Consider the following 144,179-nt stretch of genomic DNA (forward strand, 5'->3'; position numbering starts at 1 on the left):
CATCTTTGCTCACATGAGTCCTCCTCCAATGGACATTGTGATATTTCCCCGTTCCCCTTCCTTCATGAATATTCGCTTACATTCTTTTGTTTCTAAGCTCTTTACATAAGATAAGGCATGGTTTTCAAAACCGGCCGGATCAGATGGTCGGATTGAAAAATTCAGAAACCGGTCTGATCCGTTTTACCTCAGAATTGTTATTTTGCCAAAAGTCATTGATTTGGTCAGTAAACCTCTGATTCGGGTGGTCAACGGTTTTAATCGTTTTTTATTTTTCTAACGTCTGTTTGGTTTAAACGGTGAGGCTCACCCGTAAACTGGACCCTTGACCGATTGGTTGTCCAATTCGGTTTTAAAAAACCTTGAAGGAGTGATGGAAATGACCTTCTAGTCCTTGGGAACACAACTGTACACCAATAGAGAAATCCATGCATGCATTAACATATTTTGGCCTGTCATGTCAGCTTCCATACAATTAAACCCTCTTCTTCTGCCATTCATGATTCATCCACTATCTCTTCCCAGTTCCCACAGGCAGTGAGGCGACCTTTGTCATAAATTTTCAATGGATCCTGGGCATCCGATGCGGTAGTGGGCACCCGATTTGAACCCCATTCTTTTTGGCTCCCTCAATTCGCGAAAAGGCGTACTGTCCTAGTGTTTGTCTCTGCAAATAGAAGATAAAGGAACTCCTTAAATTGAAAACAAAAGGACAGGTAAGATCACAGAGACTACAGACTACAGGGAAAAAAAAGAGAAAAAAGTAATTTAAAAAAAAAGAGAGAGAGAGAAACCGTCTAACCCTTTTCCCCAATCGCGGAGACAAAATCGCTTCTCTTACATGACAACATCGTTATCCAACCGTCCACGTTGCACCACATCTCCTTCTAATTATGGAAAGCTGAAACGCCAAAGTTGTTGTTTCTATCCGAATTCGATTCGCCCGAGTGTCCACTTTCCAGAACCTCCACCCAGAAAAGCTTTTTATCCCCCTGAAAACCGTACACGGCGCCCGAGGTCCATCTACGTGTCCTTCTTTTTGGTATCACCACCCTACATTTTGCCTTTTATCATTGGCTATGTCCTGGGGCCCAACCGCAACATCCTATTCGTTAGATCTAACCCAATCACGTGGGCCCACGACGACACGTTTCGCTTCCAACCAATAACTTATCAGAGTTGTTGAGAACAATGACTATACACGTGTTAACCTAAACACGTGTCCCTCATACAGCCGATATAAGTATCAGCTAACTCGTTTGCTTGCATTCACTGCGCTACGATCTGTGATTGAGAGTCAGAAAGAAAGAGACTCGTTGAGGGAAGGGTGAGTGTGTGTGTGTGAGAGAGAGAGACACACAGATACAAGGAGGAGGAGGGAAAACATGGATGGTAGAGGAGGCTGCTGCATCGAACGATACGCGTACGATATGTCAAAGGTCGATCGAATAATGCTCAAGTTCCGGCCGATCGCACCTAAACCAGCTGTTGGCGGATCATTCTTTGCTTCGTCTATTCCCGAGAAGAAGGACGTGTTTGGGAGGACGGGAAGAGCCAAGAAAAGATACGTTAGAGACAACAGTCGACGGTGCAACAGGAAGAGAAGGGTGTTTCCGGAAGAAAAGAAAGATGGGTTAGAAGATACAGTGGCCACGTTGTTGCCGTTGTTGCCTGAGGCACCCGAACCCAAAGATTTGAGGCCGCTGAAAGTATCATCGGATCTTGATCTAAACGTGATTACATCGTCGTCGTCGACGACAATGGAAATCAAAACGCCACCGAACAACGTACCGATCTGGCTGAACTTCAATAATCCGACGGGTAATTCTGGCATGTCTGCTTCCACTGATTGTACCCTGGTAATGCCACAACCTGTAAAGCCCGTTGGGTCATTGGTGATTGTTGAGTGCGTGACGGAAGCGTGTGTGGATGGGGAAGGGTTGGGGTTGGGGAGGACGGACGAGGAGAAGAGGAAGAATCTGGAGAGAGGCACGTGTCCTGGTTTTATATCGGACGGTTTCTGTAGGATGGGATGGACGAACGAAGCTTATAGGAAGATGGTGAGGAATGGAGAGGGGGAATCGGGACCAGAGATGGTGTGGTTAGTGACCAATGAGAGGCTGCCTGTGACCTGCCCGGTATTTGCGTGTCGAGTGAGGCTGCAACTTTCTTGTAAGAAGGAGAAGAACTCGTTGACGGTTCCTTGTGACGTGTGGAGAATGGACGATGGAGGGTTTGCATGGAAGTTGGACGTCAAAGCTGCACTTAGTTTGGGTCGATGAATCCATCAGCACCTGAAAATGAACCCCATCTAATCATCCAATCGTCTTGATTGCCCAGCAAAAAAAATGTAAATATTTTTTAGTTCAAGTTATATGCTTTTTAAGTTCAATTTCAGTTATTACTTGTTAGGATTATCGCCCGTTTTTTTTTTCTCTAGGATTTCATGTTTAATAGGAAATTTTGTTCAGAGGAGATTTACAATGAAATGCTGTGTATAGTTGTTTCCCTCCTCTCTCCTCCCCTCTCCTCTCTGATTTGTCTATACGTGTGTGCGGGTGTCCGAGGAGGACGGTTTTGAGAACTTGGAGGCGGCCGGAGACTCTGAGTTTGGAATTTTTTCAGGCTTCAGAGAGAGAGTAGCTTTGGGCGTTTGGGGGGGGGAGGGGGTTGGTTGGGAAGAGAAGGGAAGAGATAGAGACAAACGGAGGGCAGAAGGGCATGCAAAGGGACAGGTGGAGGAGTGGAGTTGGGTGTTTGGCCATTTGTTGTTTCTTAACTTTGAATGATACTTGTAACGTAGATCTGTGCTACCACTCGTCTCTCTCTTTCTCTCATACATACACACACACGCATGTTGACAGTTGGCACGTGAAGGAACAAAGCTGAAGACGGAGGGAAATGGTCTTCATGTGATGATTAAATTTGCACCGGCAACGGGAGAAATATAGGAAGTGTTTGGTACCTCCATAATCATTATGAGATTTTTTTTTTGTTTGTTTTTTTCGGTCAGGAACTTGGGACGAGATTCAGATGGACTCAGATTAAGCCAAACCCCTCGAGCCCCATGTATTAGCTGAATGTAGAAAGTGTCTTGTGAGTGGGAGAAGAGCTAGTTATTAGCAACCCTCAATCCTTAGCAGTTAGGATTTGCTTTCCTGGCTTTGCTCTAATTCCAAAATGAGCCTCTGAGAGGCCACTCTCTATACCGTTATCTATATAAATAGAATATTACTATAGCCCATTAGCCCTTGTTAAAGCTTGATACCTATTTACTCATTGTGTTTGTGTAGTTTAATTGTTAATATGAAATAATAAATTAACAAAGATGTGCACATACCTACATTTTGTTGCTATAAACCCTAGCTGACAGTGCTGAGAAAACACACTTAAATCATGACATAAATTAAAAAACGTACTAGCTCAGCGGAGCTGTTCTCTTAGACCAGAAATAGACGTTGTTGTGGAGATAAAATATCCAGCTCATGAGCTGATCAGTATCATGTTGATAGGGCTAATATCATGTATAAAATAAAATACAAATTTCGTCCAACACTGGGCTAATTAATGACTCTTGACTCCTGATCTTATCTGTTATTGCAAAGAATTAATAGGCTCCTGGCTCCTGTTGAGTGTTGGCGAAGTTTATGTTACAGCCGATGTAATCCAATGGATTTTTGAGGCGAGGGTAAAAATTTCCTTGCCAACACATTCGTTAAATGAAGTATATATTAGAGCTTATAAAATACAGAAAGCGAAACAGAGAAGGAAAGAAAAAAAGGCACAGTAGTACAGAGTTACCACGTGAAGCAACACTGATAATTAATGAGAGGACTTCCACTTGGAATGTCCACCAGATACAGCTCAACCTTTGGAATTCTGGTCTGCAATATATGAAGGTTGATGTAATCTCTGTGTGTACCATTCCATATCGAAGTACATTCGTCCTCTAGTAGACAAACAAAGTTCCACCGTGAACCTCCCAAAGTCTTTCACAGTTTGGAGTTGGACACCACTGAAACTATCTCCATGGGTTTTCCATCAAAACAGTATAGCTATTAAGCCCAACTGTTAAAACTGTGAATGGCTTCTTAGCTCAACCCCAATTGTGTAACCCCATTGAGTAAAATTCTAGTTAAAAAAACAAAACAAAACAAAAGGCTTCAGATCAATAATTCAATATTAGTGGCCGTATGAACATGGTTCCATAATGTTAATCCCAACTTAGTGGTTAAACCAAAAAAATAAAAGTGTTTCCTTTCCCAATTAAGTAAAATAATCACTTAAATTTTCCATCATATTCTCTTATTTTTTCAGACCAAAAACAACCTAACATCAAGCTTGTTTCTGTGTTTTTGGTTCCATGCAATCAGGATTGAGAGACTCAGTTTGGAAAAAATGCAAGTGCAAGTATTTACAAAAGAATACAAAATACAATGTTTTCAAAACCGGATCGGACCGGATGGTCGGACCAGAAAAATCGGGAACGGTCACCTGAGTAGTTCCATTTTCCTCCAAAACCATTTTTTCCTCCAAAACCATTGATTTTGGTCAGCAAACCGCTGAACTGGACGATTAACCGTTCAAACGGTTTGACCGTTTTTCAATTTTTAAAATTTTTTTTGTTTATTTGTCAGAACAGGCCAGCCGTTCGGGTCGAATGATCGGACCGTTCGAACCATTAACCAGACCCCTGACCGGTTCGGTCACCAATTCGTTTTTAAAAACTATGGTTTTATGTTCTACATATTTAGATTTATACTCCCTTCAAACTGAGTTCGTTTTTAAAAATCATGGTTTTATGTTCTACATATTTATATTTTTACTCCCTTCAAAATGAGCCTAAGATTGCATATTTTCAAATTCCACCTAGGATCTCTTGATTTCAATTTTCAAATTTGTTCAAGTTGGTCATTTTAAAATGTGCCCATTTCTGAGTTTCATAACCAATGAACTCTAACAGCAGAAATAGAATCAAGAGGGGCCATTTTTGCTTCCCATCCCCAAATTCCTTGACCCAATTCTTAGGTTATGTTCAAATCAAGATGCAAGCGTACATTCTGAATGTTAGTTCTAGAAGAAACTTTAGTTAGGGATATGATGTTTGGATGAACTCAGTGGAGTTATTCTGAGATGGTTTGGGACCAGGGAAGAGAAGTTCCACTAAAGTCTAAACCACGAATGGTGAATTAGTGATGAGAAATCACAAAATAGATGCAATTGTTTACATGCAAGTTGGTAAAGTTTTGATAGACCATCTTGCATTTCCGATGATTAATCCAAAGGGCGCAAATGGCCAGATCATGATCTTTAGTCATTAATCCTCCACCCCCCCCCCTCCCCCCCAATCAGATTTTTGGGTCAGTCGGATCGAATTTGGATCCCCCATCCAACCAAAAGAATCCTCCAATCCATATGGTTATATTGCATGTTTGCAATTTTTTATATTATTTATTTTTACAAAAAAAAATGTATATATGATTAAAAATAGTTGAAAATGCTTATTTTATATAGACTTCATGGTTTTCCTTTTTAATAAATTAGTTAAAATTTACAGAAATTCAATCAAATCAAATTAGATTCAGATATCCAACATCCTTAACCAATTCAAATTCAATTGACCTTTGTAAAATCCAATCATATCTTTGGATGGAATCTGATATAAGATTTATATTATCAAACCAAATTTGGATATACCCCAATTCGAATAACATTTTATCCATTTGTATCCCTAATTAATCCTTGAGCGATTGAGTGCATGCTCAATTAATCCTTGAGCAATTGAGAAAGCCTTGAGTCTAGATGATGGCAATCTTAAAATTCTTCAAGAAACAAGTCCTAGTTAATCCTTGAGCAATTGAGAAAGCTGAGTCTAGATGATGACAATCTTAAAATTCTTCAAGAAACGAGTCCAAGTAGGGAATAGAGTGCAAAGACTATTTAAAACATTAGTACCATTCTCATTTTTGGTAATGAGAGCAATTAATTACGTGCAGAAAAAAAGGTTTTAAGCCACACAGAACGGTTACAGGAACAACCCAAACTATCCATAAGATGTAAACGCTCTTCTGTGTGCTTCATCCCCGTCCACAGCCCCTCCATGGTTCTCAACCAAATCACTTGTATATTTTCATTGTCCCATCTCAGCTCATTGCTTAACCTTGTTTATTGCATTTGGATTTTGGAGGGAGGGTTATGAAAATTCACTTGAATGGCCATTCAATATCAGACACTGCTGAACTGAACAATTTATTGCTTTGTCCTTTATTGTATAAAATAATTAAATAATAAGATATTAACCTACCCAACCTTAAAGAGCTCACAACTTCACACACATTAAATGGCCGTAGCTGTAGCCGTGTACGTCCATGTTTTAGAAACCTTAGTATTGCCCTTTGTAATATTTTGCCTCAATCCCTGAAATCCTGAAACCCGGTATGGCTTAGTTTGGAAGGAATACAAATATGTACAGTGCACATACATACAAAATAATACAAAATAAAAGATTTTGCACTTTACACATTTGTCTTTATACTCCTTCCAAACTGAGCCACTTGTAGCTCAAGAATCGGATCAGAACGAACAGTATTTCCAGGTCCGAGCCTTCATTGCTTGAAATGGAATAACACAAGCCAACCTCATAGTGAGCATGTGGCTTCTGCATGCCTTGCTTTGGACTCCATTCCCTTTCCCTCTTTGAGAAATGGAATAACACCAACAGGTCCAACACCACCAACTACCAGCTGTCGATACGGTCGCCTTTGTAAATGGAAAGCAAACTCCCAGAAATGGGTATGAACCATATAATACACCAGTCTTCATCAATCATCATTGCGAGTCTGAACTTTAAGTTGGAAAACAATCGCCACAGGTCCAAAGTCTCCTACGTAATCAGCAATCATCTCTCCTCCATAAAAGCACAGCGACTAGCAGATTCAACCCCTCATAAGTGTTGTACCAGGCATCCTGCCATCACCCCAAAGCGCTAATCCAAGTCCTCCACATTGGTTTGAAGATGACCCACCTCCCCAATTCTTCTGTTATCGAATTTCCTCAGGTCTTTACCATGTTTTTCCTCGCAGAGAACTTGCCCGCATCATGATTGAATACCACAGTTTTCATTTCATTGCAGAGAACCATTTCCAGAGAGAGGGCGAGAGAGTATACACGAAAAGACCACATACGGTTAAGTCCAAGTGTCGAACCCATATGACGCCCAGAAAGTTTAGATCCCCCAATTAAAGCGTCCAGGCTACCCACTTCATGTACGATGAGGTTCACTTATCAACTAATGCAATATCTCCATCATTTTAGTACACCCAAGATTTCCATTTATGACCAAGCGGCACCGACAAGAATGCCAGTCTGCTAGAACCAATCAAAAGATACTCCTACAGATACAAGTCTAAGATAACACTGCCCAGAAGTGGGTTAGATTACCAAAATTCTGTTGATTTGCAACAAAGAGAACTGACATAAATAGGAGCTCCACATCAATTAACTGGTGCAAACCAATGACCATGAGCATGGGAAAGTAGAGAGTTCCTGCACTCAGAAACAAAAATGGTATCGAACACCCAATCGCCCATAGCTTGGTCCACAGAGTCCATTGTTTGCATCACAATAATTAAGAGAAAATGAACAATAATGATAAACAAATATAACGCATACCCAATAAGAAGCCCAAACCCAATCTTCAATGAAGAAAATCCCAATAGATAAAATCCGAACATATGACAGAACCATTTCCCAAGAATGGATGACTCCTAATGTAGCACTCTTCTGTCAACTCCATGACTAGCTAAGCTCGAGAACCTCTGTAAAAGGGTCTGATTTGAATAGGATCCACTGCATCTATGTTCGACTTGAATTCGATAAAGTCCTGTCGAATTGCTGGTTGGACATTCAGATCTAATCCAATTCCAATTTCACGTATTAAAGTTTTTTTAAGAAAATAAGGAAAGACAAATTAAAGAAGCTTCCATACAACAGTAAACTCCAAAAACAAAACCATCATATATTTATGTCCTTTTATAGCTTTCACAACTACCAAGTATGGAATAAGGACAAAAACCAAAAGAAAAAAAAAAAAAAACGAAAAGAGAAGCAACAACAACAACAACAATAGTAAGCGAAATTGTCTAAAACTCACCATGAGTTTTTAGCATTTCTCTTAAACTCACCACAACTTTTCAAAATGTCTAAAATTCACCATATCAATAAGTTTTTATTTTCCAAAACTCACCTTCTGTTAGTGCACCGTTAATGTTTCTTAACAGAAGTGTTCACATCAGCATAAATAACAATTTTTATGACCAAATCACCATTGAATGGCGAGTTAGAGGAAAAGGGTCTTTTTCATTTTTCAATTTTCTTTTTCTTTTTTTACATTTTTAGTTTTTTGTTATAATTTCTAATGTTTTTTATAATTTCTGTTTTTTTTACATTTTTCTATTTTCTACCATTCATAATATTTCCTGTATTTTTTGCTATTTATTAGCAATTTCTGTGTTTTTCTATAATTTGAAGATAATTTTTTATTTTGTGTGCAATTTTTATAGTTTTTTTATATTTTTTGTAGTTTCTCCATTGTTATATTTGAAAATATTTTTTGAACTTTTTTCTTTCTTTCATGTCTAAATATTAAAATAAATGTATTTATTTTATATTTTTCTATGAAAGTTAAAATGGTAATATATTAACAGTCGTTAGTGTCTTTAACGTCAAGTTAGTAACATGGTGAATTTTAGACATTTTGAAAAGTTGTGGTGAGTTTAAGAGAAATTCTGAAAACTCATGGTGAGTTTTTGACAATTTCCCTAATAATAATAATAATAATAATAATAATAATAATAATAATAATAATAATAATAATAATAATAATTTTATGCCCGTCGAATGTTGGATACCTCAAATTGCAGCAATAAGCCCTACTTAATTGAGCTTCAAAGTCTGCGGCTTTGAATTAGGCTGGTTTGGGGTTTCTTGTAGATATCTGCCACCCACCTGTGTAGAAAAGATTCCTTTGTTCTTTCTATGAATCAAAAACAGAAACAAATGGAATGAGCTAAATACCCAAAGATCCCTCAAATAATGAACAAACCAAAAAAAAAAGTAAAAACATAAATCTTTACATGATTGGCAATTAAAACATTATTGCCTAATCTTAGGGCTTCGCAGAGCTGAATTGTTTACGGTTTTAGGAGCTCAAAGATGTACATGTAATATCTTGAGGCTTTGCAAGATGGGATTGATTATAATCTTGAAAGTTGATAGGCATAGTTCTTGCTAATCTCTCCTGGCATCTCAGTCTCTTTAATCTAGTAAGGAGTCCATTAAAACTTCAGAAGTTGAACGAAATTTAGGTGTTTGAGACTTGCTATTTGGCTCTGGCAAGTTAGAGTCTTCATTCTCAAAGTGTTCTGCACTCCACATCTTCTATCTAAAGGTAGATGGTAAGGGTTTTGGGTCGTTGTAAAGAGATTATACATCAGGTTCTTCTTGACCATTTTAGAGTTGTACATTACAATAATACCATACAGCTCCATTCATGTTAACTGTAAAACCTATTATATGATGAAATGTAAATGTGTCTATATCCATAAAAACATTTGAACACTGATCTTAATAAATTGAGTTATGCCCATCTTCAATCCCATTATTAGATGGATCCTGCTTAATTAATTTGACTTCAATCCTATTACATAAATGAAACATCTGAGTCCGAAATAATAGAATTGGATCTTGGACTCAACCACCGACTGCCCTACTCCTTCCACTTCCAATCTTTGGAAGTCCAATAAGTGCACACGTCTCAACCCTTGCAATAAGGTTGAAATATTTGCTCTGATTACAGTCCCAAACCTAGCAGAACTTGATTAGACATAAAGTTTATCTCTGAATATATAGAGTCTACACACTCCAATTCATAAATCCCTTGGGTTTCTGAAAGAGCAGCAATCAAAATTCAACTTGGAGTTGATGTTTGATGCTCTCAAAAAGGATTTTTTATTTGGATGAAATTAGGGTATGAGGTTCAGGAGAGATTATAATACAGATCAAAGCTAGAAAGAATCTTTGAACAGAAATCCCATTCTGAGGCAGGGGTGATCAATGTGGTAGTAGAGGAATTAAAGAATTGGTTTTCTGTTCACATATTTAAGGATGATATGTCTTATTCTTCTTTTTTGAGGGTGGACTTTTTTGGTGGTCCCTAGTAGGCTTTACATGTACAGCATCCATTGTACAGAGGACCACACTTTGACATTAATACAATACATTATACTTTACCTTTCTAAAAAAAAGAAAGATAGGCATCTCCCTCTTCTAAAAATTTACAACGAAAATGAAATAAAAAAGAAGACAAAATTTTCTCCAGTTCTAACGCATCCATTACCTATTTATACTTACCAAAATGGTGTAGCTTCTAACACATGCTCTCCCCCATAAGATTATTTCAAAAGGAAATTAGGAAAAAAGATAACACAAAACAAACTTTTGACTCCGAATTCCTACTACCCTTGTTGCTTCTCATTAGTATGCACCTTGAGTGGGAATAATACAAGTTTTTACTTTTGAGTATCAAACTGACCTGTACCTGTAAGTTTTGGTTGGGTTGCTTAGACCCCGGGTAATTCAAGGCTCCAAGTCAGGGCAACCTAACACAAGCCCAGACTAACCTTTCACATATATTGCATAAGTATAAATGATATGATATATAGAATCAAATGGTCGCTTCACTAGGGGTAGAAATTATTACATTGCAGTTGTAGCATCTTAAAAGTACCCAATATGTAGGCCTTGCTTGATTTTTCCTAAAATGTTAATCTGCATTATTAATTGCATGTCATCTACATGGAATGTATTTCCATTTTTCCCCTCATTGCTTGCTTATTATGAGGTTATAGGCTTACTTATCTGTGAGAGTGGGGTTTATTGTACAAATCTAGTAAGAAAACCTTTGAGCCTGACAAGCCCAACAAGCCAGCCCAATGACAGTCCAAACCAGGGCCCAACTGGAATTTTGCCAAATTTTAGTTTGGGATGGGCTTAGATTGGCCAGCACATGCATTGCCTCAGGTATGAGCTCGGTAATGGTGGGGTTACTAACAATGAGTTAGCCTTAAACCTGGCCCAGTTGGCCCAATATGCACCATATCTCTTTAGAACTACAAAAATTCCCTGCCAAGCTAAAAGATGAGAAAGAAATTCCATTACAGAGACCAAACAATCCATCTTTCCCAAATATACGGAACCAAAAGCTCTTTTTAATTGTTTTTTATTGTTCTTTTAAGAAGAAAAGAAAGAAAATGAACCTATTTCAAGCCCTATCCAATCTGTCCTTCATTTGACCAAGTATCTAAGCATTAATTTTCTAGCTCCAAAAGTGATATGTTCCCCAGAAACACGATCTAGAACTACACTTGGCTGTGGTGAGAAGTGGACAAGAGTTCCCACATCCTTTTGAACAAATGTAGGAAAAAAGTTAGTCCAAGAGATAAGAATTCATTTAGATACTTGAAATGTTGGAACTTTGACAAGCATATTGTTTCTCAAAAAGTTAATAATAACATGCTTACAAAAAACTAAATGGAAGGGAAAGAACTAAGAAATTGATAGTTATAAAGTATAATTATTAGACTTGTTTTAGGCAAATATCTAAGAATTAAATTGTAAATGTTAGTGGAATTGAGGATAATAATAATAATAGTTTTAATTAAACTTGTTAAAGTGAGGAAATCATTATGTAATTGGTGGTTTTACACCTCAAGTGGGTTTGTAGGTTTAGAAGAAAACAATAAAAGACAATTTTTGGAAAAAAAAAATGTAGAGGGACTAATTCAAAAAATTCCAAAATGAGGAGAAGATTTTTAGAGGGAAGTGTCCAAATAGTCATATGGGGAAAAGAAGTGCAAGGTAATAAAGGGTGAATATAGGATTTGGGTTTGGAGAAAAGAATAAGACAAGAGACAATTTTAGATTTTGCAACAGCATATGATCTAGCAATAGTAGACACGTATTTTAAAGAAAAGAGTAAACAGGTAGTAACATTTAGAAGTTGTAGGAGTGGATCAAAGTCAAGATAAATAGATTTTTCTCCTTACTAATAAAACAAAACAAACAATGTATAAAGACTATAAAGTTATTATGAGGAAGAGCTTAACCATACAACATAGATCAATTATTGTAGGTGTTCACATTAAAAGATAGAAGAAAAGGAGATAAGAAAAGTTATCTAAAAGGAGGGTAAAATTATAATTTAAAGACAAACTATAATAAAAGAAAACTGGAATTTGGACGAAGTGACAAATGTGATGGGCCAATGTCCAAGAGCCATTGAAACCTTCATGCAACCAACCAATAATGATCTTGGAAGTCTCTTTCCATGTTAACTCACTCCATCCCCAAAGAATACATCAGCTTTGGCCCCTGAAGAAACGCAAGATGTTTTCAGAATCCCCTGCTCCAACTAGACCAAAATAATCCAAAATGATCTTTCCTCCATGACCTATAATACACTCCTCCAAGGGGACCATGTCTGCATAATATGCTTTCATGTGCATTGGTGATAAGTCCACGATTTTTTAGAATGCGATAAGTGCACGATGACTAGCCAATCCCTTACCACCAAATAAACAGATATGCCTCTAAACTGATTCGTCATTTATATCCAATGAAGCGGTATACAACTCCGGTGATGATAATTAACAACAATACCATTAAATGACCTTAGAATTACTCACGTCCTCTGGCCAATACTTGTTTAGCAACTCCAATATCTTATATCCAGCATCTTGCATATATTATCTGTAGCCAAGTAACTCCGCCAGTGTGAGCTTACACTGCCGGTTCCAAGCCCGGATAAAGGAGACCATGAGATCCTGATGTTGATGTATTATACGCCAAGTAAATAAGAATCTCACCCAAAAAAGAAAAAAACACTTTGGGGAATTTGAGAGGGGAAATTATATCAATATAATGTCTGATTTTGTTATAAAGATAAAATGCATGGTGTAAAGCTAAGCCATCAGAAATTCAGAACGTAGAATGAAGTAAGAGCGTGAATACAACACAAACACAACAGAAACTGTTGTATCGTCTGAGGAGGCCATAATTACAGATAATATCCAGAAGCCGTGAGATGCACTCATCCACAAAATCAATGAGGGAAGGGTAGGGCGCAGATAGAACAAGTGACTCGGACTGCCTAAAAGAAATTACAAAACTGTATTTTCTGAGCCAAGTAATACAGGCATCCTGTCAAACAAATGAACGAACAAGAAAACACACCGATTTTTCTCCGGTGGAACCCTTGTATGCCCCCAAGTAAACTGCTAACTAGAACTGTTTCAAGAAAATAGGAACGAAAAAATATACATCAGCATGGAGAACAAACAAAAGCCAATGAGAAAAAACACTGCACGATCCAAAAAACCCATACCCTGTTTGCAGAAGACGCCGTACATATGAAGTAAAAAAATGTGTTTTCACTTGCATTCATCTGCTGGTGCATGAGATAACCATGAATGGTGTGAAGAACAGGGGCTGGACAGTAAGACATGGTAAAGAGAAGCAGAGAAGATACGTAGATATTGGAGCGTGTTTTGTTGGCAGGTGATCCGGACCCGAGCCAGAATGGGGAGGAGAGAGAGAGGGGGGGTGGGAGATTTACCGATTTCTGTCGTGAAATCGCCGCCGGTACTGTGGCTTTCAGGTCTCAAGGACGGCTCATACCGGAACCTCTGGATTCACAAAGCAAGGTGTCTCCGCATGCTGGAGCCACGTCGAGCAATCGTGCATCAGTATCACTTGCCAATATAATACGTTCCAACCCTTTATGAACATGATTTTACACCGTACATTCATAAAAAGCGGGTCCGGTCCCATTCTCAAATTAAATGAATATGTGCAATGGGAGATGATATTGGTATAGGCTGGGAATGTGTTTTGTTGGAAAAAGATTCTATTCTACGGCCCTGTATGGAATGGAGAGCGAACGGATACATCGGTTTGGCACTTCGGCAATTGAGGGATGCATCGGCTTGTAAGTTCGGTTACTTGAGAGACCTATAATTAAAAATAATCGAGTTTAAAGTTTTAAGCTTCTAATTCGAATCGAGCAGCTAAAGTCTGAATAGAACTTGAGTCTGATATTATATATATATTAAATAAATTTATTTATAAGAAACCCAAAGACAAAATAAGAAAAACGTCAAAATCATTTCCCTCCCCTCTATCTTTCTCAATTCTCTTGTAAAGACCATCGGCTCCAACATCCAAGTATTCAAGTTTAGGCTTCACCTTGCAAGTACACTCTCTCCTCTCTTTTCCCTTTTTTCTCTTTATTCCTTTAATCTCGTTGCTTTTTTTTTTTCACTCAATCATTCTTACTCTCCCTTTCATAGTTTCACTCAACATCAATGCTCTCTTAGTCTCAAATCTATTAAACTCCAATAAATTAAAATCTAATTTGTACAGAGACCAAAAGTAGCAGCAACATTTACCGGTGGTGGCAACAGCGGCAGCAACGATTGGAGTCCAACCAGTGGAATCATAGGCAATAGCAACGACAAAGCTTCGCAATAGTGTGGCTGTGTGAATCATTTCGGAAGTTTGCTACTTGATAGCCCTGGGTTTTCTTAGTTTTTCTTCTTCACGCAGGTAACCATCGGGTCAGGCCCGAAAGACCCGAGAACCGGTCAGTTCGGTTCTGGGTCCAAAATTACATTGCAGACTCTATAAGGTCTAATTCAATTCTGGGTCCTATTTTGTTGGTTCGGAATCGGTTCCACCAGGTTCCAACCCAGAACTGACCCTTTGACAGCCCTACTACACTCTAACCGTTAAAACGAGAGGATGCATATTACGGGCTAAATTGGGCCTTGTCTGGGCCGAAAATGATCACCCTCAGAAATGTCCCCATTAGGCCTAATCATCTGGTTTCTTGACTTAATTTCTTAAATTAAAATTATCGGGGATGTAGCTCAAATGGTAGTGTTCGTTTTGCATGCGATAAATATAGGGTTCGATCCTCTGCATCTTCAGCTTTTTATTTATAGAAATAAAATAAAGCCTTTATGGCTTTATAACTATTTAAAACCTTTTCGTTTGATTAATAGTTATGTACGATTTTGTTTTTTTTAAATAAAAATAATTACCACAGCAGCAAAATATTCAATGATTGCTACCCCTTTTTTATTTGCTTTGAAAATGTTAATTGAAATCAAGTTTATATTATAATTATAAAAATAAATAAATAAAACAAGTTTATACAATTCTTTCTTTTCAGTTGTCAATGCCCTATAGAAAATGTGAGATACGCAAGTCAAATAAAACTTTCTACCGTAAAGGTAACGTGCCTGAAAATAAAAATAAAATAAACTAACTGATGGAGGGAGATTTGGCCTGACCCCTTGGTCGTGCGACACGTGGAAGCAATAGAGTGACCTGACGGGGGTGCCAATTCGGCACGGCAGCATACTTACAGCCCGAGCCTTGAGAAAAGGAGCCCTGAGCTCCCCCAAAGGAAAGGAGCCCATGACCCGAGCTCCCCAAAGAGGAGCCTGAGCTCTCCCTTAGAGGCCCTGGGCCTCACAAGAAGCGCAAAGGGCAAAAAACCCGAGCTGACCCACCTCAGGGCAGTTCGGGCCATACTTCTACCCGGACTCAAGACTTCACCTCACACACCACTCCGACACTTCGGCTCCAGGTCACTTGACTGAACAACCGTACCTGACGCTAAGGAAGCTCGTACGCGGAGGTGGCGCACCTGACTGATTAGGGGTCCAACACTTGGCAACCGTCTTCCAATGGCCACCTGCCACCACCATCTCAGACGTGGCAGAGACGGCCCTGACAAGGGAGACAGTGCAGGTTATGATGCCCGATCTGGCATCTGGCAGAGGCGATGATACCCGAACTGGCAGAGGTATGGGGTGTACAGGGTGATTATAAAAGGCCCCCATCTCCCAAAGGAGGTATGTGATTCTTGTGTTTTCTGGTCTTGAAGTCCCTCATTCCCTCTGCCTTCTCAAGAGCACTAACTTGAGCTTCAGAGCGTTCCAAATGGGTTCCTCCCTGGAAATCTCCAATTTCTTCCTTGTTTCAGGCACCTCCAATTCCGTCAGAGGCAAGGTAACCGGCAACTAGGACCGACCGGATTGCGCATCATCATTTGACGTCGTATGTGGGAAGACTTCAAAAAGCCTCCCCTAACCTTTAACTCTCTCTCTCTCTCTCTCTCTCTCTCTCTCTCTCTCTCTCTCTCTCTCTCTCTCTCTCTCTCTCTCTCTCTCTCTCTCTCTCTCTCTCTCTCTCTCTCTCTCTCTCTCTCTCTCTCAAATAAACCTTAGCTTCCATGGCTTCCTCTAGCAGCAACAACGCCGACTTGAATGTTGAAGAGGAACACCCTCAGCCCACCACTGTATGTATCGGACAGTTCACCGTCACCCTCTTGACGAACGGAATCCCTAGCCTCAATGCACCAAGTGTTGTGGCACCTATGAATGTTCCCCTTCCCCCCCCCCCCCCCTCCTATCAAGACAACTTTCGCCGAACCAACCGTTGTCCCTCTGGCAACCAGCTTGATGACTTGATGCAGTGCATGCGGGCAATGCAAACCCAAATGCAACAGTTCCAGCAACATCAGCTCCATCAGCAACAAGTACTGCACCACATTTCTCAGTGTCACTATCAACAGTAGTTTCCCAAATTGCCTATGAACCAACCACAACTCCCACCTCAGCACCCTGCTTCGAAGTCGGTCAAGCCCTACCCTCAAGGCAGGTGCCTTCACCGAGGGGAAGCTTCCCAACTTCAAAACCCCTCCAGGAGCCAGACCTCATCCCCGGACAAGAGGGAAAGACTAATTACCCCCGCCTCGCAGCTCGCTGGCTGATCAAGAACCTCCTTGCCGATCAAGTCAGCACTTCGGCACTCTAAGTTCGAGCTCCCGCTCACAGAGAACCAATTCGGCGTCCTGGCCACGGACTCTCAACAGTCCGGGTTGATCGAGCTCGACAACACCGAGACAAGTAGCGCCAATACAGGCCTTCTAAGCAGCAGCGAAGACACCGGCGAAGTTGTCGAACTACCACCTGCATCTTGCCCGAGCTCCGAGGTAAAGAAGAAACAAGCTCAAACGAGGTGAAATTTGCCCCTATTCTTTCAGTTCCTTCCCCCCTATCATCATAACTCCTTGCGGTTCCCATGCCCAAAGATTTTGAACTCCCTCCCCTAGACAAGTATAATGGGTCATTTGACCCCAATGACCATGTCGATGCTTTCCAGTCCCAAATGCACTTGGTGAGGGCCAGCGAGTCCTGCATGTGTGTGGCCTTCACTACCACCTTCAGAGGAGTGGCCCGCACCTGGTACAAGAACCTGGCCCCTAGATCGATAAGAAACTGGACCCAGTTCATGCAAGTCTTCACCGTGCACTTCGTTACTAGCAAGCAGTGTCCCCGAACCAACGAGAGCCTCCTTGGAATAGTCCAGAGGGAAGGAGAGTCTATCTGGGGCTATGTCAAATGGTTTAACGACGCATGCTTATAGATATCGCGCCTAGACCTCGCGGTATAGCTTGTGGCAGCCAAGAGGGGTGTGACACATAAGGAGTTCAAGTGGCACTTGGTAGTCAACCAGCCCACGACCGTAGCTGAATTCCTCAAGCTCGCGGACAAATTCATAAGAACAGAGGAGGAGATCAATCAAAGGACTGAAAGCGAGATCGGAAAAAGGAAGAGGGAAGGCGAACCCTCCAACCTAGATGACAGGAGAAGGAAAGACCCACCTTGGGGGACGAAGCCAAGCCAGCCGTTCCAAGCTCCCTTAGCAGGTCGGACGGACTACACGCCCTTAAACGGAAAGCGGGCCGAGACCTTAATGACGATCAAAGATGCCCCGTACGTAAAATGGCCACCTCGTCTGAAGGGAAACCCGAACGAGATGAATAAAAATGTATACTGCAATTTTCATAGAGACTACGGTCATAGCACCAAACATTGTAATAATCTTCACAACGAGATAGAAGAACTTATCCGTCTTGGGTACCTAAGGAATTGTGTACAACATAATAATAATAATAATAGTAATAAGACAGGTCGGCAGGGAGAACACAGCAGAGATGGTCCCGAGTCCAGCAGTCGGCCAGTTGAACCGTAGAAGCAGCCCCCGGAGGAAAAACCAGTTCGGGGAACAATCCACGTGATCGTTGGAGGATCGATCGTAGCAGGATGCACCTCGGCAGTAGCTCGGGCATCAACCCGGGAGGCCACAAGAGAAGAACAAAATCCCCCAAAGCGGCCTAGGACGGAAGACCCCATATTCTTCACCGAAGATGATGCGCACGGGGTCCACTACCCCCACGACGATGCACTTGTCATAAAGGTAAAGATCAACGACTTCGAAGTCTAGCGCATACTCGTTGACTCCGGCAGTTCGGCAAACATCCTTTCTAAAGCAGCCTTCGACAAACTCCAGTTCCGAGAGAATGACTTGAAACCCACGAACACCCCGCTGGTCGGCTTCAGCGGAGAAGAGGTCAGACCACTGGGAAATGTCACAGTACCCATGGAAGTTGGCACGTGGCCTAGTTCGGTAAGACTCAGTCACGATTTTTTGGTGGTCGCGACCCCCTCCCCCTACAATGCCATAATAGGTTGGCCAATCACCTATGTTTTAAAGGCCATGGTGTCTACTTACTATTTGGCCATGAAGTTCCCAACGGACTTCGGCATCAGGGTAGTGCGGGGCGACCAGCTCCCCAGAATCGACCGCCTAGTGGATGCGACCTCGGGACACGAGTTGCTAAGCTTCTTGGATGCCTACTCAGGCTACAACCAAATCAGGATGGACCCAGCCGACGAGGAAAAAACCGCCTTCGTAACGAGTTCGGCCTATACTTCTACAAGGTTATGCCCTTTAGACTGAAGAACACTGGGGCAACCTTTCAAAGGCTTGTGAATAAGCTATTTCAACCCTTAATTGGCACAAAGATAGAATGTTATATAGATGACATGGTCGTCAAGACACAATTTTCGCATCAATTGGTACAAGATCTGCATTCTATCTTTCAAATTCTGTGTCAATTTAACATGAAACTAAACCCCAATAAGTGTGTCTTCGGTGTCACATCGGGTAAGTTCCTAGGTTATATCGTCAACCGACGTGGTATTGAGGCCAATCCAGACAAAATAAAAGCCATCCTAGATATGAGACCACCCCAGAAAAGTGAAAGAGATTCAGAGGCTAAACGACAGAATAGCCGCTCTGAGTCGTTTTATGTCTAAGTCAGCAGACCGTTGCATGCCCTTCTTCAAGGCAATAAAAGGCAAAGGGTTCGAGTGGAACCTGAAATGCCAGCTTGCATTTGACAAGCTCAAGAAATACCTCGCTAGTATCCCAGTGTTGACCCGGCCCGAAGAGGGCAATGTTTTAGAACCATACCTCTCGGCAAGCGGCGAAGTGGTCAGTTCGTACTGGTAAAGGAAGCAGATCGGGTCCAACAATCCACCTACTATGTTAGTAAAATATTGCAAGGAGCAGAAACAAGATATCCGAAGATAGAAAAGCTAGCCTATGCACTGGTCATTGCGGCAAGCAAACTCCGTTCGTATTTCCAAGTCCATACCATAATCGTTCTCACCGACAAACCCTTGAGGCAAGTATTACTCAGGCCCAAGGTCTTTGGTCGATTGACGAAATGGGCCATCGAACTCAGTGAGTACGACCTCTAGTACAAGCCACGAACTGCTATCAAAGCTCAAGCCTTGGCGAATTTTGTTGTAGAATGCACGTTTAGTTCCAAGGTCCTTAGCCCAGTTGAGCACGAGGCTCCCAGTTCGGGTGAGCTCGGTGCTCTCAAGCCGGTTGAGTCCGAGCCCTGTGAGGTCACACCCAGTTCGGTATCTCTCTTGGTTAGGCCGAGCGCAAACTGGGAAGAAGAGCCCTAGATCCTTCATGTAGATGGCTCCTCAAATCAGCAGTGCGGAAGAGCTGGTGTAGTTTTCCACGGCTCAAGTGGCACGAAACTAGAGTGTGCGCTACACTTCGAGTTCACGGCATCCAACAATGAGGCAGAATGCGAGGCGTTGATAGCCAAGCTAGCCCTAGCATAAGAGGTAAAGGCAAAACACATAGTTATCTGCAGCGATTCCCAGCTTGTGGTTAACCAAGTTACAGGGGAATACGAAGCCTGCGAGCCAACTATGATCGTTTACTTAGCAAAGGTAAAAGAGGCTCTGCTTAACTTCCAGTCACACCTCATCAAGCAAATACCGAGGTCAGAGAATGCTGAGATCGACGCCCTGTCCCAACTAGCCAGCACCAATGACAACACCATGAGAATTGTGTACATAGAGGACTTACCTCAGCCTAGCATTCTCTAGGGGGCAAAGGAGGTCGCTCCTGTCGCCCAAGTAGAATCGAGCTGGATTGATCCACTCGCAAGCTTCCTGCTACAAGGAACCCTCCCCGTAGACCGCAACGCTACCTGGAGGGTAGAGCGTCAGGCAGCCAAGTACGTCATGATAGACGGACGATTGTAACGAAGATCCTACACGCTCTCCTACCTGCATTGCTTACGGCCTCCCGAAGACGAGCTCGTACTCCACGACAGGGGTACTATTGGCCAACAATGAAAGCAGACGCCATCGGGTTAGTCAAGAAGTGCGAGAAGTGCCAAAAGTATGCCAATATTCACCACCAGCCTGCCGTTGACCTCAAGTACCTCACCAGCCCATGGCCCTTCGCACAATGGGGTATCGACCTACTCGGGCCATTCCCACCAGCAACAGAAGGAAGTTCCTAGTAGTAGCAGTAGACTATTTCACCAAGTGGGTTGAAGTTGAAACTCTCGTAACCATCACAGCTCGAAACGTCCAAAACTTCTTTTGGAAGAACGTAGTGTGCCGCTTCGAGCTGATCTCCGACAATGGCAAGCAGTTCGAGGACATCAAATTCCAAGAGTGGTGCCAAGACATGGGGATCCGGCAAAACTTCATGTCGGTTGCGCACCCACAAGCAAACGGTCAGGCAGAAGTCACAAACAGAGCTATCCTCCGCGGACTAAAAGTCAGGCTAGACCGAGCTAAAAGGTTATGGGCAAATGAATTGCCCAGCGTCCTATGGGCATACCGAACTACTGAGAAGACTATCACCGGAGAAACTCCCTTCAACCTCACCTATGGCATGGAGGCAGCCATCCCAGCCGAAATCGAAATCCCCTCACTTCGGTTGGAAGCATACAGCGACAATACTAATAACGATGAGCTATGTACCAACCTCGACCTACTTGACAAGGTGAGGGACCTCGCATACATCAGGACCGCGGCGTACCAGCAAAGGGTAGCTCGGTACTACAACACCAGAGTTAAGAGACAAAACTTCCGCATCGGCGACCTGGTTCTCCGCAAGGTCATGGTACCTGAGTCTGGCCTTGGCAAACTCGGGCCGAACTGGGAATGACCCTACCGAGTAAAGAGAGCACTCAGGGGAGCATATGAGCTCGAGACCCTGGAGGGTAAACAAATACCCCAGGCATGGAACATCGTCAACTTAAGACGATATTACCTATAAATTATCAAACTAAGCAGGTCATGAGCCACTAAGAGAGCCTAATGGCCAGAATGTCGAGCTAACAAGGACCTCGGCACCGTAAGGGCCAGAATGCCAAGCTAAAGATGACCTTGGCACCTCATCAACGAAGCAAGTTGCACGAGTATGGATCCCGAGGTGCACAGCCCAGGGCCCAATTCTAAGCCTATGTTAACTAACCAGGGTGAAAAACAGATTGGGCGTATAGCCTTACTATGTTAACTCGCCTCGGGGCCTAAGTCTACCAGTTCGGCAACATATTCAGCTCGGCGAAAAGAGAAAATGACTGCCCAACACTTAACCAAAAAAGGGGTTGAGGAGAAGGCTATTAATGTTGATGCTTTGTTCATTCTAATGTTTGGGGACGGCTACTTCTATTGTGTACATATATTTGTGGAATTTGCATTTCATGGTATTTTAAAACACCCTTTTTTTTTAATTTCTCACATTTTAGATTTTACTCCATGAGATGAACCTCTATTTTATAAATATAGATGGCAATAAATAAAGTTTATTTGTTCATACAACGTATGGTAGGTGCCCAAGATGCTCTCACATGTATGAGTCTTTACACATGTTTTGACGAAACACCTAATTGTTTTATTTTCTTTGGTAATAATAACACACATTGATTCTCTCTCTCTCTCTCTCTCTCTCTCTCTCTCTCTATATATATATATATATATATATATATATATTAAAACAATGTGGTCAATAAATTTTCTCATTTTTTTATTTTTTTATTCCATGTTATTTTTGAAACAACCAATGAGATCCACATTCCCAATAACCTAAATAATATTTTCTCCTAAAATTTATCCTAAACTACCTCCCCCACTTTCTCCAGAATTATCTCTAATTCCTATTTATCTTCTAAATTATCTCTAATTCATATTTATTTCCACAATTATCTCTGATTTAGTAGAGAGTTTCTCTCCTAAACTATCTCTAATTCTTATTTATCCCCTCCCCTAATTTTTATCTATATCTATCCAAAGAAAGTTTGGATAAAAAATTTAAGAATTATTCAAGTAATCTAACAAAATTATATAATAACTTTAAATTATTTATTAAAAACACAAAAATAATTTTATATTTTTACAAAGTATATCACGAAATTATGTACTAACAATTTAAATTATGTTTTCCAGATTAGCAATTTAAATGTTGTTCAAATATTTAATAATATGTAATAGGTTCAAATAACAAAAAAATAAATAAATATTTTATATATTATTTAAATATTTATCATAACTATATTTTAAATAGTTAAATAACAAATTTATGTAATAAATTAAAAAAATATTCAAAGTAAAAAAATTATAACATAGTATTGAAATTAATAATAATTTAATATATTACAAAATTAATAACGAAATTATGTAATAATAGTATAAATTATGATTTTATGGATAATTAAATTCAATAAATAATTAATTTTTTAAAATTTAAATATTTTTCACATTGTTTAAGTATTTAAATAACTAAATATTTTAAAGCAAAAAATTTAACGTAACTATATTTTAAATAGTTAAAATAAAGAAATTGTGTAATAAATTTAAAAAAAAAAACTGAAAAGTAGAGAAATAATTATAACATAATATTTAAATTAATAATAATTTAAAAATTTTACATAATATTGTAAATAACTAATTTCACTTATATCAAATAATAATATGAGAAAATAACTTTAAAATTTTTATATTTATTAATAATAATTTTAAACTCTTAATCTGTATTTATTATATAATTATATACACTAAAATTAATATTTATGGTATTTCAGTAATTATTTGTTGTTTTTTGTGATAAATCTATTTTCAATGATTATGTATAAATTTATTTTGTTTTGTTATTTAACAGAAAACTTTCAATAATTATTGGAGATTAAACTACCATTATTGAAAATTTTAAAGTTAATATATTGTACTTAATATATTTATTGTATTTTTGTTATAACTTATTGATTAATATTTATTATAGATTAAATTATTATTTTAGATTATACTATTTATTGACTAAGTTAATATATTTTTAGTACTTATTGTATTTTTTTCATTGTCATTATGTTTTCAATATTTATGTATTTTCGCTATAAATTTTGAATAATTATTGGAGATTAAACTATTGTTATTTATCGAAGATAAGACTATTAATTTAGTTGAAATTATGAGTGTTCATTAGTTGGTTCGGTTCGATCGTAGGCTATTTGGCCAACCAAATTGACTTGGTCAGGTTGGGGAGTTGGTTAGCTGAAACCGACTGACCTTTTGTGAAAACCGACCCACTCAAGTTGTATATCGGTTTGGGTTGATTTTTTGGTTTGATTAGTCGGTTCAAAAGGTTTAAACTTAAAAATTAATATTAATTTGAAAATTTAAAGTGCAATTATTAAAAAATAAATTTAAAATTTAGATTTATGATATAAAACATTTTAGACTAAGAAATATGGAAAATTTATCACTTTTCCATATTAAATTTTATATTTAAAATATAAAATATTAATATATATCCATGGTTAGGTCATTCGACTTTAGTCGGTTCACAAATGGCCAAAGTGAAACTGATCTAATTTTGTCGAATTAGGAAATTTTTTAACCAAAGTCGACCTAAAATACTATAAAATATACCAACTCGAGTCGAGTTGATTGGATTGGTTGGTTTCATCAGTTTGATGAACAAACCTAACTAAAATTAATTATTTTTATTTTTGTATTATAAAAATTTATTAAAAGTAGTATATAAAATATGAATAATTAATCATTTTTAAAAAGTTGAAAATATAAAACAACTGTATACTCTTATGAGTTCACATCTGCGCCCTACAACGTCTCATAGCATATCCCCGTCATTTATTGGGAACATCTCTCGATGATGACATCATCAGTTCTGGTACTATCATTGAGAGATGTTCTTAATACACGATGGAGATGTGTTGTAGGACATTGTGGAGTGCAGATGTGAACTCTACTCTTAGTTGTTTCTATTAGGGTTATTTATTATAACACACCTTATAGTTTTACATATTTACTTAAACCTACCTTATAGTTTTCATTTGACTAAAACATTCCAAATATAGCCAATAGATTGGTTGCTCGTGTCTTATTAAGGAGTGTTTGTTTTGCCATTAGGCCCATGATTTTTTATCCAAAAACATCCTTAACACTTTTTTTTGTACATAAAACAAAATTGACCAAATATAGCCAATAGAGTGGTTGTCTGTCTTATTAAGGGAAAAAATGGTATTTTAATTGTTATTTTCTTTTAACTAAATTTATTTAAATGAGCATTAGGGTCGACACTTTCATTTTTCATTGCAAATTATAAGTAGTGTTTTAGTAAAATGCTAATTATATGGGTAGATTTTAGTAAATCCATGAAAGTATAAGGGTATTTTAGTAAATGACCATTTCTATTATTTATCTTTCGCTTAATAAATCACGTGCATCGCACAGGTGGTCCCCGCTAGTTTGGTATAAAAAGTGTGAAAATTATTGACTTTCATTAGACCTGTTCACAAGCTGGGCTTTGGACTCAGGTTACATTATTTTGGGCTTGGGCTTTTAGTTGTATCTGTTCAAATTTTGACAAAAGTTAAATCCAATAACATGTTTATTTTACATTAGTAGGGAAATACATCCATGTTAAACTTTGGGTTATAAAGGACCAACTGACATCATGGGTCCGTTGGTAGTTGATACTTGGTAGGTTTTCTAGCTCATTTTTGTAGAGACTTGAGATTAAGGGTGTCAATGGACCGGCCCCGTCCAGTCCAAAATCAATTTGGATGAATTGGATGGACCAATGAGACGTATTGGATTGGACTAATTTGGTCCAAAATATTTATTAGATTGGATTTGGTCCGTCTGTAATAAATTTATATTGAATTGGATTGGATTAAGCCAATATTTGGTCCACTGGTATAAGATAAGAATACAAGAGTCAATGGACCAAGTTTGGGTTGAAACCAGTCTAAATTAAAATGAATTTGAACAGATTAGACAGTTCGGACATTTAATTGGACTGGTCCAAAATATTCAATGAATTGGATTGGACCAAATCCAGTCCAATTGACACCCCTACTTCAAACTCCACTGCCACAAGGGTTTTGGTTGTGGGATGGATTACCCCCCCCCTATCCCTTACAAAATACATCCAAGAAGAGTGCACCTTCTCGAAACTAAATGGCAGGTGCTATGCACATTTGCAGTTACAAGTTAACATTATATAATCAAAGTTAACTATATTTAACTTTTATTCCTTTGCATCAAAACTAAAACAAGTATCTGCTTTATCTTGTATATAGATAAACCTTTGGATAGAAGGGTGTAGAAAGAAAGGGGGGAGTGGGTACAGCACTAAAATCAAACATGCTTTAGTTGTATTGTGAACCCATTTACAACCCACCAAGTAGGGGTTAGTGTATAAGTGTATGGGTTGGTGGGTCAAAAATTGCCCCACCCTTGTAGGGGTGCAAGGTGGGCTTGCTTGTGCTGGGGATTTGTTAAATATATTAGGCCCAGTTGGCCGTCAAGGGCCCAAGCTTGATATTGTATAATTCAAAAACATTGTTTGATTTTGTTTTAAAACAAAAACCAACTTCCTCATCAGTAAAATACATAGTAACACAAAGTAGCATTTTCTACTTCATGTTCTGATAGCCGCTCTGTTTGTAATGTTATATTTTTCAATATCTTCAACCAGTCACTATTTATTTTTTGTATGTTATTTTGACCCATGCCATGTGTATCGGTGTATGGTCCACTTGAATTTATGTAATCTCATTTTATAGTCTAGAACTACTTGACTGATTAATTATTTGACAAGAAATTTCTTTTATTCTTGCCATGAGATAAAAATCCATACCATAGCTAAAAAAAATAGCCACTCAAGGTTTTAAAAACCAGATCGGACATAGAACTGTTATAGGGACCGGTTCCTAGGTTGAATAGTTGGATCGCCCAGTTCAAATGGACGGCTCCATTCTGACTTAAAAATAAATAAATTTATACTACTTTAAAATCACGAATAGCCTCAATAATATTTCTGAAATTTTCTGAAAGCAACATTTATCCATCCATATTTAAATTTATTGATAAAAAATGAAGACAAATAGGGTAATTTGTAATTGATATTAAATGAGTAAAGAGGTAATTTTAAGATATTTAATGCATTCATTCCCCTCTTATTAAATCCAATCTATACTACTTTAAAAAAGCATGAATAACCTCAATAATATTTATGAAATTTTAGGAGAATAATATTTACCCCTCTATATTTAAATGTATTGATAAAAAATGAGGGCAATAGGGTAATTTGTAATTGATATTAAATGAGTTGAAAAGATGTAACTTTAAGATATTTAATGCATTCAATCCTTTCTCATTAAATCCAACATTTAAGGTATTAACTTGCATTCACCTCCATTTAACCATATATTTAAGGCATTTTTGTTTCTTCTCATCATTAAATCCTATTAATTAAATTAATGCACAATAAACTAATAATTCCAATAACATAAAAACTTGTACTTTTAAAGTCTACATCAAAAAAATTGTGTTTTCGTCTAAGTGGTGGTAAGAAATTGAACCACTTTGGGTCAAATGGGCCAATCCATGTTGTCGCAATTAAACAATAAAATTCAATAATAGATAAAATGCAAAAAATAAATAAATTGGAAACATTTTTAAAATCATATATACAACATATTAAGCAATAATAAGTATGATCAATAATAAATGTTTTTATTAATGATGGAAAATGGAATGTAAAATTTAAAACCAATTAGAAATAAAACTATTTCCCTATTCTCCCTCATTAAATCTCATATCTAATACTCATTAAATCCTATATTTAATATATATTTTTCTTATCATTAAATTAAACTAATTAAATATACAATATTAATTTTAATAGTATAAAAATAAATATTTTAAAAAGTAATTTAAAAATAAAACCATTTTCTTCCCTTCCAATGGTGGGTAAGCAATTAAAGTATTCAATCATTTGGGTCAAATGGGTTAATAAATAATATTGTAATTAAATAATAAAATATATAATATATAATACAAAAAATAATAATTAGGCATATCTCTAATATTGTATATCCATCATATTAAATAAAATTATTTTTATTTATTCCATAAATGGAATACAAAGTTTAATAATAATAATAATAATAATAATAATAATAACAGTAACAATAATAATTGTTTTTGTAGTTTAAATTTTCCACGTGCAAATGCACATATTTAATTACTAGTAAAATAAAATGGCCAAAAATCATTGTTCGAATCGAAGGATCGACAGTTCAACAGCCCAGATCAGCAAGCTGCTGATCAAAACAACGGTTTTTTGGCAAAAAAAAAAAAAAGGTTTTAGGGTGAAATGAAACTTATTACCTAACCGATTCCCAAGTCAACTGGTCTGACCATACCGTTTTCAAAACCATATATCCACTCTCCTGCGAGTAGTGCGTGTTATAGTATGGCTTAAATTATTGTATCGATCATATTGGCCAATATTGGATCTATGGATATCATTAGGGTGTTTAGAGTCTGGTTAATTGAATTACGGGCATATTTTTTAAATTTATATCCTTTGATTTTTCCATTGCTCTATAACCAAAAACTGAATTTTTCAGTTTACCGAGGATAACGATGTGTTCTTGGGACCAAGATTAACTATTAAATCAGGTAGGTTAACTGTTCAGTTGGTCAGAGTCTGGATTGGATGGTGGCTCTGTCAACTGTCATTACAAGCAGCAACCAGCAGGCAAACATTTCAACGGTGGGGGAGATTCTATTCTACCTCTGGGTTATATGGAAGGCCAGTGATGGCCTAACATTCAAAAAAGGCTAAAGTCTAAACCAAACCCTCATCGTGCTTTGTACAATGTTGACATTCTAAGGCTGTGTTTGGTTTGAAGGTCCCTTCCCTACCTTTTCCTTGAAACCAAACACAGACGATTAAAATGTGGGAACTGGAGACCAGGTAGGGGTAAGCTTTCGGTTTAATCGGTTAAAAACCAAACTGAACAAATTGAAAATTTTAAAACCGAAATAAAATAATGAAAACCGAACCAAAACTGAATTATAAGAAAAGAAATAACCGAAATCTAAATTTTTTATTTGGTTTTCGGTTAAAACTGAATTTAATTCATATACATAAAATATTATATATTATGAAACTGAATTTCATTATAATACATTATATATAATATATATTAATATATAAATATATAACATAATATATTGTTATATTATATATTACATGTTATATACTGAAATTCGTTTTTTTATTAATCGAATTTATAATTCTGAAAATCGAAATTCCTAAAAATCAATTAACTGAACCAAATTAACCAAAAACTGAAAAAACTGAAACCAAAATATTCGATTTATTTTTTATTTTTTTATTTTATCTGAATAATGCTCACCCGTAAGATCAGGCGATCGGCTGATAACTTCATGGTACATGTACCCAGCTCACTGGTGTGCTTAACCGGTTAACCCGCCTAATCGCACAGTCAGAAATGTTTTAAAACCCTTATCCCTTGTCTATTTGTTTTAACCCCATACTTTATTCCACCGGAAGGAAAGGCAGCCATCTTAAAATTTTATTAATCAAACCAATCAAAAGAATAATAAAAAATAGGGAAAGACCTTACCATGAGAAGCTAACAACAAACAATCATTTCCATTTTCCACTCGACCGTACCCGATGACAACAAAAACCCAAGAACTGAAAATACAAAAAACTGAATTACACATCAATCAATTCTCAAAACAGCGAGCCTCGTGTGGTCATCCTTTAAATAAGTTCAAAAAACACCTTAGAGATGGCTAGTATGGATATAGATGACCTATCCCAATACAATCTGTCAATTCTATTGTTTTTAATCACCTCTAAACGAGGTGGAATCTGCTCCTCACATAAGGCGCTTCGGAATGACACATCCCACCGTGCAGGGACCATCTTCTATAAATAATAACACATAAATACAGGAGATACAGTGGGACATGCCAATGAGGTTGGTGTGAGGCGGTCCCATTAGACGTCGTTCAAGTATAATATGGAGCCTCACTAAAGACAAAATAAACTTCTAAGTTTGACAACAAAGATGTTATCAATAATAAGCATATGAAGAGACAAACAGTGGAGAAACTTTGAACCTTCAATTTATATTTTTTGGGGGAGAATGATGTTCAGCCCAGGGTTAGAATTTTTAGGCCCAAAATACAGTTAGGGTAGGTGTCAGTCCAGAATTGATGCCACTTCACGGGCGGGCATTGATGTATAGAATAGAGTGGGGGTTTTTGACTTTTTGAATGTTTATAGACCTGTAGTGAAAATCAGAAATCTACATTGGACATGCTTATAGTTTTCCAATTTTTTTCAATCAATTTTCAAAGATGTATTGAAATTATACCCATTCATCGTTCTGGGTTTGGAGCTTAACTTTGCACTGCATTGGGCTCAGACTTTGGATTAGGCCTCTTGGCAAAAGCCAAATTCGACCCTAGCCAAATTATTGATAGGATTCTTATAGGGATGTTCACTGCTATCCCACTCTACAATTTTCATGGGTCTTGTGTTTAACTCGGGCTCACATTCCCCCCCAAAATTTGTGTGCCGTCTGGCCCGTTCACCAAATAAATTCCTTAGACTCAAATTTTGATGGCACTACGAGCTTGTTAAGGGTGCAACTTGAGTGGGGTCCAACCTGAGCCCGAATTATTGATAGGATTCTTATAGGGATGTTCACTGCTATCCCACTCTACAATTTTCATGGGTGTTGTGTTTAACTCGGGCTCACATTCCCCCCCAAAATTTGTGTGCCGTCTGGCCCGTTCACCAAATAAATTCCTTAGACTCAAATTTTGATGGCACTACGAGCCTGTTAAGGGTGCAACTTGAGTGGGGTCCAACCTGAGCCCGAATTAATACAGTCCAAAATTTTATATGAGCTAAGTTTGAATTTTCAATCATATGGTTGAGCTTGTACCCATTTTTTTTTTTACTTTTGGGGGTGGGCCTAGGCTTAGTCCATATATATTCATATAATTTTAGAATAGGTTGATTGACCAACCTGAACCTGGCACAAACCCCGAATCCAAATCAATTTGAAATATCAGATTTGATCTCATGCTCGGTCTGGGCTTGATTTTTAAGTCCAAATATTGAGATTAGGCCTGGGTTGAGCATAAACCCGAACCAAATCGCTTACACCCATACTGCTCGTGGAGGGCGACGCCTTGACTATTATCCAAGCTCTCGTTGAGGTGTTCCAATCCGCAATGGCGCATCAATCAATTGATAACAGATTGCAAGGTTATAATCTGTCGCTGTCCAAGTTGCTCAGTGTCTTATTTCCTGGTTCTACAAACACTGCTATTCATCGGGTGGCTAAATCGGCTCTTTCAGATTCTGATTGTGTGGCCTAAGCAGGAACGCCATATTTTTAAAGGATTGTATATCTTCTAATTTTTCTCCGTGTTATGAAAGAAATTTCGTTTATTTGGGCTTTGAAAAGAGGCACAGAAAAGAAAAAGAAAATCTATGCTGTTGGAAAACATGGTTTGACCGATCAAAATCTTCTACAAGTTCTGATAAATATCACCTGATTAGTTATTGCTTTTAAGATTTCAGTTGATTGGTTACAAGTTTTTATAGTATCGTAATGGAACATAATGAAATAACCCGTGCGATGCATGGGAAAATCTGAAAGATTTAATAATTTGTTTTTTATTTAGTGTTGATTTATAAAAAATAACTATTGTTAATTGAATATGAACAAATATTTTTTAATAAATTTAGTTTTATTAATAATTTGTAGTAATTTAAATAAATTTTATTATTTTTAAATAGCATTTTGATTAATTTTAAATAAATAAAAATAATTATAAAAGCTAACATTTTTATTAATTCCACTAATAATTAATAATTATATAGTAATGACAATGGGGTGGGTTTAGGGCAAGGCACACCATCCCTTCCCCTGCCCCATAGTCAAGACACTCTACCCCATCCCCATCTCGTCCCCAGTGTCATGAGGGTTTAGGGCAAGGTAACCATCTTCAATGTAGGGTGAGTTTCAGGGGCAATGCACCCCACTCCTCATCAATGATGGAGAATCCTCGAATTTCCTTGCCCCGCCCCTAGTATTGGGGGGGGGGGGGGGTTCAAGTAGAGGTGTAAATTGGGTAGTGTTGGGTCGACACAACACAAACAGCATGTAACACACACAAAGTCTAAGTCGTGCTGTGCTGACCCACGAGGCATCCTGGGTCGTGCCTCCCTCCTCTAGAATAATTTGGGGGGTCAGTTCAGCATGCCCCATGGCTCGGGCACGCACAGGCCCATGCCGAGCCTTGGGCCAAGCCATGCCGCACACTAAGCCAAACTCGAGGCAAGGCACCCATTCCCCATCCAAGGTTTTTAAAATTTGAATGGATAGGGAATTGTTCTGGGGTCGAATGGTCTAACTATTCGGTTTGAATGGATGACCTGCTCTAACAAAAACAAAAAAAGGCCAAAAACTATTGTTCGGGTTGATAGCTCGACTGCCTAGGTCAGTGGTTCGCTAACCAAATAAACGATTTTTTGACAAAAAACAGTTTTGAGGTGAAACGGTGTCTGGTTCCCATTTTTTTCGATATAACCATCTGGTTTGATCCAGTATTGAAAACAATGTCCCCGTCAACCCAATATTCAATTTGATGATAGAAATGATCAAAATGATATATTGAGTATCAACCGCAATGTAAATTTCTAAAAGTACACTAAATTGTCTTTAATATAAAAAAATGTAATTTTATGAAAATTTTGGAAATTTTATTGTACTTGTGTAATTTTGAAAATTTTATTTAAATTTTTATTAAATAATTTATTTTTCTTAAATGGTTTATGTATAGAATTTTAGTAATTTATCTTATAATTTCTAATATAAACCAACCAATAATTTCCTTTTTCCAATATTATACTAATTTATCTTAATAATTTGTGTAATTATTTGTTCAAATTATAGTTTTCCATTTCCCATAGGAATTTATCTTTAATAATTTTTAGTAATTTGCAACCAAAATTACATAATTTTTTCAATGGTTTCCCATAATTGATCAAATGTAATAAATTTTCCTATAATTTCCAAAATATTCTAATAATTTTCAATAATTATTTAATGCATTTTAAATAAAGTTTCAAATACTCTATATCTTTTAATTTCAAAAAGGTTATTTTATGAAAATGTAGTTTTATGAAAATTTTTAAACAATTTATTACATTTGTGTAACTATGGGAATTTATTGATTTTTTTAAATTGTTATTAAATATATATTTTTCATTTGGTAGTTTACTAACAAACTTACACTATTTTATCTTTTATTTTTCAATATAAATTAATTAATAATTTCATTTTCAAACATTATAATATTTTGTTCCCCATTTGTATTTGGTTATTAATTATAATAATAACAATAACTAAAATTTTATTCTTTTTTATAATTGTTAAATATAATTCTCAATTTTATAGAAATTAGTTAAAGAGTTTTCAATTTCTATAAAATGTTGTTAATAAATTAATTAATAAAAATATTTATTAATATTTTGTAATTACTAATCGTATTTATTAATTTTTGGTAATAACACTATTTAATACTCATTGAATATGGGTGGTTAAATATTAGCTATATTTAACTATTTATTAATTAATATGAATATTTTAAATGAGGGAGAGTGGATACATTGGGGGGGTTGCATTTTATAAATTGATCAGGGGGTGGGGCAACATGACTTAATGGGAGTGGGTGACATGACTTAATGGGAGTGGTGGGAAGGGGAGAGCGAGAATATAGGGTGGGGATAATGGAGCAATGAGAGGTATGGTGACAGGGACCCGTGCTTACAATGAAATTATAATAGATATATAATACAAATACAATAATTACAAAAATATAATAAATATTAAAAATATACTAAATTAGTCAAAAAATAGTGTAATCTTAAATAATAGTTTAATCTCTAATAAGTATCAATCTATAAATTATAAAAATATATAATTACTAAAAATAAATTTATAAGAAAAATACTATAAATATGATAAATTAAATTTCAAAAGTTAAATAATAGTTTTTTAATCTCCATTAGTTTTCTATTAAATAAAAAAAAATAAGAATACGCTTATAAATAATTATTGAAATCATATTTATAAAAAACAATAAATAATTACTAAAAATAAAATAAATATTAATTATAGTATATATAAATATATAATGAATATAGACTATTATGGTAAAATTATTATGAATAACTACAAATTTGTTGATAGTTATTTTCTATAATTATTAATTGATATAAGTAAAATTAGTTATTTACAATATTATTTAGTTATTGAAATAATATTGTTATTTGAATTCTTGAAATATTAACTATTTATTGAATTTAATAATCCATAAAATAATAATTGTACTATTATTACATAATTCATTATTAATATTGTAAAATATTAAATTATTACTAATATGAATATTATGAATTCTATTATAATTATTTTCTACTTTTAAGATTTTATTTATTTATTACATAGTTTTGTTATTTTGATTATTTAAAATCTTGTCATGTAAAATATTTAAAAAATCTAATTATTTGAATTTTATTTATTTTAATGTTACTATGTAATATTAAATATTTTGTTATATTATTTAGATATATTTAATGTTTTTATTTAATATTTTTAGTTATTGAAATATTTAAATAATGTTTTCTTTTTCAATGTTAAATGTTTATTATTTGAATAACATTTAAATTTAATAATTCATAAAATTATAATTTATATTGTTACTACATAATATCATGCTGAATTTTGTAAAAATATTGATTTATTAATAATATGTATTATTAAATATATTAATTTTTTGTGTTTTGAATAAATATTTTAAATTTAGTATATACATTTAAATAGTTCTGATTTTTTTTAATTCAAACTTTATTTAAATAGATATAAATAAAAAGTGGGTAGAGGATAGGAATTAGAGATAATTTAGAAGATAAATAGGAATTAGAGACAATTTAGGAGGAAGTGGAGGAAAGTGGTGCTACTTGGCTAAACATTAGAAAACCAAATCCCTGTTTCTTTATGATTATTAGAAATAGTTAAACATATGTAATTTCTTGATTGGTTTATGGGTAGTTATGTGGAATTACAAAATAAATAAAAATTAAAAAAAAAAACAGAAAATTATGAAGAAGGGTTTAAAGCAACGAGTATATATATATATATATATATATATAAATTACAACATATATTTAGGCCTAAACCCCCAACCTTGTCCCTGATGATCCTTAGCCCTTTCTCGATATTTTAACGTGCAATTAAAACTTACTGTATTATTTTTTCTTAGTTAATATGATTTTTTGTTGTTGTTATGTGTGTACGAAGAATATCCCATTTAAAAGGAACATTTGTTTAAAAAATGAATTCAAACTATTGAACATCGATGGAGCTTCTTCGTACTCGACAAATTCAACTAGATTTGTAGGAACTTTCTGATCATCACAAAACCACCCAGGTTGGAAGGACATATCATTGTCAAAAAAGGGGATTGATCTTGGGTGAACGATACACCAACAATTCTAACACATTCAATTTAGTAAGTATCGTGTCTATAGTTGTCAATGGGTCAGGCCTGGTCTGGGACAATGTGATTCAATCTTGGTCCAATTATTAATCGGATTTATATGATAGACCGAAAGCCAAACCAATTATCAATTGGGATATTTAGGTTTAACCCTATTATACTGTATATCGATAATTACCGATGATAATAATTACTTAGAATTTCATAGTTAACAATATTAATGTGAGGATGTGTGTTATGCGTGTTATGCGTGTATGTGGGTAAAGGTGAAGATATAAATTAATAATGTATTATAAATTTTAACTTTCATGACTTGCACCAAGCCCATATAATAGTATAGATAATCTTAATAAAAATGGCAGTAAAATATTATACTTTTTATATGTTGATAAAAACATGTGTTTTAACCAAAATTTTCTTTATATATTTTTTCTGCAAGATTTATCCTTCTTATAAATAAAAATGTAACAAAATTTTCCAAAAAGTCATCACACGTCTATATTTTAGGCCTTAATTAATTCAGAATTGCAAGAACGAAACCCAATCCAATTATCAATTTAGACACAAACCACGCAATTAAAACTAATACAATTGGTTGGTTAGTTCAGTTTTGTCAAATAGACCTGACCCATTGATATCTCTAAGTGAGTTAAAGGTACCAACTAATTTGCTAGTATAGTTTTTAGCTTGGTGTAGTAGAATAGTAGATAACTGGGATCAAGTACTTCAAATGTAGTTTATAAAAAAAGTACTTCAAAGTGTATGATTGGGGATATAGGGGGTTTGTGGAAGCAACACATATGGAAATGGTTTAAGAAGAAATGTTGATAAAAAGATACTAATACCCTTTAAGTGTCATCTAATTTTCTTTTATCAATCATCCAAATATTGATAAAAAAAATGAACAGTCTCAAATCCTTGCCTCTTCTATTCAATAAAGTTGGGGTCACTAGAATACCCTCTGAGACGTGTCTCCAAACTTTATTGAGTAGAAGAGGCAATGATTTGTGATTATTCATTTTTTGTCAATGCTTCCATGATTGACAAGGAGAATTTGATGACACTCAAAAGGGCATTTGTGTCTTTTCAAATGCCATTCAACGATTGGTTAATGACAACTACTGGATTGGCATGTTTTAAAAGTTTGGATACTAAATTGTTGTATTTTAAAATTTAAGGACCAATATGGTACTACGCTCAAAAATACAGGGTAATAATCGAGAATTGTCCATTTTTTACAACAAAACCAATCATGTTGTGCGACACTAGGGCTGTCAATGGTTCGAATTTGGTTCGGGGCAGGGTAGAACTGCTTCAAACCTATTGATAAAACCGACAGTACTGGAACTGAACCAGACCCGATCAGTTATATTATTTCACAACCGCTACTGAATCGATGACCCAATTGGGTCTTACTTGGTTGGACCCGATTAAATAAAAACCCATACTTAAGTTGGTAAGACCTGCAGTTTTTGGTACAATATTTTGTATTAATAAAAATGCATATTAATTAATTAATATATGAATACAACAACAAGGAATTACTTACTTGATGCTAGTTTGATAAGAAAATAACGGTTGGTTCAATAAATCAGAATATCAGTAGGATATTTGTCAAAAAAAAAAAAACCATTCTACTTATATAATATTGCTAGGAATCAACATGTAAACAACTTATATAATCTGTAGCATCACAAAACCCATCAATAACAATGTCTCCTCCCCCCAGACTATCTTGTCCCATTTATAGGCTACAACATCATCAATTCCATCACCCACCACCACTAATTGTATATTTATTATGTAAATAACTTTATCAAATATTGAAATGTTGAGTTCCAAATATTGGAATACACCCATTTTTCTTTACGAAAAAATAAAAAATAATGAGAGAAAATGAAACAAAAAATTAGAAGAGAAGGACCAAAACTTCACACATTTTTTCCCTTTTTTTTGTTTTTCCGAACAGAAAAAAGTGACGAGCTGAGGAAGAACATAACTATAGCCTACAGAAGGTCTGAAGTAAATTTCAAGTGTTGTCGTGTCAGCCTAAAGTGTCGAAGTCCGATTAAAAGCTAAAGCAGCGGTGATTGAGAAACTAAACTAAGGAGACAGTGACTGAAAATTGGTGAAGCATGAGAATGGTGAGACACAAAGACAGTGATGAGAAATTTTCCCTGAGAAAGAGAAAGTGACGAGTGGAACTTTAGAAGCTAAAGCCTCAAGCAGCAAAAGCAAAAACAAAAGGGTAAAAGTCAAAGGGTTTGAGCTTGAAGATTTTAGGTGTTAAAAGCAAAATTACAATTTTAGGCATTACCTATAACTCTAAAAGATGTACATCCAATCGGTTCCGGATAGTCAAAACCGGTCCCGAACCGATATTAATCAGAAAACATAAAATAAAACCAGAACCGATAAATACAGTTTGGAAGATTCGGGTAGACCCGACCATTGACAGCCATATGGAACACCCCCTAGAATCAATCTTATTATTGAGCACGTGTGTATCCAATCAACGACAGCCTGTGCTATCCGCATTCCGCAGGGCTCTACCGTGCTGGAGGGACGTTTATCGGCTAACGTGAGGTTAGAAAATTCGAGGTGATTTAGTTAAACTGATTAGCTCGTCAAGCGATTAGCCCTGATCGATATCATCAGAATTAGATTAACCTTAGGTAAAAAAAAAAATCTAAAAACAAGATAAAAATTGTTAAAATAAGATGCATATAGTCATGGACAAGAATCCTAACCGTTAGATCTAGATCCGAGGGTATGAATATAAAAGTAGCATACATCCGTCAGATTGAGTAGGCTGGCTAATTGAACGGTCCAGATCTCCCGAGGAGCGGTGGGAAGAGGGTCAGTGGTCTTTAAGTAGAGCAGCGAACAAGGCGAGCGATCGCAGATTTTCGTTTTCCATCCCAGGTGTATTGGGTATCTACTTCTCTCTGGCAGGAGAAGAATACGAAGAAGGGTTGTTCTTTCGCATAGAGCGGCTTTACTCAAGATCCAGGTTCTGTATTGGATTCATGAAGCATTCTTAGGGTTTCTTCTATTATTTCCCCCTCTCCAGCTTCTCTTGAGCGTCGATATATTCTCTCTCTTTTGATCTAGGGTTTATGCTTGAGATAGGGTTGGGGGGATTGCGGTATTCGTTTCCGAGATTTCGTGGCGTCTTTCATTATCTTCTTATTTACACTCGCCTTAGCAAAGAGTTCGTGATTTGTGACGAGGAGGAGGGGTTTCCGGTGTGTTGAAGACAGAAGAATCGCGGGTTTTGATGGTAATTATAATCTGGGGTTTGGGTCCTTTTTTTTCTCGAATCCCCTTTTTTTTTCTTTGTTTTCCGTGTCTGTTTTGAATCCAGTGAATGCGTCGAGGATAGAGTTTTTATTACGAGTGCTGTGCTTTTCTGTAAATGTATGTGTAAATCGAATTTGATTTATTGGAGGAGAAATGCAACTGGATTTGGCGTAAACGTCTAATTATTTAACGAAAGCTCGACTTTTAAGCTGAATATATTGTTTGTTGGTCTCATATTGGAAGAACAGAGTAAAATAATTACGAAATTCTGTTCGCTGGAAACATTGAACTAATATTTATCCTCAATCAACAATACAAGATTTTGACCGGGTACACTGCTTTTATTGTCTTATCCTGGAATAGCGAAAACCTGGGTTTTCTAGGACCTGCGGGGATAAATCTTACTCCCGCGGTTGACATGTGCAGATTTAAGGGGTTAGTCTTATGGCACCGACAGTTCTTGTAGAGTACACTGGGCAGAAACAGTCGAAGAAATACTCACGGAAAGTTTCGGTTGCAATGATGGGGAGGACGCAGAGGTCCTCAAAAGGATACTCTTCTGGTTTCGTACCGGATTATCGTCATGCTGCTGAGACAATCGGTGAGTCCGAAGGGCTTGGTAGTTCAGGTCGGGTGAACACGGAGATGACAGCTTCGGAGGATTCTTGTGCTCCCAAGAGAAAATGCATTAGTCTGAATGTTGATAGGTGTGATGGTTTTGCCGTCCCCATACAGGTCCTGTCAGTATCAAAGATGTCACGCTCAGAAAGGAAGGAATTGGTACTGAGACTCAGGACGGAGCTTGAACAGGTTAGGGTCCTTCAAAAGAAGATTGCCGTGCGGTGCACTAATGGTGTTGTTGCTGTCTCATCTACCAGTGACATTCGCAGTGGCAGCAATGGGCAAAAGAGGCCTACACACGAGAATTTACGGAAGTCTTTAGAATTATCTTCTGGGCAGGGTAAGAAACGGGTTCCTCCTGGTCGGAATGGGCCCAACTTGAAGCGAGGTCTTTCAGGAAGGTTTGAATCTGTGAAGCAGATACCCCCATCAAGCACAACAGATGCAATGTTAATGAAACAGTGTGAGGCACTTTTGAAACGTTTAATGAGTCATAGTTATGCATGGGTCTTCAATACTCCTGTTGATGCAGTTAAATTGAACATTCCTGATTACTTTACTGTCATCAAGCATCCGATGGATTTAGGCACGATTAAGAGCAAGCTCCATTCTGGTGCATACTCAAGTCCAATGGGTTTTGCTGCTGACGTGAGGCTTACTTTTTCCAATGCGATGACTTATAATCCCCCTGGGAATGATGTTCACGCTATGGCTGATGCTCTCAGTAAATACTTCGAAATGAGGTGGAAACCTATTGAGAAGAAACTTCAGGTAAATGATCCACAGCCAATTCCTGCCAAATCGAGCATTCCTAGAGAAGATGATGGTAAACCAATGCCATCATCTAAAAAACGGAAAATCTTTTCAACAAATCATAAGGTTAAGCCAGAGTCAGTTAAGCGGATCATGACAGATGAAGAGAAGCATAAATTGAGCAAAGAATTGGAATCTTTGCTAGGAGATATTCCGGAAAATATTGTTGATTTCCTGAGAGGACATAGTTTTAATTCATCTCAGACGGGAGAGGATGAGATTGAGGTTGATATTGATGCTCTGAGTGATGAAACATTGTACACATTACGAAAGCTTTTAGATGATCACTTGCGGGAGAAACAAATGAACCAGGCAAAAGTCGAACCATGTGAAATGGAGGTATTGCAATTACCCCCCACCCCAAAAAAAAGGAAAAAAAAAACTATCATATATTCATATGTTGGACTATTTATCATCTATGTTTCTTTGGTTACAGATTTTGAATGAGTCTGGACTTAGCAATTCGTCAATGCAGCCTTGCAAAGGTTTTTTCCCTTTCACTTGAAAGAATTCTGAAACTCTCCCTCTTTATCAATATAAAAAAACTCCCTATTTTTTCTTTGTTTTGATAAACAAAAATTCCATAATTTTGTTTTTGCATCTTCATTTTTGTACATCCACAGGTAATGAACCTGCTGATGAGGATGTAGATATTGGTGGGAATGATCCACCTGTCTCGAGCTACCCTTCAATCGAGATAGAAAAGGATACAACACACAGAAACAGTAAATGCAGTAGTTCTAGTAGCTCCAGCAGTGATTCTGGTTCTTCATCTAGTGGTTTGTATCTCCTTTTGGCATATATTTTCCGATTTTTCTTTATTTTCTATTGGTCACTAAGTCTTGTGAAGGAAAACTTTTAATTTCATTGTTAAAGAAGTACTTTTTTTTTTTAACATCAGGAACTTCGTGGCTTAAAAAAAATCAGAAACTTCATTAGAGAGGAACTCTTTCTATTAGGATTCTGCATTTTTGTGTCCCAGTGAAAATTTGAAGCAGCTCTTTCTTTTTATTTATTTATTTATTTTTGATAAGCAACAGATAAATTTCATTAAGGAGAACCACTGCTTTTAAGTACAGTACAAGAGTAAAGAAACAAAATCAAACCAGCTCTAAAACAACCTGATCTATAACGAACACAGCCACACAACAAAAACAGAAAAAAAAAACAAAAAATAGATACCGGTGTTCTTTTTTTTTTTTAATTTATGATTATAATTTATTGTTATGACTAGATGTTTCCTACTTATTCATCATGTGTTTATGATACATGCCCATCTGATGAAGGGGGTGGTGCTCAGGTTGGCATTGCAAGATCTATGAATCTTGATTTGAACAGAATCCATGTAGATATAAGTAGTTGGATTTAGGCTTAAATGATGAAGATGATGAATGACATCTGAAGTCACCTGTATATATTTCTTAAGTTGTAGTTGGATTTATATCTTGTTTGTTAATTTGAAATTCCATGGCATTTACATTACAATTATGGATTAGAATCATCTGTTTTACATGGGCTATTCCAATGTTCTATACACTGTTTGTACTTCAAACATTGGCAAATAAGAAATCTTTTTTGGTTATTTTATTTGGGGAGTTGAACTGTTTATCTCAAAGAGTTCCTTTGTGTGGTGTCTATGTGGATTGTAGCTAAATTTTTGGCATTAGAGAACCCAAATCTTTGGCATTCTGGTTGAACAGGTTGTTCTGGTGGATTCCAAGATCAGCAAAGTACCATAGCTAACAGGTTCTCAAGGAGGGGGGGACCAGTTCTCTTGGGCCAGTCTTGATTATTTGTATTTTTTTCAAGCATGTGCTGGTTCTGGTCAATGATAATTGTATTCCCCTCACCTGCTTTTGTAAGAAAAATGGGGACCACAATTTCAAGGAGAGCTTGCTAAACAGGCCTTCACTTTTGAGACAACCAAGTCTCTTGGTTATATAATCAATCTACTTCACTTGGCAAGTGATTGGAGATGCTTTATCTTTAGTGGATGCCGTAGCAAGGCTTTTGCTTTCATAGAAACAGGTATAGCACTGTGGGATTAATGAAAACCTCCCCAAAACAAGTAACATGCTACTGGAATCTTCCTGCCGATTTCTAATTGATGCATATAAGGATCATTGTGATAAACCAGACCATTATTTTTGCTACTTAGTAATCATCAAAGAAATGTCACTAACATGAGAATTATGGAGGATATACATGAGATTTAAAAAGCATGGAACAAGGTCAATAAAATATATACACTGAACAAAAATATTGCTATATGTGAGATTTAAAGCAACAATGTACTGTATATCCTTTCTGAACTCCAGATCTGACCATCTTGTCTGCAGTGGTATTCATATCTCTAGGAATCCATCTAAACCCACATGTAGATAGGTGCTAGATCGTCTTTTCTCTTGATCAGAATCGGTAGCTTTCATTAGACAATATTTCATAAAATACACTGTTACCACCCACGATAAGGGTGTTGACCCTTAGAAGAATGTTTTCAAATTACAGAACAGCCCAAAACAAGTTCTCCCTGAAAGTTCCTTGCTGTACCCCAACCTCCTTGTCCACCTGAACTGTACCCCAACCTCCATTGCTAAGCAAGTTACTTCCCTCATGAGTTGGCGATCCTCCTTGTCCACCTGAACTGTAATCAAATCTCCATTGCTAAGCACATTACTTCCCTCATGATTTGACGATGTACCCAGACCCTCAAATTGTGTGACTATATCCACTCAGTTAATAATTTATAGTCCCCTTCTTCCTCAATCTGTTGTAGTCCCCATTAGTTAGCTAACCTTAAGCCTTGGACCAGGGTCAAAATATCTGCTCTCAAAGAGTCTCCAACACCTATTGGACCGGAATAAAGTTCAATTAATCTGCCCTTCTATCTCTGAAAGCTACTCCGACTCTAGAGGGGCTTAGGTTACCTAAAGAGCTTCCATAAAAGTTCAGCTTCACCAATTGTTGTACAGGAGGGAGCCATTGTTCCTTAGATCTTGGTACTTATGCTATCAATGATTTGCTCCTTAGATCTTTCAGTTCATTGAAAGATCCTATTGTTTCTTTCTTCCCAAATTGACCACAAAACAACTGCTCTTGTCACTACCCACATTTCTTTTCCTTTCTTTTTTGGATGTCTAAAGAAGTTTGGATCAAAGAGTGTTGCTACATCCGAAGGAGGGGTCCACCTACAACCAAAAAGTGAAGAGAACCAATTCCAAACATAGGAAACAAAAGGACGAGGTATTAGTAAGTGTGCAATTGTCTCACCAAATGCCAAGCAAAGGCTACATACATGGGGTGAAAGGCAACAGTTTGGCTTTCTTTGAAGCCATATTATAAGGGGTTGATTTTCTGGAGCACCACCTCCCAACAAAAGGCCCTCATCTTTGGGGTTACAGGGTTGCACCAAACCTTCTTTGTTGGAAAGAATCTGCCTTGTTAGAGGATTTTTTTTTTGATCAGTAAACATGTATTTTATTAAAATTTAGATTGTAAACAGTTTATACAACTTGGTGATGGGACTATTTATCCCCCTTTATCACTCTATTCTATTCCTCAATATAGTGCCAGCCCAAAACAATTGCTGTCTCAATACCCCCTGTTTTGCTAAACCGACAACTAGCCCATTTGCACTTCTTTGGACCCATTTAAATTCAGCCTCAACCTCCTTTGCAATCTTCCCCACTTCCCTAATCACATGTTTAAACATCCATGGGGTATGCCTTCTGTTTGCTGCCCATGAAATTACTACTTTTGAATTCCCTTCCACTTCAACATGTCTGTATCCTAGCTGTTTGGCTTGCTTTAACCCTTGTAGTAATGCCAATAGTTCAGCCTTCAGCGAGTTTTCAGTGCCAATCGGTCCTGACAACATACCCAATATCATCCTTTTAGAATTTCTTAGTACTCCTATTCCTGAGATGCCCGGATTTCCGAAGGAGCTCCCGCCAAAATTCAGTTTTACTTTATTGCCTTTTGGTGGTTTCCACTCTACCTTTTATCTCTTACTCTTGAAGAGTGTGCTACTTCGGACCATGTTCTTAGAATGTTTGTGACTGAGAAGACTTGAAAGCTATTGAAGGGTGTTACCCAATGGGATACTTTCACCTTGATACTATCAATCACTTCCTTTATCGTTCTACTTTTTTCCAAGAAAATTATGTTGTTCCTCTCTTTCCATATTACCCAACAAATTGTTGCCTTTGGTTCTTTTCACTTTACCATCCCTCTTTTCTTTCGTTGTCTCAAGAATTCATGGTTGAAGAGTCCTGCCACATCTTGAGGGGGAACTCACCTATAACCAAAGAGAGTACAAAAGAATTCCCAAATTCGAGTCACAAAAGAACATGATATCATTAAATGAGAAAGGGTCTCACCATTTTCCTTACACAACGAGTACACATGAGGAGAGAGGCAAATGTATGGCCTTCTTTTCTACAGTATACCGTAAGTGTTTACCTTACCAAGGAATATTTCCTAGTAGAAGGCTTAGATCTTCGGGGGAATAGGTTTGCACCAAATTTCGTTCACAGGGAAATCCCCACTTAGGAGGTTGGGGGAAGCAAGTACTTTGAAGAAAGAGGAGCAAGAAAAGAGGCCATCTGGAGAGCCTACCCAAATTCTAGAGTCTTCCAGCAAAGGGTCCAAGTGGATTTGCCCTAGGAGGTCTAGTAGTCGGATTAAAGACTCACACTTATCTTCCCTTAGTCCCCTTCTAAAGCCCAAATTCCAGTTCACACCGTTTGGACATGGTGTTCCCAACATGGAGATAGCTTCCCCCTTGAGGTTAGATAGTGCAAAGAGATCAGGAAATTGGTCTTTAAGTGGGGTTTCCTCTACCCATAGATCTTTCCTAAACAGAATTTTATTACCATGTCCCACATCGAATCGTATGGAATTGAGGAAAGTAGGGTAGGTTTCATGAATTGCTTTCCAAGGAGAAGTTGAAGAATTGTGAGGGAAAACTTTTGCATCCCAGCCATTTCCATCCCACCCCATGAATGCTCTCAATCATTTTGTGCCATAGTCTGTTGCCCTCAAAAGGGAAACCTCCAAAGCCACTTACCTAGTAGAGCTGTGTTCCTTAAAAGGATGTTCCTAATTCTTAAACCCCCTCGTTCCTTTGGTTTGCTAACCTGCTCCCACTTAATCAAATGGTCTTTCCTTTCCTCTCCTAGGCTTCTAAGGAGATCTGTCATATATTTCTCTAAGCACCTTGCTACCCTAGAAGGGATTCTAAAGGTTGAAAGGAAATGAGTGGGGAGGTTTGCTAGAGTGGCTCTAATCAAGGTTATTCTTCCACCCAAAGAAATATAATTCCTCTTCCAAAGGGCTAACTTCCTATCAAACCTTTCCAAAACTGGTTTCTAGAACTCAACTGACCTGGGATTTCCTTCTAAGGGTAGACTTAAGTAATTGAGAGGCCAGCTTCTGATCTCGTACCCCAAGATCTCCGCAAATCTTATTAGTTCTCCTTCCTCCTAATTAACCCCTACAATTCCACTTCTGGTCCAATTTATCCTCAGCCTTGTCACTCCCACAAAATTATTCAGCAGCACCCTCAAATTTTCCACAACTTCCTCATTGTTTCCTTCACAAAAAAAGATAGTGTCATTTGCAAATTGGAGATGGGTAACAATCTCCCGATTTCTACCTACCCTCCAGTCTCTAATAAGGCCTTGAGCATCATCTTTTGCCACCATTCTGCTTAACACTTCTGCCACTAGGGTAACCAAGAATGGGGATAGGGGGTCACCTTGCCTAATTCTTCTCTTGGCTGGGAAGAAGTCCTTTGCTGTACCATTGATTAGGATTGAGTAATGAGCTGAACTTAAACATACTTTAATCCAAGACCTCCATTTAGCTCCAAATCCCAGTCTTTTTAATATTTTTAGAAGGACTTCCCAATTAACCAAGTCATAGGCTTTTTCTAGATCTACTTTACAAACCCACCCCTTTTCTCTACCATTTCTTCTTTCCATAACGCATATTGATCCACAATCTGTCTTCCTTCTACAAAAGCACCTTGGAAAGGAGAGATGATCGAGGGTAATGCCTTTTTTAGTCTTTCTGATAAAACCTTTCACAGTACTTTGTATACACTCCCAATGAGGCTTATTGGTCTAAAGTCTTTATGAGTTTTGGCCTCCTCCTTCTTTGCTTCTGGTGAAACCTCCCCTTTGGAGAAGAATTAGTTAAAGACTTCCAAGATGTTTGATTTCACCATATCCCAACACTCTTGATAAAAGGCCATGGAGAAACCATCTGACCCAGGGGCTTTAGATCTGTCCATTGAAAAAAATAGCTTCCTTGATTTCTTGCAAAGAAAATCTCTTTTCTAAAGCATGAGATTGCTCTTCTGACAGAACATCCCCTTCCAACTATGGCAATTTTGGCAACACTCCTTTTGGGCTTGAGAAAATTTCCTTAAAATGATATATGAAAATCCTTGTAATCCCTTGACTTTCTCTTACCACTTGTCCCTCCTCCTCCTCCACACTAAGGATTAAGTTCTTCTTTCTCCTTCCAATTGCAAGAGAATGAAAAAACTTAGTATTTTCATCCCCCTCTACAAGCCATTGACACCTTGATTTCTTTTTTTTTTTTGATCAATAACACATTGATTTGTCTCCAACAAATTTCCTCCTTTTGTTATATCTCTTCCAGTTTTTGCTTTTGATTCCATCTTTCCCCTCTTTCTTCTTCTAAAGTAACTTTGAGAGCCTCTTTCTTATCTAGCTCCTCAATCCTCCCCACCAATTTATCTTTTATTTCTTCTAACCTTCCAAAATGGGCTTTATTCCAATCTTATATTTTTTCTTTTAGCCTCTTTAGTTTCCCGGAGAAACCTATCATTTTCAACCTCCCCAAAGGCCTGAGTGCCTCCCACCACTCCTTTAGCCTAATCTTAAATGTAGGGTCTTCAAACCACATACTCTCAAATTTGAAAGGAGAAGGGCCTCCTCCTGGGATTTCTTTCTCAATACAAATAGGGCAATGGTCTGAAGTAACTTTAGGTAACCCTCTTGCTTTAAAGATCCCCACATTTCTTCACACTAAGGAGATATGAGGAATCTGTCCAGCTTAGAGCAGGTTGGGGGGGATTGAATGTTTGACCAAGTATAGTCTACTTGAAGCAAGGGGGAGTCTCTTAATTCCAGAGAATCAATTAGCGTACTAAACTTCCTCATGCTAGTAGTAAATCCCTGGTTTGGGTTGTTTGATTCCCCTGAGTATATGATGACATTAAAATCAGACCCCAGACACCATGAACCATCCCACAAGCCCCTGATAGCACATAATTCCTCCCAGAAAGCTTCTCTGTCTCTGTAAGAATTAGGACTATACACATTTGTTAATGCCCATTCTCTTTCGTCCGGCTTTCTTTTAATTTTTAGGGAGATTGAATTCTGACCAATCAATTCTTCCACACATTCCATTTCCTCATTCCTCCATATGGTCAAAATTCCCCTTGAAGCTCCCCACAAGGGTGCACATGACCAATTCAAACCCCTGCCTCCCCAAGTGCTCCTTATCCACCTTCTATTCAGTTCTGATAATTTGATTCTTGAATCATGATCAAGTCTGGTTTTTCTTTTCTGATAACATTTCTGATTAGCCTTGTCTTCTTGGCACTTCCTAATTCTCTTACATTCCAACTTATTATTTTCATAGTAATGATTTGTGACACCTTGGGCTGGTATTACTCAACACTCCCCTCTTCTTTTCTTTATACTCCTGTTCTCCTCATAATTTATTCCACTCTTAAGCTTCTAAATCTCACTCATTTTCCTTTTCCATTGCTTACTCTTCTTTCTTAGATAAACTTTCTTTCCTTCTGCCTTTATACCGACCATCCTAGCTCCTTCTAAGCCCTCCTTCCCCTCTTGCCTTCCTTCCTCTGTTCCCTCCAGGGTCTCGTGCTGGGTTTCCCCTCTTGCCTTCCTTCCTCTGTTCCCTCCAGGGTCTCATTCTGGGTTGGCTTTGTCTGGGTAATGGGTTGGTTTAGGCTAGCATCAGCACAATCCAGACCTAAGGTTGGGTCAGCTAGAATCTCCACGATTAAAGATACAACTTTAGCCTCTCTTCCTCTACTTTATCAACCACCAAGTTCTTTGGCTCCAAGACTATGGCACTTCGGATTGAGAGTTCCATAACAGGTGGGAATCTGACAGGACCTGCATAGGTAGCCAATCACAAGTTAGAAACCTATTTAGAAGGAAGCAAAAGAATAAAAGACAGAACAATAGATAAAAGTGTAGGGGTTCTCTGATTCGACAAGTCCAAATCCTTCCTTCGATCAAAACCCGCTGAGTGAGTCCTTGGCAGGTAAAACTGGGATAGCATCTAAATTCTGTTCCTCTTGTGTATCTTTGCTTTGGATAGTGCTGATATCCGGTTCTCTATCTTGAATATCCTGAACTTGTGTCTCCCCCTTGGTATTTCTCTTGGACCACTGTCGGCTACATCTAGGTCCACCTTAGAGATTGAGGTAGGTCTCACCACTGTTTCTTCTTCAGGGGTCGACAGGGAGGCATTAGAGGGTTCTTGAAACAATATTTGCATTCCTATTAGCTCATCGTTCCACAGATTGTAAGTTTTAGTGGACGAGGCACTTCTGATGCTACTTTCGTCATTTCAAACATCAACTTGCCTTGGGTCTTCACAATCATCTTCTTCCTCAAAGTCTTCATGCTCGGGCCTGTTAAATTTTGGGTTCGGCTTGTTTAGGGTTGTGGAGTTCGTTTTCACAACCAGCTTCTATTTCTAGTTGCTCTTTGACCAGGCGCTTCCAAAACCAGCGTTGATTGAATGCTTTCAAAGGGGTCCTGATAGGGTTTTTGCAACTGCTGCAACAGAGGAAGTTGCAGGGGTCGATTTGGACGATGATAGACCCCAGCAATCATCCCCAAACATGGGGTCTATCATCGATTTGGATGATGATAGACCCCAGTAATCGTCCCCAAACCTTTTGGCCGGCCTGCTCACATGCATTTTTAAGTGCTCACATGATCTGTTTAGATTAAAAGTTGGTGTTGGGGTGTCTGGTTCAACCGGTTTAACCCCTAGGTCAAGTTTTGGTGCTCTTTCAAAATTTTTTCCTTTATTACTGCCCCCTCTAGCTGCCACTTCAGCATAGGACATTTCGGTAGCCCTTTGATCTGAGATGGATGGCCCAGATTCTAGTCCCTCTTTAGAATTCTGACCGTCCTCTTTCGATTCTACAGTCTGCCCATTTGTCTTGTCTTTGTAAAAACGGTCGGACTTCTCCTTCATACTTTCCCCTGCCTTGACCTTTGTCATGCCATCGTCTTCTACCTCCTGCAGGCTTCTAAAAAGTCTCTCCTCCACCGACGACAGCAACCGGACTACCTCATGCATTTCACCTAGTTCCAACCCCACTGTTCTCGGTATTGACTCTATTTTAACTCCTCCCAATTTCATTGAAGCTGCACTGAGATTGGACAAGTCCAATTCTTCCATGATTCTTCCACACAGAGCTGTGATTTTCTTGAAGTTTGCAAGGGACCAAAAATGAAATGGGATCCCTAGCACTTTGAGGCGGAAAATTTCTGTCTAATCTACACGATTTGCATTCAGACACCACTGACTGATCACCATTACTCCTTCAGAAGTCTGAATAGGAAATACATGTATTTCTTCCACCAGATTGTCAACTTCTACTTCTAGAAGCGCCTTATCTTCTTGAAACGGTTGAAAATTGGAGCGTCCTCCCACTTTCTGCTTTCGTTTAATCTCCTCTGCAACACAGCCCCAACTAACCACTCTTTTGTTTGCAAGTATCACATACTTTTTACGTCAGTTCTGGTAGGTTTGATCTTCACTCCCTGCAACACCCTTTTCACCATCTGGTTGTGGTTGATTTTTCGGTGCTTGGTTGGGTTGGATATCTCTTGGTCTGTTTTCATTTCTCCATAGAAAGCTCTGCAACTCCCTTACGGACAGCATCCACCCCTTACTCTGTTTTTCCATGGGGATACAAATCATTTGTCTTCTACATTCACCTAACCATTCTGAGACATTTGCAAACCATCCCTTCCTATTGAGACTAAGTTCAGCTATGAATACCTTTCCATTGATTTTGATTGAGTTCTTCCAGGCCTGTGATTTCCTCGAAACTAAAGCTATGGGTCCAGAAAGCATTTCAGCCAAGCATTTCAGGAAGACCAGAGACCTTGTTTTCACTTCTTCTAGTTTGTATAGCTTTGCTTCAAATGAAACTTACTTTCTCCACCTTCCCACTACTTCAAACTTGCCCTCCATCATATTTTCCTGCTTCCTTTTCACCTTGGTGCCTTCTGCCTTGTTAGAGGATTAAAGAAGAACATTGTAGAAAGAAGCACTAGTAAAAACCCAGAAGGAGAGGCTGCCCAAATTCTGCTATCCAGGTATGACTTTATTGGCAAGCTTGCTAAAGTTGACTTTATTCAAGTACTTTTTCTACCCAAAGAGGAGTAATCTTCTTCCGCCCTGCTAGTCTTTTTGAGAATATCTCCAGGATCGAATACCAGAAACTTTCTTATTTTGGGTTCCCTCCTAAAGGTAATCCTAGATACTGTAACGGCCACTCACCAGCCTCACATCCCAACACTCTAGCAAGGTTTCCCACCTCTTCTTCTGATTTATTTACCTTACTACACAACTCTTTCCCTAGTTTATTTTGAGATTAGCTGCCCTTTCAAAGTGAGTCACCATCCTCTTCAGATTGATTAATTCCTCTTGTTCTTCACAAAAAAAAAAAAAAAAGAATCGTCCACAAACTGCAAATGTGTAACCACCATTGCATCCCTCCTTATTCTCTTGCCTCTAATCAAGTTATTAGAAGTCAGCCCTAGCAATCAGAACACTTAAAGATGTCAGCTACTAGGGAGAAGAGGAAGGGGGGTAGGGATCTCCTTGTCTAATACCTCTCTTGGCTGGGAAGAAATCCCTAGCTAGTAGCTAACCCCATTAACCAAAATGGAATAGTGACAGGAAGAAATGCAACCCTTTATCCAACTACAAGTGGCTCTAGCAAAAGTGAATGCAAGAGAAAGGTTGCCCTCTTATGCAACTTAAGTGGTGAAACTACCTTTCATCTCCTAATCTCTTATCCTCTTGTTAGCTTTGTTTGGAATTTGTTTTCTTCCCAGCTGGTGCGTTCTGTGCAAGTTAAGTGGTGAAACCATCTCATTAATTTCTTGCCCTCTTGTTAACTTTATTTGGAATTGGTTTTGTTCCCTCTTTTGATGCATTTTGTCTCCTCCTGACGGGTTGGAAGGATTGTTTAGCCCTTCTGTTTTTAGCTGTACTAAAATGAGGGGCAAGATATTGGGGAGATGTACTGGAGCAGCGCTACTATGGACAGTTTGGGAGGATAGAAATTCAAGAATGTTTGAAGAAAGTTAAAGGAGCAAGGAAGCCTGCCTTGGTAGAAATCATAACCTTAAAAGTGGCACAATGGGCAAAAAGTTTGAAACTGTTTTCAGACTTTAAGGTTGGCGATTTTTTAGGGCCTGGGCTGTTCTTGCTGCTAGATCTTCTAGAATACAGAAACCCACTGAGATGTGGTCACTCCCATTATGCGGCTAGAAGAAACTGAATTTTGATGGGAGTTGTTTGGGTAACCTGGCCCCCTCGGGCATAGGGGGTAATTAGGGATGAGGAAGAAAACATTATACCCTTGTACTCCAGGCCTGCTGAACAGGGTGATGTGGTTGGCAAGAGCAGAACTGTTAGCTACAGTATACGAGGTTGAGAAGGCAAAGGAGTTGGCCATTGATAGTCTGGTCAATGAGGGTGATTTGAGAACTGTTGTGAATTGACTGAATAAAGGGTGGGGGTGACATGGCACCTGAGGAATGATTTCGGACGATTTAAATGGTTATCAAATTCAAAGGACTTGGCAACCAGAGTTAAGTGGGTGAGAAGAACTGCCAACAGTTTGGCAGATGGTCTAGCTAAGCAAGGGGTACAAAGAACTCAATTGTAATATCTGGGTTGAATAAGCTTTTCTATAGCTGCGTTTTTTTTTTCTTTTTTCACAACCTCTTGTTTTATTCATGCCTTTTTTTTATTAATGAAATCAATTCTGTGTTGCTGATGAAAAAAGAAAGTGATCGTCAGATTCTTCATCAGCTAAGTATTAACAACATAAATTGATTAGATATGTGGAGAATGGATCTAATAGGTCTAACATCATGTTCATTGCTTGATTTAGCTCTCCCATCCCCCCTCGTCCTGTAAAGGTTTGTCTGGAAATTACTTCACCTATGTAAATTCCTTCCTTCATATTCATCATCAAGGTCTAAATCCATCTTGAAGCCCTATATCTGAAGAAACACAAAAGGTCATGCAGGTGTTTAATGAAGAAAAAAGAGAATCACTTAAAATAGTAAGAAGTAATACCAATGACCCACTATTGCACCCAAACCTCTCCAGTGTCTTCTGGAAGTTCCTGTTAAGAAATATGGAATTGGAGCTGATCTGTTTGATGGAGTCACCTTTATGCCATTGATATGTATGCCTTGAGCCCTATTGTCCAATGATTTTAATCTCATATTTTGGAATGTCCCAAAAGAACTGCAAGTTGTATGAAGTTATATGTTTCTGTTTCCACCTGCAAGTTCTAAAGAATGAAACATAGATTTGTGGCAGTACTCAGTTGTTTTTTATTGTCCTTTGATCAAAAGTATATGTTGATCATCTGTGTAGAGCACCTTTCTTTTAAATACATCAGACAACAGACCCCATCCATATCTTCTGCCTTTTTGGTATTAGTACAAGAAAAAGAGATACAATGTATAGCCCATTTACACAAGATTCTGTACCCTGAGTAAAGGCAACGGGAGCTGGGAACCATGTATTCTGTTTACTGTTTCCTCTTCCGATGCTTGATGGTGATTGAAAGCTGTCATTTATTTCCTTGCATGCCAAATAGAATTCCAAATAATTTCCCCCTTCTTCTAGCACCATAACAAATCAACAACCAAAGCTGGCATACAGCCATATACCCCAAAGCATTTGAGAAATCTTCCCCATAGTGCAGAAGCTAGCTTACAGCAAAGGAATAAGTGACCCGGAGTCTGTTTTGAGAAATCTTCCCCATAGTGAAGAAGCTAGCTTACAGCAAAGGAATAAGTGACCTGGAGTCTCCTCCACTTGCTGACAGATAGCACACAAGACAGTCTAAAATCATCCCTCTCCTCGTCAGATTGCATCTTGTCAAACATTTGTCTAATGCAGTGGCCGAAAGCAAGCCGCCTTGGTAGGGATATAGGAAAGCCAAACCTTTGGAGCTGGGAAAGGCAGAAAGAGGCTGCCCCTGTAAGTGTTTGTAAAAGGACTTTATTAAGTATCTATCCAAGTAGATAAATTTCCATATTCTTCTGCCCTCTTGATTAACATTGACTTTGTAACTTTGAATAATGGAAGTAACTCTGTTAAATGGTTTACATTCCAATCATATACATGTCTTCTAAAAGACAGGTTCCAGTCTACTTGGCTGTTTCTTATGTGGATGCAATCAGCCACCAGGGCATTTCTGTCCCTGGAAATCTGATAAGAGTGCCTGGAATAGGTCGATGAGGTGGAGGTGCACCCTCTACTTCTAGAATAAGAATCGTGGAAGGAATGCAAGAATGGCAGGTTCTCAGTCAAGTCTCTTTATAATGCATTGCTCAGAACATCATGCATTTGCTGGTTCAGTGTGGCTATGTAAGAGGTATTTGAGCCTACTTTATCAAGCTCTTCAGTATGGCTGGGTGGGTGCCCAATGATCAATGATTATGAGAAAATTTTGGTACTTTATCAAGCTTGACAAGAGTGCTGTATGTTGATCAGCTCAAGGATTATCGGCTGGGTGTTGCTTCTTCCAGAATTTGAGGGCCTTAGAAAAGAAAACTTTGCAGCGGATTTTTTTGTACTTTGAATGTTAAATTTGGTAGTTGGATTTGTTTTTGTTATTTTAGTTGCTGGAATACAGTTTGTATAATGGTTGGTGATTCCTTGTCACCTAGTTGATGTACCTTGCTTTCTTTTTCAATAAATTTCCTTTTTTATTTATCTCCAATAAAAGGTCCATAAGAGCTCTATCTGAACACCATGAATTCCAAAACCTCTGCCCCAAAGATCATTCACCACCTTATATTTTATACCCGAGCTGAAACTGTTATAGCTTTTTTCAACCCCTTTCCACAAGGGAACACCCCCATAAGGATCTCTAGAGCTTCATGGATCACACTTCTAGTTTCTTGTGCCATACTTTCTGCAATTATTTTTTTCTCCATACGCTGTTTGGCTGTTCATTAAAATGCTAAAACCATTTACCTAACAAGGCTTTGTTTGCCACTCTTAACTCCCTCGAACCCAAACTGTCCCTTACACTTTACCAGTTGGATTTTCTCCACATCACAGGAAGTTTCTCATCTTCCTTTCCAGAATGTTATTGAGCTAGAATTGGAAAAAGGGATAGGAAATAGGTAGGGAGAAGGCATAAGTTTTGCCATCGCTGGGCACCTCCAACTTGGCAAGTAGTTGCTTACCCCTCACTTAGGAATAATAGCCATTACAGTCGCCCCATATACAAAATAATATCAATATTTCTCTTCCAGAATCTTCATCAATTCCTAAGTACTTTGAAAACCATATCAAATCCATTTGGATGGGTTTTCTTTCTCTATTCATATACTTGCTTCACTGTGGATATTCCCTTTTGCCAAAGGCCTCCATCTTCATGGCCAAACTGTTACCTTGCGTGATTTTTTCCCTTTAGAGATTCACCAAATCAACAATGCACGTTCAGAGTATTTTCCCAAAGTTTTTTTTTTTATCAATAATATTTTCCCAAAGTTTCATAGAATCCAGGAATCATATTGTTCCTTCATTGAGCCTGGGGCCACATATAAAGGTTCATTAATCCATATATTGATGGAAAATAAACTCAAGAAGGGTTTTTAAATAGGTGTTTAATAATTGAAGCCTGCCTTTGGTAAGGGGTTTCTAAAGTAAAAGCCTTTTCATAGGAAAAGAATAGAAAGGACAAATATCAATCAGAAAAGAAAGGATGGAAGTGTCAAGTTATTGAATTGGTCCCTATTCAAATTGATTGAATTTGCATCAGTTGACAAATTTATAAAATTCTAGCAATAACTGATAGATTTTTCCAGAAAAGTATGGTGATAGTTAGATTCAAATTGCTTCCCTTGAGATTCATAGTTTGAGTCGTGAGTTATAATAAAATGTTAGATTGTGATATTATTTTTAAGAACCGTTAGTACCTTTTCAGAAGTACCTGCTTCAAGTGAACTAGTAATACTATTATAAGGTAATTGTAATTTGCAGGCTTGATTTATTTTGTGAACTACGATCAACCACTTGAATAGTGTACAAGCTTATTTTTTATAGCTAGAATTTTCTTTCCCGGTAAATAATTCTCTAAAAAATAATAATTCTCTAAAAAATAATAATTCTCTAAAATTTTATTAAGGTGTTCTTTTGAAAGTATGTCACATGTTGAAATGTTTTTGGAGATGTTTTAGAATTTTATCTTGAGGTACTGTTTCGTCTTGTAGTTTATTTAGATCTAGATTATCATTATTCTATTATAGACTTTTTCTCTCGAGTTTCCAATTTATCTGTCTACTTTTCACTGTGCATGTACTTTTGTTCTGGTTCTTAGTTTTTTACTTTCTTCATTCTCTAGATTCGGATTCAGCCATTTCTTCCGGTAGTGAGTCAGAGGGTGCTAAAGCTACATCTCCAATGAATACAACCAAGGTATTTCTAGATGTTGTGTAATAAGCAGCTTTACTACAGGGGGCTATATGGGAATTAAAATCATTCTCATTTTCTACGACTTTTTCTGTTTTAGTGCTTACACTTAAACCATTTGACATTCTCAGAAACTGGAAACTTTAGGTTCTGGGATGGAGCTAGAACAAAAGAGAAGCAATCCTATTGATTCACATGATGGAAATCGTAAGTTATTTGGATTTTGTTTCTATTCTATGTGCATTATTTGATATAATTCTTTGTTTATTGTTCAAGAATGCTCCAGGTGACACTAATATCCTGTTACTGATTGTGTAGAATCTGTCAGTGGATTAGATCAACTTGAACAAAATGCCCCAGCTAAACCAGTTTCTGTTGAGACAAATGAGCACCATGAGGGTAAGCATAGAGCTATTTGGTGGTATGCCATTCTGACTGGAACATCATCTCACCCTTTGCAGTGATTTTTTAGGGGACAGTGTTGCATCCGAGAGACACGTCTCCCCTGAAAAGTTGTATCGGGCAGCTTTGCTGAGAAGCCGTTTTGCTGATACTATCCTCAAAGCTCGAGAAAAGGCACTTGATCAGGTTGGTTACAAAATTGGGCTATGTATTCTGAATTTACCCTATTTTTACTTTGTACCTGTCAATTTTCCCGAGTGTATTCTACTCTGGATGTGATCGGGTACAATGTAATCTGCTCTGAGGCCAGGGTGAAAAAGGGGATCCTGAGAAACTGCGACGTGAGAGGGAGGAACTCGAAAAGCAGCAAAGAGAAGGTTTGGACTAGACGTTTGTAACTTGTACTTATTTCCTTATATATATATAAAATGTTAAGAGCACCTTGTCAGTGAATGGTTCGAACGTAAAACCCAATGAAAACTTATGGGTTTTCTACTCTTTAATCAGAGAAAGCTAGGTTGCAAGCTGAAGCAAAGGCTGCTGAAGATGCTCGAAGGCAAGCTGAAGCAGAAGCTGCAGCTGAAGCGAAACGAAAGAGGGAGCTTGAGAGAGAGGCGGCACGTCAGGCACTGCAGAAGGTAATTAAGCGGAATATTTTTATGGGTTTGGCTCTATTGGATCTTTTCTTGCTTAACTCTGACAATTAATTAGATGCTGGTTTGTCCGTGTACAGATGGAGAAGACGGTTGAGATAAATGAAAATTGCCACTTCTTAGAAGACTTAGAAATGCTTAGGGCAGCACCTGCTGAGCATTTGCCAAGTTCTGTAGATGAAACAAGTCCAGATCACTCTCAAGATGGTATGGGTGGTTTCAAATTCCGGGGTAGTAGTAACCCCTTGGAACAACTTGGATTGTACATGAAAATGGATGATGATGAGGAGGAAGATGTTGAACCAAGCAGTGTACCGGACCCAGTAAATGATGTAGAGGAAGGAGAAATAGATTGATTGATTGGATCTATTTTAATTCTTGCCTGCATATAAAAAATATATAATTATAAATATTCTTGCACTAACCAAACCAAAGGGCTTGGTCCCAACAGCTTGGTAAGTAACATCGGCGGGGCACTCGAGTTCTCTTTTTTTTGCAACGAGGCACAAGAATCTCTTCCGACTCTGATCAGATTAGCCAAGTGATGATACGCATGGACTCTTGGGGTGCAGACTGGAGACTGGAGATGCATCATACATCTACTCTATTTGGGTTTGTGGCTTGATTTTGGCTTTTTGACTTGCGCGGAGTGGCCTGTATGTTATTTCTGCACTCTCCGAAGAGAGTTTGCATTTTGGGTCCCAAAAGCCAGAAGGGTAAGTAGCCAATGATGTCCAAGTCCAAGTACGTCGTGTTAAGCTTGTGTTTATTTGCTGTAAATAGGGTACATACACTTGCATCCTGGCATGGGGGTAGTAGGTGGCATCGATGTTCAAGAGTGAGAAAGAGGGAAGCTTGTCGCATCTCACGGGGGTGGTTGTGTTCATGTCGTAATGGACCTAATGGGCTAATGGTCTTGACTCCTAAACTGTACAAAAGATAAAATCTGAAGATACATGACATTTCTTTTCATTTTTAAAATCAGATATTCAGATTGTCTCCTGAGCCTCTCACTATCCATGCATGGCACTCTCTCTATTAATGTTCTTTTGCACAAATTAGCATGGTGTTTGGAAGCGTGGACGCTTCTTGGAACTGATTTTCAATAAAAAACGCCCATGCCTCTAATACCCGTTTTTTCACAAAAAAATGCTTGTCACATAGGCAGTGAGCAATACTATGCTGTTTGGTAAGGTGATTCTTATCACCGTTTTTCATGTATGTGCTGGCAGTTAAGCACTACATAGGATACACATCAGTCAACCGCCAAGTTTGATGTTTCATGCATGGTTGGTCTTGATTTTCGAGGCATGCCTGATTGTTTAATAATTGGCTGAACCAGACAATTTGATACATAGGCGTTTGTTGAAATGCGAAACGCCTGTGGATCCCAAGTGGCACCATTTTTTTGAAACGCCTATGGATGTGGATTCTATGTATCTTAATTATAAGGGGGCAGTATTAAATTTGAGCGTGCTTTTTCTTTATTTTTTTTTCTTCCTGTATGTGTGATTTTCCTTCTGCTCTTGGTGGATTGAATGGGCATTGAAGTTGAACTGTGAGGGTGAGGGTCAAGGTGGAAATATATTCTGGTCCAAGATCAAGTGCTTTTGTTACATGGTTGTTGTTGTTTTTTAAGTATATGTTTGGCATTGATGCTGCGGATGCAGCACCATTTTTCTCAGAAAACGATGTTGCTAATGTGTGGGATGGAAGCACCGTTTTTTGAGAAAACTGTTTTTTTTTTTTTTGTTTGGAATTATTGTTGTCAGGTGGGATGTTTCCTGGATCAATAACTTTTTCTGTTTGGTACCAATGCTCCAAAAAATATTTTCAGCATTGGTATCCATTATCCAGTGCCACATAATTGCCTCCTCATATCCCTGTTGGCAGCAATGAGCTGTAGCTCCATAAAATGCCAAATTCAGCGTTTTTTCAAGCTATGCCTTCCTGATTTTCAAGGTGTGGCTTGGAGTTCCATTTTTTATAAAAAAAATGGATCCAAACAAATGCCTGTTTCTTGAAGCACCATTTTTTTTAATGTAGCGTTGATGTGGTGTCATTTTCTGGAACAACGGCAAGGATGCCAAACATACACTTAATCTCAAGTTCTCAACCTTCGTACTTAAATGGGGAGAAGTAACGTGTTTTGGTACATTGCATTAAACACAAAATGCTTTACAATGGTTTATTGTAGTTTAGTAACACAAGTGCCACCAGTAGACTGTCAAAAAAGATGTAAAATAGTATTAACGTTTGAAGTTTAATCAAGCTAAAGAAATTTATGTGATTTTTCATTCATGTATGTTGATAGTCTGGAAGGCCTACATTCTACACGATGAGGCTTATCGCTTATGTGGAGAGTAGAGTCTAGGAGAACAAATCACATGTTTGATGTTTCCAGAACAGATACCGCCTTAGTTTCCACCATGGATTCGGTGATGCAAATAGAATGGCCCATTGCCTTGGTTTTTCTTGGTATAGTACAGTACTGTTTTTAGCATGCCAATTTGCCCATGGTTTTTTATGGAGCCTAACTCGTCTTATTTCTTTGCATTCATAATTTGACAATAGATATGGCACTAAAGATAATGTGATGGTGAACCCCATATAGTTGGTATAAGGCTTAGATAATGATGAACTATTCTTATTTTTTTCATTGTCAATTTTTTGAAATAAAAGTACATGAGGTTGTTGCTGCCCTGTGTCTCAGTTTGATTTTATTACTTTCTATAGCAATTAAATTTGAATCTGGATTTCCTACCCATAGGACACTACAGCTCTACATTAGGAATATCTCCCCATGAATGGTAACATGTAAACATGGAACATGTTCATAATGTACAGCTGTAGTGAGTAGGAGTTCCGAGCTCATTAAATTTTGGTGCTGTTTGGCACAAGAAGATCTTCTGATGGCCTAGATGGCCAAAAGATGTGTTGTTTGACAAGTCTTTTTTTGAATGATCTTCTGCAAGATCTGACAACCAAAAGACGTAGTGGGCCTTTACATAAAGATTTTGGCGGCCCATTGACTGATTTTGGTTGGATGTGCATCTTTCCGTACGAAGACGAGATGAAGAAAGGTGAGAAACTCCATTTCTAGCTTCCTGAAATAAACTTGAATCAAGCTTTTTGCATATATTTGGGGTGTAGCCTTTTGACGGTTAGATTTTTTTCTAATCAAATGGGAAAAAGATGAAAACATGGGCTACCGGGCTTCCATACAACCGATAGCCCACACGGAAATACATGCCAAATGGGGCCATAAGCTTTTGGGGTCATATCTTTAAAGTTCTTAACCATTTGGTAAATATCCTAGTCTACCAAGATCTATACGTTAAAATGAAAGATTTTAGGTGTAAAGTCAATTTTAGATTTCTGACCGGCCATTTTAGGCTTCCATGGTCTAGAGATGTTTCATGTCTTTAATTGCCAAAAAGAGAAAGACCAAATTCAAGCTTTGAAAAACCTAAAAGACAACACAAGAAGACTTTCCAAACATCTTCTTTTGCTCTATCGTTTCACTTTGTACATATCTATCTCCCCAAGAATGTATAAAATATTTCTACACAGAGAATATTAAAAATTAAAGTCGAAGAAAATTAACACTTTGAATTGATATTTTCTATGATTTGTTTGTTTTTAATATGTTTAGACAACTAACCTTTATTACTTACTATACTTTACATTGTACAAGTTCTGAACATTAAATTAATTCTAAATTAAAGCAAAAACGACAATTGAACTCCTAAAAGTCCTTTTGTAAATAAATGACAACAGAGATCCTAATAACTTTCGGTTATTTTTTTATTTAAAAATATAAAAAATGAAAATTTGAAAGAATCACAAAGTACACAAAATATTGCCGATGTGGACCCGATCCTTTTACATGTGTGATAGAAACATATCTGACATAATTTAATGTACTTTAAACCATCACCCATGGTTCAAATGACTGACTCTCCACTCACCAGTTTAACCATTCAGTTCAGGTCGATGGATTTTGACTAATATCAATGATTTTTTTTTGAAGCCCATATTGAATTTGGAGTAAAAAAACCAGTTTTTTCGGGTCAATTGGTCTAACCAGATGGATTAAATGGGTTGTACACTACACAATTACACTTTTTTTTTTTTTTTTACATAAAAAAGCAGTTTTGATGTGAAGTTGCCGGGACATTGCATTTATTTGCCGCTGCCAGTGCTTACGTCTTCGGAGATTCCTAGGAAATAAAATCGCATTCACATCACTACAAGCATTTCTTCGTTACTCCAACTCCACTTAATTCAACGTCGTTGCTAGTTTTTCTTCTTCTTCTTCTTCAACCGCAGCCATTGGGAGCTTCTCCAGAGTTTTCATGGCTGCTGTTACCAGATCCTCTGCCGTAGCCTTCAACTCCGCAGGAATTCCAGCCAAATCGTCACTTCACGCCGGACAAACTGTTCGGAACATCGTTCACTTCCGGCAATGCCCTCCTATTGGAAAGAACAATCGATCGTTGCAGTTGCAATCATGCCTTGGCCTCCACTACAGATCGAATAGTTCCTCTGCTTCTTCTGGTAATACACTTTCGTTCCTCTCGGAACTTTTTTTTAGTGTTCTCTGCAATCTACACTTCTTTTTTATTATTATTATTATTTTTTGTTTTGTCTTGTTTAGTTGTTGTTGGTAATATTTTGGTTCCTTCTTGTGATTAATCTGTTTGTTTTTCCTTTTCTATTTGAATGGTGAAACTGAATTGACTTTGTTGAAGCGGTTGTTAAGGAAGCCTTTTCACTATAGGGTTTTCAAATGCGTTTTAAGGAGATTGTTTTCTTTTGAAGTCGGGGATTTCCATATAATTTCTCTCACTGTGTACGCACTTTCTGATGGATATTCTATATCATGAAGTAGATCACTTTCTTCAATCGGTGAAATGCATACAGAAGAAACCGAATATATTAAAGTAACTTATCTAATTCTAGACGTTTTACTTTGATACTTTGCTTGTTTTTCGTGATTCATTCGTTTGCTTACTTGCTTATGGGAATCCAGTTATTAAGTGATGTGTACGACCGTTCTCCTTATACTTTCTAATTGCACAATAATGTTGGTTTTGGGAGTCTTCTTTCCCTTTTTAGCTTCCTTGTTTCTTATGTTTTAGGCCTTCCTTGCATCTTAGATGATCCATAAATTTTCTTGTAAAAGAATATAGAGCCAACTGATTTCGATGGCATATGCAGGAGTAAAAGCTCAGGTTGCAGCTGTTGAACAAACCAGTGTTCAGGCATCTCAAAATATGGAAGCTCCTGTGGTTGTTGTCACTGGTGCTTCTAGAGGAATTGGCAAAGCTATTGCTTTGGCCTTGGGTAGAGCTGGTTGTAAGGTTAGTTCCTTTAATTCAATTTTCATGGATATGGTCACTGAACTGTTCTTTACTTTCTACTGTTGGCATGCCTAAGGAGATTAAAGTAGAAGCTACTAATGCAGCACCAGTGATTAATTTGGTCAGAGTAATTAAAGATGCATCCATTTATATGCATATGTTTTTGATAGGTCCTGGTGAATTATGCAAGGTCATCTAAAGATGCTGAGGAAGTTTCCAAGGAGGTGAGTTTTATCATTTCCGATGAACGTTTTTTTAGAATTCTTTCTCTAGTACTATATTGTTGTTTATGAGCCATCAGCTATGCAATAATTCTTGTGACAATCAAGGTGATTTTCATATGGTAAAGGCATCTAGTGCATACAGCTTGTCTTGAGTTGGTATCTGTTATCTTAATCCCCTTTATATCATTTGGTGTTAACATATTTTTTATTCAAGAAGATATCTTTTCAGGATGAAAATTCATTGGAGCAAATAACTCTCTCTTGATTCATAAGATTTTTTTTTTGAGAAAAAAAGAAATTTATTTATCTACATATATAGCCAGTTATTGTGGCAAGAAACAACTATGAGTTTCAAGCAATCTTCCACTGGCAAGTCAATCTCGGTTTCATAAGATATTTCTCTAAACACTAGATCCAAATAGCTTTTTTTAATCAGTAACACATGACCTCTGCATTTGTGCAGTTGTCAAAAGAAGTGATGCTATGAATAGATAAAGCTGACCCAAGTAGAGATAAATTGTTTACATTTTCCACTTAGATGAACACTAGGAGTGGGTGCTCCCATTCATGAAAATGTCATTCAATCTCCCTTCCTCTCTTCTAGCAAGAGTGTCCAATAGATCATTGGCTGATCTCAGTACCCACCTGAACAAGATGTTTAAGTTCAAGGCCTAATTACAAAACTAAAATTTCTTTCTATTATTAAGTTATTCCAACCCAAGGAATGAACAATAATTCTTATATTTACTGTATAAAGTGGAAACATGGCTTCAATTCACAGTTTCAAGGGTAATGGTTTTAAAGGGAAATGACATGAGATATTAGTTCAAAGCAGGGTTAAAAAGGTGATTAATAGTAATTAATAATGTGACAGATAAAGTGTCACTCACAATCTGCAATTTTCACACCTATAAAAAATGGCATCTTCACATCAATCAAAACAAATGGCATCTTCACTAAGAAAGGGAATCACTCGTAGAAACTCTCACCCACATCTTTCTCTCTGTCTCTCATGTTATCAAGAATGAAAAAATGGAAAGACTCATTTTTATTTCCCATTTGGCCTGGCCTCCCTTTCTAACCTCCTCTTTCATATAAAAATGGAATCTGAAGAGAAGTGGTTCTTTACTACCATGTGTTCCAGTACATAAGCTGGGGGTTAAGGTAGACATTGACCTTATTTGTTGACTAAGGAGATTACATTAGGTGAAATATGCATCCTCTAGCATCCTATGAAATAACACGACAGAGGGCTAGGAATGTTTTTGGTATACAAGTATACTTCTTTTGAGAAGTAATGTTAATTGTATCAATAAGAAGGATGTAACAAAAAGATGCACAAAATAGACATTAGACAAAAGAAGATGACCGCCAAAGAACTGTGCAAGTCGTAAGCTATTGAAGCCTTTTATGACATAATCATCATCATCCGACTATATGGGGTCATCTACAAGTTTTATGACAATGATGACAAAATAAATTTCATTTCGGCTAGTCCCTGATCTGGCCACCAGTAAACAACAATGCTAAAACTCCTACAATTCCATATTTGATGACTGGAGGATGAGAACCCAAGAAAAGTGATATTTTTATTCTGCGTATGCAATAATCATGAGAGAATGGATGAAAGCCATGGTGGCTCTAAGTAACTACAACTAATCCTGTCATTCCATTCTGCTCGATCAAGAGTTATGTTTCTGTCAAATTATAAGCCTTTAAATCATTTTTTACGACTTCAGACCACACTATCTTCAGTTTTCCCTTTATCCTCTTAGACCCATATACTTTCACCAAATTGCTCCCAGTCCTCGGTAGAGCAGTTATTTACCATCTGTACACATGACCAAACCATCTCAATCAACTTTCTCTTATCTTGTTGCTAATTGATCATTTGTGCATGTCTTGTCACTCATCCACTCGTCTATTGTGGCTGAGTCTCAAATGAAAATACATCACCTTCACTTTTATAGAGATTGACTCACTAATGAGGCCAATGACAAGCCCAAATCACATTGCCATTTTTGAGATCACTCTCTAAGATTTGAGCCTTGAATTTGGGTTTCGTAGAGAGCTTCCATCAAACCTCAACCTCATCTCATTAAATTCCTCTTTGCATTAGAGAAAGGCTGGGATTGGAGAATGCCATTAAGTTTCTAGATATCTAATAAAAATTTATATCCTAATTCCTTTGGCACTGAGACCTGATCATGTAGAACTAAACTGTTTTCACCATTTGAAGCTCTCTTTGGTTTTCTTCTCTTTTCTTTCCTTCTGGGGTTGCATTGTTAAAGAGACTTAAAACAAAAATTGAATTCCCAAATAGAGGGATGTCCATTTCCACCCTTCATGCTTGTCTACTAGATGGATTTTAATTAGAAAGGCCAACAGTTTATGATTTCAACTTTTGGGTTGTTATGTCTACTTTGTGAAATTTGGGAACATCTGTTAACAATCTCTATACCTCTTCCTTTTTTAAAACAGTTTTTTTTTTCCTCTTTTTTTTTTTTTTTTTTATTCTTTTGCCAGATTGAGGCATCTGGTGGTCAAGCTCTTACTTTTGGGGCAGATGTTTCGAAAGAAGAAGAAGCGGAATCAATGATAAAAACTGAGGCAACATTCCTTGTGTTTATTGGATTCATTGAGTGGCTTTTGAAGTTGTTATGGTTTGAAGTTTTAGATTTAACACATGGCATCTTTGTCTCCAGGTAGTAGATACATGGGGAACAGTCGATATATTGATAAACAATGCAGGTTGTCATGAGTTTGCATGTGGTTGATAAGCATTAAGCATTATGTTACTTGCATCCTTTCCCCTAACTGTTCCACAATGTTCTTTAATAGGAATTACTCATGATGGTTTGCTTATGAGAATGAAGAAACCTCAGTGGCAGGAGGTTATAGATTTGAATCTTACAGGTGTATTTCTCTGTACCCAGGTATGTATATTGAAATATTTTACTATTTTTGAGTTTATATTTTTTCTTATAACCAAGGTTGTCTATTATGTGCAGGCAGCTTCTAAAGTTATGATGAAAAAGAAAAAGGTATTTCAGATTATTGTAGTTTAGCTTCCGAGCACTTTTTCCTCCTGCTTTCTTTCAGACTGGGACGTAACACCCCTTCACCTCATTGTTCAACACAACATCTGAGTTTCTTCCTCCATTTGGTTTCATGCTAACTATGAAATTAGAATATATCATAGTTGTCAAGGTGATCCCTAGGCAACGCCTAGAGGCGCTCATGGAGGGTTGCCTTGCTTAGTCGCTAAGATATTTTTTATGCAATGCTCTTGGATGCTTTTGTATTCTTCAAATCTCCAAAGATCTTCTTGAGGACTTAATAATGTGTAAACAACCTTGCTAAAGCTTTTGCAATAAAAGCTATGATTTTGTTTGCCCTTCCCTTTTCTTTTGCAATAAAAGGTATGATTTCCCCCAAAAATTATTCAGTTTGAGTGAAAGTATTAGTTTCTTTTCATTATTTTTCTTATTTGTTAGGGTTCAATCAACATGTGTAATGTCTTGAACTCTCGAAGACTTTAAAACCTGAACTGATAAGCATGGAAGAACTTAAAATATAAAAATTAACCTCCATCCCGAATCTTCTAGATAGGCTTCCCCATTAGGGACTTGAATTCTTGATTTCTTTAATTACAATTTATTCGGGAAAAAGATTTACTCAAAATAAAGAAAAATTTAAATATAAATAACATAGAAATTGAAATTTATGTAGTGGCATTATAATTGTACCAGATTATTTTCAAAATTTAATACACATAATATTTAAAATATTTATATATGTCATCAGGGTCAGGGTGGGGTAGGGACTTCACTCCCCTTTGTCCCTATCCCCGTCCCCATCCCCGACCCCACCAAGGCACTCTCCATTCCCTGACCCGATCAGGTCAGGGAGACTAGGTACCCAAATGGGGATGGGGAACATTCTCATCCCTAGTTGCTACTTGCTATGGAACCTAGGGGATTGTCCTAGGATTCATGGTTTTTATTAAAAAAAGCTATTGCCTAGGTGACTAGGCGATGAGACATTTAGATTCACTTTGATGCTTTAAAGTATGCCTATAGGCTCTACTCCCTTTACTTCGACAATCAAGACATACAAAGATAGCTTAACTTTTGTAGCCATGAGTTCATGTAGCCACAATACTTTCTTTTGGCCATCGAATAAGACACACCATACTATCAACCAAATGAAAATCCAAGTCACCCAATGAGTGTTTGCTTGGGTGATTTGGTTTCGATGTGTTCACATGGTCACTACACTTGTGCAAGTATGTGATGAGTTCATACGACCACAACACTTTCATACGACCCTCCAATGAAACATAAACATGCTGTCAATCAAATCATTGAATGCATGCATGCATGCATGCATGCATGGGTGATTTGGTTCCAACGAGTCAGGTGATGGCAACACTTTCTCTTGACTCTCCAATAAGACACGGACATGCTAGTAATCAAATTTAAAATCAAATCACCTTGTGAGTGCATTACTGGGTGATTTGGTTTCAATTAGGCCACATGGTCAAAACACTTTTTGCAACCCTTTAATAAAACATAAAGATTATATCAATCAAATAAAAGATAAAATTACGCAATGCATGCATTCTTGCTGTTGCTACCCCGAGTGATACATGAACTACTCGTTATCATATGATAATAGGAAAATCTACGATGCGGGAAAGATATGATATGGAGAGAGTTTTGACCAATCAAAACCCACCCATGAATTTTGATAAATAACACCTGATTCGCTACCACGTTTCTGATTCCACTTTATTAGTCAAATATATTTCCAATATCATATCTTTTCCATATCATAGTCTAACCCTATGATAAAATAGAGGTTACCTCTAGGATCCAATATCTTATCATGAGTATCAAGAAATACGAAGGTAGCTGAACATGTTGAGCAACAGACATGCTATAAGTCAAAGGATAAACCAAATCACCTAGTGAGTGCATGCTTGGGTGATTTGGTTTTCAGTGTCAGTCAAAGTGAGAAGTCTGATAGATGGAAAGGAGTGGGTGCTAACAAATGTATATGGCCCAAATTCTTATAAAGAAAGGCCTCTTTTCTGGGAGGAGCTGAGTGTAGTAAGGGGTTTGTGGGAGGGACCTTGGTGCTTGGGTGGTGACTTTAATGTAATACGGTTCTCGACAGGGATAAACAATCCAAATCAAAGAAATTCCGTAAGCATGAGGAAGTTTAATGAGTTTGTGGACGCTTTTGAATTGAAGGAAACTCCTTTGCTACAAGCAGACTATACTTGGTTAAACTTCCAAGCTGTCCCAATCTGCTCCAAGCTGGATATGTTTCTATTCTTAGTAGATTGGGAATGTGGGAAAACCTGACCACACGAGCCGTGCCTAGAGTAACTTCAGATCACTGCCCTATTAGGTTATCTCAAGAAACTTTGTTAGGTGGGCCCTCTTCATTCAGGTTTGAAAACATGTGGCTAGAAGATCCCACCTTTGTGGAGAAAATCAAGTCTTGGTGGCCGAAGTTGGATACCAGAGGCTTAAAGAAAGGGGTTGGATTCTTGAGAAGACTAAAGAGACTAAAAGAGAAAATAAAAGCATGGAATAAGGAGCTTTTTGGTAAAGTGGAGGAAGCTAAAGAAAGAATTGTTGTAAGGATTGAGGAACTTGACAAGAAAGGTCAGAAAAGCCTCAGTGAGGGAGACAAAGAGGAGAGATGGAGGTTAAAGTGTGAGTTGGAAGAGATTTTAAGAAAGGAGGAGATATCGTAGAGACAAAAATCAAGGTGCAAATGGCTTTTGGAAGGGGATGGGAATACAACTTTCTTTCACTCTTTAGCTAGTGGTAGAAGGAGGAGAAACCTAATTTCTAGACTAGAGGTGGATGGTCACAAGGTAACTAGGGAGCATGAAACTGTGAAGATCTTTGTGGATCATTTCAAAGGCATTTTTCCGAGCCTAGGATAGAGGAGCTTCGTCTTCCTAGACCTTTAGTGGGATAGAGTGCCGAATCCTTTATTTGCAGCCTTGGAGAATATCTTCACCCTAGAAGAAATTAGAGAAGATGTTTTTTCGATGGATAGAGCGAAAGCCCCAGGTCTAGATGGATTTTCTATGGCTTTCTATCAAGATTGTTGGCACCTTATTAAAGAAGATCTATTGGAAGTTTTCAATGAGTTCTTCCATGAGGGGGAATTATTTTTTTTTTAATAGATTCCATGAGGGGGAAATTTCTCAAGGAATTAAGTCAACCTTCATTGCTTTAATCTCCAAGAAAAAGGAGGCAAAAGCTCCACATGTGATCTCACAGTCTCAAGGAGCCTTTGTTGAAGGGAGACAAATAATTGATCAGATACTAGTGGCAAACGAATGTGTAGCAGAAAATGGGAAAATAAAAGGTAAGGGGCTGGTGTGTAAATTGGACTTAGAGAAGGCATATCATCATTTTTCCTCGAGCTGTTAGAGAGAATAGGTTTGGGTGCATGGTGGAGGATGTGGATAAGAGGTTGCTTGAGCTCAATGCATTACTCAATTCCAAGGTTCAAAGTATCGACATGTATCAGGCCGTATTGGCCGATATGTATCGTATCGGGAGCTTCTCAATACACCCCTACAGAGGGTGTATCAGGGTTTCGACGGTTTAGGGGGTGGACGGACCTTAAACCGGTCCCTCTAAATCATATTTTAAAAACTAAAAAAATAAAAAAGCTATTGATATAGCCCGATATGCCTCTACTGGTGTATCAGGCGTATCGATATCTTGAACCTTGCTCAATTCTGATTAATGAAGTGGCTAGAGACTTTTTTTCCTACTAAAAGAGGCTTGAGGCAAGGGGACCCTTTATCTCCGTTCCTGTTCATTGTAGTTGCTGAATTCCTGAGTCGGATGATTGTAAAGGCTGATCAGGTCAACCTATTTAGAGGTTGGAGGGTAGGAAGGCTTGAGGTGGTAGTCACTCACTTGCAATTTGCAGATGGCATCATTATTTTCTGCGAGGGAGGGAGTCAGGAGGATATAAAAAACTTGAGAAAGCTCATCATTTCTTTTGAATCTGTTTCTAGGTTGAAGGTGAATTGGGAAAAAAACTGCATAGCAGGGAATAATTTGGAAGAAAAAGCTTTAAGTGTGTGGGCCAAAATTCTGTGGTGTGAGATTAAATAGTGATCTTTGGAGTACTTAGGTATACTGTTGGGAGGGAACCCAAGATTAAAAGTGTTTTGGAAGCCGGTGGTGGAGAGGTTTACAAAGAGATTGGCTCAATGGGAAAGAAACTACCTTTCCTTGGGAGGGAGAATCATCCTAATCAGGGCAACCTTAGCTAACCTACCAATCTACTTCCTTTCCACCTTTAGGATCTCTGCTAGGATAGCCAAACATCTAAAGAAGTTAATGAGGGACTTTTTGTGGGAACCTGCAGATGAGAAAATGAATCATTTAGTTAAGTGGGAACAAGTGTGCAAAACTAAGGAGAATGATGGACTTGGAATAGGGAATCTAATACAAAGGAATACATCTTTGCTAAGGAAGTGGCTTTGAAAGTTTCCATTGGGGAGCTCTTTAGGAAACTTGGGACCGGCAGGCATAGGGGGTGTATTTAGAGATTGTTCATGGAAAGTATTGGCAATGTACTCGGGTCCTCTAGGGGTAGGAGATTCAATAAAGGCTGAGCTACTAGCGTTGTTACAATGTGTAATAGATACACACTGAGAGAGATAGAAAGTCTGGCAAGGGAACTCAATGCCTCATTCACTTGGATCAGAAGGACTGCAAATGGAATGGTTTATTCTTTAGCTAAGCAAGGGTTCCATAGGCAGCAGCTGTTTTGGGCTCAATTGTAGTTTTTTTGGCTTTGCTGGAATGTTGGCTGTATTGTAATTTGGCTCTGACTTTTCACTGATTATAAAATTAATTCTTCTTTGCTGATAAAAAAAAAAATGAAAAATGAAAAACCAAATAACCTAACGAAGTGATGTCTGCTATTGCTACACCAAATAATAGAAAAACAACCCTACTATCATATAAAATAGAGATTACTTCTAAGATATATACTACCTAACCATGACAATCAGGTAATACCAAAGTAGACTAACAAATAGAATGATATGTAGACAATAAGGCACTCATGGAGGGTTGCCTCACTTAATCACAAATATATTTTTTACACAGTGCTCTTGGATATGTTTATATTCTTAACTTTCTGGGATTATAATAGTAAAATAGACATTATTAAACCAAATTATTCAATTTAAGTTAAAATACTAGTTTCTGTTTTTTATTTTTCTTATTTGTTTGGGTATCAAGATGTATGCTGTCTTGAACTCTCGAAGACTTAAAACCTGAACTAATAAGCATGTGTATCTCAAATGTTCTCCAATCAACACATATTGATCTTCTTCTCTTCCTAGGACAAAAATAGAGGTTCAGTCCCTCTACTTTCTGAAATTTCTTTCTTTTCTTCCATACATTTTTTATGAAGAATATAGAAAATATTAGTGAAAGATGGTTCCTGCTTGCTACGAAAAATAGGGAATTACCCTAATAAAGAATTACAAGAATTCGACCTAGGGTTATATGCAGTTACACTCTCTACAATCTGAGATAGGATCTCACCTCCCCTAAGCTAAAAACTGCATCCACGCCTCTTTCAGCCTTAGGGATCTCCTTCAACCGCTGCCACCTTGCTGCATAGTTCGAATTCCATTGAAGAGAGAATCAATAAATCTGTTCTTGATATCAGTCTTTGATGAAAGGTTGATTTGGCTTGGTGCTCTAAGCCTCCAACGAGTTCTTGTGAAGAGTTCGGTACGTGATACGTATACTGTTGGTTTTGCCCCACCATCGCTGTGTCATCTTCAGTAGGAGCAGATCTTGGATCTTTCTTTGGGCGTGAACACCGACGTTGGGAGATTTTGATTCTCCGTATCAGGTATAACCCTTCCCCTGATCTTTGGTTCAGATCTGGTTTGGTTTTGGTCGAGTAGATCCTTGAATATTTGATTCTAAAATAAGGGAATGCGATTCCCAATTGGAAGAAAGGTAGAAAATTTTTTAAATTCGACCACACATTCCGCAACCTTTTTGGCGTCCATACGATGGATCCTACCATTATTTCATTTTCTGTATTCTTGAATTGGTCCTCCACTGCTCCCGATTTAAATTAAGGGTCCGTGTGTTTTGCAGTCAGAATCAGAATCAGAATGATTTATTCCCATAGTCTATGTGGTTAAGACAGGAATGAGAATGAGAATTGGAATCAGCAGGAATAGGATTTTATTCCCAAGGGAGGGGTAGGAAATGGTCATTCCCTCAAATGGAGGAATGCCATTCTAGCAGGAATGAAAATAGGATTTTAATTCCACCCAACTGAATAGTTGGAATCAGAATAGCCTATTCTGATTCCGATTCCAAACCCTGTTCCTGTGAACCGAATTGGGCTTAAAACACCAAAAGAGCCATCCCTTAAGAAAAGCCTAAGAGGAATTTGGTTGTCCACGGTCAACATCTTTAGGCTGTCAACACTCAACAAGGCCTTCCCCCACAGGACAACTCAGTTCACATGGACTCCTTGTAACCTTATCAGTGCAGACTGTACACTAGCATGTCATGCAGGGAGAGCCATGTGGACCAACGTTTTCGAACCACCGTTGACCCGGATGGTTGGACCGTTTGGCCCAAGAATTGCTCAGGCAATTGGTTCCGTTTTACACTAAACCCAGAATCTGGTCAAAAACCGTTGAAAAAGTCAACAGACCGTTGACCTGGGTGGTTGAACCGTTGACTCATCGACCTGTTCAACGGTTTTTGACAGTTTTTTTATTTTTTAATTATTTTTTAATTTTGCTGTCAGAACAGACTATCTGTTTGAATCTGATCGTCAACCCAAAAACCGGTGGCCAGAACGGTTTCATTTCCGAATCATTTTTTAAAACGTTGATGTGAACAGCCAAAGATTTCTCCATACGGCGGATATGCTGTTTCTTGAACCCACCGACCCACTAGTATGTGATGTAGGCCTTCCTCATCACATCCAATGAAATCGCACTTCCATATATGCTCCATGATCCATCCATAAACGTAATTATATGAATATGCATTTGCAGGATAAGTCGATGACCATTTTATGCTCTAGGTATGGATTATGCCACATTATAGTAGTGCTCACCCAAAAGCTATAATGAAAACTGCGTTGGATACGCTATTGTTGTTCCTGGCATAGTGGCATCCCAACCAAACCAAGTGATGCAAAACCACGCCAATGGCTCAACCTTTTCTCCTGTCTGACTTGTATGACGCATTTCTACAAGTTATGGCTTGTACTTGTAGCGCTTGAGGAAAACTGTTTCATGGAATAGTTGATTTCTTGATTCTAAAATTTTAAAGTGTCCATTTGTAGTGTGTCCCGTATCCACCCTTGTAGCGGTTGGCATCCCAGATCAAACCAAGTAATGCAAAATTGTGCTAATGGCTCAACCTTTCTCCTGTCTTGAGCTGGTTTTTATTGTTTGACTAATATAAGGTTCAAAATATCAATATGCTTGATACGACGGTAGGGGCATATCGGGTGATATTGATAGTGTTTTCAACCCTTTTTTTATTTTTTTTTTCAAAACTGATTCAGGTGACCGGTTTAAGGCTCTTTCACCCCCTGAATCGGTTAGAACTAGGGGTGTATCGGGAAGCCACGGCATGATACCTATCGGCCCATCGATACTTTGAACCTTGAGTATGATGCATTTCCATAAGATATGTCTTGTAGGTTGTTTTTCACATGTTGAAAACTGTCCTTGGAAAAGTTGATTTCTTTGACTATGGGTACTAGAGGATAGAATTTGATAGAAGTTGATTCGCTAATATTCGGATAGATATCAATGGATTCAATTAGAATTCAGACAATGATTGGATATGGAATACTAATAAATTAAACTAAAAATTATCAGAATATTGCATTTTATCAATGAAATGAACTGAAATATTGTACTGTGAGACATGCGACATTATCGAATTTGTAAAACTATAAGAATCGAACCAACTTTATCAATGGATGCATTTTCATTTTATGTAAATATAACAATGTACATTTAAATGTAATCAAATTAGATCGGATTGTACCGGATCTGTATTCTATCCAATTATAAATGGATGGAACTCAGATCACCTTGGATGTAAATTGCAACCCTATTCGATAACTACAATGATTTTTCCTCCACTTGTTTTGTTCAATATATTTCTTTTGGCCGTGTATGCAACTTTGCATCAGTAACCCAATAGATGAAAGCCATATGCCTTTTAGCCGGCATTCGATAGTCTGATCCCAACTCCTTTCCATCGGTTGTACTTTATTTTTCTTACAAATCGTTACTAAAAATAGGAAGAAAACAGGAGAGGGAGAGGAGTAAGCTAGAAAAACCTGGAACCTAGCGCTTTATAATGAATTGAATGACCCATATCAGTGGTAATTAAGGAAATGGGTTGGCAGGTGCTGAGGCCAAAAGCAGTGATTTAGGGTGCAATTTGACCTACCGTATAATTGATCCCTGTTTAAACACCTAGGAAACCTGTACTCAATTATGTAATTGTAGCATTCTGATCCATTAGGTAATTTTCTAAACATCCAAAAGTATGAGCTCGAATGTATGGTCAGTCAGTGGGCAGGCGGTATCAGTTTTTATGTCGTCTCCTAGATGGGAGAAAGAAATGTTGTACGTGGCCTGGAGAAAAAAAAATGCTTGTTTGTTCCAGTCTGTAACAAGATTAAATTTGCTGTACACAGAACAACTTGCACACCAAGACTATATGTACTTAAGCTAATTTTCGAACATACCTTCATCTAAAAGTCTAGAAGATTCAGTTCCATTAACAAGAGGCTGAGTTGATAAATTTACACTAGATTCACCTAGAATGCTGTAATCAAAGTCATCATCATCGTCTTCATTGGCATCCATGTCGCTATCTGTGTCTTGATCTTCAGCCACTTTGTGGCCCATTCCTTTCGAATGAGCTTCTCTTTGCATCCGCTGCTTGATGGCATCTTCATAAGACATTTCATACCAGACGGTGCCCTTGCCCACAATAGATTTGTTATGGGCATCAGTCATCCGCTCCTGCTTGCTCTTTTCTGAGTTTTTGGGTTCTCCCCAATAATCATAACGGTATAAAGGGTTTGAAGGGTCATACTGATCCTTTCCAAAATAACTGTCATCAACATATCTCCCTGGTTCTTCCAATGGGAGGCCAAGAGCTTGACGGCTGTAAAGGAGCATATAATTTCATTAAAGGTAACAAAGGAAAAGTGAATGCTTCAAAATTATTATAATAAATTGTTTTAAGATAGAAATAAAACCATGCTTCAAAAAGGTGTGATTGGACATAACCCATTTTTTATAAAAGTGAGGTATACATCTAATTATTGGTCAAACACTACAAGTTTTAAAACATGAAGGATGCTAATACTTGACATAAGAATACTGATGCCTTTCCACTGGGTAAGTGCTCAAATAACTTCCCTTAAAACTAATAACTTTTCACAATCATACAATACTCACCCAAGACCAACTGAGTGGTGGCTTGGTTGGTATGCAAACTGGGTAGTCCCAGAATAGATGCGATTTCGAGCCCTGCTATTGGCTCCCACCACCATTTGGAGAAGAGTTATTAAATAGTTGCTGAAAAAAGTGTTGTACTATGTGAAGGAAAAATGATTTACCGCCCCTATGATGGCATAAGGCGAGTGTTTCAATACCAAAAAAAACGACAAATGAATGGAAGGTGTAATAGAATAGAGTATTTCACAAGATTCCCGTAGTGCCTTTGAACAACTTTCTAGAGCTTACCTTTTATGCCTATGGCCCTATGTAGCCGAAGTTTTATCATGATTGATTTGTATAAATTATGCAATTCACCACAGGCTTTGTGGTTGAAGGGATGGAAATCATTACTTAAAACCATAAAGGTAGAAGAACTGAAATTGCTAAGATGCAGAGAATGTACCAGCTAATATAAGCTATAAATTTAGAAATATTTAACTAGGAAAATAGCTGATAAAAAATTTAAATAGGAAAATAGTATTAAAGATGGTACCAGCTAATATCTCTCAGCAAGGCTTCTCTTTCCTCAAATGATCGGCGCCAATGGATTAAGTCATATTCATCCATTTCAATATTTCGTCTCAACTTGGTTACCTTATATTCCTCTCCTCTCTCCTGTGCTTCCCTTTTCAGTTTGTTGTTGAGCTGCATCAATACATTTTGTCATAAACGAAAGAAAAAAGAGAGAAGGGATGATATTGTGAATGGCAACTAAATCAAACATGAAACTCTTTAACTACATCTATTACAGAACCTACAATCTTACAAACCATTGGGCATGTATTGAGGCATGGAGAGTTGACTGAATACTAATAATGATTCCTTGAAAACCAGACATTGAAGAAAAGAAAACAAGTATAGTGGAAATCTTTGGTTATACATCTAGAAAAAGAATTATGCAAAAAGGAGCATCAGTAACAATGTGGAAAATGTCATTCCCTCCTAAGTTCTAACATCCTATAAATGCAGGTACTGTGACAATTCCTGTAAATAAGGCAAAGTCCAGCTCCAGCCAACAAGGCCAACCTATGATATCTATCCATATTTGGGCAAAAACCAGTTTAGCTGATTTACCCTAACCACCTGATCCTTGGGAAAACCACATACAATCTAGACCATGAAGTAGCAGGCATGGCACCACATGTGGCACAAGAAGAAAAACCATGCAATTCAATCTTGACATGAAAATTAACTGATTTAATGGGTGAGGAATGCTGTAACTCTCAAATCACATTCAAGTTTCTAAGCTATGAAGCAAGTATCTTACTTGGCGCTCAGCACGAGCTGCATCCAAATCAAGTTCTTGAATATTTGTTTTCTGTCAGATAAAAAAGTAAGGAAACATTAAGCAAAACTAGATTATGACCATTAAGCAAATTCATTAACTGATATAAATCTATGTACTATTCAAGGGAAATATTACTCACCAGAATCATCTTTGGGAGCAATGTCTTCTTATAATAAGCTTGGGTATATTCAACACAATCTTCTTCATTGAAGTCACTGTTCTTAGTTGATTCAGCAAATTTTCCGTCTTTATATTTATCAGGATTAGCTTCCTCATCATCCAGAATCATTTGTTCAGCAACATGCAACTGCCACAGCTGCAGGTCAGTGAAAGGCAAGCATAGTGAGTTGGCTTTGTCTCAATAAAGTTTCTTGTCTTTAACTCATTATGAATGCCTGAACATTAAGCATAGGTACTGGGTATACAAATTTGATTTGCTGTTTGATTACATTCAGGATCATCAGACCTCCGACTCAAAATGTTGTGCAAGACAATTGAACAATAATTTATATTCTGGAATGAATTAAAGGCCAGAATTGATGAAATAAAAAGCTAGAGTTTAACATCTTAAATCAATCCCGCACATGTAGGGGTCTCTCATGGGTTGGATCATTATCCAGATTTGAATTTGATCCTAGTGTGCTTGATATGGATATCAAATAGTGGATCCATTTATAATCAGATTGAGTGTGGATCAACCCCAAAACAGTCCAAGTGTTACTACATAAATGCACATGCAGCATATAAAACTAACATTTATTTATAGGTAAAATTGGTTTTAAGTATTATGGTTTTGATGAGATACTGCTCACCTCCAGGAGTCTCTTCAAGGGAGACCCAACCTCCTGAACACAGAGAGAGAGAGAGAGAATTGGATTTAATTATGCTGCTCCTTCATATATATATATATATATATATAGTGGTTTTGGGTTACAATCAGAAATATCCTAACAAACTCTGTCAGCTATAACGAATTCATGCAGAGGGACCAGCTGACATGTTGTCTGGTGAGGCAAGGTACTGAGATGGCTTGCTTCGGTTCTGCCTCAGGTAAGTGTGAGTGACTGGGGGTCTGGGCCTCTGGATTGGATCTGGGCCTTGATTCCCAAAAGTTTTTTTATTAAAATACCATTGTTTCATGTCTTGGAAGTCATTTCATTAATACTACATAACATTAACTCTTTTCTATTTCATTTTAGTAATGAATTATAAAATGAAAGTCATTTTTAGTTTAATTTCTCAATAAATATATAAATTTGATTCATGTCCAATCTGAATCTGACGAATAGAATCCAATTCCAATCTAAATACTAATAGGATCTGTACAAGATCTAAGTACTGATGGCTGTATCCGTATCCATATTTAGAAGTATAGAGAAGTAAAAAGAGGGCTCCAAACTGCATAGAGGGCCTTCCACATCCTTCAGAAATTCTGGGACAGTGTAATAAATGACTTGTTCCAGTCCATGACAACCAGAAGAATTTGGAATCAAATATTATTCATAGCAGAAATGGAAATACCTGTCAAGGTCATGTATACATGTCAAAATAAAATTAATTCCAATAAACCAAAGTGAGCAACCATTCAGTTGATAATATTACAGGTAATATTCCTCACAAATATTGGACAGTAATTAACTACATAAGTCAGATCAAAACAGATTTATTTTCAAGTCGGTATGAGGGCTGTTCATAACAAGACCCAAACCGACCAACCCGGTCCGATCCAACCCGAGTTGGTCGATTTTTCTTCAGCACCGGTCGGTTTCGGGTTACAAAAAAACATAAACCGATGGTTCGATTTGGTTTCGGTTTTCATGTGTGAAAACCGAAACCAAACCGATATATATATATATATATATATATATATATATATTTCAGCTTTATTTCAGAAATATACATATTATATATAAAATTTCTGATATATAAAATATCAGTTTAATCCATCAAATCATTTTTAATTTCTAGGCATCCAGCCTTTTCTTTCTTAGACTTGAATCCTTTACCGTTCACACCGAAAGAATCATTCACAAAATCGACCCAAACCGATTCAAACCGACCAGGTCGGTTTTACTTAGTACTGGGTCGGTTTTGGTTTCATTTCTAGGTAAACCGACCAGGTCAGGTCGGTTGGAAAAACGCCAGTAAACCAACCCAACCCGACCTGACCCATGAACAGCCCTAGTCAGTATAACAAGTAAAAAGGGCAGCCCAAAAAAATATTTCATGTTCTTCAAAAGTGTACTAGAAGCTAATATATTATTTAAATCAGCTAAAAAACCTTTCTTTCATTGCTCAGATCAAATAAAAACAGATTCAGAATGGTACTGTAATTGAAAAAAAAAAAAAGAAACTTTTCTTACATGCCAGTTCTCTCCCCCCCCCCCCCCCCGACACACACACACCACCACAAAAAAAGATAGAAAATCGATGCCCCTCCATGTCAGAGTTACCTTATCAACATATGGATGATTTGACAGTAGGGGTTGCTCTTCAAATTTGACTCCTGGTCCTTTTCTTGGAATTGGTGGTCTTCCACAATCCCGCTGCAAAGAGCAGAAGTAGGAAATGATAAGAAACTGAACACTCGCATTTCACAATGTATAGTGAGCAGATGCATAAATAGAGCAGAGCTTAAAATGTAACAATATAAATTGCTAGTTCATTATTGTTTTGACTAAATGCAGTGTAGCAGTATCCTTAATTGGCTAAAGTTAAGGGATCTAAACTCAGGACAGACAAAAGTTAAGTTCAGAAAACATGGAGACAGAAAGATAAACCAGAAGACTCAAAAGGTAAGTTTTTCTTCTTTGATAAATAGATGCCAAAGGTACATGTTAGCATAGTTAACTAATGCTACAAATGGAAATCCATCACCAAAGGTTAGCTTTAGTTAAATTGAAGCTTAAAATAAACCAGTACTTAAGAATATGATCGAAATGGAAAAAGTGTACCAATTCTCAGATAAAAGCTCACTGGTATTACCCCTAGAAGAGCACTGCATGTTAGAACAGGAATAAGGACAATAGTTTCTACTAGTTGCCAGCCCAACACAAACAGTTTTTTTATTTGTTGTTTTGATAGATAATGTAAATTTTGTTGAATATGATGAAGAACAAAGGATGAATCACATACAAATATGCCATGCATCCCTCATCTTAGGCTGGCAACTGCCACCTACCCTCCCCTTTTTACTTCCATAGTCCCTTAGCTGTCCCCCACAATAACTGTATTCTATTTATCCCCCTTTTTTAGCCAAGGCATCAGCCATTCAATTAGTCGATCTATGTACCCTATTGCAACTATCTCCCTTTCCACTCCTCTCCCTCATGATACCTCAATGTTGCCAAAACATGTAATTTTATGTTTAAAAAAACACAGGCTTGAAGCATAACTGTACAAGGAACTGGAATATGGAAAAGAAATAAGTAATTTCTATGGTGCCAGAAAAGTATGGTACCCAAAACTTTGACCAATCAGAAACCCATGTGAATTTGGATGAATACCAATTGATTGGTTATCAGTTTTTAGGTACCACACCTTTTCGATACCACAGTGGGACTCAGAAATATCATTAGGTGGAAAAGTCACACTTCATAGAAAGAGTAAGCACATACACGTAATTCATCTGGATTAGTATCTTCATCACGATGAAATATTGGTGGAAACTCAAATCTGTTGAAGCTGCAAATGCAGAGGCAAATAAATAAATAAAATAAAATAACAAGCAAATAAGCAAGAACCACAAAAAAGAACTCTGTATATCTGAAGCAGCAGGATATAAACTACAACACTCAAAGTTGTTAGAGCTTCAGGGTGTGGAAAAGAAAAATTCAGGAACTGGGTTACATACATGAGGTGATCTATATTAGGATTGACGAAACGCATTTCAATGGGAAAACGAAACCGGTATGGATCTCGTTTAGCCTGCAAAAAGAACAGATAGGAATAGGCTAAGCAGATGTCGTAATAAGTAATTTCACAAGAAGCTCTCTTATCAGGCCAGGGTTTCAAATGTTGCTAATGTCGCCCGACATATGTCGACGTCAAGGCTCACCGACGTGAGAATGGATGGTAATATAAAAATTACATTATTTCGAATGTCGGCCAAATCGATCCAAATAACAAAAAAGAAGACAGTTTTTTCTTTTACGTCGACAGGATGTCGAGTAATGTACATTGATAATATAATATATTAGTATATTATATTAATATAAATTATTCCATTAATCATTTCTATTTAATATTTCAAATAAAATATTTATAAAAATGAATTAACAAGATATAAAACAAAAGAATAAATTAATTACTTTATAATATAAAACATAAAATATTTTTCAAGTAATAAAATATTAACTAGTTAGTATTTTTTAAAATATTTATTAAAATAAAAAAGGTTTATTAAATTTTATAATAAATCATATTCTACACTTAATATAAAAAACAGAATAAATTTATTAAATTTTATACTAAATCATAATTTATTATAAATTGAGTATTAAACATCATAATAAATTCATTAAGTTTTATAAGAATTCAGAATTTATCATAATCTTAATACTACAAAAAGGAGAATCAGTTTATTAAATTTATAATAAAACATAATGTATTATAACTTTAATATTTAAAAAATCAGAATAAATGTATTTCTATTTACTAGTGTGAAATAAATATATTACAATTTATAATAAATCAGAATTAAAAATAAGAAAAGAAAATATCAGATAACCTTGTAAAAACATCAAAATGCATAATAAATCAGTAAATCATCATTTACTAATTTGTTATTGATCTTAGTTTCTTAGCTTTATATAAAGTTTGGGAATAAGATGATAGTCTACAAATATGTATTAATGCTTCTTTTATCATTTTACAAAATATCATTGCATATTTCATAATATTTCCACAAGTTCCCCTCGACATTTCCGACATACGTCCTATATTTTGGTAAGCGACATTTCCATCGACATCGACATTTTAAACCTTGTATCAGGCATGCATGGAGAAATAACCAAGAAACTGGGAAGGAAATTTGAAATTGCTAACATATGATCTACATCAACATGAAGTAGATGTCAATGCATCATCAAGTGATGATGTCAAGATCGAAACATCCAAGCCCCCCGTTTTTCCATGCAGCTTGATAAAATCCTTCAAGACAGTATTCAGTCTGCATTTTGTTGTATACTCCTTAAGGAGTTACTGTTGTTTCTATCTCCTGTCTTTTGGTCATTCTGTTATTCCTTTTTTTTTTTTTTTTTTTTTTTGGGGGGGGGGGGGGGGGTACTTGGATGCTTCATTGCAGTGATTAGCCATTGGATTTCTACATTAGAAGAGCTCAAGGGTGTGTCAACAGACTCTGACCTATGGCAGTGGCAAGTGGTGGCTGGATTTGCACATCAAAGGAAGGCACTTTCTGTTGATTGGATTGCTCCAGACAGTGAAGTGATAAAAATTCAGTTTTGATGGGTGCTTTCTAGGTAATCCATGACCTCAATGGTGGACAGGGTTTTTAGACATCATGAAAAATAGAATCTAAGTTTTTTTTGGGTCCAGTATGAGAGAACTCACTTAGAGCTAGAGGTGTCAATTGGACTGGATTTGGTCCAACCCGATCCAGTCCATGATCCAGTCCAATGTGAGTCCACTTACAAATGGACTGGACCCAATCTAGTTCAAATCTAAAACAAACCAAATCCAATCCAATCCATTAAAATGTAAATGGACTGGATTGGATCCAATCAAAACCAAATGAAATATCAAAAATTATATATACAATAACAGAACATATAAAAATTACAAAAATATATTAAAATGAAGGAATCTGAAAATTACAAAAATATACCCTTTTGACATTAAAAAACACTTTTGTATAAGTGCTTTCATAAAGGTACTTTGATAAAAGTGCTTTCATAAAAGTACTTTGATAAAAGTGCTTTTGTAAAAGTACTTTAATGAAAGTACTTCATAAAAGTGCTTTCGTAAAAGTACTTTTATAAAAGTACTTTCGTATAAGTGCTTTTATAAAAGTACTTTCGTATAAGTGCTTTTGTAAAAGCACTTTCGTATAAATGCTTTTGTAAAAGTACTTAAGTACTTTTGTAGAAGTGCTTTTGTAAAAATGCTTTGGTAAAAGTACTTTTATAAAAATACATGCTTACATAAAAGTACTTTCGTAAAAGTGCTTTTGTAGAAGTGCTTTTATAAAAGTACTTTCATAAAAAGTGCTTTTGTAAAAATGCTTTTATAAAAGTACTACCACAAAAGTGCTTTCGTAAAAATATTTTTATAATAATACCTCCATAAAAGTGCTTTTATAAAAGTACTTCCATAAAAGTTCTTTTGTAAAAGTGTTTTTGCGTAAAAGTATTTTTTTAAAAGTGCTTAAAGTGGTTTTGTAGAAGTGCTTCTATAACACTGCTTCTATAAAAGTGCTTTCATAAAAACACTTTTATGAAAGTAAAAGTGATTTTATGCTAGCTTCAGTTTTGATCGGTTTCAAATTGGACAAGGGTTTGGCCTCATGATCGGATTATTTGGAAATTTGGTTTAGGTCCAATTCAGACCAATAAGAATATGGACCAATTTATTTTGGATTGGCCCAATCCAATAATTATATGGACCGTCCAAATCTGATTTGATAAGGTTTGGATCGGATTGGATCCAACTCAAAACCAGCCGATTGACACCCCTACTTAGAGCAGAGCTGCTTGCTCTTCATGATGACCTAAACCTGGTGTGTTACTCAGGTTGAAGTGGTTAGTAGATGACTGTCAATTATAAATCAGACCTTTGAGGGGATTAAATATTGCTAATCAAAGATAAGAGAATATTAAACAGTCCATGTCATGTTTTGCCATTTCAGTGCAAGAGTAAGAACATGGTTCAGTGTATCTATATTCTTAATAAGCAAATTTTGTGTATCAAAAGTTTGAAATTTTCAAAACTTATATTCTGTTTACTATTTTGTCAGACATAAGCTTAAAAACCATAAGCATTTAGCATTTCAGAGACCCAAAGAAATGGTATGATATGCCCAATATGAAGCATATCATATCAATGCTTTGAACCAAGGTTTTCAAACTGTCGTTGACCCGGACGGTTGGACCGTTTGGCCCGGGAACTGTCCAGGCAACCGGTTCCGTTTAACCTAAAACCCGGTTTCTGGTAAAAAACCGTTGAAAAAGTCAACAACCTGTTGACTCGGGCGATCAAACCATCGACCCATTGACCCATTCAACAGTTTTGACTGTTTTTTGTTATCTTTTGTTATTTTGTTATTTTTTAATTTGTTTGTCAGAACGGGTCATCTGTTCGAACCGGACGGTCGGACCATCGACCCAGAAACCGGTGGCCAAAACTGTTCCATTTCCGGGTCGTTTTTTAAAAAGTTGCTTTGAACCTTGAGTAAGCAAGTCATGGATGTTGAAGTCCTGCACATATAAAAAATTGTCATATCATGATATCAATAATAAATGCCATCGCTTACCAGAATTTCAACAATGACATTCATGCCAACTTTTATGTGATGACGAATCCAATACCAATCATTGCCTTTTATTGGTACCCACCTGAAAAGCATCAATAGTTGCATATGAAATAGGAGTAAAGTTTTGTGATAATGGTGCACTTAGATCAAATTTAAAATACATTAGCATGCCATGCATTGTTAAGATTTAAGTCGGAATCAGATCTCAGGGAAAAAAAATAACACCAGGGGAAGAAAGGGGGAAGCAAGGAAGAAAAGGGTCCACCAAAAATAAATCTCATACTAAGTAAACATCTATACTCTTACCATAAAAAATTACAATTCCTATCTAGAAGGAATACTGGACTATTTGGGAGGAACAAAACACACGAAATTTCAAAGACAAACACCAATCCAAATAAGCAATAACAAATCTGATCAAAATTAGAGTGGCCATCCTTGGAAATGCTTGGCATCTTTGTAAATATTTCTCATTTGTTTCTATAATCAATAAAGTTGTGTTACCAATTGAAAAAAAATAAAGGAAAACAATTCGAGTTATTCGTTGAGTGGAGACAAGAAAAGAGTAATCCTTCTTTTGAACAGATTGATATCCTTAGAAGCTAATCTACAGCGGCCACTCCATCCTCCATAAATAATAGATTTATTATGATATGGACTCCCCTCCATTGGGTAGAATTAAAATGAACTTGGTTGCAGTATTGGAAACCTGAGGGAATCAGGTACTGGAGGTACTTTCAGGACCCATATAATTATAGGGGATGCTATTTTAACATTCTCTGGGCTAATTGGAGTTGACAACTATATAAAATCTGAGTTACATGATGTACTTCGATGACTGAGATTGGCCAACACATTTGGTCTCTCAGCATTCCTCGGAGGGGAGGGGGGGGGCGCTCTATGGAGCAATTGGTGGCACTCATTCACTCTTACATGCCATACTTCAACTACTGAGATTGACCAATGCATTTGACCTCTCGGGATTGCTTGTAGGAGGATAATCAAAATCAATTAGGGGGGCTCTCTAAGGAGCAATGGATGGCACCATGTTAGATCTCTCTCTCTCTCTCTTTCTAGCGGGATGAACCTGGTAATGGCCTTTTAGCTTGAAGGTCGATCCCTAACTCAAGAAATATCTTCTAGATTTCTTTAGGCAAACATTTCTAGGGTAGGTTCCAACCCCATTAAGAAATTTCCACTTATCTAATTACCTTATATAGCACCCCATGTAGTTGGGATAAGGCATGGATGATGATGATGATCTAATTACCTTATATATGAAACAAAGACAGCATTAGGACTTATAAAAATAAAAAAGGCAGCATTAGGGAATTAGTTGCATCCTAATTTCTCAAGGACAATTTTAGCCATCCAATTCGTTAATATCAATCTTGAATTTTTTACCAAACATTGGGAGGTGGAAGAGTATGCAGTGTGGTTGGGGCTGCTTCAAAATTAGAGGATTGATTTGAGTTTAGAGGATGAATGGGATTGGAAGTGGAATGCAGATGGTAGCTTCTCAGTTAAATCCCTGTTTCTTAAGCTGCGCAGATCAGGTCAGGAGAACTTCCCTGCCAGGCAGATTTGGAATCCAACTAGTCCCTCCAAGATCAATTTCCTGGTCTGGAGAACGGCTCTTGATACATGTCTGACCAAGACTAACTGGAGAGACGTGATATTCAGATTCTGGATCTCTCTTGTAGTTTGTGTGGAAATCTTGCAGAAACTACAGAGCACTTGTGTATCCATTGTCCAGTTTCTTCTTTGGTCTGGGGGCATTTTCTTAAGGTTTTGGGGATTAGCTGGACTAGGCCAGAATCTGTGAAGGAGCTGCTGATGTGTTGGAGAATTGAGGGTCTCAGCAAGAAAGGAAAGCTTGTTTGGAGTACCATTCCGGCAGTTGTGCTTTGGTCCATTTGGACTGAAAGAAATAACAGAACCTTCTGTGGTCAATTTAAAAGCCCAGATGAAGTAGTGCAAAGAGCCGTGGGCAAGCTATGTTCCTGGGTGTTAGTGAATGAGGAATTTAAAAACCAGAATGTATCTCATTTGCTTTGTTCTAAATCATGGATGAGCTTGTAATTAGTCTTGTGCCTAGGCAGTTTTAGTGGTCTGGGTCTTGTTGTAACTCTCTTTTATGTACTGAATAAATTCCATTACCTTTCTCCAAAAAAAAAATTACCAAACATTAAATAATTGGTTCCCCTCAATATTTTTCCCTTCAAGTAAACAATACATTAAATATTAAATACCACATTATTTATTAGTATAATAATTGACTCCCCTCATAAATTTGTCTTTAACTTCACCCCTCGAGTTAATAGCAAATTAAATGCTACTGCTTATAATATTTTCCCATCTCTTGAATCATGTCTCTTTGGATTCTGATACTCCACCATTTGTTCTGCCTTCTATAATGCATAATACGATTTAGTCTATAAATTTTCAAAATGCAAAAAATGTTTACGAGAGACATGGAAAGATTAGTTAATGATGTAGATAGATTCTACTATTTAATTAATAAACTGTAAGTAAATCTACATGAACTTCACAAATAAGTTTACCCATCATATACTCCCCCAATATCAACAAATGCTCCTTGGTAAAGGTGGAGAGTGGTCACTTTTCCTGCACAAATCTGCACAGCCACAGAGATTTCTCCCACAATTAGTTACACTTGGTAAATATTAAGATCAAACAGCTGAATATGATTATGTAGCAGATACAGAGATTCAGGAGCTAAAATGTTTATAGTAGATAATGCAAATATTAGTAGGTCAGGAATAATGACCAGCCTTCAACAGCTTATGCATGCTCTAGCTTTGCTAAGAAGCTTCAATATTGATCTAAAAAAAATAAGAGGCTTGTTTCAATGGCAGACAAAAGGAATCTCATTTCATGCTATTATTACACCATAACATATCCTGGCCACTTCTTCAACAAGATATATACCGAAAAATATATTAAATTACATCCAATCCTGTGTCTGATTGAGTTCTAGAAGAAATGATCTGATATATCAGAAGCCAAATTAAAAAAAAAAAAAAAAACCTTAAATATTGGAAAAAGAAATACTAGGTTGGGCAGCTACAATTGTTCAAACAAAATGCAGATGAACTATCTGTAAATGGTAATAACATAAGTATGTATTTTTTGCAGACGCATAACAATTTCCTGCAGGTCCAACTGAATGTTCCCGCACAATATTAAACATGCAATGGTGTTTGGAATAAAGGGAATGGCCTCAATAAAACTGATAAACATTCACGCATAATCAGTATCAAATCATGTTGTAGAAATGAAAACCCGCAAGGCTTACCTGCCCTGGATAAAAAAATGGAAGTTCGAGCTGCAAAGAAAATCAAATTTGTTAAAAAAACAGCACCACGTGAGAAATTGATCAAGGTTTTGAGGATTCAAGCGACAATAAAATAAACGTACTCATCATACCATATCTTCTTTGTAATCCTTGCCTCGCTTCCTCCTACCAGGATGATAATCTTGGTCATGCTGTTGGTACATGAGGCAATCCAAATTTGAATATTGATTGAACGCAGTGGGAACTAGGGAAAATTGAAGTAAATAGTTGCAACAAAACAAAGAGAATAGATCCTCGAGTCCAAACCTTATAAGACTCCTCCTCCAAAGCATCTTTGTTTACCGCAACCCACTCCTTATACTGCTTAAGAAACACCTTATACCTTTCCAAGCACATGTTATCGACATCCCTCCTCGGCGATTCCAATTCATCCAAGTGAATTCTCACTGCCTGCAACTTATGCGCTTCTCGTATAAACTGGAGCTCCTTCTCATCAACTTTCCAACCTCTCGGCGGCCAATCCCGCGGTGGAATCTGGCGAAGGACTAAGGGTCCATCCCAAGTTGTCTGCAAGGACTCAGGAATCTCTCCTTTTATCTCGAATTGTTTTGCCAGGTACTCATCTTCCGTCAATCCACTCTCCTCCATTTTCTTCTTCCTGTACTTAGGGTTCAACATTTTGAAAGCTTCAATTGCTTCAGGCGACTGAAGCGGAACCTCTTCCCCTTCGTTCAAGCTCTTGCGTGCGAAATCGGCTTCTGGTGAAAGGATTTCTTCCCATGGAGCCCAACCTCGTTCAATCCAATTACGTCGACGAGCTTCCTCTTCCGTTTCTTTCTCCTTTGGGCGGTAGTTCTCTAAGAACGTGTCGTCGACAGGGAATTCGTCGGAACTGAAAGACTTGGCGCTGAAGTTGCGCGAAAACGGTCGGGTTCCTATGAGAAATCGAATGCGCCATGAGAGATGCGGTCTGCAGATAGGGTACTCAAGCTTGGAGGGTTTAACTAGGGTTTTAGTTGGTTTAAAAGAAGGGAAGAGGAAAGTATGAGTTGTTGGGATGGTTTGCATCGTCTTCTCCTCAGTGACTCCCAATGGTGACTGCGTGTGAAGATGGAGGGAAATATTTCCTCGAAACGGATAGAATTCGTTTGGGTGATTGTATGGTACGCTCAAGTACCAAACTAAGATATACTAATGTCTCCAAACCGTACATTTTCAGTAAAACTCGGGTCGAGATGGTTTGATTGGGTCAGGGACTCGGGTTGCAATCATGGCCTAATCCAATGTGTAAAACTCGGGTCGACACACACAACCTACAGTTACGAGGTTTGATCCCGCGTCTACTGGATCCACATCTAACCCATATAACTTGATGGCTATTGATTCAATTGGGTTTGGAATTTTGGATCTAGATGGTGCTGCCTGCATGAAATCAGTCTGATTTTACTTTTTAAACCATTAATAACTATGTTCTTTGATAGAGGTCTGGTCCGTATTCTTTACTATGGATCGGTTTTCTGAATTTTAAACATTTAGTGACAGTAACAAATTTCTTCAACTATCCCTAAATTTATAAAATTAACTAACAATACTCCCTATTCTTTTAATATTATCTTAAATCACCCTCAATAATTTTGACAATTGGCTAGTTCTAACCCTCTCATTAGCACATGTTAATATTCTATCAAAATCAGTATACACATGTCACTATGTGACGGTATAATATTTTTTTTAAACCCAATATTATCATCTGTCCCTCTCCCTTGACCTTCTTCTCCTCCTCCTTCATCTCTTCTTCCTTTTAGCAGTGGCAAGTCGAGCTCTTCATAGTGGCAAATTGGATGAAACGACAACGATGTTAAGCCTTCGGGGAGGAAGACGATTGGAAAAGGGTAAAATACAATTAAGAGCCAGCCTCTTGTCACCATCACAAACAGTTAAATTCTCTGCACCCTCTGGACATCTACCACAAGATCATATTGTAGTTGGTGGCAATGAGATTTCAACAGCATGCGATCGTCTTTGAAGCAAATGCAGTTCAAGCAACTCAATAGGGAAAAGACTACGATATCGGAGAAGAACCGTTGGGGTCGGAAGGTAACCAAGTTGACCAAAGAGTTGATCCTCGTCGTCTTCTACGACCTGGATCTTGTATGAAGATCACAGTAGATGCAACAACGGCGACGATAAAGGGTTTATGGCAAGATGGGTTGCTGATCCTCGTTGTCTTCTGCGACTTGGATCTTGTATGAAGATCATAGTAGACACGACATAGACGGCGGTAAAAGGGCTTATGGCAGGCCAAGCAACGGCGACGAACGTCTAGAAGACGTAGAGAGCGAACAAGATTAGCAGTTATCCGGACAATCTTTTTTGTCTACGGGTCGCCGAGAACAAGAAGAAAAAAAGGGGAGTTCTTGGGGCAGAAGGAAGTTCTTCAGCTTGACCGGAATGAAAGACAGGGAGTGGAACAGTTGCATCACCGGTTACCGCCGAGGAATGCTTCACTGCAGATGCCGCCGACTACGTTCATCGAGCAAAGAACTGTTGCACCGGTTGCATTGTCCCCTATTCCACCGTCCCGCATAATCTCGTTGCCTCTGCCCTCCCCTATTCCATCGTCCTACTACTAATAGTAAAGCATAACGTAGTCCTCCTCACTGTCTTCAGTGCGCAATCTAGCACGTCGGAGTAAGGCGACACCGCCCCTGCCTCCGCCTTCATGCTCGTCATAGATCACTCTCGTCTTTATCACATCCACTAGGTTCGACGCCACTACGACCACGAACCCCGCTGCAAAACTCGCTGTCACATGGGTCCCAAGCCCATCCTTCATCATACCGTGTCATAGGATCGACTCCTTGATATGATTGTATGATGCCAGCTGCGATGCAATCACGACCATTGTGTGGTTCACTGTGAGAGACACGCATGGTGTAGTATATTGTTTGCCAATGGACATAGCCGAAACGCTAGAGAAGAGGGCAACGACGCCTTATGTTTAAACAATCCGAATTTGGATGGAGATAGGACCGTGTGAACAGACCATTCAAGGATGGCAATATTGACGACATGATTTCTAATTTGAAGAGACGGCGGTGATGACTCAACGCGCACCGCTGATTGAATGTTGTAGTGGTTGACGCTGTAGGCGATGCTCTTCTCTACCGTTATGCCTGTCGTGTTAAATATAGGGTTAAAATAGTAATTTACTATCTGACTTAAGAGTATAGTTATTCAATTTCCTAAATTTTACGGGTAGTTTTCCATTTTGTTAACTATACATTAAATACTATTTATTTATTAATATACTATTTATTTATTTATTAATATTAATTTAAGTAATTATTACACAAAATGTTTTATTTATAACAATAAATCAAGTAATCATTTTGTTAAATAATTGACAAAATTACTATTTGTTTTTCTAACTTATTGTTAATTTATTTTATTTACTGTTAATTTAATGTTTATCAATGGAAACAAAGCATAATTTCTAACTAACAAAATTAAGTAAAAAAGTAATTATTGTTGACATAATTTGTAATTATTTGTCATATTTAATTATCAAAAAAATATAATCAATGTTATCTATTGAAGGAAGATTTGGCCCGACCTCGTAATCACTCTACACGTGACAAAAGCAACAGTTCGGCATAATAGCTCGCCAAGGCGCAAGCTCCGAAGGAAGGAACCAGCGGTCCAAACTCTCTACAAGGAGCCTGAACTCCTAATACGGAGCTCGAGCTCTCCCTTAGGCCCCGAGCCTTATGAACACAAAGGGCAACAACCTGAACTGGCCTGCCCCATGGCAGTTTGGGCCACACCTCTCTCCGAACTCAAGACTTCGCCTCGCACACCACTCCAGCACTTTGCCCAGGACGCCAAACTGAACAAACCGTATCTGACACCGAATGAGTTCGTATCCAGGGGCGACGCACCTAACTGACTTGGGATCTGACGCTTGACAGCCGCATTCCAACGACCACCTACCACCACCATCTCCAGTTATAGAGACGGCTCCGACAAGGAGCAATGGCGGTTCTGTCCCAGTAGAGGGGATGACACCCGAACTGGCAAAAGCACAGAAGTAATTATACCCAACTTGACAAAAGCCTCGGAGTGAGTGCGCAAAGTGGTTATAAAAGGCTCCCTACCCCCCAAGAACAAGGTATGCGAACTTTGCGCCATCTGGTTTTATCTTGCCTTTGAGAGAATACTAACTTCAGCTTCGGAGCAATCTCACCGGGTTCTCCCCCCGGAGTTCCCTCATATTCTCCGTTTTCAGATTCCCTGTAGCTCCGTTCAGAGGCAAGGCCGTTGACAGCTAGGACCGGCCGGATTGCGCACCATCAATTGGTGTCGTCTATGGGAAACGCTTCTAAAAGCCTCCCTCCAAAATTCTCATAACCTCTTCTTTTTCCAAAAACCCCAACACACATGGCTTCTTCCAGCAATGCCGGACGTGGCTCAGAGATGAACACCACCGGGGAACAACTCCAAGTCCCCGTGGTGTGCATCGGACAGTTCACCATCCCCCTTCCGGTGGATGGGATCCCCAGCTTGAATGTGCCACAAACAGTGACACTCGTAAACCTTCCTGCCATGAGCATCCCCCTTCCACTCCCTGTTGAAACAACTTTTGCTAAATCAACTGTTGTCCCCCTAACGACCCGCCAGAACCAGTTTGACGACTTGATGCAATGCATGCGGGCAATGCAAGCCCAAATGCAACAATTCCAGCAGCATCAACTCCAGTAGCACCAAATACTGCACCACCTCTCTCAATATCACTATTAGCAGCAATTTCCCCAACTACCCCTGAACCAATCACTGCTTCCACCTTGGCACCCTGCTCCGAAGCCGGTTAAGGCTTCCCCTCAGGGTGGACGCCCTCACCGAGGAGAAGCTTCCCAACTCCAGAACCCCCCTAATAGCCATGCCTCATTCCCAAGCCGAAGGGAAAGAAGAATCACCACCACCTTGCAACTCGCAGGCGGGTCGGGAACCTCACCTGCAAAGTCGGCACATCGGCGCTCCAAGCCTGAGTTCCCACTCACAGAGAAGCGATTCAGCGCCCTAGCAACATACTACCAACATTTCGGGCCCATCGAGCTCGGCAACATAGAGGCCAGCAGCACCAGTACCAGGCCCACTCAACAACGAAGGCGCCGGCGAAGTTGCCGAACTGCCACCCGTGTTCTACCCGAGCTCAGAGGTAAGGAAGAGACGAGCTCAGACGAGGTAAAAGCTGCCCCAGTTCTCTCAGTTCCTTCCCCCCTCGCATTAGAACTCCTGGTAGTCCCCATGCCCAGAGACTTCAAGCTCCCACCTTTGGACAAGTATGACGGGTCCTTTGACCCCAACGACCACGTCGATGCTTTCCAGTCCTAAATGCACCTCGCTAGGCCCAGTGAATTATGCTTGTGTGTGGCCTTCACCACCACCTTCAGGGGGTCACTGCACACTTTGTCACCAGCAAGCGGTGCCCCAGAACCGAGGAAAACATATTCGGAGTAGTCCAGAGAGAAGGAGAGTCCATCCCAGGCTACATCAAGCGGTTCAATGTTTGCAGATACTGCAATTAGACCCCGCAGTACAGCTTGCGGCGGCCAAGAGAGGAGTAACGCACAAGGAGTTCAAATGGCACATGGTAGCCAGCCAGCCCGCGACCGTGGCCGAATTCCTCAAGCTTGCGAACAAGTTCATGAGAACAAAGGAAGAGATCAACCAAAGGACCGAAGGCGGGGTCGAGAAAAGGAAAAGAGAAGGCGAGCTCTCCAACCCAGGTGACAGAAGAAACCCGGCCCGGGAAGCGAAGCCAAGCCAGCCGTCCCGAGTTCCCTTAATAGTTCGGACGGATTACACACCGTTAAACACGAGGCAGACCGAGATCTTGATGACGATCAAAGACGCCCCATACGTAAAGTGGCCACCTCGCCTAAAGGGGAATCCAAACGAAAGAAATAAAAATTTGTACTGTAGTTTTCATAGAGATCACGGTCATAGTACCGAACAGTGTAATAATCTCCAGGACGAGATAGAGGAACTCATCCGTCGTGGATACTTGAGAAATTTTGTACAACATAATATTAATAATAACAATAAGGCAGGTCGGCAAGGGGAGCACGGAAAGGATGCCCCCGAATCCAACAGCAGACCAGCTGAAGCATTGCAACGACAGCCTCCGAAAGAGAGGCCAGTTCGAGGAACCATCCACGTGATAGTGGGAGGTTCGGTGGTAGCAGGGTGTACTTCAGCAGCGGCCCAGACGTCAGTTCGCGAAGCATTCCAAGAAGAACAAAACCCTCCAAAGAGGCCAAAGACTGAAGAACCGATCTTCTTCAAAGAAGATGATGCGCGAGGGGTCCACTACCCCCACGATGACGCACTTGTCATAAAACTAAGGATCAGCGACTTCGAGGTCAGACGCGTACTCGTGGATTCGGGTAGCTCGGCAGACATCCTCTTCAAGTCAACATTTGACCAGCTACAGTTGTAGAGAATCGAGCTGAAGCCCGCGAACACTCCTCTGGTGGGCTTCAGCGGAGAGGAAGTCAGGCCCCTCGGGAAAATAACAGTACCTGTGGAAGTCAGCACATGGCCTTGTGCGGTCAGACTCAACCACGATTTCCTGGTGGTCGCGACCCCCTCCCCATACAATGCCATAATAGGGTAGCCAATTACGCAAATCCTGCGGGCAGTGGTCTCCACCTACTATTTGGCAATGAAGTTCCCTACAGACTTCGACCTTGAACTGGAGCGGCCTATGGAGCAAGGCAAGGAACGAGCTTCGACCACAGAGGAGACGGTCGCGATCCTGACCTCGGCCACGGACCCAGCTCGCACACTACAGATCGGTGCTTCCGTCAATGAACCTCTACAAACCGAACTGGTGAGTTTTTTACTTCAAAATTTAGATTTTTTGCTTAGTTTGCGGTCGATATGCCTGGTATTGACCCCAGCCTTATAGCTCAAAAACTTAATATTGACCCTGTGGTCAGACCCATTAGATAGAAGAAACGCAACTTAGTCCCAGTACGTTGGAGGGCGGTCGACGAGGAGGTCGAAAAGCTCCTCGCAGCAGACTTCATAAGGGAAGTTCATTACCCGAGCTGGGTAGCCAACCTAGTGCTGGTGAAAAGGCAAATGACAAGTGGCGCATGTGCGTCGACTACACCGACCTGAACTGAGCTTGCCCAAAAGATTGCTTCCCCCTCCCCAGAATTGACCGCCTAGTGGACGCGACCTCGGGACATGAGTTGCCAAGCTTCTTGGACACCTACTCGGGCTACAACCAAATCAGGATGAACCAGTCTGATGAAGAAAAAACCAGCTTCATAACCGAGTTCGGCTTGTACTACTACAAGGTCAAGCCCTTCGGATTAAAAGATGTTGGGCCGACCTTCCAAAGACTTGTAAATAGGCTATTTCGACCCTTAATAGGCACGAAAATAGAATGTTATGTAGACGACATGGTTGTCAAAACGCAATTTTCACAGGAATTAATACAAGACTTAGATTATGTCTTCCAAATTCTATGTCAATTTAGCATGAAACTGAACCCAAACAAGTGCGTCTTCGGTGTCACCTCGGGTAAGTTCCTAGGGTACATTGTCAACCGGTGCGGTATTGAAGCCAACCCAGACAAAATAAAGGCCATCCTAGATATGAGACCACCCAGAAAAGTAAAAGATGTTCAGAGGCTAAACGGCCGCATTGCCGCTCTAAGCCGCTTTGTGTCCAAATCGGCAGACCGCTGCCTGCATTTCTCTAAAGAAATCAAAGGCAAAGGGTTCGAGTAGACCCAAGACTGCCAGGTCGCGTTCAATGAACTAAAAAATTACCTCGCTAGTGTACCGACCTTAGCCCGACCCGAGGAGGGCAAAGTCTTGGAACTGTACCTCTCGACAAGCGACGAAGTGGTCAGTTCATAACTAGTAAAAGAGGTAAATCGGGTCCAATGATCCATCTATTATGTTAGTAAAATTTTGCAGGGAGTCGAGACAAGGTACCCGCAGATAGAAAAGCTAGCATACGCATTGGAAGTAGCAGCTCGGAAACTCCACCCGTACTTTCAGGCTCACACTGTTATCGTCTTGACTGACAAACCTCTGAGGCAAGTCTTACTCAAGCCCGAGGTCTTCGGTCGGCTGAAAAAATGGGCCATCTAACTCAATGAGTACGACTTCCAGTACAAGCCACAAACTGCTATTAAGGCCCAAGCCTTAGCAGATTTTATCGTCGAATGCACGTTCAGCCCCGAAGTCCCCAGGCCAGTCTAGCCCAAAATCCCCAGTTTGGGTGAGCACGGAATTCCCAAGCCAACATAGTCTGAACCCCATGAAGTAGCAGCTAGTGTGGCATCTCTCCTGGTTAGGACAAACGCGAACTGGGATGAGGAGCCTTGGATCCTTCACGTAGATGGCTCCTCGAACCAATAAGGCAGTGGGACTGGAATAATACTACGCGGCCCAAGTGGCACGAAACTAGAATACGCACTACGTTTTGAATTTGCGGCATCCAACAACGAGGCGGAGTACGAGGCACTAATAGCCGGACTGAACCTAGCGCAAAGAGTAAGGGCAAAGCACATAGTTATCTGCAGCGATTCCTAGCTTATAGTCAACCAAGTTACGGGCGAATACGAAGCGTGCGAGTTGACTATGATCGCCTACTTAGCAAAAGTAAAGGAGGCTCTGCTCAACTTCCAGTCACATTTCATCAGGCAAATACCGAGGTCAGAGAACACTGAGGCCGATGCCTTGTCCCAGTTAGCCAGCACGAGTCATAACACCATGAGAACTGTGTACATAGAGGACTTACCTTGGCCTAGCATTCTCGGTGGGGCAGAGGATGTCGCTCCCGTCCTTGAAGCAGTGCCAAGCTAGATTGACCCACTCGTGAGCTTCTTGTTAGATGGAACCCTCCCTACAGACTGCAATGCAGCGAAGAGGGTGCAACGCCAGACAGCCAAATATGTCATAATAGACGAACGGCTGTACCGATGGTCCTACACGCTGCCCTACTTGCGCTGCTTGCGACCTATCGAAGTCGAGCTCGTGCTCTGCAACACTCATGAAGGTCTGTGCGGCGGACACTTGGGAGGCAGAGTCCTCGCTCAAAAGGCACTTCGACAAGGGTACTACTGGCCAATGATGAAGACAAAAGCCGTCGAGCTCATCAGAAAATGCGACAAGTGTCATAATCATGCCAATATCCACCATCAGCCTGCTGCCGACCTCAAGTACCTCACCAGTCCATGGCCCTTTGCGCAATGGGGCATCGACCTCCTGAGGCCATTCCCGCCAGCAACAAGTGGGAGAAAGTTCCTAGTGGTGGCAGTAGATTAGTTCACAAAATGGATAGAAACTGAACCTTTGGCAACAGTTACGACCCGAAACATACAAAACTTCTTTTGGAAGAACATAGTATGTCACTTTAGGCTACCTCGAGTACTGATCTCCGACAACGGCAAGTAGTTCAATAATAACAAGTTCCAAGAATGGTGCCAAGATATGGGAATTTGTCAGAACTTCACATCGATCTCACACCCATAAGCAAACGGTCAGACAGAAGTAATGAACAGAGCCATCCTCCGCGGACTGAAAGCACGACTAGACCAAGCTAAAGGGTTGTGGGCGGATGAGCTACCAAGTGTTTTATGGGCTCACCGAACTACGGAAAAAACCGCCACGGGAGAGACCCCCTTTAATCTCACCTATGGCACTAAAGTGGTAATCCTGGTGGAAATTGAAATACCTACACTGCGACTAGAAGTATATGACGATAAGACAAACGGAGACAAGTTACATACCAACATCGACCTACTGGACGAGGTAAGAGACCTCGCGCACATCTGGATAGCGGCCTACCAGCAAAAAGTAGCTCGACACTACAATGCTAGAGTAAAGAAGCGGAGCTTCCACGTTGGCGACCTGGTTCTCCGTAAGATCATGGTGCCCAAACCCGGCGTGGGCAAACTTGAACCAAATTGGGAAGGGCCCTACAGAGTAAAGAGAGCATTCGGGGGGGCATACGAGCTCGAAACCTTAGAGGGCAAACAAGTACCCCGAGCGTGGAACATCGTCAACTTAAGGCAATACTACCTATAGACCGCCAAGCGAAGTGGACGAAATCGCTACCAAAGCCTAAGGGCTAGGATGCCGAGCTAACAAAGGAACCTCGGCATAGGCAAGCAAAGAAAAGTGACAGCCAAAGGCTCAGGCGATGCGGAGACTTAACTATTAAACATCAAAACAGGCCGTGCGAGTGCAGTAACCCGGGCAAGAAATAGATCAGGCATATGATCAGTTCAGCAAATACGGTCAGTTTGGGAAAAAGAACAACCAACACTTAACCAAAAGAGTCATTTCATTTCAAAATAAGAGTGTACCTCGAGCTCGCAGGCCCGAAGGTACTTATTCTTCATCAGAAGGCACTTCAACAACAATAGAAGGTCCTGCCTCGCCCACAGAGTCCGACTCACCATCAGTAGCGTCAGTCATCTCCTGAGTGATGCGTGAAGTGGATATCGCACTAATATCAAGCTCGGGGTATGTATTCTTGATCATCCACCGACTTAGTTTAAAGCCCTTTCTGTACGAATCCACCATTAGGTCATCGAAGTGCGGCGGGTGATATATTCATTGATGACCTTCTTCTTAGCGTCCTCAATGCCTTAGGAAAAGATCTGTGTCCTCTCCCTAATGTCCTCTTGAAGGTATTCAACCTGATGCTGCAAATCCAGCCTCAGGTCTGCCATATGCTTCACAACAACTCCCATGACCTCGGCATCTCTCTGAGACCTCGCCTACCTGGTCAGTGTAGCGCGAGCAGCCGCCTCAACAACGCGAGTGTTATGGTCCCGCACGTAGGATCCCATCACGGTTGGTCCGCGGGGAGAAAGCCCTACTTTCCCTTGCGCCTTCCCTTGCGTGCATACCCTATTGCGGAAAACCGAATGGGTGATTTGTCCAAGAGACCACCCTAACTCTCCCTTGGGGTGATTTGTCCAAGAGACCACCCGAACTCTCCTCACTCTTTTCTTGACTGGAAAACTGAATGCTTTATTTCAATTCGTAGCTCCTTAAATAGGACATTACACAAGGAAATTCCTAATTAAACTCAAACTCCAACTTGAAATCAAACTCCTAATTACCTACTCCTAATGGTAACTCACTTCTACTTAAGATAAGATAAAGATAAGGGATAAGGATTAAGATGAGGATAAGGTAAGCTGGCGGCGAGTTGGCTTGATGTGTCCAGATAAGGGTGGGCCCACCCCTATGAGCTATCGTATGGGCCTCGCTCTGTTGCTGTTGCTGCCGGGTGCGTGTGCGCGGCTCATGGTGCCGCTGCCGCTGCCTCGCGGTGCGTGCGCGTGTCTCATGGTGCCGCTGCCGTGCAATGCCGTGTAGTGTGTGCGGTGCGCGCTGCTGCCTGGCGGTGCGTGCTGCGCGCCATGGTGCCGTTGCCGTGCAGTGCCAGGCGTGTGCGTGGTGCATGCTGCCGTGCGGTGCACACTGCTGCTTGCCGGTGCGTGCTGCTGTGCAGCGCTGCTAGGCGATGCCTGCTGCTGTGCGTGTTGCTGCCTATGACTGCACCGTAGTGCGCTGCCGTATGGTGTGACCATAACAACGAGCAGCCGCCTCAGCAGCTCGGGAAGTCTCCTTGGCAGCACGGAAAGCCTCTTCGGTAGCTCGCGCCTGCCTCGAGCTCCTCTCCACCTGGGCCGCCAAGGCATGGATAGAAGAGTTCACCTACCAAAAGGAAAGAACAAGTGATTAAAAGAACGACAGCGAAAGGGATAAAAGCAAAGAAGCTCGACGAGAAATCTGACTCACCACCATGGCATGAGTGGCAGCACGACAGGCCACCTGGTTCAAAGGAAGATCGGTCTACGCCGCGACCTCCTCAGGGAAGGTGGCCTCCCTACTCTTCTGAAGAGCGTAGTTCAGCGACAACACGCTCTTGAATTCCCCTTGGACTCCCGAGTTTGAGGGCCCAGTTCGCGTATAAGCGGACCTAGAGTAAGTGGGAGCACCATAGTAGGCGGGAGCCCCCGTGTAAGTAATCTCGGCATAAGGGGCCCCTGCCGCTTCTTGCATTGGAGGAGCCACCTTAGGCTCCCTGGGTGGATCCTCTGACGGGTAGTCTGGTACCTCGGGCTCCGCATCTTGGAGCAGCTCGACACGAGTTCGCTTGGCGACTCGCTTACTCCTCTTCATGCCTTGAAACAGGTGCCCACCACCAGTCATTTCTAAGTCCATCACACCTGCAAAAAAGAGTTCGGCATCAGAAAAAACAAAAGAACAAAGCAAAACAAGAAATCTTTGAGCAAGGAACCTACCCGAACTCAGGCCGACCGCAATGAGCTTGGCCTCCATCAGATACTGATGGCATTTTAGCCCAAGTCGTGCCCATTGCTAGAGGCCATTCACCATCTCTTTATCAAGCGTAACACCGGAGTCAGAGGCGGCCATCCCACACCCGGTCTGAAACGGCCACCCTAGTACACTTTGCACCCCGAAGTAGTCCCGCTTCCATGCGGGGACCTGGTTGGGAAGTTCATGTAAGAGCTTAAAACCCGGGCGAAGAGACAGGTAATATGCTCGCCTACGCCCAGGAGGGGGACCCGCTTGCTTCTTAAGTATTAAAATAGAAGAGAATATCTCAAAGTCTAAAGGAAAGCCCTGTTCGCAAAATAGGGAGATTGTCCCCACCAAGTTACAAATGGAGTTCGGGTGAAGCTGGCCGATAGTAACACTGAAGTGGTTCATGACCTCGACAAGAAGGGGGTGGAAAGGCAGTCGCAGCCCCGCAGCGAGCTGCTTCCGGAATATCATGATCTCTTCAGGACCGTATTCCCAAGGAAAGCTACCCGAATGTATGAAGTAGGCGTACTCCCCAGGCAAGTTGTAATAGGTAATAAGGGATTGGAGCCCCTCAGGCGTCATGGTCGAGGGACCAAACTTGTCTAACGTCCGACCTCGACGAGAGGTGGACGCCAAACTACCCAAGGCGACTCGGTCTACGGGTTCAAACTCTTCCTCAAGCTCTACCTCCGGTTCGCTAGGACCACCAAGGGATGCAATTCAGTTCGTAGAACCTGCATCTGACCCACTTGAAGAACCGTCTGAGCTATCCGAGCTAGACATTGAGGAGAAAAGATGGATTCCAGGAAAGTACTCACCCGGAAAAAGGCTTGAACAAACTACGGGAACTGGAACATGAGCAAAAAACCTTGAATGCAAACTAAAAGCTTGGACGCGAGCTGAAACTTGGACGCGAGCTTAAGAAGCAAAACGCAGAAGTGACAAAAGTTACTGGGGTCCCCCACTATTTATTCCCGCAGTAACCAAGAATCAACGGCTCAGATCAAAGCCAATCCGACGGCCCGCAGCCTCGCTGACCGCACATCTCTTCACATTAAAGGTGGCAGTGACACGTTTTCAATTTTGAAAAGACGCCCGATGTCACATCTCCCAGCGACACGCTTTCTAAATTTTGAAATAAGGCGAGCGTTGTCACGTCTCCCAGCGGCACGCTTTTTGAATTTTGAAATAAGGCGTACATTGTCACGTCAGTCAGCATTTGTAGGAAGATCGACACGTCTCCCGTCTTTTGGGCGCTCGAGAAACCCAAAAGAATCCTGGCAACGCACCTCGCGCTATCACTCAACCAATTCGAAGTATGACACAAATACACCTGCCACCTCGCGAACTCCCCGCACCAGGGCAAAACACTTAGCACGAGGAGTGGGGGGCAATTAATGAAGGAAGATTTGGCCCGACCTCGTAATCACTCAACACGTGGCAAAAGCAACAACTCGACATAATAGCTCGCCGAGGCGCGAGCTTCGAAGGGAGGAACCAGTGGTCCGAACTCTCCACAAGGAGCCTAAACTCCTAGTATGGAGCTTGAGCTCTCCCTTAGGCCTCAAGCCTTATGAACACAAAGGACAACAACCCGAACTGGCCTATCCCATGGCAGTTCGGGCCACACCTCTCTTCGAACTTAAGACTTCGCCTAGCACACCACTCCAGCACTTCGCCCAAGACACCGAACTGAACAAACCGTACCTGACACTGAAGGAGTCCGTATCCAGGGGTGGCACACCTGACTGACTTGGGATCTGACGCTTAACAGCCACATTCCAACGGCCACCTGCCACCGCCACCTGACCCTGCCATCTCCAGTTACAGAGATGGCTCCAACAAGGAGTAGTGCCGGTTCTGTCCCAACAGAGGGGATGACACCCGAACTGGTAGAAGCACAAAAGTAATCATACCCGACCTGACAGAAGCCTTGGAGTGAGTGTGCGAAGTGGTTATAAAAGGCTCCCTACCCCCAAGAACAAGGTATGTGAACTTTGCGCCATCTGGTTTTATCTTGCCTTTGAGATAATACTAACTTGAGCTTTGGAGCAATCTCACCGGGTTCCTCCCTGGAGTTCCCTCATCTTCTCCGTTTCAGATTCCCTGTAGCTCTGTTCAGAGGCAAGGCCGTTGACAGCTAGGACCAACCGGATTGCAGACCATCATTTATGATTATGGTTTTTATAATAAACAAAAATTATAATTATTTTACCAATAAGTATTGATATTTACAACTAACAAATTTAAATGCATAAATAATTATGGTTATTTCACAAATTTATGTAATTAATTAAAAATTGCTATAGCATAAATTATCAGAACCTATTTCCTTTTAATTTAATTAAGCGATAATTAATTTTCTTTTAACAAGAAAATAAAATTTCTATTCTTATTATTGGCTTACATTAATTTATGATTTTATCTATTATTTATTTTGTCTCCGGGATAATGATATAATCATTTTTTTGAGAAATAATGATATAATCATTTTTTTGAGAAATAATGATATAATGATTTCATTTCTTTGAATCCATCAATTATTATAATCATAAATAAATATCGAATTTTCCGTATCGCACGGGTCCCACTAGGCACTAGTATTCATATATAAAAAATTGAACGACACGTATAGAAGAAAGAGAGGGGAAAATAGATTAATTTTGATGTGGTGGTCTGGACGTGAAGCAGACGCAATTATCGTCGCTACAAGTAGTAAAGAATAAAGATATTCGTATATTCTCCTGGCCTTCAGTTCTCCGAAGTAGGATCAAATATCAATATATCATCATCGTTGGCGCTACGACACGAAACTGTTTTCTTTGCTTTACACTCTAAAACTCTCTATATATTAGCTTTCGCCCGTCACTCTCTCTCTAATTTTTCTTTTTATTTCCAGAGACCAGGGCTTCGAAGTTCTCAACATCAAATCTATAGAGCTACGAATTCGTCCCTGAAATGTGCTGAAATTTGCAGTGCCATCTGTAAATACATTGCTTTCGCGAATCCTGTCGCTTTTTCTCTAGAGCGCTAGAAGGCCAGGCCTCTGTTTTCTTTACAACTCTGCAACTCCTCTTCGCTTACTTTCTATCGGGAAAAAACCCTAACCCTAGTTCTTTAGCATTAGTGTCTTTGCGTTCTGATGTAATGTGTGCCACCGCGATGAGAAAACGGGGAAATCGTATGTTATCGACTTCTACAGAGGATCGACAGTTCCGAGCTTTAGAGTTGTTCAAGGTTCAAGTTTTTTAATTGGTATTACAGAATCTTGTGATTATTTATTTTGAAAAGCGTTGCCGTCCTCGTGTTTGTTTAGTTGGTCTCCATGGAAACCCTAACTCCTATCCCGATCCTCCCTATGTTCTTTTCAATGTTTCTCTCGATCTATCTCGTCGCCTACTATATCGTTTTCCGTAACTGGAGCCCAAAACACCGCCCTGAAGCCTCCAGCTGCCTCATCTCTCTGGCTCATGGCACTCCTGCTGTTGTCTTGGCCACTTATGCTATAGCAACGCAATCTCCTCGTGGCTTTGCTTCTCCAAACACCAGTTTCCAGAATTTGGTACTTGATTTCAGCATTGCTTATTTCTTGATGGATCTCGTTCATTATCTCATTTTCTTCCCAAACGACATCCTCTTCATGGCTCATCATTTGGCAACTCTCTTCGTATTTTTGACATGCCGATACATGGTTTTCCATGGGGCATTCGCCATTCTCGTTCTTCTCGTCCTTGCAGAGATCACCAGTGCTTGCCAGAATACGTGGACACTCGCCAATGCCCGTAGAGCAGACGTGCCTGCCGCTGCCAAACTGTACAATTTCTTGTCTCTTCCATTCTATGCCTTCTATTCTGTTGTTAGAGGGATTGCTGGACCACTCTTTATCTATGAGATGGGCGTCTTCTATTCAAGTGGAGCAGCAGATGCTGTGATACCGAGGTGGATTTATGTTTCTTGGATGGTTGTGGTTGTAGTGGCAATTTCTGTTAGTATGTTATGGATCTCAAATCTTTGGGTGGAGCTTTACAGAGAAAGAACTGTCAGAATGGTAAAGAAAGTGAGATGAAAGATGCGGCTTTTCAGTTATCTTTGCCAACAATCCTTGACGAGTTTCGTATCGGAATGTCAACTTATTGGTTCTTCTCTCATGCTATGTCAAAAATGAAAATAATCAGCCACAGAGTTCATGACAATGGATATAAACTTTTGCCTAACTTTGTATCCTCAGCACAATTTTTTGCTGTAATGAAATGTAAAAAACCCCATCTTTTCTCAACTACCAAGTAATAAAAGTTTATTTCCTCTGTAACCTATATTTTCTCGGTAACAATTATTTTGTACAGAATTGGCAGCTTTTCATAACTTTTTTGCTTTGTTTTTATTCCGTGGGTTGTGGCCTTTTCTGCATAATTTTCTGGTTTTGAATTGCTTTGGATCGTACGTCCCTCCTTCAATCCCCTGTTACTCCTTTGAAAACCTTCTGAAAATGCAAGTGTTTTTGTTAGCATTATCAAGTTTATCCAACAATTGAACTGCAAAATATATGTGGATGATTCACTTTCTTGTTTGCAGTTTGTGGATGTATGTGTTAGCTCACCTGTCAGAATTTAGTTCTTTAGAGATATCTGAGACTGAAACTTAATGCCCCAAACCTTCACACTCTTTAATGTTCCATAAGAATTTGAATTATCAAAAGAAAAAAATGTTCCATAAGAATTTGGCGAGATGGGGGCTATGTGGAAATTGGTAAGGTCTCCTTATTTGACATGGTGGTCCCTCTTTGATGAGTAGAGATTACAGACACCACTGGTGAATGGTAGCCTTGCTTGAGTGCAAAAGCATTTCGAAAGAAAATTACTGTAGTAGTTAAGCAATCTCTTGTACATCTAATGTTATGCATGATACATAGAATATTCAAAGCACCAAGAATTATCTAAGATTGCATTCTGGAAACAAATCAAAGTATTTTGCCATTTCAACTGTATTAACAAATTGAAAATTTAGTTTTTACAGTTCTGTAAAATTGGACCTGTTACAGCTTATAAGTAGAGATCAAGCTGATAGGGTGTGGCTAGTATCGGGGGAACTACTTCAAGGTCTATTTAGTTTTTCCCCAAAGACCAGAAGAAAGAAGATGATGATTTTTCCTGCAGCATTTTTGGTATTGTCTCACCAGTAATCTTTGTCCACACTGCTGCCAGGTACGTTTGATTGAGAAAGTGAAGAAAATATACAAAGTGGCACTGGTAAACTGCCTATGCACAAAACGCCAGAGTGACAATTCTTTAATGTTGATGAAGGAAGCTTTTGGTGATTTAAACCATAATGCCTGGCCTGGCTGTTCCACACTTTCTTGACCTACTACAGATTTTGGTGATTCAAACCATGGAGTTCACTGTAATATCTCGATTCTTGTGGGTTATCTTATCTGGATGGTGCCCCTTTTCCTGTGTTGTGCATACAAAACTTCTTGTGTTGGTGCCTTGACCCGAGAAAAACTTGAAGACAATTTTATAGTGGTCTGTGGTGGAAGCAAAAGACTTTAGTGCAAAGGAATCACAATTGAGTTAGTTGCACTTGGATATTGCAATCTCAGATAGGCAGATATCGCAAGTATCAGGTATCATACACAGGTGGATAATGCAAGCATCCAGGGTCACAGACCACTTGGACTTTGCATCACATATCAGGTGGATCCGCAAATCGTCTGGAGTCTGGACTCGCAATAGCCTGGTGTCACAGCCTAAGACTCACAGTGAGATCTCATGGGATTCGCGAGATCTGGTTCTTAGTAGTTTTGTGGGGCTGACCCGGTTTAGGGTTTTCTCATTTAAATAATCTTGTATCATCTTGTATATTGCATCTTGGGGGATAGGAAAAGAGGGCAAGATAGTGTAAGAAACAGGGGAGAGGGGAACTTCAGGTGTTTTGAGAGTTAGGGTTTTGGTGGGAGGCTATGAACACTGTATCTGTAAATCTCTATTGTTCTTTATTTTTTGCTAAATAAACTTAACTAAATTAGCAAAAAACAGAAACATAGAGTTCAATACAAATTGGAGGGCTGTCCCAACTCCCACACTACAAAAAATACATCAAGGAATTTAACTAGTTGAGCTAAGGAATGGGCAGCCCATTGTTCATTAGTGGATTTCTTCTCTTTGGAGACCCTCGTGGACGTAAGCTGTAAGTCAAGGGTGTGTTTGTGTGTGCTTTGTTTTTACATTTTCCTTCTGATTTTTCACTTGCAAATCGGTTGTCTTCTTTCTGGATTTGTTAGCTTCACAACAAAGCTAATAAAATGCATCTTCATTATTGGTAAACAAAAGGGTTAACCAATGTTTCTAAGTCTTAGTTTGGAAGGAGTATAAAACCTTATATTTTGTGTTGGATTTTAATCTCATAAGAGATTAAATCCAATGGGTTTGATTGGTCAATTACATGAGAAATTGCACCTATACACTTGTTTAAAAAAAAAAAAATTCTCTTACAAAAACCCAGTTTTGAACTTGTCCCACATTGGAAAATTATAAGTTTTGTTTTCAATATTTCATTAGGAGCTGATTTACACTCTTTAGAATTAGTAGAGGGGAGTATGGGGATACGATATCGCGCAACGCGCGCGCACGTGTGTGCGCGCATGTGTGTGGTGCAATGAGACGCTTTAGAGGCGCATTTTGCTCGCACCCGCGTGGCTTGCGATGGGCGGTTCTGGTTTTGGTACGTTGATGACCGTTGATCACCATTGATGAAATCAACGATCACGATTCAATCGGGTGTGATCAAGATGCACAATTCAAAGTTAACAGTCCCCAACTGTTAACAACTTTTTAAACAGTCACAATGGTTGAAATTGTGACTGTTCAAGGTGCCTTATCTAAACCAGCACTTACCTTTTCCTCATACCTCTTCACAAATTATTTAAGGAGCATGAATCAGACTCCAAAACACACAATTTCGAAATTCACTATCTCTCTCTCTCTCTCTCAGTCCGGCCTGCTACAGTCTCATAGAAGGTTTATTTGGAGACTCTTCAACTTTGCTGGTTACAAATTGTTGCCCAAGGCTCTATTGTATCATGGGAACGAATTTGCCTGTAACCCAACAGCAAACTCAGTAAAACTGAGTGGGGGCAAATAACATTCTAAAGACAGTGTCTTCAGACGCGTCTCAGAGCTTCTCCTCCTAAGTTACAGTGTCCCCATCTTCCCCAACAATTTTAGAACGTTGTTCTGCAATGGAGGCGGAAGCAAGTATGACTTCGATCAAAATGATGAACCAAGATCTTGTTCGACTAGACCAGTTCGATGGAGCATATTTCAGCCGATGGCAAGACAGGATGATCTTCTTTTTGACCACACTAAAGCTATACTATCTGTTGGACCCGAATCTGCAATCACTTCCTGAACCCACTGACAAAGACTCTGAGAAACTAAAAAAGGAAAGAGCAAAACGGGAAGATGACTCACTTCGGTGTCGAGGACACATTCTAAATGCCTTATCAGACCGGTTCTACAACTTCTACAAGGAACTTGCATCTCCAAAAGAAATCTGGAAGGCCCTGGAATTCAATTACAAGGTGCAAGAAGCAGGTACGAATAATCATCTTATTGCAGAATACTTTGACTTCACCATGAACGACCATAAACCAATACTAGAGCAAGTTCATGAACTACAGGTGATAGTCAATAAAATTCGATCCCTTAACGTCATCCTTCCTGAATCTTTCCAAGTGGGAGCAATCATTGCCAAACTTCCACCCTCTTGGAAGGATTACAGGAAGAAGCTTCTGCACAAGGCTGAAAAACTTACCTTTGAGCAAATTCAGCAACACCTTCGTATTAAAGAAGAGTCTCGAATTAGAGACAGTAGGGATAAGACCCTGACCGGTATGTTGAACTCTAAGGTAAATTTTGTGAAAAACGGATCGAAGAAGACTAACCATGCATTGCAAGTAAAGAAGAATGATGGGAATTTCAAAAAGAGCAACAATAAGAAAGGATCCTGCTATGTTTGTGAAAAGAAGGGGCATTATGCTAGAGTCTGCCGATATCGGAAAGACAGAACCAAGTCTACAAACATGGTAGAAGACGATCTCGTGGCCATGATTACTGAAGTCAACATGGCATAATCATCTTCTGGATGGTGGTTTGATTCAGGTGCCACAATCCATGTTTGTAAGGACATAACTGTGTCATAGTAGTTTGGGTTGAGAGAGAACTATATAATTGATCAATCAATGTGGGGGATTGTTGGATTTTAATCTCATAAGAGATTAAATCCAATGGGTTTGATTGGTCAATTACATGAGAAATTGCACCTGTACACTTGTTTAAAAAAAAACATTTTCTCTTACAAAAACCTAGTTTTGAACTTGTCTCACATTGGAAAATTATAAGTTTTGTTTTCAATATTTCAATAGGAGGTGATTTACACTCCTTAGAATTAGTAGAGGAGAGTTTGGGGATTTGATACTGTGCAATGCGCGCGCACGCATGTGCGCGCGAGTGTGTGGCGCTTTAGAGGCGCACTTTGCTTGCACTTTACTCGCACTTCGCGCGCACCCGCGTGGCTTGCGATGGGCGGCTTTGGTTTTGGTACGTTGATGACCGTTGATCACCATTGATGAGATCAACGGTCACGATTCGATCGGGTGTGATCAAGATGCACAATTCAAAGTTAACAGTCCCCAACTGTTAACAACTTTTTAAGCAGTCACAATGGTTGAAATTGTGACTGTTCAAGGTGCCTTATCTAAACCAGCACCTACCTTTTCCTCATACCTTTTCACAAATTATTTAAGGAGCATGAATCGGACTCCAAAACACACAATTTCGAAATTCACTATCTCTCTCTCAATCCAGCCTGCTACAGTCTCACAGAAGGTTTCTTTGGAGACTCTTCAACTTTGCTGGTTGCAGATTCTCGCCCAAGGCTCTGTTGTATTCTGGGAACGAATTTGCCTGTAACCCAACAGCAAACTCAGTAAAACTGAGTGGGGACAATCAACGTTCTAAAGACAGTATCTTCAGACGCGCCTCAGAGCTTCTCCTAAGTTACGATGACTCCATCTTCCCCAACATTTTGTATTATTTTGTATGCATTTGCACTGTACATATTTGTGTTTGTAGTCCTTCCGGTCTAATGGTAAAGCTTAACGAATGAATTAAAGAAGAGTAAAAGTAATTGAAACGTTTCGTTTCTCTCCTATTTTTCCCTCACCTGATGCACAATTTAAAGACTGGGTCAACTCATCCCAGTGAAGACCGAAGCACACCCAAACTAAATAAATAACACACTTTGCTAAAATAAATAAATCAGAAAATTTTCACCCCTCCCAAACTTCTTCCTCCCCATTTTAAGCCAACCCTTGCTGATGATGTTAAAGCCATGTCATGTCATCAAACAGAACACGGACCTCTCATCAAAGTTTATCACTCGATTGCCATCAATTTAGTATTGGATTTAACTGTTGCTTTGAGTATTCTCCCATTACATAGTATTTTCTTCTGTTTCATAGATAAGCTCTTGGATCAGTGAAGCACATCTGCCCCGAGGATCATGCTCAACCTTAAGCTGAAGGCTGACATGCAGATTACTGAGATACTTCTTGTGCCCAACATTTCCATGGCAGTTACTGCAAAGGTGCCCTGTCCAATGCTCATAGGCTTAGCCAAGTTACCAGGATTTACAGAGATGCACTTTACTTCCCACTCTCCGTCAATTCATTTCCCAAGGGACGGTAGCTGTGCAACAGAACAGGTAAGCTGTAGCCTGTAGCATGTAGGTAGGTTAGGTTATGTTGAATTGATTTATCATTCATCTAGACAGGTGGTACATCATGCCAGTGTTGCATGTATTGGATTCTTACGCGTCATCTGGTTTTTGGTGTGATAACTTCATCGCTACATGGATGTCATCAAGTAATATCTACCTTATGGTAGGATAAAGTTTGTGCTGGAAAGTAACATTTTGCTTTTCCACTAGATGCATGATGGAACTCATAAGACATTATTGTGATCCCTGTTCTCATATATAGAGTACTTCTGTTCTGGGTGACAGATGTAAAACTTAACATTTACAGGTATGTGCTGTCGCTACCTTAATGGAATATCTCATTCGTCCAAATATTGATACCATTGAAATATAAAATACAATCATTTTCTTTTACATTATGGATGTCTCATAAGTCATAAACCCAGAACTTATGAATCTTTTGTTTCTTTTTCTTATCTCCTCATTTTATTGCTAGGCTTTTATCTCCCTGTCTCCCTGTAGCCTTAGGAGGGCATAATCATTTATCTTTAATCTTTTCTTTCTTTTTTTTTTTTTCACTTTTCAGCGCTTCCTTTCTATTTTGGAAAAAAAAAAGACAGACTTCAACCATGCGAGAAGAGAACACTTCATTCAGAGACCAAAGATTCTACAAGGACTAAGGAGTCTGATGAGGGCAGATTTGGCCCTCCAGTAAAATTGTGACACGTGGCACCTCATGACAACTAGGAAAACACCCAACCAATAAACTTACGAAGTTGGTGACCCACCCGGGCACCTATCTGGCCGGCCTGGCGCGACTTGCATGCGGCCTGACGGGCGTCTGCGCGGCGCGCACGAACTGCACGGCACGCGCGCGGCCTGCGCGAACTGCATGCGGCCTGCGCAAACTGCGCACGGCCTGCGCGAACTGTGCACGGCCTGCGCGACCTGGCTGACCTGGACCAGCCTAGCGCATGATCCGGCCAAGGCGCCAGCTTGACGACCTGATCTAGACACAGACCCGCCGACTGACATAGGCGCCAGCTTGACGACATGATCTAGGCATTGTCCCGCCGACTGACACAGGCGCCGACCTGACGACCTGGCCTAAACACTGACCCGTCGACTGACACAGGCGCCGACCTGACGACCTGGCCTAAACACTGACCCGCCGACTGACGCAGGCACCCCTCTGACAACCCGGCCCAGGCGCCGACCTGGCCGCCTGACACAAGCGCCAGCCTGACGACCTCGAGGAGTTCACCACCGTACCCCGGTTCTGACCGGATGCGACGAGTCTTACCGTTTGGAGGCTTTTCACCCACCTAACCCGCGAAGACTCCGGTATATAAAGACCTCACCCCCCAAAGGGGAAGGGGATGGAAAAGAAAGGGAAGTAACCCTGCTCTCTAGCTCTCTCATATTATCTTCAAAGCTCTCTACAATAAGAGTGCTAACTTAAGCATCGGAGAGCCCCCACCGGGAAAGTACCCCCGGGACCTTTGATTCAGTTCTCGCAGGTCCTTCAGCTCCCGCCGCCTACGAAGAGGAGGAAAAGATGCAGTTCTCGGAAGTCCCTCAGCTCCCCCCACCTACAAGGAGGAAGAGATGGAATTCTCGGAGGTCCCTCAACTCCCGCCACCTACAAGGAGGAGGAAAAGATGGAGTTCTCGGAGGTCCCTTAGCTCCCGCCACCTACAAAGAGGAGGAAAAGATGGAGTTCTCGCAGGTCTCTCAGCTCCCGCCACCTACAAAGAGGAGGAAAAGATGAAGTTCTCGCAGGTCCCTCATCTCCCGCAGCCTACAAAGGAAAGAAGACTGCCTCATGCTGAGGGCAGTCGGATTGCGCCGCACCAGGGAGCTCCAACATTCTCTAAGGCATCGACTGCCTAGTAGGGAGTTCGCCCCCAGGCAGTTCTCCACCAAGGCAATTCACCACCAGGGAGTTAGCCTCCAAGGCAGTTCGACCCCAGGCAGTTCGCCACCAGGGAGTTCGCCACCAGGCGGTTCGCCCCCAGGTAGTTCGCCCCTAGGCAGTTCGCCACCAAGGCAGTTCGCCCCCAGGCAGTTCGCCACCAAGGTAGTTCGCCCCCAGGCAGTCCGCCACCACGGAGTTCGCCACCTGGCAGTTCGCCCCCAGGTAGTTCGCCACCAGGGAGTTCGCCACCAGGCAGTTCGCCCCCAGGCAGTTCACCACCAAGGCAGTTCGTTCCCAGGTAGTTCGCCACCAGGGAGTTTGCCACCAGGCAGTTCGCCACCAAGTAGCTCGTCACTAAGGTACGCCACCACCGGGTCGAATAACGAGGTACTTTGCCAAAAAATTTTACATCACAAAACATTGGTACGTGGCCGAAAATGGTTACATCAATTGGTGTCGTCTGTGGGAACCCGCTACAAAAAGCTAAGTTCTCGTCCTACCAAAGCTAAGTTCTCATCTTGCCAAAACTAAGTCCTCACTTTTTAGAAATTGAAGCTATCGCTTTATAGTTTACATTTTTTATGAACTCGGAGACTATGCAGGGAGCTAACGGACTAAGTAGCTCTACCAACCTTACTTTCAATTCAGATAATGCCACATCAGTCCTCTCTGCAAGGTCACCCCTACAAACATGAGCTCTTCGTGGCTTCCGCGGAAGTTGGCGGCCAACTAACTACATAGGCGCCCTTATTGGTTGAGCCTTCCAAGGCTCCCGTGTGAGCTGGCAACCTAAAGTTAGTGGTGTTGCCCCCGAAGGTCGAGCCCCTAGTAGCTTCTTGTAGGAGTAGGTGACCGGCATTATGAAGCTGATGTAGGCCAAGCCTACGGGCCACCTCACTACTTAAGACTCGGTTGCCTCTCCGGCACGGGCAAAAGTCAAAAAAGAGTAGACTACGAGTCGCTCCCAAAAGCCTACGGGCCACATTACTGCTTAAGACCCGGTCGCCTCTCCTGCACGGGCAAAAGTAAAAAAAGAGTAGACTACGAGTCACTCCCAAAAGCCTACGGGCCACATTACTGCTTAAGACCCGGTCACCTCTCCGGCACGGGCAAAAGTAAAAAAAGAGTAGACTACGAGTCGCTCCCAAAAGCCTACGGGCCACATTACTGCTTAAGACCCGGTCGCCTCTCCGGCACGGGCAAAAGTCAAAAAAAGAGAATAGACTACGAGTCACTCCCAAAAGCCTACGGGCCACATTACTGCTCAAGACCCGGTCGCCTCTCCGACACGGGCAAAGTCAAAAAAGAATAGACTACGAGTCGCTCCCAAAGCCTATGGAGTTCACCACCGTACCCCGGTTCTGACCGGATGCGACGAGTCTTACCGTTTGGAGGCTTTTCACCCACCTAACCCGCGAAGACTCCGGTATATAAAGACCTCACCCCCCAAAGGGGAAGGGGATGGAAAAGAAAGGGAAGTAACCCTGCTCTCTAGCTCTCTCATATTATCTTCAAAGCACTCTACAATAAGAGTGCTAACTTAAGCATCGGAGAGCCCCCATCGGGAAAGTACCCCGGGGCCTCTGATTCAGTTCTCGCAGGTCCTTCAGCTCCCGCCGCCTACGAAGAGGAGGAAAAGATGCAGTTCTCAGAAGTCCCTTAGCTCCCCCCACCTACAAGGAGGAAGAGATGGAGTTCTCGGAGGTCCCTCAACTCCCGCCACCTACAAGGAGGAGGAAAAGATGGAGTTCTCGGAGGTCCCTTAGCTCCCGCCACCTACAAAGAGGAGGAAAAGATGGAGTTCTCGCAGGTCTCTCAGCTCCCGCCACCTACAAAGAGGAGGAAAAGATGAAGTTCTCGCAGGTCCCTCATCTCCCGCAGCCTACAAAGGAAAGAAGACCACCTCATGCTGAGGGCAGTCGGATTGCGCCGCACCAGGGAGCTCCAACATTCTCTAAGGCATCGACCGCCTAGTGGGGAGTTCGCCCCCAGGCAGTTTGCCACCAAGGCAGTTTGCCCCCAGGCAGTTCGCCACCAGGGAGTTAGCCTCCAAGGTAGTTCGCCCCCAGGCAGTTCGCCACCAGGGAGTTCGCCACCAGGCGGTTCGCCCCCAGGCAGTTCGCCACCAAGGCAGTTCGCCCCCAGGCAGTTCACCAGCAAGGTAGTTCGCCCCCAGGCAGTCCGCCACCAGGGAGTTTGCCACCAGGGAGTTCTCCACCAAGGCAGTTCGCCACCAAGGCAGTTCGCCCCCAGGCAGTTCACCACCAAGGAAGTTCGCCCCCATGTTACGATTCAAAGCAGGCTTAGCCTTGCCTACGCTTGGCAGGCTTACGTTAGGGACATGCCCGTCATTTTCGCCTGTAAGATTTTTGGGAGAACTGATGTCATCTTCAGGCAGACCACCAAAAGCTTAACGTACTCTTTGAGGAGGGGTGGTCGACCTCCTTGGGTGCCTAACCTTGGCACTCCTAGACCATCATCCCCTTGCAGGGCGGCCCTGGTTAACGGCTAGCATGGCTACCAGGGTTCCTCATGGGCGCACACTTGCTCATGGGGACAGTGTTGGACCGGCACTGCGCTGCCGATACTCAAGGGAGGCTTGGCATGCGGGCTTGGCTCAAGTACGTCCCTTCACAACGCCAGTCCCTTGCCCAAGCTGAGTGAGCTACCTCGTTTCCCTTGGCGCACGGGTGTGTTCCGTCCCAAGCGGTTGCCTATCATCATGGCACACCGGTGCCTATCATCTTCGGCTTACAGGAGACCCATCACATCGGTGCCAAGTCACCTCATTGGCGCATTGTCGCCTTCCATTATGGTTATCCCCCTTTAGCACGTAAGCGGCGCCTCCCATGGACCGGTCTAAGCCAGGAGAGTGCCCCGGCCATTGGACTTGAGGCCATCCCATCGGGCAACTCCTAGCCTCTATGCGTTACAAAGGCTTGTTCTGGCCTGCCTTGGCCAGGACGCCGCACGGGTTCTTCCGCTGTAGAACTACCCCCGTGACATTTGGTATCAGAGCAAGTTGGCTAATTGCAACAGCAGTTGGTTTTCAGCAGATTAGCCCAGAGCCAGTTGAAGCGGTCATTTCGACAAGCAGCATTTTGTGGGGTGCGGTCCCTAGTCACTCCACCCAGGATCGAGCATAATTCAGATCAGGCCTGGCAAGAGGCCATTTCATAGTTCGTGTCCCCAATCCAATGACACTAAAACAGCTTCCCTTGCGGTTGCAGACGCTTTGGTTGCTGTCCTCATGCGGTGGCAGACGCGTGAGCCTTGATAGGAATGTGGGTACACTGCCCGAGCAAATTGTTTATTAGGCCTATCAAGAGGCCATTCAATGTTCGCGTTCCCATTCCAATGACCCTAAAATAGCTTCCCTTGCGGGTGCAGACGCATTGGTTGTTGTCCTCATGCGGGGGCAGACGCGTGGGCCTTGTTAGGAATGTGGTTACGCTAGCCGTTGGAGCATGGCGGCCCTACACCGGCAAAGTTTCAGGTGGACATGCTCAGTTTTCAGGTTGAACACTTGCAGCAGCAGAAGCTCATCACAAGGCGAGTGCATGTTCGGCAACTCATGGGTAAAAGTTGCCACACTCGCGTTTGAAGCGGTCATGTCTCCTTGAGGCAGCAGTAGTGGGGCCCCCTCGGAGTGAAGATGTAGCCCGAGTCGGCGAGGCGAAGCGTAGTTTCGAGGGCCCAGAGAGCATAAGCCATGGCTAGGTTTGAGTAACCCGAGTCGGCGAGGTGAAGTCTGCAGGCTAGCATGGTGAAAGGGTACCCCGCATCCATCGCCAACATGAGGAGTAGACCTATCAACATGTTCGATAGCATCACTGAAAAGCTACCAAGAAGACGGTTGAGCCTTGAGGTAAGATGATACATGGGGCGGACCTCCGCGTAGCACCACACACATTTCTTCGAGGGCCCTTCTTTCACAATTCAACGGCATAGCCATTGCACGGTTTGAGTAACCTCAACACTGGGGGTGAAGTCCAGGCAGGCCGGCATGGTGAAATGGTTCCGTCCCCATAAATGGACACCAATATAGGCAAGACCTGGGCTAGCCAGACGAGCCCTGGAACTGGCAAGGAAGTGGATGGCGCGGGACACAGACGCCCATTCACGAGGAAGACCCATTGTCGAGGACGACAATGGATTGAGTGGGGGAGCCTATTACGGTTCAAAGCAGGCTTAGCCTTGCCTACGCTTGGCAGGCTTACGTTAGGGACATGCCCGTCATTTTCGCCTGTAAGATTTTTGGGAGAACTGATGTCATCTTCAGGCAGACCACCAAAAGCTTAACGTACTCTTTGAGGAGGGGTGGTCGACCTCCTTGGGTGCCTAACCTTGGCACTCCTAGACCATCATCCCCTTGCGGGGCGGCCCTGGTTAACGGCTAGCATGGCTACCAGGGTTCCTCATGGGCGCACACTCATGGGGACAGTGTTGGACCGGCACTGCGCTGCCGATACTCAAGGGAGGCTTGGCATGCGGGCTTGGCTCAAGTACGTCCCTTCACAATGCCAGTCCCTTGCCCAAGCTGAGTGAGCTACCCCGTTGCCCTTGGCGCATGGGTGTGTTCTGTTCCAAGCGGTTGCCTATCATCACGGCACATCGGTGCCTATCATCTACGGCTTACAGGAGACCCATCACATCGGTGCCAAGTCACCTCATCGGCGCATGGTCGCCTTCCATTATGGTTATCCCCCTTTAGCACGTAAGCGGCGCTTCCCATGGACCGGTCTGAGCCAGGAGAGTGCCCCGGCCATTGGACTTGAGGTCATGATCCAGTGCTACTGACTTTGGTGGAGCCATCCCATTAGGCAACTCCTAGCCTCTATGCGTTACAAAGGCTTGTTCTGGCCTGCCTTGGCCAGGACACCGGACGGGTTCTTCCGCTGTAGAACTACCCCCGTGACACCCAGGCAGTTCACCACCAAGGCAATTTGCCCCCAGGCAGTTCGCCACCAAGGCAGTTCACCCCCAGGTAGTTTGCCACCAGGCAGTTCGCCACCAGGCAGTTCGCCACCAAGTAGCTCGTCACTAAGGTACGCCACCACCGGGTCGAATAACGAGGTACTTTGCCAAAAAAATTTACATCACAAAACATTGGTACGTGGCCGAAAATGGTTATCAGAGTCGATGCTTCAAAAGAAAATATCGGTGAATGACAATTCTTATGTCAACTTATTTTATTTGTTTTGGTATAAAGGAAGATAATCACAAGAAGCTACACAAAAATACAAGCCTAGGGATAGTTCTTCCCCTCTATCCGCATTACAAAGAAGTAAAATTGACCCTTCCCCTATTACCTAAATTAACTAACCACCCTGCACTTGCATGCCTTCTTATGTTGCTTTCAAGAGATCTAGACCAAAGGAAAACTTGTAAGAACACACAAAATACAATGTAAACCTGCAACCTGTTGGTGGTCGGTGACTCTAGAACAAAGAGTACCATTTTACTTGGATGGATCCTCCCAATTATGTCATCCTTAGGATTCTCAACTTATTCTTGTACACCACTCTGGCCGGTTCAGATCTGCGGGTTGTTCCCACATCCCTACCTACGGGAAATTACAGCTGCGCATTGGGAATATCTTTCTTATCATTCATGGTGACAATATACAACGGTGGTGTTCTGGGTAAACAATTTGTAGGTAGTAGATCCAGAATGCACTCTGCCACTCTATATCTAATGCCTTATGCAAGGAGAAACTTTTTGTTCGTTGACAAAAATGGTTACTCAAAAGTTTGGATAGGTTTACAAGTTGAGCTTATTCCCAGTGGTTCTAGGCATAAAATCAAATGGCTCTGGATAGAGGGTTTTACATCGATCTGTTGGTTGGATTGGCCAAGTGATCGAGCGCAATCCGACCGGTCTTAGCTGTCAACGATTTCGCCTCTGAGCTGGAGCAATGGGGAGCCTGAAACGGGAAAGATGAGGGAACTTCGGGGGGAACCCGGTGAGATAACTCCGAAGCGCAAGTTAGTATTCTCTCAAAGGCAAAGTATAGACCAGATGGCGCAAAGTTCAAATACCTTGTTGTTGAGGGTAGGGGGCCTTTTATAATCACTTCGCGCACTCACTCCGAAGCCCTTGTCAGGTCGGGTATGATTACCCTTGCATCTGCCAGTTCGGGTGTTGTCTTTTCTGCTGGGATAGAACCGTCACTGCCTTTTATCGGAACCGTCTCTCTAACTGAAAATGGCGGTGTCGGGAGGCGGTGACAGATGACCGTTTGGAGTGCGGCCGTCAAGCGTCAGATCCCAAGTCAGTTAGGTGCGCCACCCTTGGGTACGGACTTCCTCGGTGTCAGGCATAGTATGGTTTGTTTGGTTTTGGTGTCCTGAGGGCGATGCGATGGAGTGGTGAGTGAGGCTAAGTCTTGAGTTTGGAGGTATATCCTGTATTGCTATAGGGCAGGCCAGTTCGGCGAGGTGTGTCCCGAACTGCTAAGGCAGGCCTGTCCAGCGGTGTATTCCGAACTGTTATAAGGTAGGCCAGTTCGGCGAGGTATGTTCCGAACTGTTACAAGGCAGGCCAGTTCGGTGAGGTATGTCCCGAACTGTTACATGCAGGCCAGTTCGGATTACTGTCTAGTTTGGGGATGAAGGGTGAGTTTGGGTTCCTAGTAGGGAGTTCAGACCGCTAGTAGGGGCGTTCGGTCAGCCGGTTTCTCCCCTTGGTGCTCGCGCCTTAGGTGTGCTTTTGTGCCGAACTGTTGCCTTTGCAACGTGTTGCGTAACTGTGAGGTCGGGCCAAATCTTCCTCATCAATTGCCCCCCACTCCTCGTTCCAAGGGTCTTGCCTTGGCACGGGGAGTTTTGCGAGGTGGTAGGTGGATTTGTCCTGTTCTTCGAATCTTGACTGCGCGAGGTGCTTTCCCAGGGTTTTCCGGTTTTTTGGATCATCCGAAAAGGCGAGAGACGTGCCTACTGCTTATGAATGTTGACGGACATGGCAGCATGTGTTTATTTTAAATTTCAAAAAATCGCGCCGCTGGGACATGACAGCGGGTCTTTTAATTTTGAAAAAAGCGTGCCACTACCGTTTTGAGGAGACGTGCCCTGGCAGTTGTCATTTACAGAGACGTGTGCGGCATGCTGTCAGTTTCCGAAAGACGTGCGCTGGAGCGTCGTCGGTTTCAAAAAGACGTGCGCTGACGTTTCGCTCTTTTCGGAAAGACGTGCGCCAATGACGTCTCGATCTCAGGGACGTGTGGTCGGCGTGAATGTCAGCCGTCGGATTTGGCTTTGATCTCCACTGTGGTTCTTGGTTACTGTAGCTATAAATAGTAGGGGAACCCCATTTGATTTGTCACTTCTGCAGTTTGCTTCTTGAGCTCGCGTCCAACTTTTCAGCTCGCGTCCAGGCCTTTCAGTTCGCGTCTAGGCTTGTTACTTCGCCTTCAAGGTTTTTGGCTTGTTCCAGTCTCTGCAGTCTTCAAAACTTTCTTCCGGGGAGTACCTTCCTGAATCCACCTCTTCTCCTCGATGACTAGCTTTGATAGCTCAGACGATTCTTCAAGTAGGACTGATGTAGGTTCTACGAACCGAGCCGTATCCCCCGACTGCTTTAGTAATCCTGAGGTGGAACTTGAGGATGACTTCGAACCCGTAGGCCGAGCCGCTTTGGGCAGTTTAGCGTCTACCTCTCGTCGAGGTCGGATGCTAGACAGGTTTGGTCTTTCGACCATGACGCACAAGGGCCTCCAATCTCTACTTATTTCTTACAATATGCCTGGGGGATATACCTATTTCATTCCTTCAGGTAGTTTTCCTTGGGAACACGGTCCTGATGAGATCGTGATTTTTCAAGAGCAGCTCGCTACGGGGCTACGACTACCTATCCACCCACTTTTCGTCGAGGTCATAAACCACTTCGGCGTTACCATTGGCCAGCTTCATCCGAACTCTATTTGGAACCTGGTGGAGACAGTCTCCCTTTTTTGCGAACAGAACTTCCCTTTAGACTTGGAGATATTCTCCTCTATATTAATGCTCAAAAAACAAGCGGGTTCTCTTCCTGGGGGAAGACGGGCGTATTACCTATCTCCTCGCCCGGGCTTTAAGCTTCTGCACAAACTTCCTAACGAGGTCCCGGCGTGGAAGCGGGACTACTTTGGGGTGCGAAGTGCACAAGGGTGGCCTTTTTAGACCGAGTGGGGTGAGGCCGCTCCTGATTTTGTTGTCACTTTCGATAAGGAGACGGTGAAGGGCCTCCGGCAATGGGCTCGACAAGGCTTAAAGTGCCATCAGTACTTAACGGAGGCCAAGCTTATTGCGGTCGATCTGAGTTCGGGTAGGTTTCTAGCTCAGAGGTTTCTTGTTTGCTTTGTTCCTTCACTTTTTTTGATGTCGAACTCTTTTCTACAAGTGTGATGGACGCAGAGAGGACTCGTGGGGGGCACCTGTTCCAAGGCATGAAGAGGAGGAAGCGGGTTGCTAAGCGAACTCATGCCGAGCTGCCCCCGGATGAGGAGCCTCAAGTTCCAGGCCACATGCCAGAGGATCTGCCCAGGGAGCCCGAGGTGGCTCTGCATGAAGCGTCTGGGGTGCCTTACGTTGAGACTACTCACACGGGTGCTCCCGCCTACTCTAGTGCTCCTGCTCACTCGGGAGCTCAAGGGGAGTTCAGGAGCGTGTTGATGCCGAACTACGCTCTTTAGAAGAGTAGGGAGTCTACTTTCCCCGAGGAGATCGCAGCGTGGACCGATCTTCCTTTGAATCAGGTCACCTGCCGTGTCGTAACTCATGCTATGGTGGTAAGTTAGATTTCGTTTGCCTTCTTCATTTTCTATCCTTCTTGCTGTTGTTGCTCACTTGTTTCTTTTGGTAGGTGAATTCTTCTATTCACACCTTAGCAGCAGGTGGAGAGGAGCTTGCGACAGGCGCGAGCTGCTGAGGCGGCTGCTCATGCTGCCGAAGAGGCTTTTTGTGCCGTCGAGGTGAATACCCGAACTGCTGAGGTTGCCGCTTATGCTGCCAAAGAGGCCGCTCGCGTCGCAATGGCCAGGCAGGCGATGTCTCAGCGGGATGCCGAGGCCATGTGGGTAGTCGTCAAGCACATGGCGGACTTGAGGTTGGACCTGCATCATCAGGTCGAATATCTTCAAGAGGACATCAGGGAGAAGACACAGATCTTTTTCCAAGGTATTGAAGACGCCAAGAAGAAGGCCGCTGAACACTACAATGCCTCTCCGCGTTTTGACGACATAATGGTGGATTCTTACAGAAGAGGATTCAAGTTGAGCTAGTGGATGATCCGGAACACGTACCCCAACCTCGACGTTAGTGCCATATCCACTTCGCATATAACTCAGGAGATGGCCAATGCTGCCGATTGCGAGCCGGATTTTGAAGGCGAGGCAGGGCCTTCGGGTGTTGTTGAAGTGCCTTTTGATAGGGAAAAAGTAGCTCCGAGCATGTAATTTTTTTTATGTACTCTCCTTTTTCTTACAACGGAATAGACAATCTTTTCGGTTAAAGTGTTCTTTTTCCCGAACTGATTTTTTGTCGAACTGATAATATGCCAATCTGTTTCTTGCCCGGGTTATTGTACTTGCGCGACCTGTTTCAGCCCTAAGGCTCTTGTAGCGAACTGATTTTTTGCCGAGCTGATAATATGCCCGACTTTTCTTTGCTTGCTTACGCCGAGGTTCCTCTTGTTGGCTCTGCATCATGGCCCTAAGGCCCTTGTAGCGATTTCGTCCACTTCGCTTGGCGGTTTATAGGTAGTATCGCCTTAAGTTAACAATGTTCCATACTCGGGGTACTTGTTTGCCTTCTAAGGTTTCGAGCTTGTATGCCCCCCGAGCGCTCTCTTTACTTTATAGGGCCCTTCTCAATTTGGTTCAAGTTTGCCCACGACGGATTCGGGCACCATAATCTTACAAAGGACCAGGTTGCCGACCCGGAAGCTTCGCTGCTTTACTCTGGCGTTGTAGTAGTGTGCTACCTACTACTGGTAGGCCGCTGTCCGGATGTGTGCGAGGTCCCTTACCTCGTCCAATAGGTCAAGGTTGGTACGTAACTCATTTCCATTTGTCTGATCGTCATATGTTTCTAGTTGCAATGTTGGTACTTTGTTTTCCACCGGGATTACTGCTTCAGTGCCGTAGGTGAGGTTGAAGGGGGTTTCTCCCATGGCAGTTTTTTCTGTAGTTCGGTGAGCCCATAAAACACTTGGTAGCTCTTCTGCCCACAATCCCTTAGTTCGATCTAGACGTGCTTTCAGTCCGCGTAGGATGACTATATTCATTACTTTTGTCTGACTGTTTGCCTGCGGGTGCGCGATTGATGTGAAGTTCTATCGAATCCCCATGTTCTGGCACCACTCTTGGAACTTCATATCCTCGAACTGCTTGTCGTTGTCGGAGATCAGTACCGGAGGTAACCCGAGGCGACATACTATGTTCTTCCAAAAGAAGTTCTGTATGTTTCGGGCCGTAACTGTTGCCAGAGGTTCGGCTTCTATCCACTTTGTGGAGTAATCTACTACCACCACTAGGAAATTTCTCCCACCTGTTGCTGGCGAAAATGGCCCCAGGAGGTCGATGCCCCAATGTGCAAAGGGCCACGGGCTGGCGAGGTATTTGAAGTCGGAAGCAGGCTGATGGTGGATATTGGCGTGCTTCTGACACTTGTCGCATTTTCTGATGTGCTCGACGGCTTCTGCCTTCATCGTTGGCCAGTAGTATCCTTGTCGAAGTGCTTTTTGGTCGAGTGCTCTGCCCCCCAGGTGTCCGCCGCACAGACCTTCATGAGTGTCATGGAGTATGAACTCGGCTTCGGCAAGTCGCAGGCAACGCAAGTAGGGGAGCATGTAGGACCGTCGGTACAACCGTTCGTCAATTATGACGTATTTGGCTGCTTGGCGCTGCACCCTCTTGGCCGCATTGCGGTCTGCAGGGAGGGTTCCGTCTCGCAAGAAGCTCGCGAGTGGGTCGATCCAGCTTGGCTCTGCTTTGAGGACAGGAGCAACCTCCTCTGCCCCACCGAGAATACTAGGCCGAGGTAAGTCCTCTATGTACACGGTTCTCATGTTGCTGTGACTTGAGCTGGCTAACCGGGACAGAGCGTCGGCCTCTGTGTTCTCTGACCTCGGGATTTGCCTGATGAAGTGTGACTGGAAGTTGAGCAGGGCCGCTTTTACTTTCGCCAAGTATGTGATCATGGAGAGCTCGCGTGCTTCGTACTCGCCCGTAACCTGGTTGACCACGAGCTGGGAATCGCTACAGATGACTAAGTGCTTTGCTCTTACGTTTTGTGCTAGGTTCAGCCCGACTATCAGTGCTTCGTATTTTGCCTCGTTGTTAGATGCCGCAAACTCAAAGTGTAGTGCGTATTCCAATTTTGTGCCACTCGGGCCGCATAAGACTATTCCAGCCCCGCTGCCTTGCTGGTTCGAGGAACCATCTACGTGAAGGATCCAAGGCTCCTCATCCTAATTCGCGCTTGGCCTGACCAGGAGAGAAGCCACACTGGCTGCTACTTCACGGGGTTCAGACTCTATTGGCCTGGGAGCTCCGGGTTCGCCCGAATTGGGGACCTCGGGCTCAACCTGTTGAGGGGCTTCGAGCCTGAAAGTGCACTTGGCGATAAAATCTACCAAGGCTTGAGCCTTAATTGCGGTCCTTGGTTTGTACTGGAGATCGTACTCGCTGAGTTCGATAGCCCACTTCGTCAGCCGACTGGAGACCTCGGGCTTCAGCAAGACTTGTCTTAGGGGTTTGTCGGTTAAGACGACGGCGGTGTGAGCTTGGAAGTATGGGCGGAGTTTTTGAGCTGAAATCACCAGTGCGTACGCTATTTTTTCTATCTACGAGTATCTCGTCTCTGCTCCCTGCAGAATTTTACTAACGTAATAGACGGGCCGCTGGACCCAATCTACTTCCTTTACTAGTACCGAACTGACCACCTCGTCGCTCGCCGAGAGGTATAGTTCTAAGACCTCGCCCTCCTCGGGTCTGGCTAAGGTTGGCACAGTGGCGAGGTAGGTTTTTAGCTCATCGAACGCGAGCTGGCAATCTCGGGTCAATTCGAACCCTTAGCCTTTGATTGCCTTAAAGAAAGGCAGGCAGAGTCTGCCAATTTGGACATGAAGCGGCTTAGAGCAGCTATGCGGCCGTTTAGCCTTTGAACTTCTCTTACTTTTCGGGGTGGTCTCATATCAAGGATGGCCTTTATTTTGTCCGGGTTGGCCTCAATACCACGCCGGTTGACAATGTACCCTAGAAACTTACCCGAGGCGACATCGAATACACACTCGTTTGGGTTTAGTCTCATTCTATACTGACGCAGAATTTGGAAGATAGAATCCAAGTCTTTTATTAATTCCTGCGAGAACTGTGTTTTTGACGACCATGTCGTCTACATAACATTCTATTTTCATGCCGATTAAGGGCCGAAAAAGCTTATTTACAAGTCTTTGGAAGGTCGCCCCAGCATTCTTTAGTCCGAAGGGCATGACCTTGTAACAGTACAGGCCGAACTCGGTTATGAAGCTGGTTTTTTCTTCGTCGGACTGGTCCATCTTGATTTGGTTGTAGCCTGGGTATGCGTCCAGGAAGCTTAGCAACTCATGTCCCGAGGTCGCGTCCACTAGGCGGTCAATTCGGGGCAGGGGAAAGCAGTCTTTTGGGCAAGCTCGGTTCAGGTCGGTATAGTCGACGCACATGCGCCACTTGCCATTTTCTTTTTTCACCAGCACTGGGTTGGCTACCCAGCTCGGGTAATGAACTTCCCTTATGAAGTCCGCTGCGAGGAGCTTTTCGACTTCTTCGTCGACCACCCTCCAGTGCTCCGGGGCTAAGTTGCGTTTCTTCTGTCTAATGGGTCTGACAGTTCAGTTCGCAAAGGCTCATTGACAGAAGCACCGATCTGTAGTGTTCGCACCGGATCTGTAGCCGAGGTCGGGACTGCGACTGTTTCCTCAGTGGGCGAAGCTCGTTCCTCGCCCTGCTCCGCGAGCCGCTCCAGTTCGAGGTCGTTGGCTGCCTTGGTTTTTCGCTTTAGGGCGGCAACATAGCATTTGCGGGACTCAAGTTGGTCGCCCCGCGCTACCCCCACACCAAAGTCTGTGGGGAACTTCATTGCCAGATAATAGGTGGAGACCACTGCACGCAGAATATGCGTAATTGGTCTCCCTATTATGGCATTGTATGGGGAGGAGGTCACGACCACCAGGAAATCGTGGTTGAGTCTTACCGCGCACGGCCATGTGCCGACTTCCACAGGTACTGTTATCTTCCCCAGGGGCCTGACTTCCTCTCCGCTAAAGCCCACCAGAAGAGTGTGCGCAGGTTTCAACTCGCTTTTCTACAACTGTAATTGGTCGAATGTCGATTTGAATAGGATGTCTGCCGAACTGCCTGAGTCCACTAGTACGCGCCAAACTTCGAAGTTGCTGATCCTAAGCTTTATGATGAGCGCGTCGTCGTGGGGATAGTGAACACCTCTCGCGTCGTCTTCTGTAAAAAAGATCGGTTCTTTTGTCTTCGGCCTCTTGGGAGGGTTCTGCTCCTCTCGGGCTGCCTCGCAAATTGATGTCCGTGCTGTTGTCAAAGTGCAACCTGCCACCACCGAACCACCCACTATCACGTGGATGGTTCCCCGAACTGGACTCTCTTCTGGGGGAGGTCGCTGCAAGGCTTCGGCCTGTCTACTGCTCGACTCGGGGACATCCATCCCGTGTTCCCCTTGCTGACCTGCTTTATTACTACTATCATTATGTACAAAATTTCTCAAGTACCCGCGACGGATGAGTCCCTCTATCTCATCGTGAAGATTATTACATTGCTCGGTACTATGACCGTGATCTTTATGAAAACTACAGTATAGATTTTTGTTCCTTTCGTTTGGGTTGCTCTTTAGGCGAGGTGGCCACTTTATGTAGGGGGCGTCCTTGATCGTCATCAAGATCTCAGTCCGCTTTGTATTCAACGGCATGTAATCCGTCCGAACTGCTAAGGGAGCTCGGGACGGCTGGTTTGGCTTCGCCTCTCGGTTCTGGCTTCTTTTGTCGCCAGGGTTGGAGGGCTCGCCTTCTCTCTTTCTTTTTTCAACCCCGCCTTCGGTTCTCTGGTTGATCTCTTCCTCTGTTCTCATAAACTTGTTTGCAAGCTTGAGGAAGTCGACTACGATTGCTGTCTAGCTGGCCACCATGTGCCATTTGAATTCTTTGTGCGTCACCCCTCTTTTGGCCGCAGCGAGCTATACCGCGGGGTCTAACCGAGGGATCTGCAAGCATGCTTCATTGAACCGCTTGATGTAGCTTCGGATGAGTTCTCCCTCTCTTTGGATTACCCCGAAGATACTTTCCTCGGTTCTGGGGCACCTCTTGCTGGTAACAAAGTGTGCGGTGAAGATCTGTACGAACTGGGCCCAGCTTCTTATTGACCTGGAAGCTAGGTTCCAGTACCAGGTGCGGACCACCCCTCTAAAGGTGGTGGTGAAGGCCACGCACATGCATGACTCGCTAGCCCTAGCGAGGTGCATTTGTGACTGGAATGTGTCGACATGGTCGTTGGGGTCAAAGGACCCATCATACTTGTCCAGAGATGGAAGTTTGAAGTCTCTGGGCAAGGGGACTAACAAAAGTTCTGTTGAAAGGGGGGAAGGAACTGAGAGAATTGGGATGGTTTTTACCTCGCCCAAGCTCGTCTCTTCCTTGCCTCTGAGCTCGGGTAGGACATGGGTAGCAGTTCGGCGACTTCGCCGGCACCTTCTTTGAGTGGGCCTGGTGCTGGCACTGCTGGTCTCCGTGTTGCCGAGTTCGATGGGCCTAGAATGTTGTCCTGCTGCTAGGGCGCTAAACCGGTTCTCCGTGAGTGGGAACTCGGCCTGGGGATGAGGCCTGGCTATTAGGGTGGTTCTGGGGTCGGGAAGCTTCTACTTGGTGAGGTCGTCCACCTTGAGGGGAGGCCTTGATCGGCTTCGAAATAGGGTGTCGGGGGGGGTAGTGACTGGTTTAAGGGTAGCTGAGGGAACTGCTACTAATAATGGTGTTGGGAGAGGTGGTGCAGTACCTAGTGTTGCTGGAATTGCTGCATTTGGGCTTGCATTGCCCGCATGCATTGCATTAGATCGTCCAGCTGGTTCTGGTGGGTTGCCAGTGGGACAACAGTTGGTTCAGCGAAGTTCATTTCAATGGGGAGTGGAAGAGGGATGTTCAACGAAGGAGGGTTCAGGGGCGCCACTGCTTGTGGCACATTCAAACTGGGGATCCCATCCACTGAAAGAGGGATGGTGAACTGCCCAATGCACACCGCGGGAACATGGAGTTGTTCTCCGGTGGTGGTCGTTTCTGTTCCACGTCCGGCACTGTTGGAGGAGGCCATCGGCGAGGTGTGTCCCGAATTGCTAAGGCAGGCCAGTCCGGTGGTGTATTCTGAACTGTTACAAGGCAGGCCAGTTCGGCGAGGTATGTTCCGAACTGTTACAAGGCAGGCTAGTTCGGCGAGGTATGTCCCGAACTGTTACATGCAGGTCAGTTCGGATTACTGTCTAGTTTGGGATCGAAGGGTGAGTTCGGGCTCTAGTAGGGAGTTTGGACCGCTGGTAGGGGAGTTCGGTCAGCCGGTTTCTCCCCTTGGTGCTCGCGCCTTAAGCGTTCTTTTGTGCCGAACTGTTGCCTTTGCCACGTGTTGCGTAACTGTGAGGTAGGGCCAAATCTTCCTTCATCACCAAGGATTCTTCCTTTTGTATCTTCATGTTCATCTCACTTACAATCCTGCATAAGAAAGGTATAGAAAAGGAATGCCTATAGAATCATCCAAGGTTCAAGTCGTATCGTATTGGTACTTAGAAATGGCTGATACATACTTTTTTTTCAAAAGTTTAGTTTTTTTGGAAGCTTATAAGATATTTTTTATTATTAAAAAAATTGGAGGTCCGAAACACTTGGAAACAGGCGTTTTGGAGCGTATCTTTTTCAAAAGATACGATATGATACACCCCGTATCGGACATATCGTATGGATACTTTGAACCATGGAATCATCTAAAATCTCCACTATTACCAAAGATAAACAGGTGGTGAAATGATATAACATACTACTAAATAAATGTGATCATCCAAGAAATGCTCCCTTTTAGTTTTTAATCACATAAGCAGACCTTCCATCCACATTCGTTTAAGCCTTGTTTTTATTGTTTTCCCTGACTGTGATCATCCGCATTCCATTGGACAATTGATGCGTGGGATGACCATAGAGCAGTCTCCCTTGATGTGAATCACTAGCAAGTGTTGCTAGTAGCATAGCATGCATTTCAACCTCCCCCGCATCTGAATCTGTAATTTCAAGTTCAATAGCTCTCGCCATGAGAAAGGTCTCAGAGATGGAATTGTAGATGGTTGAAATTACAATTTCAGATAATGATTTCTTTTTCTCGATTTGCTTAGGATCATCTTCTGTTCCATTAAGCTGTTTATCATTACATGCCAACAATAGCACATCAGGAATCCTCGTGAACTTTACATTCAAGTATTTCTGATGTTCAGCTGGATGCTTATGCTTTTCAGGGCGTTTGCACAATTTCTATGTTTTTAGGAGATCTGGGCTCTTTTTGCACCAGCCAGACCATATGAAGGAAAAAGGCACAACTGAAGCTCAGGTTGTGGGTAATAATACCATTGACGGAACAATTCTAGCCGAGCTTAGATAACAATACCAAATAAAAATTACAATGAGAGAGTGTCTGTCTCGCCTTGACGATGAGATACGAAATTCTAAGTCTCCATCCAGGCCTCTTCTTCAGGACTCAAAATCGTCTAATCATCTGAATTAGATTCACCATTTCTTTTTGTTTAATCTAGAAAATTAGGTTGTGTTTGAAAACGATAAAATAAGTGTGAATGTAAATATGGTGTAAAACGGTTTAAATAAATTGTAAAATTGGATTAGCTTTGCACTGACTTTTACTTCTTACCAAATAGGCTTTTAGTTGTAATTGATGCAAACATGAATTCCAATAAAGTATATGCTTTTTTATTTTATTTTATCAAAAGTCCCATTTGAATGCAAATTTACTTTTTTTTTATTGATGTACTTTTACATCTTATTATCAATGTAAATATGCATTGGTCTGTAATTTATCAATGCATAAATGTATTGTTGTCAAACACAGGCAAAAATGAAAAAAATGCAAATTTACCCTGAACCAGGATTTACACTCTATTTGTATTGTTTCCAAACTTAGCCTTAATTGTAAAAATACTGTAGGTTTTTTGTAGGGAATTCAAGAAGAATGTGCTTTCAACTATCAGTTCCCAGCCGATCGAGGAGAGGAGGGACTCAAAGGATTCTATTGGGTTTATGACGTTAGATTCTCTTCCGTAAAGAGGTTTCCTCTTCTGCTGTGCTGGTATATCTCGAAAATTCAAATAAGAGTTATCAAGGGCATTTTATTTTCGTCCCGTGAATATTAACGATTGAATGCTATGTTTGGAACCCATAGGGTATATTTTAGTAGCTTTCTTTTAATTATTTTATCACTAGAACATCAGTAACTTTTCAGTTGAAACTGGTAGGAACCCTGAAAATATTTATTTCCAAATTCGCATCAACTTTACACGATGATAATAGAGAAAGCATGGAAGAATAGAGTTCATTCACAAACACAAATGCAGAGAAGCAGTTCGAAAACAAACACGAAACTCGGTGAAAAATAACCCTTTTACTTTGTGCTCATATACACAGTCCACCTATCTATCGGCACGTATAAAACGAAATTGCAAGAAGAACCAAGTCATAAGTCCTATTTACTTAAAAACTCACGACGTCCAACCAGCAACTGTCAGCTTTGGCTATATATATATATATATATCAACATTCTCTCCATTGTCATCATATGGATCCCTCTAAGCATTCTTTGTCCTCTTGTAATGTTAGCAGAAGATGATCATGAATAAAACTTGTAGGTTTTGGCCTGGATAATTATCTGCCTTAGCCCACCAATGGGTGAAAAAATCATCAACATAAGACCCAGTATGATGCAAATCTGGAAATACATTGTGCAAAAGTTGGTTATTAGTATATTCTTCAAAACAGCAGACTAGCAGAGAGAGAGAGAGAGAGAGAGAGCTATAATTAAGCATTACCCAATTGGTAATCCAAGATAAGCTGAACCTTTTAGGCTTGTAAATGGCGAGCCACATGATGCAAGGCAGCTATAAAGAATACAAGCATAATTAAGTTTGTTAGCTATTCATTGTCGAAGGTTGTAATGCAATTATTCAAATTATTTATTCATAAAATTGAGAATTTTTGGCTTACAAAGTAGGTAGTTGGTGCAAAAGCAAACCCTCCAAAGAATCCAAGAAGCCCACCAAAGAAAGGGAACGTCATAGCAATGAACATTGTTAATGCTGCAAAAGCGATGGAAATATGAAGGTTCAGACAGACACAGAAAAGTAGCAACAGAAACCAATCCAAGCACTGAAATTTAATTACAGTCAGTGAAAGAAAGAATGTAAAGAACCTACCTACATATGAAGTGCGAGCAATCAAACGGAGTCTAAGTCCAGGGGTGAAATGCAGTTTCTTAACCAACACAGTTTCTATCATGTCAAACACTGGCATCGCATAAATCTAAAACAGCACAAAGAAAGGTCATGGTGGTAATTAACTAATAGTTTAAGAAGAAGAAGAAAAAAAGAAAAGAAAAGAGGAGAATCCCATTAATTAATTAAGCTTCACCTGATAGCTTCCAATAACGTGAATGACAACAAACATGTTGGCCATGGCAATTAACCAAGCAGGCTTCTCCAGTGAGATGAGAATATTGTCTGCAACAGAGTTGCCAAACATCCAATAGCCGATCAATGCAACCGGGAAGTAACAAGCAGCCACAATAATATAGGCAAAGATGACACCCTTCCACATGGGTTTCTTGGATGGCCTCTCAGGAGTTGAAGGGATGGTTGCTTGAATCTCCAAGACAACATTGTGCCCAGCATATGCAAATGCCACATCGCCCAAGGCGCTAAAGAAGTTAAGCACGGTTCCAGCAGTGCTCTCGGATTTGTACCCATACTGCACATCTGCTTGAACTCCCTTATCAACAGAAGCTCCCCAAGCAATGGTTGAATAACTACAAAACCACATCTTCAGCATCTTCAGCAGAGAGAGAGAGAGAGAGTGAGATCTAGAGAGAGAGAGAGAGAGAGGGTACCTCAAGGACATGACTGCTGCAGCCAAAGAGACACCAGAAATGGAGTTAAAGTTGGGAAGTTGAGAGAGGACAAAGTGGATAGAAGCAAAGATCATGATGAAGTAGCTGCGCTTAATATCCTTGCAGCTGCTACACACTGTATCATGAAACTTCTTCAAGGATTGCCCTCCAGTAACCATGTAAACTATGTTGACACCAACTTCGACTACCAGCTGCTGGGGTACAACGATCCAGAGACCAAGCTTCTCGCCAAAGGCATATTGACCCAACTCATGGTATCTGTCGAACCGCTTCCCTGGAACCATCTCATGCATCTCGACCATTTGCCACAAGGTGTACAGAGTGATGACCCAAGACAACACAAGTATGGCCACACCAGGACCCCTAATTAGGAATTAAATCCAAATTAAACAAACAAGTAAGATTTCCAACTTAATTTTGATGGGTAAGCGATGAAAACATCAGTTGCAACCGGAAAATAAAAACTTGGGTTTGCTTCTTCAGCAATATCAGATATCTGATTTTGGGAAAACAAATCATCGTCGCTTGGATAAACATACCATCCGAGCTCCGACATGGCAAAAGGCAGGCTGAGTACTCCAGCTCCAACCATGGCGGTGACATTGTGAAAGGTTGAGTACCACCACTTAGCATTCCTCGAAGAAGTGATGGGAAGCCAGTCGTCGATTTGCTTCTCCTTAGCCGGTTCCTGGTTCTGAGATTTAACATCAACCATTTTTGTCGTAATTTCTTCTTAGGTTTTCACCCAGAATAATCAATCACAAGCCAAGATATATATAAACTGAAAAGAGAACTAAAATCCAACAACCAGAAAGCACTCAGAAATGAACCAATAAATAAACTGACATAAAAAGAATGTGTGATGGAATGAACTGGGTTACTTATAGATAGAATTGACAAGGTAATAAAAGTAAGGGGTTTTTATAGTTCAGTCCACTTATCCCTAAAAGTAATCCAGAAGAAAAAGGGGAGAGTTGGCAACAGAGTACAAGTATCGAGCCTGATTCCTAGAACAGATTTTCGAATCTCTGAAGTCTGCTGGGTATCTTTCCATACGTAGTGACCAAATAAGTTTGTTAGCGAAAAAATAATAAAATAAACTGTTGGGGTATCAAAGAAGAAAAGCCGTTGTGGGATATTTTTTTGGTTCGGGATTTGCTGATCACAGAATTTCCATTTTCAAGTTTTGACAACGAATCAGGACTGGTCGATAGTTAATACCATTGGAATTTGCTTCTCAATTTTCCTTCCATTTGGTGATGTGGTCATGAATGGCTCATGCGCCTTTTACACGCTGCAGGCAGGAAAACAAAAAGTCGTCCTTGTGGGGCCACCATACTTGACAGTGTATGTGTATCCCAGCCGTCTGATTGGTTAGTCAAAATATTAGTAGGACCATCTCGGGAGGGAGACCCAGGATATTTGCCACGTGTACGATTCTGCAAATACTTACTGGACAGAGGGAGAATCAGAAATCTCAAATCAATGAAGCAACGCCCAACGCAGAGCGGACGGGATAACCAGAGTGAGACTGAGAGTGAGAGCGTCAGCCTGAAAATAAGGATGGCTACGTGCACACCGGTGGAGGCCAGGGGAGTGCTTTTCCTCAACTTTGAAGGAGAGAAAAGTTGTCACCTTTCAGTTTTCACCTCTCTACCTTACGACCTACGTTGCCTCATGCCACGTCATCAAACTAATGTCCAATGTGGCGTATTGTGATTGGCCTAGCGTTACATGTGCAACTGTAAGGAATGGTGCCAACAAATCACATGGATGGATCAGGACGGAGCTTTTGGAGATTGGAGTGATCTCTCACTCACACAAAGCACGCGGTTCCTCGTGCTTTCCGTATTAATATTAAACCAATTAAAACGAGAAAGATATACCATAATTTGCACCAGTTAATTCCTTACTGAAATTTTCTTGAACTGGTAGAAAAAGAAATTCCAAGAGATAAAATTAAAATAAATCATCAAATTTTCTCTCCATGAGTTTTTTTTTTTTTTTTGAAAAGGGCAAAAGGCCACAGCACCCAATCACAGTAGAACAGAGGAGCTAAGTTGTAAATTGCATTTCAGTTGACAGATGAAGAGAGATACCAACTCTATTTTTTCAATGCAAAAAAAAAAATCAGGTATTGAACAAAAGACAAATACAGGAGAAGACAAATTGCAACGAACTTCAATTTTCAAAAAATATATAAAAAGTTTATAAAAGCAACCAGTGGAACGACGTTGCGTTGCAAGTCAAAGATCAAAAGAGAACAAAAAAGAGGAGCGTAGTAGTAATAAGAAAAGAAAGAAAGTTAGCATGGAAATGAAGGAAGCCATTAAATTCGAGTGACCAACATAGTTGTTCACAAATCAGGTGAGCGATATCGTGGTTTTCTAACTTGACCAAATCAGTGCAGAGAGAGAGAGAGAGAGAGTGCTGGGTATGTAAAGGCCAAAAGCTAATACATAGCAGTGATTCAGTTGAGTTCCATCTCCCATCAACGGGAAAATAAAGAGCAGTGATTCAATGGAGCTATAACGGAAGAAAAAGGAAAACATAACTGAGGTTTCACCACTGACATCATGGCAAGATACTTGAGAGTGAAGGCAACCCATATCCAAGAAATCAATAAGAAAAACTTCAAAACACATACAGAGACTCAGAGAGAGAGAGAGAGACAAAGAGGGAGGGAGGTTACCTTGTCAGAGACAGTGGGGTTCTGGTCGAATGTAGTTTGGGTTCCCATGGTTGCAGAGTATTGCACAGATGCAGAAGGAAGAGACAAAGTAGAAGAAGATTGAAATATTGATCGAAAGGGCTGAAACTAATCTGTATTTAAAAGGAACCGGAGCGAAGTTCTGAGAGTAGAATTGTTGTTGAGATCAATGCCTTGGTTTGACTCGGAGGGTGTTGTATTCCAAAAGAAAAGACGTAGGAAAATTTCTTAAAATAGAACACTGTTTGGATGACGAGTCTCTCTCCTAGTCCTAGCTATCCCCTTGTCCTTAGGCTGTGTCTTCGGAAGATAATTGTAGCAAAGTTTAGAATTTCAGTCCAGTTATAACTTTTGTTTTCCTGATCGGCTGATCCTAATTAATTTCCTTGATTTTTTTATTAATTACTCCTCATTTTCCTACCAATAACAAAAATGGCACACGACACCCCCTGAGTTGTTAAATTTCTTATTTTAACCAGTCATATTTTCTATTTTACAAATACACCCATCGGCACACAAACTTATGCACAAGTTTATTTTTATTTGTTTATCATGTATAATTAAAGGCGTAGCCATTAACTACAATGCTCTATTAATTGTCTAAATCTAGGAAATTGCCCAAAAGGAGTACTAAATGAATAAAAGGTGAAGAGGGAAAAACCTAGATTTGTGGGTTAATTAAATCCTTATCAAAATTAATTTTCTTACGTGTGAGCGCTCATAGGATAAGTTTGGTTTGATAGAAATTTCTATCAACTTTCCGTTTCTTTCTTGTTTCCTATCAAATTTAACATAACCGGGTTAATTAAATCCTTATCTAAATTACTTCTCTTATCCATCTATATTCATTTAGGATATATATTAGGTTTGGTAGAAAATAAGAGAAATAGAAGATTAAAAGTAAAATTTTCATACAATTATTTTCTATCAACTTTCTATTTCTCTCTTTTTCCATCAAACTAAAATGGCTTTATTGCTTTTGTATTTTTTGAAGTACAAGAGCATGAAATATGTTTTTCATTTCTACCATGTCTTTTGCAATTCAGTAAATATTGTTTTTAAAACAAGCTTTTAATAAAATCATAAATAAATATGTAGTTACGCCATGTTGGTTTACCACATGCGACATGATAAATCTCATGTGCCAACTTATTATTTGCTGAAATTTATAATATAAAAATGTCATATGACCTATACTCTATTGTTGTGACATGTCGCATATATTTTGTCACATTTATAGACATCAAATTTGCATATATTTTCTCATATATTACAAATTTGCCACATAATATATATATATACATGACATGTATTTACCCATGTGTCACAAATTTTGCCACATTGATAGATATTTTGCCACTTGCTATATATATATGTGTGTGTGTGTATGCGTCATGCATACCGCATATATCCATTTGTTTATGGAGATGGATGAAGATTCAGAGGGCTTGAAAACTCATACGCCATATGACAGCCAACATGAATTAAGAATTTGGCGTACAAGCTACAACCTAATATAACAAAATCTGTATTTGATTGCAGTACAAATTTCATTTGCATTGGTGTAAATGCATGGGAGTGCCAAAGGACTGAATGTAAATTATGGTTTGTTTTTGCTTCAAATTTGACTTTATTTTGTTTATTTGAGAGATATAAAATGAAATGACCTCTACTTTAAATGAAAGTAGGAGGAGAATCAGCTATCTACGAACAAAGTATGATGCAAGATGATCCACTTTATATGAGGAAGAAGTGAGCACATAGGAGGAAGGTGGTGCAAATTTTGCATCAGTTTTTGGGATGCAAAATTTGCACTGTTAGTGAATTGAGTAAAAATTTTGCAGCCAAAAGTTCTCACCCCGAATGGTGTCGGATATTCTCCTTCTCTAGTGTATCCGCAGCTTCCTTTGCAATTTTATTGATTCTAGCACCTTTATTGTAGCTTTAGCTCTTAAATACTTCATTTCCCACGATCGAGGCAATATCATTTTTTTTTTTATTTTTACAGTGAAAATTTAAATAAAAATGTGAAAGTTTTATTTAATGTTTCCTCTAAACAATGTCAAGGAACTCCCATGTTTTGAGCCATTTGAGGAATTTATATTTGTTCCCTCCTCACCTTCTAACATCCCCCCCCCCCCCCCCACAAAAAAAAAACAAGATACGGCAAACAAAAAAAGTCAAAGGAATTCCACCATTCCATACTTGGTTCCTTAATTTGTTTAATGAGGCTTTCGCTTTATTTTACTTTCCTTGTGTTTTATTTGATTAAAATTTTTATTCAGAAATAGTAATTGAATATTAAAAAAAAAAGGAGACAAGTTTGGGTAATGGGTATATTGATATTCCAACTTACAGAAATGATTTAAATGAAAATGATTGAAAATGCAACGCCACCATCTGTAATTACTAAATTAATTTGATGGGCGACGAATAATGGCATTACTATTTAATATTATTTGTTTCAACTGAAAAATAAAATACCCACTGAGCTCTATCACCGTCAGCAGAGAACAAACAAGGAATTAAAAAAAATGATAATATAAATGCACATATAAATTAAATATAATGCGAGTAGGTCTTATTAATTTGAAGTATGGGCCTTTGGTCCAATAGTAGGATTGGACTTGGACAAACCATGTAAACCCATGAAGAATAAGGGGGTAATGGGCCTCACAGCCTGGCATTAATATACAATTAAATTGTAAAACATGCTCCTTGTTGGCTCATGTGACTTTCACTTTTTCTTTTTTTTTTTTCTTTTTTTAAGGTTACGTTTGATTGCAGTGCAAATTCGTATCTACTTCAGTTTTGTTTTTGACAATTTACATTCTTACTTAGTTCAAAAATTGTACTTCTTGTCTCCTTTCTATATATTGGCTCGGAAAAAAGATTTTCCTCCAACGAAAACAGAAAAAGATTGAAAAGCGAACTACAAGACTTCTAAAAAGCTAACAGCTCTCACAGAGGGACACGCCAATTGGAACCTAAAACTATAAAAATTGTGTGTTTAGAATTTTGAGCATTTATTCATTAAATGTTTGTAATTGATTTATTTATAAAATCAAGAAAAACAATAATATATCTATTTATTGAGACTTAGGCGCCACTAGACGCCATTAAACACCACGTCATCAAAACAATGAATAAGCACCTAAAGTATTAAAATGAAGATTCCCCAAACATTAAGTACACACATAAATCAATAATTACTTTTGTAAAATTTATATGTATAAATCCGCATGAGAAAAATGCTTAAATGAAGTCTATAACAAATTTTATCCGATAAACGCCCACGGTTTCAAATACCGCTCGACTGAGTAAATTCTGTGATATTTCGGCAAGACTCTAGGGCATTTAGATAACAGAGACAGTCTTAGGTCAATGACGTAAAATTTGTCATTTAAATAACAGAGAGGGTCTAGGTGAATGACGTAAAATTTGTGTAAAAATATTCAGCAGTTGGTAAGTCGTGACGTGGGAGATGTGACCCCTCGATGTGTGAATCTTCTCGTTTCCTTCCACTTTTTTGAATCGCTGGCGTCGGAGACGTCTATCGACCAAGAAAAAACTCTTCATAATCCTTTCCTTTTGGCCTGAGCCTGAGCCTGAACCTCTCCACTCCCTAGCAGAGATCGGATCTGCTTTTCACTGAGAGCGCCTAAACACACACATCCTACCATGTATCGGGAACATTTTTTCGTACTTGTAAGGCGCCCAAGTGTGAAAAGCAGATCTCACTCCCATAGAGCGAGGTTGACGTACGTTATTTATTCCCCAGTTTGGTCAAGCGAAGGCCACACATGAAAACCCGTTTACACTGCTAAGTCCTAATAAGCAAAAGAGTGTGGGACTCCTCTTACGTCTTACCCCCAGCCCCAGTAGTTCCACTGTGGGCTTTACTACATTTTACATTTTTCAAAATTTGCCACGCACTTGGCGTCTCTCTCTCTCTCTCTGAAGTTTTATGAAGCAGAAACCCAATGACAATTGCATGCACATTAATTGTCAAATTCCCTTTGACAATGTTTGTCTCCGCATTTCAGTTGTTGGCCGGACTCTAACTAGTTTGTTTAATTCTGTAGATGAACCAATTAAGTCTTCTTGCAGCTTTAACTGCTTTACTCCATCTATATACTTATAAAAAAACAGCAAAAGTCCATAATCGAAACCGCTCGACTCTATCCTGAAGAGGAAAACCAAGTTCATTTTCCAAACCCATCAATATAAAAATCGAAAGACCATGTTGATTATTTTCATGTGATTGATAATTATTTTGAGGAATATGAAAAGTCTACGTGAATGACATCCTTTCAAGAAAATAGATTTGCAATGCTGGATTGTAGTGTTTGGGTTTATCCCAATGGCGGATGCCTCAGAATTTGATTACTTTGGAAGCTAATTTATTTGTTCTATCTGCAAAAGTTAAGACTACAAAAGCAGAGTTCCCTCAGAATTTGATTACTTTGGATTCAATTTTTTTTTTAATTGTTAATTAATTTTGTGTATAGAGTTAATTTCTTTTCCTGTGACTTCATAGGAATGCTAATGTCACCATAAGAACGCAAAACCTGTTCAAGAAAATTTGTATTGAAGAAGAATTAAAATGAAGTATGGTGAAGAAAACGCTCTAATGTCTAATGTCGACTTACTTTGGGCTTGGGCTATGGAGCGCCCCGTTCTTAAATTAGCACACTTGAAAATTGCCAATACCCAATGCATATTAAGGAAAAGGACCCAGAACGAGAGTCCCAGATCAGCCCCTTACGATAGTCCTAACTCCTAAGCCCATCATCATAAGGAGCGGCAAATCAAAGTTTGGGGTTCGAACTTGAATGACGCAATATTCGAATTTGATGATACTGAAAATTAATATTCGATTTGAATTCAATCAATTAATTATTTTAGGTAATTAATAAATATATAAAATAAATATTTTATTTATATAAAGTATATAGTTATAAATTATTTATATAATACATTTAGATCTTTTATATATTATATAAAAATTAAATAATTGGTCAAATTCAATTATTTATCGAATTGAATCAGGTCATATCCGAATTCGACCAATTAGATATTCGAATTATCCAAATCCAATTCGATTATTTTGAATCTCGAATTTGAAATTAAATTTTCGAATATCGTTAACACCTCTAACCAAAGATCGGGACCTTCTGCTACATTCTGGAACTGGGGAGGGAGAGTTAATGCTACAGTTGGAGACCCGATTTGCTCCTCACATGACATTATTCACACTAAAAATTCGAATTCCCACAGTTGATGCTGCTGCTTCTTCTTCTTCTATCTATAGTCTGTTTATACAATAAAATTATGTAAAAAGTAGAAATTCAATAAAGACGAAGTCCAGCCCTTTATTCAATCGGTCCTCATGTTTTTAGTTCCCCCACTTGTACTCAATACCCAGAAAGAAAGAAGAACGTTTATTAATGCAACTCCAACTATCCAACTTCAATTTAAGATTTAGTGCTTAACATCACTTGTGTCCTTGGGATAACTCAGTTGGACGCTTAAAGCAGAGTTCGGACAGTAGCAACAACAACAATTTCCCTGGACTACCTGAAATGACAGTGGATGTATTTTCCGTGTGCAGCTGTAATGTCTTGTGGGTAGTATGGGTATCGTTCTTGTAGTCTCCAAGATTCCAACATGTACACCGGATTTTTTTTTTTAATGATATGGATATTTTTAAAATTTGGCTGTAATTTAGAATATTGGAGATTTATTACCTAATTGCAGTTCAGTTTGACCCTAGAATGATAGCTAGAGAGAATGGAAGTTGCAAATCCTCGAGAACCCTCAATGATTCTTTTCTATAGTTCTAGTAAATATCGTTTTCTTTCTTATCTCTAAAATACCGTTGACAGTAGTTGGCCCATCGATATTGATATACATGGTCCTACATTTTGTGGGCATACAGATGTGCACAGCTGAGCAAAATTGTTTTTATTTGCAAGTTAGAGAAAAACAAAAAACAAAAAAGCTTTGTTCAGATTTTAGACCAATAACAAGATAAGTTTAACATTCTACACCAGTCGTCTCCTAATATTTCTTGAGCATGATTCAGAGTTACAATTAGAGAGAAAGAAACTAGCTTACTTTATACAAGCACACAACTAACTTAAATCCAGTATCTAAGGAATAGTTATTGGCATTACATATCTTAAATGCACAAGAGGGTAAACTCTTAGTCTGTGTAAGAAGTAAGAACTTTGCTTCATTCCTCAATACCTCCACATCTTGTATCTTCTAAATTTTCATCAAGCAATTGATAGCAATGATCGCTTGTGACCCTGATTTGACCCAAGAGCGTTAACAGGGTCTTCCAGTGCTAGGTCTTGTGCACCAAAACAGAAATAATGGTTCATTAGCTTCTTATTAACCGAGGCTGGCTTTTGGTTCATGTTCAGTGTTCCATCATCATCCAAGGATTGGTTTGAGCAAGAGGGACCTGCACTCTCGTTTCTAGAATGAATGCCCTTTTGTCTATCCAATGAAATAGGTGAAGACATTGTCGATATTGAGAAAGAACTTGAAGGTGATCGGTCTGATTTAGTTATATATGGAAAGGCCTGAATAACACCATGCATTAGCCCTGCTGCAAACTTCTTCTTGGTGGATGGACTTGGAAGATTGCTTATGACGGGCAGAACCCTTTTATTGTTTGGAAGTGATGATGGTTTTGAGAATTGCTGCCTGAGTGGAGTCGGAATCTCTTCTAAATCGCTCCATTTTCTATAGGATGCCATTGGGTTGTCATCTCCCAACTTCTTGGAACCTTCAGATTTCTTCTCTTTCCGGCCAGGCCATCGGAGTAGAATTTTCAGGCGTCTCTTTGCATAATTTACTGAGCTTTGTTTTTTACCATCCAAAGTGCTATGATTCCCATCAACTGAATCCAAGTTACTCAGTTCACTTGAGCATGTTTCACTGATCTGATCACCAGCATCTGATGCATTCTCGATTCCTGTATACAAGAATATCTCTGCATCGGTGACTCTAAAAGAAGTTCCAGGACTGCCTCCAATACCTTGCATTTTTTGGTGAGAAACAATGGAACTTCTCGCCATACAATCTTGACAACTAGAGACCCCACCAGCAGAAATCAACTGTTTGATCAATAACTCTGAGGAAGCAGATCGTGAACGTTGGCTAAGTAGATCAAGTGGGGTCATGCCATCTATGTCACAGATGTTTAGATTGATTGATGGTGCGGTTATTAAGAGTTCCACGAGGTTAGAATGAATATTTCCAAGCACAGCCATATGAAGAGCTGTTCTTCCATCATTGTTTCTGATGTTGATGACATCTTGAATGTTTGCAATCTTTCCGCAAATCAATTGTTTCATGAGCTGAATCTGTTGGTCCAATCTTCGGAAACCAGGCATTCTGAAACCGGATACAGCCATATGGAGGAAAGTATCTCCTCCATTATTTGTTAAAGAGATGGAAGAGGGAGATGCAATAATTAGAGCCTCTAACACAGGCAAGTGGCCCCTGTAAGAAGCCAAATGTAATGCTGTGTTCCCTTGATTGTCTGTGGAGGTAATTATATCGAAGGACGCCACCAGATCCTTGACTACCTGAAAATGAAAGGCCAGAATATTAAGAACAATAGAAATGACATCTTTTGAACAGGTCAACTTCAGACATGAGTACCTCATGCGTGAATGTTTTACTTTTAGATGGAAATACCATCAAACCAACTACTAGAGCCACCAATAGAAAACCATTGCATTTGATCTGTATGATGTTTTACAGGGTTTTACAACCAAAAGCCTAAAAAACAAGTTTCATAAAGGTCTTAGGGTCATCTTGGAGGTACACAAGTTCAGTAACAGGTATATGCCAAAGCATAAAATGTGGTCACATGCTCATCCAAGTTGTTTGCAAATTCAATCAAGTTATTGATAACAAACTATTGACATTAAGGAAAAAACTAGGTTGTACAAGACTCATTGCATGAGACCATTAGGACAGCTTATTTAATCAATGAGGAGAAGAACTAAGGCTACAAATCGGGTTGCCCAATTTGAAGAATACCAACTATATCATGCCATGCATCAAAAAATTAGAAAAAGAAGAGGCTCAGGTTATGGTTCGGGCCATTGAAAATTTAACATATTCTAAAACAACCTGACCCAAGTTGCATCCCTAAGAAGAACACCTATAGGGATGTAACCTGAAAGCATTTTTTACCCATAGCGTCATGTAACCTGAAAGTTTCTTCAGCCAAAAAGGAGAACTGCTTTGGGTAAGCACATCTGCTTCCATTTCTACAAAGCATTTTCCCCCAGGTGTCATGTGATTTGTATACTTGGATCTCTTTCTTTCTTTCTTCTTTTGTGTGTGTGTGTGTGTGTGTGTTTTCCTCATGGATACAACGTTAAAATGCATGCAGATATACAGATAATCATCTCACTAACTGAAATACCAATTCTAGGAATAACTTTACACGGAGAATGTGTTTCTCATAATCTCAGCCCCAAGGTTGCTGGCTGGGATTGTGACAAGTAAAATGGCACTCTGGCATTTTTTTTTTCTCACCGTTCTGTCTGTTGATGTCATTGAGAAGATAGAAATGATAGGTATTCTTGAAAACATTTCTTCATTCAATATCACAGTCATGAAAAGTCTGAATTGACAATCTAAAGGTACTTCTGCTATGCTTTTCTTTAGAAACAAATCTTAAAGGGTGTCATTTTACTTCTTCCTTAAATGAAAACATTTATCACCTTTCAGGAGAAGAAGAAAAAGAAGAAAAAAAAAGGTTAACACATAAGCAGCTAAATAATGCTTCAATTCTACTTGCAATTAAACCATTTCATTTTATTTTTTCATGAAACTTGAATGCAGTATGTCATCACTTAAAGGAGCCCTTTCCTGAGATGATCCATGTCAATCTTCTATCAGAACAAGAGACGGCCCCATTGGTCTAGAGTTCTAGTAATACATTGATATGCAGATGCACAGGAGTGATAATGATTTCTTTACACAAAATCCTGTCTCAATGAAAACAAACAGTCTTAGGCATATGTGATACAAAACTTGCATGGAAATGCCCAAAGAATCATAGAGAGCTTCCTGAACCCTGCCTTCATTTTCATCTAATTAATCTGGTAAGATATGTCAAATGTCTACCTGACTAAGAGGCAATAAGAAAAATCCATCACCACTAAATCTTGGACAAATCTCAGTTTTTATTAGTTAAACATTATAATGATATGATGATCTCTATACATTCAAGTCTCATTTTATAAAATCAAGAATTGTTCAACACAGATTTGAGTCTCTCCTTCAGCATTTATATGCAATAATTCAAGCAAAAGAGTGTGTGTGTGTGTGGGGGGGGGGGGGGGGGGGGGGCGCATTTACTGTGATCAGGACCTGAATAGGCAAAAATGCCGCAATAGCACATGAAAACATCCTAGAGTTTTATTTCCTACAACATTAGTAAGGTTTCCTTAACTGAAATGGCATTTACAGATTGTATGGACTACTTACTTAACTATGTACCACTCAAAAGTAGGAACTTTTCAAATGAAAATCTAATCCTAGCAAAAAACAGCCGAACAGATGCAGAAGAGAAATAAGAATACCCACACGGACATCAAATAGAAACCTCACCTCAACCTGTCCTCTTCCGGCGGCTGCGTGCAAGACGGTAGAGCCCTGAGCATCCCTGTAGACCAAAATATCCGTGCAGTCCCCTAGAAGATCCTTCAGAATCTCTAAATTCCCTCCTCTAGCCGCAGCATGAACAGCTCTGCTCACCATTTCTGACCTAAAAACGGGAGGAGGTCCGGCTGGTTGTTCTTCTAAAACTCCTCCGCTGCTCATCAAACACCTTGGTGATACTGAGAAATCAAATAAGAGCCTGAAGACCTCAGAATTCTTACTTCTGGCAGCAGCGTAAAATATATCAGTAACACCATATTCTCCTTCCCCGAACACAAGGAGAGGATCTCTGTCGAGCAGTTCCTGGACAAAAGTCACATCCCCAGCCGAGGCAGCGGTATACAAAAGCCATCCACCGTAGCCAGCTCGTATGAGAGAGTTGCTCCCTCTCTTACTTTCACACTCAAGTAGAAGCTTCCGGGCAACCTGAGAGCGGCATTTTGCGACGTCTTTGAACTGGGCCTCGTCGTCCCAGACGGTCTCAAGCCGGCGGATTCGCCTGAGGGAGGTGAGCTTGATGAGTAGGTTGGTGTCAATGTGGAGGAGCTCCCTGACCAGATCGTAATGGCCATTAGCAGCGGCCCAGTCAATGGGAGACGCATACCACCACTGGTTTCCGGTGCTCTCCCACCGCAGAGGAAAGTAGGATGGAGGCATTTGAGACGATAATTATGGAACTTTGGGTTCAGACAAAAGAAGTTGAGGGGAAATAACAGCTTAAAAAGAAGATATAGAAAAACCACAATTCAATATTGCAATTGTCAAGATTCAAGTGAACAATACACGCAAAGTAATGTTGGTAAATGCAGACGAAGCAATGCTTTGCAAAGGAAACAAGAAAGGCCGAACTGGCTTTTTGAATCAATAAGACTCAGACACAAAAAGAAAAGGATTCTGGGGAATAAGGTAGACGAAATCCAGACCCAAGATATAAGGGGGTTGGGTTAAACAGAGTGGAGCATAGCCGGAGAACTACTTATTTAAGAAAAAAGAAAAACCCATTAATACCCATTAATAGAGCCCTCCAATCTGCAACTAACTAGACCAATTAGAGCTCAAGAGTAAGCAAATGAAGAGGAACCAGACAATAAAATGGAAAAACCATGAACACCCCTTGGAGCACTGGTAAATAGCGCAGAGGAAAAACAACGGCACTCACCAGAACAGCAAAGAGGAGGAGAAGGGGAAGCCTCAATAGCCATTATTAGTCCAAGGAAGCGAAACCCACAGAACAGATATGGGGCTCCATAGGGTGAGGTTAGAAGTAGAGTGAAAGATAGTGTACAGAAAGCTGGGAAAGACGATGAAATGAAAACCTTTCTTCGGTGCTTGTACAGAAGAAATACGGTCATAAGGAAATAGAAAGCGAATATAATACAATTGCAGATAATTAAAAAAAGAAAAAGCTAGATTCCCTTGGTCCGTGAGAGTGCAGTGAAAGAAAACGATAGATAGATA

The 144,179-nt window shown here is 40.4% G+C and overlaps 7 protein-coding genes across 7 annotated transcripts in view; 4 read left to right on the forward strand and 3 right to left on the reverse strand.

The window, feature by feature from the left end:
• Positions 1-1,277: 1,277 nt before the first annotated feature.
• On the forward strand, positions 1,278-2,509 carry LOC148853604 (uncharacterized). Its single transcript, XM_088982857.1, has one exon. The coding sequence runs from the start codon at positions 1,386-1,388 to the stop codon at positions 2,280-2,282; it is 897 nt and encodes a 298-aa protein (XP_088838983.1). The 5' UTR covers positions 1,278-1,385; the 3' UTR covers positions 2,283-2,509.
• A 35,619-nt stretch (positions 2,510-38,128) lies between these two features.
• Positions 38,129-57,805, forward strand: LOC148853605 (transcription factor GTE10-like). Its single transcript, XM_088985144.1, has 11 exons — positions 38,129-38,514; positions 38,961-40,307; positions 40,405-40,453; positions 40,592-40,747; positions 55,675-55,748; positions 55,874-55,949; positions 56,061-56,141; positions 56,215-56,330; positions 56,455-56,521; positions 56,652-56,782; positions 56,878-57,805. The coding sequence occupies exons 2-11, from the start codon at positions 38,979-38,981 to the stop codon at positions 57,151-57,153; spliced, it is 2,355 nt and encodes a 784-aa protein (XP_088841270.1). The 5' UTR covers positions 38,129-38,514; positions 38,961-38,978; the 3' UTR covers positions 57,154-57,805.
• A 3,122-nt stretch (positions 57,806-60,927) lies between these two features.
• On the forward strand, positions 60,928-65,789 carry LOC148853606 (3-oxoacyl-[acyl-carrier-protein] reductase, chloroplastic-like). The gene is made up of 7 exons (XM_088982279.1): positions 60,928-61,357; positions 62,021-62,163; positions 62,334-62,387; positions 64,914-64,997; positions 65,093-65,138; positions 65,229-65,323; positions 65,399-65,789. The coding sequence occupies exons 1-7, from the start codon at positions 61,156-61,158 to the stop codon at positions 65,453-65,455; spliced, it is 681 nt and encodes a 226-aa protein (XP_088838405.1). The 5' UTR covers positions 60,928-61,155; the 3' UTR covers positions 65,456-65,789.
• An 8,306-nt stretch (positions 65,790-74,095) lies between these two features.
• On the reverse strand, positions 74,096-88,222 carry PDE312 (Nucleic acid-binding, OB-fold-like protein). Its single transcript, XM_088985778.1, has 12 exons — positions 87,373-88,222; positions 87,198-87,257; positions 87,067-87,096; positions 86,312-86,385; positions 83,748-83,829; positions 80,112-80,185; positions 79,876-79,942; positions 78,712-78,804; positions 76,398-76,574; positions 76,238-76,288; positions 75,464-75,615; positions 74,096-74,632 (listed from the first exon to the last, which is right to left on the reverse strand). Exons 1-12 carry the CDS (start codon positions 88,132-88,134, stop codon positions 74,191-74,193), a joined length of 2,064 nt encoding a protein of 687 aa, XP_088841904.1. The 5' UTR covers positions 88,135-88,222; the 3' UTR covers positions 74,096-74,190.
• Positions 88,223-102,201: 13,979 nt separating this feature from the next.
• On the forward strand, positions 102,202-103,752 carry LOC148853608 (TLC domain-containing protein At5g14285-like). Its single transcript, XM_088982165.1, has one exon. It carries the CDS (start codon positions 102,769-102,771, stop codon positions 103,507-103,509), a length of 741 nt encoding a protein of 246 aa, XP_088838291.1. The 5' UTR covers positions 102,202-102,768; the 3' UTR covers positions 103,510-103,752.
• A 24,890-nt stretch (positions 103,753-128,642) lies between these two features.
• On the reverse strand, positions 128,643-133,225 carry LOC148853609 (lysine histidine transporter 1-like). Its single transcript, XM_088986182.1, has 8 exons — positions 133,005-133,225; positions 130,852-131,006; positions 130,292-130,675; positions 129,817-130,210; positions 129,603-129,708; positions 129,394-129,485; positions 129,219-129,287; positions 128,643-129,118 (listed from the first exon to the last, which is right to left on the reverse strand). Exons 1-8 carry the CDS (start codon positions 133,050-133,052, stop codon positions 129,020-129,022), a joined length of 1,347 nt encoding a protein of 448 aa, XP_088842308.1. The 5' UTR covers positions 133,053-133,225; the 3' UTR covers positions 128,643-129,019.
• A 5,782-nt stretch (positions 133,226-139,007) lies between these two features.
• LOC148853610 (uncharacterized) overlaps positions 139,008-144,179 on the reverse strand; it is a 5,376-nt gene continuing 204 nt past the window's right edge. Inside the window, exons 1-2 of the mRNA XM_088983511.1 lie at positions 142,671-144,179; positions 139,008-140,626 (exon numbers count right to left, since the gene is read on the reverse strand). The exon at positions 142,671-144,179 is cut by the window's right edge and continues 204 nt beyond it. Coding sequence (XP_088839637.1) covers positions 139,304-140,626; positions 142,671-143,378 — 2,031 coding nt within the window. The 5' untranslated portion in view covers positions 143,379-144,179 and the 3' untranslated portion in view covers positions 139,008-139,303. The remainder of the gene's footprint in view (positions 140,627-142,670) is intronic.

The sequence above is a fragment of the Nelumbo lutea genome, chromosome 4 (genome assembly GCF_056320005.1).
Source record: "Nelumbo lutea isolate HS-2025 chromosome 4, American lotus-T2T, whole genome shotgun sequence".
In the NCBI taxonomy this organism is placed as follows: Eukaryota; Viridiplantae; Streptophyta; class Magnoliopsida; order Proteales; family Nelumbonaceae; genus Nelumbo; species Nelumbo lutea.

Coding starts and splice junctions, on each gene's coding strand:
- LOC148853604 (XM_088982857.1), top strand. CDS start 1,386: ATGGATGGTAGAGGAGGCTGCTGCATCGAACGATACGCGTACGATATG.
- LOC148853605 (XM_088985144.1), top strand. CDS start 38,979: ATGGCACCGACAGTTCTTGTAGAGTACACTGGGCAGAAACAGTCGAAG. Junction 56,522..56,651: donor CGAAAAGCAGCAAAGAGAAG/GTTTGGACTAGA, acceptor CTCTTTAATCAG/AGAAAGCTAGGTTGCAAGCT. Junction 56,783..56,877: donor CACGTCAGGCACTGCAGAAG/GTAATTAAGCGG, acceptor GTCCGTGTACAG/ATGGAGAAGACGGTTGAGAT.
- LOC148853606 (XM_088982279.1), top strand. CDS start 61,156: ATGGCTGCTGTTACCAGATCCTCTGCCGTAGCCTTCAACTCCGCAGGA. Junction 62,164..62,333: donor TGGGTAGAGCTGGTTGTAAG/GTTAGTTCCTTT, acceptor TGTTTTTGATAG/GTCCTGGTGAATTATGCAAG. Junction 65,139..65,228: donor TATATTGATAAACAATGCAG/GTTGTCATGAGT, acceptor GTTCTTTAATAG/GAATTACTCATGATGGTTTG.
- PDE312 (XM_088985778.1), bottom strand. CDS start 88,134: ATGCAAACCATCCCAACAACTCATACTTTCCTCTTCCCTTCTTTTAAA. Junction 87,097..87,197: donor AGGATTACAAAGAAGATATG/GTATGATGAGTA, acceptor TTTTCTTTGCAG/CTCGAACTTCCATTTTTTTA. Junction 76,575..78,711: donor ATCATCCATATGTTGATAAG/GTAACTCTGACA, acceptor ACTGACCTGCAG/CTGTGGCAGTTGCATGTTGC.
- LOC148853608 (XM_088982165.1), top strand. CDS start 102,769: ATGGAAACCCTAACTCCTATCCCGATCCTCCCTATGTTCTTTTCAATG.
- LOC148853609 (XM_088986182.1), bottom strand. CDS start 133,052: ATGGGAACCCAAACTACATTCGACCAGAACCCCACTGTCTCTGACAAG. Junction 131,007..133,004: donor ACCCCACTGTCTCTGACAAG/GTAACCTCCCTC, acceptor GTTAAATCTCAG/AACCAGGAACCGGCTAAGGA. Junction 129,709..129,816: donor ACGTTATTGGAAGCTATCAG/GTGAAGCTTAAT, acceptor GTGCTGTTTTAG/ATTTATGCGATGCCAGTGTT.